Source organism: Podarcis tiliguerta (assembly GCF_965153285.1).
Source record: "Podarcis tiliguerta genome assembly, chromosome: 1".
Lineage (NCBI taxonomy): Eukaryota > Metazoa > Chordata > Lepidosauria > Squamata > Lacertidae > Podarcis > Podarcis tiliguerta.
The window spans coordinates 49,310,306-49,439,171 of NC_139534.1; the positions used below are offsets into that span (position 1 = coordinate 49,310,306).

The 128,866-nt window shown below is 42.9% G+C and overlaps 1 protein-coding gene across 33 annotated transcripts; it reads right to left on the reverse strand.

Moving 5' to 3' along the window:
- Positions 1–12,169: 12,169 nt before the first annotated feature.
- Positions 12,170–121,696, reverse strand: BIN1 (bridging integrator 1). Of its 33 annotated transcripts, XM_083430563.1 has the most exons (21): positions 121,370–121,653; positions 77,645–77,725; positions 68,793–68,847; positions 67,481–67,575; positions 65,781–65,876; positions 59,883–59,990; positions 57,750–57,842; positions 52,115–52,200; positions 51,805–51,880; positions 49,371–49,453; positions 44,394–44,438; positions 42,172–42,322; positions 35,798–35,926; positions 31,374–31,484; positions 30,303–30,326; positions 27,539–27,658; positions 24,109–24,228; positions 19,198–19,299; positions 18,077–18,187; positions 17,276–17,377; positions 12,170–15,695 (listed from the first exon to the last, which is right to left on the reverse strand). In XM_083430563.1, exons 1-21 carry the CDS (start codon positions 121,448–121,450, stop codon positions 15,588–15,590), a joined length of 1,977 nt encoding a protein of 658 aa, XP_083286689.1. In that variant the 5' UTR covers positions 121,451–121,653; the 3' UTR covers positions 12,170–15,587. The 33 variants fall into 33 exon arrangements, with proteins under 33 accessions (XP_083286689.1, XP_083286718.1, XP_083286711.1 ...); XM_083430592.1 differs by lacking the exon at positions 57,750–57,842; XM_083430585.1 differs by lacking the exon at positions 44,394–44,438.
- Between the last annotated feature and the right edge of the window lie 7,170 nt (positions 121,697–128,866).

A 128,866-nucleotide genomic window follows, 5' to 3' on the forward strand; every position in this document is an offset into this window, starting at 1 on the left:
CACAACAAACACTCTGTGAGGTGAGTGGGGCTGAGAGACTTCAAAGAAGTGTGTCTGGCCCTAGCAGCTGCATGTGGAGGAGTGGAGATGCGAACCTGGTTCACCAGATTACGAATCTACCGTTCTTAACCACTACACCACACTGAGCCACAAACCCATTAGATGGCCTATTCTCAACTCCCGATCTGTAAAATAGGGCTCTACTTTACAGAGCTGTTATAAGGATTAATGAAATAATGTACAAGAAGTGCTCTGAACACTTGAAATGTCCTATAATTTTCATTATTTTCCATTATTGTATTTTAGCCTTGTGAGCCACCTAGGGGCAATGTTGGCTGAAAGGCATAGAAATGAACCGTAGCATAATTTGTCTAACAACTGCATTTGTGAAACAGAACAAATTGCAGTTCTGAAATGTAGAATCCGGAGCATTTCACTATTTTATATTTCTAGGCTTGCTGTGGAACCTTGAAGTCAAAGTTCAAGAATCTTGATGGACACACCCACTGTACCGCATGCTATGCCGAGATGTGAACGAGAAAGGTCTTCCACTCCAGAGCTTGAAATCTCAGTGTGGCCTGCTTCGCTTCACGGTGTTATCACTAGCATAATTGCTGGTGCTGTTTTACAGCTATGGCTAGTGAAGAAAATCCAGTAAATATCTCCCCATAGATTATCCTCACCAGCCTTTGGATTTAAAATAAATGTTCAGTTGCAATAGTACAGAGATTTATTGCAAAATGAGACCTGAGCAGGCAGATAGAACAAGAGTGTTCCACTGGGCTGCATGTAAGTTCCACTAGTACAAGCTCAGGACCACAATACCTCAAGGACCGCCTCTTTCCATATGAACCTACCCAGACCCTGAGATCAACTGCTGAGGCTCTCCTTGATGTGCCTCTTCCTTGAGAGGTCCGGAGGGTGGCAACACAAGAACGGGCCTTCTCTGCAGCGGCTCCCCATCTGTGGAATGCTCTCCCCAGAGAAGTTCGCCTGGTGCCTTCATTATACAGCTTTAGGCGTCAGGCAAAAACATTCCTTTTTAACTAGGCCTTTGGCTGCTCTAATCAACATCCTATACCCTTTAAAATGTGGCTCTTTTGGGGGGGGGTGTTATTGGATTATTGTTCTTATTGTTGTTTTATATATTATGACCTTTTTGGTGAACCGCCCTGAGACCTCTGAGTATAGGGCGGTATATCAAATCAATAAATAAAGAATAAATACAGGGATGGGGACCTTTGACCCTCCAGATATTGCTGGACTATAGCTCCCATTGTCCCTGATGCTGGCCATGCTGGCTGGGGTTGATGGGAGTCGGAGTCTACAATATCTGGAGAGCAACAGGTTCCCTATCCTTGGACTAGTGTAATGGCAGTTGAACTCACTGCCACGCATCAGAAGTCTACGTGTATGCAAACTGAAGTGGCTTCAGGATTACTTTTAAGACAGAGCACAATTAGTTGCTGCAACCTTGAGCTCATCTGCACATCTCTGCCCATTCATATGCCATGAAATGATACCCTTGTGATGCATGGGTTATGAAGGTCTGCTTTCAGGCAGCACCACCGCTGCTTCTCTTTAATTTGGGCAGGTATTTATTTTTTTTATGATCCTGACTTAACATATATTGTCTCAAGCCTGTGACAATCCCAGCGCTCTCTAGAACACATTTTGAAAACTACTGCTCTCTAGACAATAAAATTTGCATTTGCAATACAGACATAGTAAAAGCAAACGGCACTTTTTTAAAAAAAAAAAACTTTTTTAAAACCCACACCCTTAGCTGTATTTAATTTTATCTAAATTGCATCCCATATTTTTACTAGATTCTTGAAACTCTTTAGCGCTAACATCAAGCTTTTGAATGGGAAGGGAGCTGTAACTACTTATTTTTTGTGGGGGAGGGTAGCTCAAATGCCTTGCCCATGGACTTTAGGGGGTACAATCATATCCTCTGATTGAATCCCAATTAATTTCATTCTGGTGGCTGGCTGGGCTTAATTAAATAAAAATGTGAAGCAAGTTTAAGTAAGGGCAATTAAATGGAAATGCAGTGTGGCTGGATATGAATGCTGATTAACCTAATAACAGACAGCAATGCAGTTTTATGGGAGCTAAATGGTTTGTTTAATGGATAGAATGGCTTATAGTATATAATATACAAAGTCCTTAACAATAAACATTTAATTAGCAACCCCTCTTCCGTTTTTCTTCAATGTGCAGAGCAAAGCGGTTAATAAAAAAGTCACTGGATTGGAGTTATTTATGTCTTGGTAAAAACTAATCTCCAAACTGCACTGGTAGTAGCAAATAGAAAATGCCTATTTATCTGAGACTCTGTGGAGGGCTTGAAAAGGCTTGTACTTTATCGCATCGTATTTCACATTCTCCACGGGCAGCATGCATGGGAGTCCTCTCGTTTCCTACTCACAGCAACACTTGTAGATAGGTCAGACTGAGACTTGCTCACGTCCATCTAAGCATGTTGGAACTCAAACAAGCTTACCAAGGCAGAAAAAGCCATCGCCTCCAGCACTGAAGGTTTCCCCCTTGAACGTTCAGCCAGAGGAAGCATGCTATTCAGGCCCAGATTAAAGCAAGTGGAGGCCCTGGACTAGGGGACCTGAGGAGGCCCAAACTTAATAGACTCTGATCACGAGAAACAAAACCCCATTCTTTTCTTTAGCTACTTGAGGAAAGTAGAACATAGCTTAAATTTTAGCATTGATAAAACATTCACATACAACATTCATAGGGGAATCGTAACTATGTTATGCCATTACACTATATACAAAGTTAGAACGGTTTCTTTTGAGCTCTTTTGGATGCAAACTTATCAATTATATCATAGTCTATCATTTTCTATGCAGAGAATGCTTATTGACTGTAAATCATTCTTTATCCTTTTCAGTCTAGAAAATGATATTTTGCCAACATGGTTTGCAACCATTAAAAACAGTAACAATCTGAAAATTGTTTCCACATTTGAAAAAGTTGTCTGAATTTTGTACTGGAATATTACTTGATACATATCTTGGCAGCTGAAATTTTTTGTTTCAGGGTAAGCTTGTTTGACATATAGATGAAGGAGTTCCTTGACTAGACCAGAGGTTCCCAAACTTATTTGGCCTACTGCCCCTTTTCAGGAAAAAAATATTACTCTGTGCCCCCCCCCCCCGGAAATCTATCTTCTTTAACCAAATAGAAATACGCAGTGACAAATTTGTGTTCTTCTATTTATCTGTATTTCTATCTACATCCTACAGCATCGTAAAGAAACTTGTTGTAAATAATTCATTGAAGTTTAAAATTATAAAATATTTATTAAAATCAACCATAGTAACATTCACATTACACACAGAAAATTAAGATAATGGAGGATAATATTGAAATAAAAATTGTGAATAACATTAAAAATAGCCCTAATGAGAAGGATGAACCTGGTGCACGGCTATCAATTTCAGCTTTATTTTTGTCAGCAGCATTCTTAAATCACTGTGATTAGCTATTTGCAGTCAGTTTCTTTTTAATAGTTAACAGATTTGTGACCACGCTGAACCCACATTCCATTAAATATGATGAAGGAATTGACCAAACAGGCAGGCAAGTTGCAATCCATTTCTTTGGCCTGGGTGAAGCTGAACCAGGGAAGGCGTTGCCAGACCTAGCAGTAAGTGTCATTACACAACAGGTGAAACATGTAGGGGGGAGTTTCAAAAATTTCTTCTCTACTCTTCTCTTCTTTCTTTATGCTTCCACCACCCCCTTATTTTTATTCACTGTCCCCCAATTGCACCCAAGGCTACCATCGCCCCCTGGATCATTCCAGCAACCCCCAGGGGGCAATATTGCCTGCTTTGGGAAACACTGGACTAGATTAAGGTCAACATCCTTTGGATACTCTTGTATCGACCTAGTGACGCCATTGTGAATCTCTTCCTTGGTTGCTCGCAGGTTCACCAAAAAATGAAAAATTGCAGTTATGTTACTCTTCTGTCTAAGTTGGCTTCAGGACCATCCATGACAGGGATAAATGGATTTATCATAAAGTTACCTCGTGGAGAAAGTTCATGGAGGGGAGACATGAATATTAGCTGTGCTTTAGTGAGCAGTCCAACCACCTTACTGGCTTGGTGTATTCCGGCTAATCACAAACCAGCTAGCTTCATAGCCTTGCCACAGAGATGGGTAGTCCTTTATTAGCAGAAGCAGTCCAAGGCAAAGAGCCTGATCTTTTAAGTGCCAGCAGCAAGTTAATGAATCATAGGTTCTTACTAAGCAGCTGCCCCAGTCTGATTTATTTATAGCCTTGCAAATTGAAGAGAACACAGGACAGACTGATTGCCAATCACACTTGGGAGTTCATTTGGGCTGCTAATGAAGAGGAAAGGGACATGGTGGCTCAGTAGATGCTGTGATCTATTTGGCTTCAGGCACAAGTCAAAAGCTGTCAGCCCCATATCTGCAGCATCATTAATTTATGGTCCTACTGAGTGTCTTGCTTTGGCTGCTGCCAAGGACACTCTGTGCGGAGAAGGTATCGGCATCATAAGGAGGGTGCAGAGGTTGATTGATTGAGCAAACATTCAATATTACTTTGAGACTTTTATTGCATTTAAACATAAGTTAAACTTAGTTATAGCACACCCCAAGTTGCAGAGAGATGGAAGTTAGTTACACCCTGAGTGTATTGTTTAGAGTTTAATGAAGAGCAGCATGTGGAGCTTCTCATTGGAAAATCCCAAAATTCATCATCATCCTAGACCACAAATCTCTCAGCGAGAGTCCATTGCAGGAGGTGGTAAGTAGATCACCTATGTAATTCTTATTATAGATTTGCTGGAAGCTGGTTAATCCAAAATCAAGGCCAATTCACACGATGCCTGGTGTGCACTGAAATATGGATTGAATGTGGCACTTAAGGTCAAATGTCAGTCTCCAGATCAATTGCTTTGCCACCCTGGTTAGCTCTAGCGCTGATGCACTCAATTCACATCTTGGCATGACTCCTACTAACGTTTTGCTTTAGTTCTGTGCTTGCTTTATTCAAGGCTATAATTTGTAACAGGTCTGTGTTGCATAAACACACCAATTTCTGGCTTTTATTCATAGCTTTTCTGAAAGGTTATGGGTGATGTGGTGCTTGGCAGCATGCCTTGAGAAAACATTCCTGATCGAGCCACCATGAAGTCATGTTAGCAGGTTGCAGGACCAGTCTAGCAAGTGTGCATTGAAATAATGGGACGCTTAAAATATATATATTCCAAGTGTAAGGCATCAGGATTTTGGAAGCAAGCAAACAGAAAGTGTACGTGCATTTGTGAATCTCAAAACAAAATCAGCAGATAATTTCAGTCTCAAATAAAAGTAAATGTCATTGTTTCTTAGCTCTGTGAACTGGAATAATCTTCTCGTACTAAAGGGAAGGAGGAGACTGGCCCACTTCATCAAGGGCTTTCTGTGTGAATCCAGAACTGCATACCTCACTCAGCTTCCATGACTATGTTCTCCCCAATCCACTCCACTGTTATTTCTTATTATACCCCAACCTAATACAATTTACATTAAAATAAAACCATCAGTAACTAAATAACAGTAGCACAGAACAGCAATACAAGAGAGGAGAAGATGTCTTCTCGACCAAAGGCCTTAGTAAAGAGTTGTCTTGACCAATTGTCAAGAGCATATCATGATGGCACAAGACATAGCAGAGGGGCAATCGTTCTACAATCTTGTGGCCACCACACAAGTCTTTTCACACACTGCCACCCCTTGACCAACAGAACCTCCCCTGCTGACCTTAATACTCAGGCATGTTGATGTAGAAGAAAGCTTGCTTTCAGATATTTGAGGCCTAAGTCATTTGCATGTTTTATATGTGGGTGTTCATGCCTTAAACTGAGCTTGGTAGTAAATTGTATGCAAAACCACTGCAGATCTTTCAACCTTCTTATTCAGACAGGCCTTTGAAAACGGTGCATTTGACTTGGGAGAAAACTTGAGAGAAAAGCAGGGAATACATATATTAAAGAAATAATTACCATTTCCAAACTATCCTAAAGGGCAACCCCACTTAGAGCAGTAGTCCACCCCAGAAGTTAATAGCTAGTGCGGCCAACTTTCTGACAGTGCTGTTCGACAGTGGAACCAACTCCCTCGAGAGGTTGTGGACTCCCCCCCCCCCCAAGAGGCTTTTAAGCAGAGTTTGAAAGGCCATTTGTCATGGATGCTTTGGCTGAGATTCCTGCATTGCAAGGAGTTGGGCCAGATGATCATCAGGGTCCCTTCCAAGTCTACAATTCTATGATACTTTGATTCTATGAAATCCATAGATCTGTGATCTTGCAAAGGTTGACAACAACAGTACTTCGTGCACAGGTATAAAGATATGTGTGTAAGAGACAATGCAAAAACAACAGTACACAAGGAAGCAGGATGACACAAAATTATATTTCTGAACATACGGGATAAATAAATCCATAATTCCATTAAGTACATGTCACTAAAAGTAGGAGTCACAGTTCTCAGTACACCAGAATCTTTTTTTCTTTTCTTTTTGCAGAACAAAAGGAAATGCCACCCCAAATATCAGGTGTTCTGTGAGTTACAGGATCAAAGTGGCTGAAATTTTTTTTTTAGAAAGCAATTTTTTTTAAGAAAGCAAGTACAGAGAGTCAAACTCATTGAGTTAGAGGGGTGTTGGAAAGCAGGGATACGATCCAGAAAGCCTCAAATATGAATATTCTGTCTGGCTGCAGGCAACAGAATTACATAGGCAGAAGAGGTCAAAATATAATTGCAATTTCCCATGCATTTGTATTTTCTAACAATACAGAATCCCCAGCTTTATTGGGTGTCCCCACAGCAAAAATAAATAGGGGTGACATGGAGGATCGAAGTATGACATGTTAAAAGCCTATCAACTTTTTCAGGACAGAGTTTGTATACCTTATACCATAGCAAAGGGAAGAAGGAAGAGTTTGATTTACTGCTCAGGGAAACTCATTAAGCAGGGAGACATTCAGGCCAAGAAAGATTACCTAAACCTTATCACCTTGTCTCTGGTTTGACCAGCTCTAGCTAATATAGCATCACCCCATTCACTTCCACCCAAAATCCACTCTCTAAATGCCACATTTAATATATCATTCTCTCCCTAGGAAGCCACTCTGATCGTTGGTACCTCCATGCATTCCAACACCTGACAATGGGAGTTTTACTTTTTATCTTATTTTAACCATGTGTATATGGTTCAGAATGGCCTGGCCATTCATATGCTACAAAGGCCATGAAGAAGCCATGTACCAGTTGGAATGCTCTTATTCACAGCCTCCCTATATCGATATTGGAAAAGCTAGACTCCAGTTAGCAAAGATGCAGCCATGGCTTCCAACTGAGACCTATCACAAGTATTATGTTTTTCTTTCAAGTGAGCAGAAGCAAATAACTCATGTCCCAACCCTAGGATGTAGCTTTCCAGAGGGAAAATCCTCCTTTTTCCAACCTGGTAGCTTCAAAACATTATTGAAAAGCTGGTGTTTTCTAGAGCACCGAGGGGAACTGTGAGAATCCACTTTCTGATGCTCAACATTAAAGAGCTCTTGCAATCCTAAAACACTGAGGCTGTACTCTGCCCAGCAGAGCTTGAGGGCAAGTGAGGAATGGAGTGATGAGTCATTATTCCCTAAACTGCTCACCTGCAGCAGATGGGGGGCTTATTTAAACATGGAAATTGGCTACGTTCGGTGCTCAACTCTTCTTGACTATGAACAGCGCTCTTAAACCACAACTGAACTCTTGGGCTTGTATAAAGGCTGGAATCCCTAATCCTACAGCAGTCATTTTTAGTTACCTTTTGCCAGTAGCACAATATGCTCACAAACTATTGATCAGTGAAGGGTGGTTCTCAAAAAAATCCTATATTGAAGTCACTAGGGAGTTTGCAGTGATATTTGACCAAGGAGCCCAACAAGAGTAATTTTCCAATTTGTTCCAAGACTAAAGTTGGTTCATATGCTCAGCAGAGAAGATTACATTTTCCTGGAGTCATTATGAGAAGCTAAAGGTAAAGGTAAAGGTACCCCTGCCCGTAAGGGCCAGTCTTGACAGACACTAGGGTTGTGTGCCCATCTCACTCAAGAGGCCAGGGGCCAGCGCTGTCCGAAGACACTTCCGGGTCACGTGGCCAGCGTGACATCGCTGCTCTGGCGAGCCAGCGCAGCACACGGAACGCCATTTACCTTCCCGCTAGTAAGCGGTCCCTATTTATCTACTTGCACCCGGGAGTGCTTTCGAACTGCTAGGTTGGCAGGCGCTGGGACCGAACAACGGGAGCGCACCCTGTCGTGGGGAGTCGAACCGCTGACCTTTCGATCGGCAAGCCCTAGGCGCTGAGGCTTTTACCCACAGCGCCACCCGCGTATGAGAAGCTATTTATCTTTAAATAGGCAGTTGTCACAAGCCACCATGATTTTTTCTGAATACATGGTGCTTCTAATGCTCTTTCAGAATCTTTAGAGTTATACCACTGGCTAAATGACTCACCTTTTACCAAATTTTCCTATGGTATATCTACAACCTGGCCCTTGTTGTGAGAGTCTGAAGTCTGAATGATATGGAATCATGCCGTGCCAAGAGGGCCTTGTTTCAGGGAGGTGTCAGGTGACTGTTGAGAACCTGAAGAACTTTCGGCTTCTTCAGGATGCAACAAGGCCCAAGCATAGAAGGTGCTTTGTAGAAGGTGCTTGATGCTGCAATCCTATACATATTTTCCTGGAGAATAAGTCTAACTGAAATTAATGTAGCTTACTTCAGAGCAGGTGCGTATCAGATTACACCAAGCTTTAAATACGCTTACCAAAATGATGCCACCATGCCCAAAATGCACATTAATTTAATTGTAAGTGTGAAGATTGCAATGAACACATTTGAGCAAGGGATGCTGTCAATTCTCCTTTCCCCTGGAAGCACCCTTTTTACCCCTTCAGGCAATTATCACAATAATGGTCAAAAGAAATATACAACTATATCACTTATTTTCCTAACTTCACTTTCTCATCCATCAGGACATACCAAAAACCCACACAAGATACGGCCGCAACTCAGTTAAAGAAATTTTGAATCAGTGTACATTTCATTCAACGGGTGGAATTGGCATTCCTGCATCAAGAAGAGATGATGCAGGAATGAGTGTCACTGCAGGCATCATCTCAGAGGAAACACCCTTCCTGTGTAGGAGAGGACGGAGAACACCTCTTTTGGAACTTAATCCAGACAAAATGAACATGCTGTGGACTGTGAAATCTGCAAATCTGGATGGTGGTACACAGCTGGTAGTGGATGGCATTGCACTCTACCTAAAGGTCCAAGTACCAGAGTTTGGCCTATAGGTTAGCTGTTCACTTCTGGGGTGAATTTAAGGTTCTGCTATGCTATTAACCTTTTAAATGCCTAAACGGTTTGGGACCAGGCTATCTCAAGGACTACCTGCATCCGTGTGTCCTTGCCTGAGCTTTAAGATCAGCATGTGAAGTCCTGTTCTCCAATACATGGCAAAGGTTGTTAGGTTTCTGGGTACCCAGGACAGGAGAAACCCTTTTCTGTTGTGGTCCTGTATCCTTGGAATAGCCTCCTCATGGAAATACATGTGGCCTCATCTCTCTTGGCCTTTACGAAAGCAGGTCTACATTTGGGTGTTTCTATGGTTCCTTTCCGTAAGAACTGTTTGTTTCATCTCTTGCTGCTATTTTTGTTCTGTCACTTATGGCTATATTTGAAATGTTAATGTTGTAGTGTCTTAATATTGTGTGTAATCCACCTTAGGAGAGTAGACACCCTAAAAGCCAAGGTTAAAAAAACCTATTTAAATAATAATAAAAAGAAACAGAATGCTTCTTTTGAGATGGTGCTTGCCATCTGCAATATATAATATAATCTGTTGCATGATTGATTGAGGGCACAATTTTTAGTCAATTAAAAGTATTTTAATTGATTACTCTAGCTGTTCAATTAACCGCTGCATCCCTCATACATACACCCTCCATTATAACACTAGGCTTGATATCCATCACTATGTGATATCAAATTTCCTTTGTACCATTATTTCTTCAGTGGGACATGAAAGCTCATCAATACTACAAGAGAGACTTAACAGGTCACAAACATTCAATACAAAGGAGCCACAGTGAGTTGCTTGCAAATTAAGAATGAATCCAGAGACTAGCAAACTGAAAGTATATTGCCTCTCTCATTTTTCTTTTCTCATTTCAGCACATCTGAATAGGGCATGTTGTGAACATAGCAGTCCAAGCATTCTAAAAGCTAAATCCTGCCAATAATCACTTCTGGGATGTGAATGAATAGTGGGGTCCATAAGGGAGCTTCTCACCATCCTCTACCATAGGTAGTAACTGCTAAACTCTTCTCCTCATGCCCACCCCTTACTGATTTACAGTAAATAAATAATCCTGCTATGGAACAGGAAACAGTTCAATATTGCCCATCAGTGCTGTGTGCATCACCTTTTGTTAGGTGGGGCAAGCAAGGATATATTTCATGCTGGGATGCTTAAAATCATGAAAACACAATTTCTGCTTCTTTGCCTAAGCCCAGATAAAATTTCCACACTGCATTTTGTTTCTAAGACACCGTGCTTAGGAAGAACCATCATTTACTGAGTGTATGCCTACCTCTAAGCATCTCAGACCAACATAAAACTAAACTTTTTTTAATTAAAAAAACCAGGTGTTTTTTTTTTTAATAAATGGCAATGCCTTCTGATGACACTTCCAAGTTGAACAGAAACATGACCAAACATAACAAACCAAGCTTCTTATATTGGCATCATTTCTGTGTTATAAATTACCCGTTCACACCATCATTTTTGAAGCAGATGTGTCTATTACTTCATGCTAATCGGATACAAATTGTGGCCTCCCAGAATTTACACAAATAGTCAAAACGATGCATGTTTCCTCCATGTAATTTCATCCATCAAAGGGATATCAGCTCTAGGAAACCTATCGTGTGTAAAGCAACCTTATAAGTAAGACCAAGCTGCACATCCAACTTTTAACCAAGATTGGAAGAAAATGTTGATAGCAGGGGCGGGGAATGTTTGTAATTGATTCAAAGCATTGGGTTGTAGCCAATGGATTGGTACCATTCTTGCAATGACTTGCACCTGCACAACAAGACTTCATCTTCCTCCCCCCACCTGCTTTGGTGCAAGGCTGCTGCTACCTTTAAGAATTCTTCTTAAAACAAATGCATGGTATAATTTTTTTCCAATGTGGTGCCCTCAATATGCTTTTGGACTCCACTTGGCACCTGCTCTGGCTGCAACATCTGGAGGGCACCAGAGTGGCTACCCCCTCTTCTAGGGATTATGATAAGGCACATAAAACATTTTCTTTTCTGGAGTTGCATCACGTTTGGAAGTAGCCCATGAGCTGTCCTCTTCCTAGGGCATATTTACACTACAGAGTCCCTTAGACCAGGTTAATAGGAATTACTTCTCTCTAGGGAATTGTAGGACCCATAGTTCTGGAGGGAGGGCACTGGGAATCTCTCAGACATAATTTGTAGCATCCTCAAGAAATTATGTATTTTGGATGGTTTGGGCAGGCTGTAACAATTTTACTGATATGACACCTATGGGTTATCTCCAATGAAGTTGCCCAGTTAGTATAAAGAGTCAGAAGAGCAATGGGACTTCCTTCCCCCTCTGCCAAAAAAACCCCAACAAACCTGTTCTGGGGTTTCCCCTCAACCCTCTGGAGCAGATCTGAAGTTGTGCTGAAAGAGAGGGAGGAGATGTTCCACTGCTCAAGCAGCAACCCTTGCACCAATGGACAATTTTATTGGATGCAATCCAATATAAATTTTGGATCTGCATATCTTTTTGAACAGTCAGGATTTGTCTAGTTTTCCCCAATCTTTAAAACAAATGGGTCATTCACTAGTTGCCTGTTTACACTGGGCAAATCTATCTGCCTTTCCTTTCAGGGCTGTCCACAACCATTTAGTAACACCGCTGAGCATTGTGTGTACAGTATATCTTGTAGAAGACCCAGGCCATATGGGTGGCTTTTTATTTAGCTGAATAACTCCCCCTTTATTGAGCAGATTTCTTCAGGAGCAAATAGTGATCAGTGAGACAGACCCCTTTCCCTGTTGCAGCAACTGAAGAAAATTTAATAAGACCTGAAAACTACAAGCTTATCAACCGTTCTTTTAAAGGCTAAGAGCTATACCATTTTGTACAGCTTCAGAATAAAGCATCATTAAAGACATAATACAGTACTTGATGGCTGTTTTTCCACAACAAAATGAAAAGCTGATCAGAAACGTTTTTGCAACACTTGCCTGAAAAATCAAAACACAAAGACCAAACAAAAAGAGACAATGATTAGAAGTCTACACAAATACCTATGCACTAGCAGCTACAGAAGCAGTTTAGCAGTACAATCCTACACGTTTACTTAAAAGTAGGTTCCATTGAATTCAATGAGGCGTACTTCCAGGTAAGTGAGTACAGGATCACAGCCTAAATGTTACACCATGAATCTGGCAATTATCTTTTTAAAATAAAATCCACAGGGTTGGGGTTTTCCCCCCTTGTTTCTTCATAAAAATAGATTTTACAATGAGACCTTCCTTACAGGATAAACGTATTTTTAAAATTGATATTCCTTTAGATATGCCTTCCAATATTGCCCTTCAAAGGAGGACAACTTGTTTTACAAATGCATAAAAATATAGAGAGTTTTTTTAGGAGAGGCTGTAAAGGATGCAAGAATTGGGAATATGCTACTGCAACCATCAACAACACAGCAACGTACAACCTTGTGGTGGGCTAGTTTTAACAGACAGCAGCTCTGGAATACAGAGGAATTTAAACAATGCAACTTTGGCTGAAGGAAGGGACCATCACAAAATCTAGAATGTGTTGGGGTGGAGGGTTAAGACCCACTGAGCCATTAAAAAAAAAAGATTCAAAACACTGTTATGAAGAATAATGAGACACAGATAAAGTGGTTGTAACTGCATATGCAGTTGTGACTAATCTACAACACACACACACACACACACACACACATTCCCCATATCCTTGGGTTTTTTTGTGTGCACTCTTGGCTGTGCAGCAATTCTGGATAATGATTTATATCCACAATGCAAAATTGGACCATTCACTTTTTACTGGGTGAAAGAAAGCTTTGCACCTGAATTCTCTCACACACCCTCCGATTATATAAGCTAAGCTGGTCTGATTTTTTTTACTTTTATTTTTATATATATATAAAGTGGTGTAACTTAGCATACCATGCTTTGCTAAAAGCAGTTTATCTTTTATAAGATTAGTCAATACAAAGGATTTCCAATGTGTTCCAGTGCAGGAGGAGGTAGCCTGTTCTAAAGCAATCCCTTCAAGGCAAATAAGAAATAAAATAGAAAAAAATCCAAAGTGGAACTTGGAAGTAAATGAACCCAGCCGTAAAAGGATGTGAAGAGCTCAGTAGCTGTGTCAGCTATTCAAGTAACCCTGCAGGATTCAGTTGTGTCGGGGGAAAACCAACTTGTTGCCACTAATATGTAGAGCACTGTTAACAATAAAAACTGCCTAGCAACTTAGCAATACACATAACAAAACAAAACAGGAGCAATGGAAGCAATATGAGGTCAACTGTATAAATGGCAGGAGTGGTTTTCCAACTGTCTACCATGCAGAAAGTTTTTCTACCTTTTATTCGGCTACCCCTGCATATATGCTCTGTAAGCCCGTGGCCTTGCAAAAAAAAGGGGGGTCCAGGGCACGTTCTAGGGTGCACATCCAATTCAACAGTGCACTTGGTCTGGCATGAACTGAGGGTGCACCCTAGACAACACCCAGCTCCGCACTGTAATTGTGGGCAAGCTGAAGTTGGCCCTCTTGTTATAGGCCTTCCCCCTGAAAAACTCATGGCAGCCTTCTGGGGAACAGGGTTTCCTAAAATAAAAGTTGAAAAAGTACCATGCTGGCAGGTTATGTTGCAAAGGTTTTAAAATAAGAAAGTTCAATCCACTGTGTTTGTTTGTTTGTTTGTTTGTTTGTTTGTTTGTTTTAAAAATCATGTTTTCTTTTCCTACCTTAATCCTATGAGCCATTGCACTGGGAAATAAATGTTTAGGATGGGTGGAGTGCAATAACTGCTGTGCCAGCAGTTTGCTTTCCACAAACAATGATCCTGCAAGAAGTGGTAGGAGGCTGCAACAGCAAAAGGGTGTGTTACTTGCCTCCAGCGTCAAGATTGCTAGTGCACAGCACAGGTATCAGAGACAAGGCAGGTGTAGCACTCGATCTTCTTTATCTTTGTGGCTGCCCAGAAGGCCTCCCTTCTCCAGAGCCAGCCACACTGGTAAAACTGTATGGACTGGTATTAACTTCTTATCATGGAGCAGCAACTGGTAGGTGACACAGCTGTTTGGATTTGCCAAGCATAGGGCAAACATCAGTGCAAGTTACTACACACAGCTGCAGCCGCTCAAAACTTCTAAGTTCAAGCTGTTCAGGCTGTTCACAAACTGCAGGTGAGATAAAACAAATGAATGAGGGGCAAGGGACGTGCGGTTGCCTGCAGAGTTCTCCAAAATATGGAAGAAACAAAAACTGCAAATGTTTTTCCCCGTGTTAGTATTTCACAGCGCACTCTCTCCCCACCCTAGCCTTTCAAATGCAGTAAAATGATTTTAGATGCCCATTCCAAACTCAGTTTAACAAAACAGCAACAGAGTGGGTTATTTAATGATAATTAAAAAATCAAATGAACTCATATTTATACTTTTACAGTATCTTTTTTCAAAGAAAAGGAAGTGCCAATATACTATATCAAAACACATATTTTGAAGGAGCTTTGGATCAGGCGTCACTTCCTCCTTTTTCTTTCTGATGTGCATCTGCAGGTAATTTTGTTTGCATTATATGTAGAAAATCACAGTTCTTGTTGCATCCCCCCCAAGGATGAACAAACACACACGCACGCACACACACACACATATATATAATCATAATTTGTGAACACTGTACACTAAATATTTCTTTTCAACAGCATGACAGGCATTGGGCTTATGGCAGCAGGTGTGAATAATGTGCAGGGTCTGAAATCTAGGGGATGCCATATAAGCAGCCTCAGACACAAGACAGGTTGACTGCACCTTCCCACAAGTTAAACTTAAGAGTATGTCATTTCAGAGTAATGAAGCAGTTAGTATTTTGAGGCTTATGATGCTGGAGTTACCCTAAGTCCAACTCACACAAAACGACGCAGCCACTTTGGTGGCAAACCTCCTGAACACCAACACTGTTCAAATTAAAAGGGGGGAAAAGTTGTTGTTGTTTTTCAACCTGTCTTTCTTTATTACCTATATATTTGATAACAACACTTTGAATTCAATGTACTTCTAAAAGCTTGTTTTCTGTGAAGAATCCAACCTTTAGGCTTCTCTTCCCTTTAAAATTCTCTCTATTACTTTTAGACTTTCCCCAGGGCAAGAGGGAGAGAGGAAACACCTCTGCTTTCTCAATGCAGAGAAACCACCTAGAAGCCTCACTGCACCCGCTCCGTGAAATTCTCTGGGAAAACTCCTCGGCATTGGTCAAGTTCTTTGTGCTGAAGCCAATCGGATTCTTTCACACCCATCAGCCATCCTTCATCCTGCCAGGGAGAGAAAGGGAAAGGCAGACAAAAGGGTTGTACAGAGTGAAAAACAAGCAGGAGGGCAGCCTAGTATTCTTAGGTCACTGATCACAACCTTGTGCAAATAAGGCAATCAGTTATTTATTGGTGATAAGTTTGTTATCATCTATTATTGTGGTTTTGAAGAATCACTGTGCTGCTTTTGCATACACTTGAGCTTTTACTGAACTTTGCACATTTTCCTCCTCATGGGTATATATACCTGTCAGCTGAGGACAACACTCCATGCTTCTGAAGAAGTGAACTCTAGGTCATGAAAGGTAACAGCACAATACATTTGCTAGTCTTTAGGGCGCTATAAGATTCTGTTATTGTTTCTGGATACACTGGGTTGTATCCAATGCTGTGCAAGCAGAGTTCCGTTTATGCAATAGGACTTCCTCTTCCCTCTAGGAGCACCCAAAATCTGCTCTGGAGGTTCCCACAATTCTCTGGAGTAGATTCAATGATGCACAAGGAGTGTTCAAGCAGAAGTCTGTTGCGTGAGCAGAACAGCAGAGCTTAATATGACCTATTATGTTTCCTAAGCTCCATTGATTTTGGTTTTTTGCCTTATCTGAAGATGAAGGTACTTAGCTGCACATGTAAGGTCCTGCCCACCTGTCAACGTTGACCCACAGAGGATGGGGGAATTAGGGATCCAGCCTGCTGCCTGAATCTAGTTCCCCACTCCTGCTCTAAAGTCACTTAGGAGCTAACTACAATAGAGAAGAGAAGACATTTTTAAAGGTGCTATTTGCTAAAAAGAGATATTCCTAATCCGTTATCACTTTAGGAAGAGAGCTTGTCTATGAACCAAATAAAGCACACACTCTCTCTCTCTCAACACTATGGCATCTCCTAGGAAGCTGTTATTGTGAAAAACTGAATAGGATTACATCTTGGTCATTTCCACTCATGAGGTACACAGTGGCTCTTGCATCAAGAGTATCTAAAGGCTATTGAGGCCTTGCATAAGAAAATGTCCATTGTTTGCATAAGACACTCAGGAAACAGGACTGAATGCTTCCGGTTTCTAGAGTGCTCTGATCTGCTAGTGATGGTGACACACAAGAGGCACATAGGGTTGTGAGGGATTGAAGACCCACTACTATTTTTGTGGCAGAGTCCCACTCTCCAGCACCCAGGAACCACCCAATCACAACATGATTTAGCCCCTGAGAATAACTCTTCTCACCCTTTGTGCTGATTGGAGCCAACCAGAGGAGAGGTTTGAAAAGTAAGGAAGAGGTTCCTTTGTAAGGAGCTAGCAGGGCCTTTCAGACAGCTTTGTAGGCTTCAGCTGGCTTGTGGGTGGCAGGTTGGCCACCCTGCTCTATACTAATCATTTCAAAGAATCAAGCAGACAGTTACTTCAGAGGTTCTGGTTTTGCAAGACATCATCTCCATTCATCTGCTGACTGCTTGAAGGTCACACACACACAGGAAAACGGGGTTTTCAAACAAAGTCTTTCTGGTTCAGATCCAGTGTTCTACATACTATATGACACTGGTGTGTGAAGCAAAAAAAGATGATAAATCCCACATGCTCTCCTTACCTGCTCGTCTGGGTTGTCAAATGGAATCACCAGGACAACATCTCCAGCCTTCAGTTGTAGCTCATCACTGTCAGTGGCTGCATAGTCATGCATGGCTTGGGCCTGCAAAGAAATAATGACTCCAGTGAAGGGAGAGAGCTTCCTCCATTTCATGAAGAAGGGGTGATGCATACAGCTCCTGTCCACTTTTACCCAAACCAACAAGTGAAAACATGATTATCTATCCGCTATCCCACCTCCTCTTGTCCTGCAAAGTTATTATTTTGTTTGCTAATATGTTTGTATTTCTGTGTTTTTATATTGTAAGCCCCACCGTGATCCTTAAACAAATGACATTATAGACATTTAATAAATAAAAATAAAATAAATTTGAACCAGGGAAGCTCTATGGTAGGATGATTTTCTCTGAAGGGTGTAAAGGAGGGGAGACACAACTGGTTGTTTTCTTTTGGTTATTTCACCAAATAAGTTAGAAAAAGAGATGCCTGGGACAGTGCTTGAATTATAAGGGGGCAGAAATGGTCCAGCTCATGTATCTTTTGTGACAGTCCCCTATGCTACTATGAAGGCTATGTTTTTGGCTAACATAAACAACAGATCCTAACTTGTCGGAAGCCACCCATACTATGAGTAGCAGCATGCACAAGGTTTCTCGATGCACTAAATGATGCTTGATCCTGTCTCTTCCCTTTGGCTTGCCTTTACTATTCACTTAACTGACAAGGAAACACAAATTCATTTTAATGGACAACAGTGTGGAATGTGTGCTCGGCTGAGGTAAATGTTCTTGCTCACACTCACCTTAAACAGGAAACCTGGTGGCATGTCAGCCCTTTCAGAAGCGGCTCCACTTTCAACTGTTCCATTGACTGTGGCTGGGAAGGTTTCCACAACTACAGCAGGCAGAGAGCTCTAAGCATAACAGTGAAGGGAGGCAAAGAAAACACAAGAAGGAACACTTGAAACAAGGCACTTGGCAAAATGAGACCCCACTACACTAAACTGGTTCACCCCATTCTTCAAAAATTCAACGCCAATGTATTGTGTGTTTTTCCTCCACCACGTGGATGTTACAATTTATGGCCCAGAGTAGCCATTAAGGTGAAGAGAATGACTCATGACAAGATGGGAATTTTTAAAAGGGAATCACAGACAGTGGCAAATATTAGAGGGGAAATCAGGGTGGTATAAAGATTATGGAACACACAGCAGGTGTCTGTCACAAGGGTGAGAGGAGATATAGGTTCATAGTAAGAGGCAGAAGTTCATCTAAATCTCTTTTTTTTTTTTTCCTTGATCTGAAATTGCTACCTGTCTTCTTCTTGGTGGCCTCTGACCTCTACGTCCTCAGCATCATTTTCATGCACAAGAACTAACAACTCAGTGACCTTGTAAGAGCAACAAATTTGATGCCTCTGGCCAAATTTCTTAGCAGAGGCAGACATGGTGAGAAAGTGGAATCAAAACTTAGGGAGGGGAAATGAGAAAGGGTTCTGTGCTTTTAGCCTTCATGGTTTGCCTGGAGGGATCTGTCAGAGCAACAAAGGCTGTTGGACGACATGAAAGAGCCAGGGTGGTGATTAACTGGGACTGGGGAGAACAGTGGAGATATTCTTTCTGACTCAGACCACTTGCAACTGCTGCTGCTACATGCTTAGCTGTTTGCATCAAAGGGGACATTTTTCTTCTGGAAGACCACCTGCAGATAATTAAAGGGCTTTGTTCAACAGTCACAACCCAGCAAATTGGGCCCCTCCATCAAGGATTCTGTACTACTTGAAGAACAGAAGCTACAACAGTGTCGCTTTGACGGGCTCCCATCTGACTGAGTTAAGTGAAACAGTGATTATATATTGTGTGCCAGCAACATGGGAGAAAGAGATCCCACCGCCACCACCCCTCTCCCTTGCCTATGGTCTTACTGAGGCAGATCCTGAGTCAGTTTCGGTTTTAGCTGCTTCAGCTCCAGCTGCTGCTGCTTCTTTGCCAGCTGCCTCAGCACCAGCAGGAGCGGCTTCTGTGGGCTGCAACACAAAAGCCAGTTAAACTCCTGGAACCCCAGCGTGCCCAGGAGAGCATGACCTGCCACATCTTTAGGCCTTGCCAGAATTATGAGCATCTGCAGCTCAGTGCTGAGCGGAGTCTGAGTCCTTAGCTGGACTGCAGCACCCACACTCTTAAAACAGTCAGGTATCGGCACCAGTTGGGTATCCCAAGTCCATGTGTTGGCACAGATCCAAGCTGCACCACTTTGAGGAAGAGTAAATGACCCTGGGCTGGAATGTAGCCTGGAGCTCATTGAGTTGGCTGCTTATTAAGTCTTTGTGGTTGCGCTATGTGGGTCAGTCTCACCCATCTCAGATATTTTTCATGAGTCAAGTTTAAAGGAGGCGCACCTTTGAGGGGTTTCCTGCACTATTTGCGTTAAATCGGATCTTCTTCATGGAGGGTACACATTGCGATCGGGCCTCCGAGCATCTCCCATCTGCTGGGGTGGGCAGGGCTATGCCCTGCTCCACGCTGGTTGGTCGTTTTGCATGTTTCCTGGACCCTAAAGCCAATGGCGTGGCTTAGGGGGTGGCTGCAAAACTTTATATATGCCCTGCGTGTTGTTTGCTGGTCCTCATTGCCTTCACGCAGAGGAACGCCCGCCCACCCGCCCGCCCTTTATCTTGGTGCACTTGGCCTTGCTGTGGACTTTGTTGGTCACCTGTTTTGCAACAGGGGCCTGGTAGGAATTTTTCCATTTGGCAGATTGGCATGGCCATTTGGTTTTTGACTGCCACGTAGCAATTGTCACAACTTTGTAAAGTCTGGCAGTTAGGCATTGGATCAGTGATATGTGGGGAGGGGGGTGGCCATCACCTGCCCCTCCAAGGTTAAGGGTATCCCATTAAAGGAATCAGTGGTTGGCCTGGGTCTTCTTCGAAACCCCATGGTAGGAGCTAGGGCCATACCAGAACCCCACAGAGACACCGGGGGAGCTCAAGTCGGTCCTCACTGGTGGGGCTCCCTCTGGCGGTGTTTCACCCTTTTATCAGATTCCCTGCGAAGCAGATGGGAGTCTGATATAGTCAGGTGAATCCAATGCCTAAGCCAATGCCACTCACATTCTGTATTTAATAAAGTTGTGGCCTAAATTTTGCCAATAACTTAAACTAAAATCCTGTGTATCTTCATTTGGGGGGGTATGTTTGGGGGTTTCGAAGCGCAGCTTGGGTTATGAAAATGATCCAGCTAATAAAGGTTTCGCATTTGCATTACAAAGCAGCTTGAAGCAAGAGCTATTTAAAAACCTCACATTTGAAAACAGCCTCATGTTCTCAAGTTTTCCAGTGCTGACCCTTTTGCCAAATAAGCCAACAGTGTGCCCAGAAGGTTCTATCTTCCGCATGATTGCATAGTTTCTACCGTTTCTTTTATGGCTGCGAAAAACTGCTGTATCTCTTCATACAGTTGCATAGCTTCAAAAACCGACGCACTTCACCTTGAGTAAAACGTTTGAACGTGGCTGAGAAAATTCCTGCTTGCAGGACTTGGAAAGGAAAGTCTGATGAAATCTGGCAGTGGGCTTCCTAATAACAGCAGACCCTTATGACAACAGAACAACAGAAGCTGTCTTTTGGACCAGGGTCAACTGGTCACCACCAGCAGCAGTCAGCAGCAGTTAAAATAATAGACCATCAGATCAGATATGAAGATGGCATACACCCTGCCGATCAGTTATACCACATAAGGCTGTACAGAGTTAGCAGCATATAGTGAGAATCAATGCTATCAAAGACTGCCACCACCTGGCCACTGAAGAAGAGACTAATAAGAACCCATCCAATTTCCTACCTCTCAGCAGTTAATCAATAGGATTACATGCATCTCAATCTTACAGTAAGGCTGCATTCACACAGCAGTTTATTATATTTTCCCCGTGTTTCCTAGTTGATTTCTGCCATATATTTTAACTTTCAGGTGACATAAAAACCGTTTCCAGAAATAAAGCAGACTATAACACAAGTTTAGCACTCATTTCTAGAAGAAAAAAAATCCATTTGCAAATAACGCAGAAATGAGCACTAAACTCAAGCTACATTCCGCTCTGTTTCTGGAAGTGTCTTTAACGTTGTGTGAAAGCTGGAATATATGGCAGAAATTTATGTTAGGGAAATGTCAGGAAAACAAAATAAACTGCCGTGTTAATGTAAGCTAAGAAACATTTATCAGAGATTAAAACCAAAAAAGATTGATAATGGAGCCTATGGAACAGAGGGCCTGACTTGCTTAAAGGTTCACCTACTGAGGTGAACAGTTCCAAAATGCTATTTAAAGTGCTTTTTGGCTTCTCTGCTACCATTTGCATTCATTTGTTAAAGATAGAAGTGCAGTTTTCAATGCATTTACATGAAGTTTTAAAAAACGATTGCCTTGAAGGATGGTGGATATACAAATCATATTTCTGTCTCCCTGCCTTTCCCTCCTTTCATCTATGAACAGAAGCTTTGCAACTAAAGTACATTTTTTCCTTCCTCCTTTTTTTCCATGACTTTGGGCAGCCACATCATGGCTGCCCCCTTCCCCACATCTCTGGGGAAACTGATAAGATCAGGGTTGATGTTACCAACATTTATTTTCTTCAGAAGAAAAAAATATGCAAATCGATGGGGGGTATAAGCAATAATGATTATTCTTTTTTAGCAGAATAATAATAATAATTGACCCAAATGTATACAGTGGTACCTCGGGTTACATATGCTTCAGGTTACAGACTCCGCTAATCCAGAAATAGTGCTTCAGGTTAAGAACTGCTTCAGGATGAGAACAGAAATCGTGCTCCGGTGGCGTGGCAGCAGCAGGAGGTCCCATTAGCTAAAGTGGTGCTTCAGGTTAAGAACAGTTTCAGGTTAAGTACGGACCTCCGGAACAAATTAAGTACTTAACCCGAGGTACCACTGTATTATTTATCTACATAGTGGAGTATGAGGGAAATGGCAGTGGCACAGGTGGGTAGGTAATGTAGAAAGGAATATTATGCACATCATTAAAGCTGCTCATTCTACCTCCCAGTGTATGAATGAACACTCGTAACATTTCCTTTTAGTCCACAAGGGCTTTAAGAACATATGCCACTTGCCACCATTGATTGAAACTTACATATTGGCAATTTAGGATAAGTAAAATCCAAGTGTTGCTCTCAAAAGGTTTCCAGTACGGATCTCTGCACTAAACAACTTGACTAGCCAGTGTCCAAGATGGCACTATTCCTAATAGGCCTCTTCAGAGAAGTCATTATAGAGTCTTCTTGTTGAAACACTACAATGGAAGTGGCACAAAGCTAACTGAACTGGCTATATATTGAACTAGAATATATAGGAGCAAAGAAGATAAGGCACTGTGTAAGTGCTCTTACAAAGCCACATGCTACATAAAGGCAACATGATGCAGGATAGATATGCTCTGATGCACAAGACTGAGGGAGTCTATTAAAAGGGAATTCCAAAACCCTTTTAGGAATCACTATTATTTTACATTGAAACTGCAACTATTTCTGTTTAGCTTCCATATGAAGACCCTTGCTGGATCTGACCAGTAGTCCATCGTGTCAGGCATCCTGTTTCCAATTAGCCAGTATGGGAAACCTACCAGTATATTCAGGTCCTAGCCCACTCCCAATGTTGCTCCCCAGTAGCTAATATTCAGAGATATCCTATCTCTAAACCTGGAGGTTTCATATAACAATCAAGGACTAGTCTTGATTGGTTTCTCAAATTAATGGTGTATTGTATGAATAAGTATTTAATAATAATAATTTGTATTAATAATTCTCCACCTGTCCCAAGGCTTCTGCCCATCAACACTGTCAAGTAATCCCAAGTATGATGAGGGAGAGAGACACACAGTACTCTCTATCCTGCTTCTCCACACCTTGCAAAATGTTCCCCATTAATTTTCTTTTTTCTAGACTACCAAGCCCCAGAAAATGCAGTCTTTTTTCCTTGTAGGGGAGGAATGAAACTTGCTAAGTGATAAATGCTCCAATTTTGCAAAAACATTATTGTCAGTGTGCAGAAAACGAAATCTCACTAAACGCACACCAGCTTATCCCAATGACTTCAGGAGAATCATACCAAAGAATACACACATATTCCACACTTGGTATAAATAATTGTGGGCCACACTCCACTGAAACAAAGCCACACACAAGGAACCAGTATGCATTCTGACAACAGGGAAACTCAGCAATGCCGGATAAACAATGCCTAGGTAAAATTCTCCCCCTCACTCCCATCCCACATGCAGCAGGACATAGCAACCCTTGCTTTATTTGACACTTCTAACAGCAAAATCTCTCTTGAACATATTAGGAATTGATGAACTTAATAATAATTCTATTATTTATATGCTGCCCATCTGACTAGGCAGCTCCCAACAGACTATTAAAACACATCAAAGCATCAAATATTAAAAAAACTTCCCTACATTGAAAACACAAAGAAAAGACAATTATCAGAGTGGTAGGTAGGCAGTGGGTAAGCCTTTGTTTGTTTGGATGGAGGGGAGGTTGTAGTCTCTGCCTGCCTGCCCCTTCTCAATAATAATAATAATAATAATAATAATAATAATAATAATAATAATTTATTATTTATACCCTGCCTTACTATCGTGCCTAGGGAATGGGTAAATTCTAATTCCTTTGGAAGAGTGCTGGGTGCAAGAGGTCATAAATTTGCCCCAGCCTAATGCATTCCAAAGAATAACAACTGAGTCAGGCTTGTGGTAGAGCACACCAGCCACAACAAGACAATTTCAAATGTATGATCACTTCAAATACTTTCACTTACTTGGCTGATCTTAGTCTCAGTGGGCTGGTCAGGCCAGTCCACCTCGAACGCACTATTGCTAGGATTATCGGCCGGAAACTGATCCATAGATTGACCGCTGCTAGATGGAGTCTTTTCCGGCTGATGGGCGGAATTTGAAGGAGGGAGGAGAGAGAAACAGAGATGGGAGGAGATAGTCGTAGGCATGGTTACATGAAGATACAAAAATGAGAAGAGTGCAGTGAGAAGTAAGACAGAGTAGACAATGAAATAATCCCAGGGTAAATAGAACTGTTGAACAGGTAAGAGTCAAATGCGCCATAATTTTGGATGAATCCTGGGGGGTAGGTGGGGTCAACATTACCCCTGCAGCCAATGGTCTGTCAAAAGTGCCTCCATTTATTGACCAGGGTAGTTCACCTTGGGATGGAGTGGATTGTTAGGGTGCAGATGGAGCTTCCATGGATACAGGCAGTGCAAGTAGAACTGCCCTGGAAGACTGCCAGTGTCAAGCATCAGGCAGCACCGTTCTCCAGAGGATGCTGTCCTGGTTTAGCCTTGTCAAGGCATCCCTGGATATTTCTAAAAATCCCTCCTACATCATTAAGTACCTCTTGCTTTCTCCCTCACTGCTTCTATGCACTGCCAAATCCATAAAGGCAGTGCTGAGCTGTCTCAGTGACACCTTCTCTGCTGCAGAAGATGGGAATGGGGCCACATTTTGAATTTTGTCACTGAATTAAGCATCTCAGTAGATTTAATTCCATAACACAGAAGGAAGTGATTATGCCCTTTAAAAATATATATAAAAGGAATAACCATTGCTGGCAGAGGGTGGGAGCAAGGGTTTAAAGAAGGAAAGACCACTAAATGTGTTTGTTTTTAAGCTGTGGTTTTCCAGTCACAGAATATGTATATCTATATCTATATATATCTACCAGTATATATAAATATATACAGACAGATATGTAGATACTGTATATAGATATAGATATATGATCTATAGTGAGCTAAATTAAAGCCTGAAACTGTGAGGTGAATTTGAGTATGGACTTAACAAGCTTATCTGATATTTTGGTTTATCTTATTTTATAACATTTGGGGTAATTTATTTTATGTCATAAAATATTCATGTTCTTTTATATGGACTCTCAACTGTATAGCTTATTTTGTTGCAAAAGTCGTATTATAAAGATTAAAACCCCTATCTCTTCTTTGTGTCTTTGGATCAAACACCTTCTGGGGAAAATATCAGAATATAGAAAGCCATCTAGCTCACCATTGTCTACCCTGACTGGGTTTCAGACAGCAGTCTCTTCCTGCTCTAGCTGGAGATGCTGGGAATTGAAAACCGAGACCTTCTGCATGCAAAGCAGATTCTCTGAGTTATGGCAGCCCATATCTGCATCAGTTACATTTATATCAGGCTGTTTGATTCTAAAATGGCTTTCCCATCCCACCAGTATATGGGTCTTTGATGTCACAATATGTATCACAATCCACAACCCCTGGCTCTCTTCAGGAGGAAATAGCATGGGAAATCAACTTGAAGAGTAAACATCTGTGTGAACAACTGGTGCAGGTGTGCATTTGAATATTCATTCCCTATACACACCCTCAGCACCATGCTCATCAAGGTCTCATTGAATTGTCTTTTGGTGTGGGTGGGTTACACAATCCCATCCAAGGTAGCTTGTTTTGCTGTTGTACAAAACATAGAGCTGGATCTACAGAATACCCTCTCTCAATGGCTTTGAGAATATTTAACGAAGGCAAATGCTTAACTAACAACAAAACACTGCTAGAAAGACTTCCAGACTAGCACGCTCAGTGTCGGGTCGTAGTTTGTGCTGCTGCCATCTTGAGACAGACGAGCAGCAAGACGAAAGAGAAAGGGATGCAACAGAAGGCGAAGTTGCCCCTAGACCTAGCTAGATTTATATGGCAGAGCAAAAAGCCAAGGATTATGTTTAAACTGTTAATGGAAGTAAAAGACAGAGGAGGGTTCGCACTGCCAGACCTTAAATTATATTAAGAGGCTGCATGTTTAGTATGGCTCAAAGAATGGATACTACTAAAAATGCCAATATATTAGACATTGAAGGCCGGGACAATAGGTTCGGCTGGCATGGTTATCTTGGATATGACAAAGTCAAAATTCACAGAGGATTCCTTAACCATATAATAAGGCGATCACTTTTTACAGTATGGGGGAGAAATAAACTATTGGAACCCAAAAAACCCTTGATGGTTGTCTCCAGTAGAGGCAATAGCAGTGAAAAAGAAAAACATGGAAATTAATTGGCTCACCTATAAAGAAATATTAGAAGAAGAAAATAACCAATTAAAACTTAAAGGATATGAAGAACTTAAACAGACAGGGATGAACTGGCTACAATATTACCACCTAAATGAAATCTTTAAATTAGATTAAAAAACAAATGGATTTGATACAAAGATGTAAGACCTAGAAAAAGAAGTAATATTAAAAAATAGGAAGACATTATCAAAAACATATAGATTATTATTATTTGTAAGATGAAAAAGTAAAGGAAGTGATGGTGAAGTGGCCTCATTTCGGCTACCCAATTGAAATGGAAAAATGGGAAGAATTATGGGGAAAAAAGATTTAAAATTTATAGTGTGCTATCTGATTAAAGAATACTTTATGAAAATGACCTACAGATGGTACCTGACCCCATCCAAATTAGCTAAAATTAATAAAAACAATAGTAACAAGTGTTGGAGGTGTAAACAAACCGTAGGAACCTTTTTCCACAAGTGGCAGACTTGTCACCAAATTTTAAAAAAAATTGGGACATGATTTACGAGGAACTCAAAAAAATGCTAAAACATACATTTGTAAAGAAACTGGAAGCATTTTTATTAGGCAGTTTAGCAGTAAATATTCCAAAAGAAAATAAAAGAGTGTTTCTCTACAGCACTCTCTCACCACCTGATACCCATTCTGACTTCCCCACAGTTAGTCCTTTTCCTTGGGAGAGAGGGAAACAAGCAGAGGTGGGCTGGCATCGAACCCTTCAAATATTAAGATGAACACTCAAGAGAACCCTCCTCCAATGTTTTCTGAACATTCAGCTTTAAAAACTCAAGGGATGCCATGCATCTCTATTATGGGTATCACTAAAACCAGTGATAAAATAATTCTAGAATTTCCGTGCCAAGCTATTACTTTTAGTCACTAGAGTGACTAGACCACATCAGTTTCCCCCCAGTCCAGATAAACGGTTAAGGAGATGTGCTTTACTATTGTGCCTAGGGAATCTGTAAATTCTAATTCCTTTGGAAGAGTGCTGGGTGCAAGAGGTCATAAATTTGCCCCGGCCTAATGCATTCCAAAGAATAACAACTGAGTCAGGCTTGTGCTAGAGCACACCAGCCAGAACAAGACAATTTCAAATGTATGATCACTTCAAATACTTTCACTTACTTGGCTGATCTTAGTCTGAGTGGGCTGGTCAGGCCAGTCCACCTCGAACGCACTATTGCTAGGATTATCGGCCGGAAACTGATCCATAGATTGAACGCTGCTAGATGGAGTCTTTTCCGGCTGATGGGCAGAATTTGAAGGAGGGAGGAGAGAGAAACAGAGATGGGAGGAGATAGCAGTAGGCATGGTTACATGAAGTTACAAAAATGAGAAGAGTGCAGTGAGAAGTAAGACAGAGTAGACAATGAAATACCATATTTTTTGCTCTATAAGACTCACTTTTTCCCTCCTAAAAAGTAAGGGGAAATGTGTGTGCGTCTTACGGAGTGAATGCAGGCTGCGCAGCTATCACAGAAGCAAGAACAGCAAGAGGGATTGCTGCTTTCACTGCACAGATTTTTTCTTTCTTGTTTTCCTCCTCCAAAAACTAGGTGCGTCTTGTGGTCAGGTGCGTCTTATAGAGCGAAAAATACAGTATTCCCAGGGTAAATAGAACTGTTGAACAGGTAAGAGTCAAATGCGCCATAATTTTGGATAGATCCTGGGGGGAAGGTGATTATGTCCTTAACAAAATATATTAAAGAATAACCATTGCTGGCAGAGGGTGGGAGCAGGGGTTTAAAGAAGGAATGACCACTAAATGTATTTGTTTTTAGGTAAATGCTTAACTAGCAACAAAACACTGCTAGATAGACTTAAAGGCAGTTCCTGACAAGAAGCAAACTACAAACAGTGATAACATCAGCATGGATTCAATGACCTTTCATGGAGAACTGTTAAACTTAAAAACATCTATATTTTGAATCTGAAATTAATGAATTGTTCAGCCAATAATGGTTTCAGCAATAACTATAGAAGCACGCCATCAGCACGACATAAGGATATTACAAAAGCAAGCAGAGCAAATGACAGCAGAAGATAGCTTAGGTTAAAGGTTGCAGTTCAGAGAGAAGCAAAACTTTGGTGGTTCATATCTCTATCTACTTTAGGGTAGGTATTTAACATCCTATATCACAACTAAAGCTGGGAAAATATAGATGACATTTGTTTTAAGAAATATGGTGCTTGTTTCCACATTGCACCATTTTTCTGGAGTAGTTGTACATACACTATGACTGTGCAAGAGAGGCCACAGCACACTGGCTTTCCATTCAACAACCACAGTTGCTGAGGCACAGCTACATGGGTAGTCCACTGCAATCTCTCATCTGATTGGGCTGCTCTCAACTTCACAGAAAGGTGCCAGGCCACAGTACCCCACACAAGTAGCTTACAATTCTTTTTCTCACTTCCTGCCTTTAATGGTTGGCTTTCTTGGCAATACATTTTGAATAACAATGCCTTCTGTCGGGCTTAATAAGCTTTTTAACTAGGGTGGCAAGCTACTGAATTAGTAGCTAGAACTTCTGTTGAGTAATTTTAACTAAGGTGAGACTTGTCATACTTCTTTATTTGGGGGGCTATCTAGCTTCTCTGTGTTGCTTTTATACAGAATAAAATGAGTCAACTTGCACTTCCCTACACTGAAGTTTTGGTAATGCAGTACTCAATGATGTTTAGATAATGTAGTGGTTGAGCTAGCAATTCTTTATTCACTGGACTGCTATATGTTTTGGTGCAGTTAAACCCTGCTGTGTGATAATATATGTTTTCAATGAGGAAAAATAGCAAGGAAAATAATGGAAGGTGGGGAGATTCATACACATTTGTTTGAAGAAATATGGTGCTTGTTTCCACAGCACACCATTTTTCTGGGGTGGTTGATCTAAATCTAATGGCTACCTATCCTGAGGACACAAACTATTCACTAAACCTATACATGAGGAGGAAAGGGAGGAGGGAAAACAGCAGAGAAAATGCTTAGGAAGAAGTAATAGTGAAGGTTCTTGGGTCGGGAAAGACAAGGGAGTCAACTTCTTGAGACAATTTGATGAATTTACAATGGGGAACCAGTGTAGGCCAATTCTTTTTAAAGGCCAATCACACCTCAAAAGACATCTGATGGCAGATAAAGTAAGCCAAATTTTAACTTAGAACGTAAGAAGTATCCTCCTGTGAAGATATAGAATTAATAAAGACAACAGGAAATGCACAAAAGCAAAGAACAAAGGTTACTTGCTAGCAGGTGGACTCAGGCAAAGCTATATATCTCAACATGCCCAAAATGTTATAAAGAAAGTCTGGAAACTACAAGCCATTGGCTTTTTAAACTGATTTATTACAGTGTAATATCTGGCAGCATAATAAGAAAGGAGGAAAGGTCTGTTTCTCCAGCAGTACAGGAGAGATCTCCAATCTCTGTTATTAGTGAACCACGGCAGCAAATGAGCAAGCACAGCATTATACTAAATATATGTATAGAGTAAGGAATTGTTTGGTGGTAGTTGAGAAGTATGCCTACTACACAATCGAGAGGTAGGAAATGGCATGCAGGGGTTTGTTTGTTTTTTGACAAGGTAAAAAGTAGCAGCAAGGTCTACAATTATTGCAGCAAGAAAGTTTGTGCTTCAGTCAATGCCATTAATAATAGGCAATATCAAAGCACAGGGGATGGAGACTTCTTCTCAGCGTGACAGACAAAGGGCAGAAGAGGTTGCAACTGTACCACACCACTTTAGTTCATAGCACTGAAGAGGATGAGAACAGAAGGTCAAGACAAGAATAATCATCTATGCATGATAGTGACAGAAGGAAGTACTCACACATGCCAAGCACCACATGGTAGAATTTATTGCACTAAAAGCTATATTAATAGAAATCTTACCTCCCATAAATCCCAAGGCAAAGACTAAGCATAGCAAAGAGCAACAGGAATAAAAACACATTGAGACATCATTAATTCAGCCAACACAGAAAGTGCAAACATACAAAGTCTCCTTGTACCACCCAGAGGATTCCTCCAACAAAGATATCCATCAGTGGAAGAGAGAGGGAGGCAATTTGCAATGACCCTCGCTCTCCCTATAGGAGCCTCCTACACTATCAGTAACATATACACATGCTGAAACACACAAAAATTCCTGCTCTGGAAGGGATTCTAAGATGGTAACACACCATAAACTGCCTCCCGCTCAGGTCCAGCACTGGATACCACATTTAATAATATACTATTCATTGACATTAATGCAAGCTTATTGTGTGATATTTTGAATTATCCATTTCATCCCTCATGTTCTTTAATCTAGCTGCTACTAATTTACACTGCACGAGATGTCCAATTTTCATCTCACTACGTCACAATTTCTGCATCTGCCAGATGAGGGTGGATTCCTGTGAAGCTAACAGGCTCAGCAGATAATGCACTGTAGGAGAGCCAATGATTAAATTAATTAATTGCCTTTTGCATGCATCTCGAGGCAATTTAAAAATATACCATAAAGCAGCTAAAAATTAGTTTTTAGAACACTTCAAAAATCCAGGTGCAGATCGGTTTAAAAACAATACGAAAGGAACACCCAAGACGGAGACCTTTTTACATCCAGCTGGAAAAATTCGTCAAAACAAAAAATGTATTCTCCTAGATGGTCTTAGGCAAGTCAATCTCTTCAAGTCTCAGCTCCCTGATCAGTGGTGTAGTATAAACAACACTGGGCTGCTCTACAAGATTATTCTAAGAATTACCAAGTTAGTGTACATGAAACACCTAAAAAGCATAAGCTACGGTTATTAATGCAAATCATCAGGAAGAGTCATGTCAGACTCTGTAGATACATTTTGTAAGTCTCCACATGTACTTCTGTTGCTATGAATACATACATACGCACCCATCCCTATCATGACTGATGAGGTCTATATTGTCTAACATTTCATGAAGGAATGGCAGCAGTAAACCAACCTGGGCAGCAGGCGTAGGCGACTTCCCTACAGGGCTGTTATCAGGTTTAATGGGATCAAAATCAAAATCCAACAGGCTGGCTCCCTCCTGGAAGGGCCCAGGGGCATCAAACTTGCAGCATTAAGGAAGAAAAGCAGTATTGCATATTAGTCGGGTATAGGATGCAGGCTGGTATGCAGAAGGTGTTACCCAGGAGCTGAAGGTGCAAAAAAAGGTGCATACGACTCTATGGTACAAGCAATGAATGCTCACATGTGCCCGGTGGCCACAGTACGCTCAACAGTTTTGCAGAAACACAGCCGTGAAAACAAAGCATCAGTATTCCACAGAGCCTGAGCAGTTTTCATGTTACCATCCATCATATTTATCAGGGGGCTTCTTGAGGTCACTATCACTTGTGATCTTTCCAAACAGGGTCCCTAAATCCCACCCAAGATACTTGCACATGCAACTTTCAGCACAGCTAGGCCACTGCTTTAGGCACTTCTTAAAAGAATGAAACTATGTATGATGTGCACAGCATTTTCAGTGGAAGCCTCTCTATGAGCCTCACAGCAGAAAATCTGTATCATCATAGTCAGAAACACAGTAGATTCCTTGTTTAAGATCTTAGCTTTTGCAATCTGTTTCCCCTGCCCATATTCTAATGCTTTCCATATTCGGACGTTATTTCCAATATTAATAAATTATTCCAGTTCTCAATTATATACATTTCAAGTTATATATGTAGCCAAAAGGTCCTTTTTTAGTCAGGAGGTTATCTTATTAACTAGAAGCAATTTTATTGGAGTTGCAAATTAGAACATCAGTGGCAGCATTCAAATTTTGACTAATGTCCATATTCCTAAAAAGATGGTTTACAAGGCACCCCTTTTTCCCCAGCTTGCTGTTTCTGAAAGGAGCTCTGTCCAAATATTTCAGCAACTTCTCTGATAGTTCTTCTGGTCCCAAGGCAAAGTAAAGCAATGCAACCTTTCTAAACCAAAACAAGGCACAGCAGTAAACATTTCTGAATTATTAGGATATCTGGTGAAAACTAACGTAAATGCACCAACTGAGGAAAACTATATTGCTGCTGTTTCAAAGCAAAACCCTTGATCAGTTTGATATATCCACATACTTTCAAGAGAGAAACTTCTAGCACATTCTTTTCCACACAGTTTCCAAGCAGCAGCAGTTTACATTTCAACTTTAACTTTTTTGTGTCATTCACTAGTTCCTACCAATATCAGAACAAGCTTTCAATGAAGGCGGTTTTCTGTCTCATAATCTCAACTCCAACAGATTTAGATTTTAAAAGGTTACACAATACTCACAGCAGATCACCTAAGTATTTCTTATGTAGGTTATCACTGAAGCAAGACCTTCTAGGTATTCATTTTCTGTGCCTGACTAAAAAACAATTCAGGTCAAAAGGGTACAGCCATGCTAGAAGCTTACCTGTCACCCCAGAGTTACCTGCACCATGTGCCGAGGGTTCCTCTTTCTTGTTAGCTTGCCCTCCCTCTCCTCCCAAATAATTAGCCCAACACACACACACATAGCAAAAATCACATATAGTACATGAAATACATTGATCATAGGTTTTTCCCTATGGTTTCTGATCTAGGACTCAAACCCATCCATTTGAAACCTGTACATGCCAGGTGTCCTCCACGCTGGATGCGTCCCAAGCTGAATGCTCTGTTTAGGCAAGTGTTTTTACACAGAAACGTATGATATAAAACATGGTGTAAGAGTTGTTGAGGCATGCTACAAGGAAAAGATAGGTGTGGACAAGGATGGGAGGTTGCTCAGTGGCCCACGGCTTTCTCAGATAACAAAATGAACGGGGGATATAAAGACAGAATTCCTACACTGAAGGCAGCCCCTTGGTTCCCTTGACCAAAAGACTCTACAAAGTGCAACTCTTCTCACTTTTAGTCTCTGCTTCCCCATTAATGCAAAGCCTCTGCTCTCCTTCCTAGCTCCCCATGGTATCCACTGCTATCTCTGAGAAAAATCAAAAAGAAAAGGCAATGCTTGTTGGTACGTTTCACTGAAGCTATAAATTCGGCCTATTGCATGTTACTAACGATTAACCTCTTTAAAACCACACCGCCTACATATCAGGATTTTGAGAAAGAAAGAAAAGTGCCACTAACAGGTGGTGAGATCCTTTTTGCATGGCTAGCAGCGCATTTAAGAATTTTCTGCTTCAAATTCCATTCTCCCACCTCATTAAAATTATACTAAATTAAGAACAATTTGGATAGCCTCTAATGCTGTTCAGAATCTGCCACATGAAACAATAATCTCGCAGTACCTCATGGTGAGACTAATTCTACCTTGTGCTCATCATTGATTTTGCATTTTCACATAACATTTTTCTACAGGTGTTTTTCCACAGGCATTCTTCCAAAAGTCCCTTAGTCTAAGATCTCCTAGACAGGTTCATTTATTTCTCTCTCTCAAATGTAAACAAATCACTACTCCCACACACTACTCCCAACAACCTCTTTAATTTTGTACTACAAGCCTTTTTTCCCCCCTACAGGGTCCTCTTTTTTCCCTTGTAGTTCCTTTACTTCTGAACCTTCCCTTTGGTCATCTCTCAAGAGATTTCCACACATAAACATTCCCCTTACCTTCTAAAATCAAGTCCTGATGGAGAGAGATGTTGCGATCTGTTGCTTTTTGTTTCCACCCTTGCAGGGGTGAGGAACCAGAAGCCCTCCAGACGTTTTTGGACTCCAACTCCCATCATTTCCAAAGAGCTCCACACCCTGTTCTACTTGAACTGGCACATATATGTATGGTTGCTACTAAATGGCCAGAGAGAAATCCACACTTGGTGCTCATTTCTATGTTAATTTGTTTCAGAACATTCCAATAAATGTTTCTGGCAGTGACAAAGACCTACTTTTTATTTTTTTATTTTTTAAAAAAATCAGGTTTAAAGCTAGCTAAGTGGCAGCTTAATATCTTCCTTTGCTCCCCACCCTCAATAAGGAATCCTAATCTGTTGTAGAACTATGACCTGTATCCCCACAACTGTGAGGTAAACCCACAACCCTTGTAACTTGCGGCCTACACTTGCCTTTTCTCCCAACTCCAGGCCCCTCACGCAATGTTTCGACCGTCGAACAGGAGGAAGAGGTAAAAGCCGCAGGCCACCGCGCTGAGGTAGGGAAGGAAGAGCGGAATCAGGAAACAGAACTGCTAGAGGTGTCATTTTTTTATGAATAATGGAAAAAAATTATACATCACAATGTTGTTGTTGATGATGATGATGATGCAAGTTGTAAGAATGTGGCCAGAAAACTGGTCAGGCTGGTTTTTTCCTTCTTCCCTCACAAGGGCTAGAATTAAATCATCCCTGGGAAGGGACAATGTGGTGGATATCATCCATTTGCCTAGTCACTACCTCAGGCAATTACCTACAACAGAATACTTTGTTTTCAATCAGTTTCTCAAGCTTTACAACAGTAGCTTGAGAGGCCATGAGACTCTGAAGAGGTGGCAGATGCTAGTGACTTTAAAAAATATTAAGTGCAGGCCCAGGGCCAAGAATAACCTGTCTAGGGTTGATGCATGAAAGCATCCAAAGTCACTAACACAAAACCCGTTTGTCTCTCAAATTCTTATCAATAAGGGGGGAAAGCACTTTTTTCTTGGAGGCAGCTAAAACCACACAGGTATTTCAAGTTACCACTGTGAGGCACAGTCCACATTCATATATTTAAGAATCTCACAATTCTTAATCCCTCAGCCATGTGAGGGGAAGTAAGGTATGAGCCAGGGTGACCATGCTAGTGCCCAGTTATCAAGGGGGCCCCATCCAGACCCCATCCAATTCCTCCTCACTCTAAGAAAAATAATGTGGGCAGAGCTTCTAAACTTTACCCTAGATTCTGTTCTCCACCCACTTTTGCCCAGACCCCCCAAAAAGCTCCCCAGAAAGGAATGTGGGCCTCAGGAGGAAAGTTTGTTCTAAAGGAGGGGGATGGATGCCCTTGATCCAAACCACATTTCCTCCACTTGGCTGCAGAACTGGGACCACTTCACATGAGTGGGTGGGTGGGTGGGTACCCAATGTCCAGAAAAAATTATTCCTTCCTGCCTCACTCTCCTATTTAGCTGGGGAGAAATAGGTTTGATCTCCATGGCCTTGATGAAAGACATTGGAAAATGATGGAACCTCTCCATGTATTCTGCCTCCATTTACCTCAGACACAGTTTCTGAGCCAATAAGATATGGTGGGAAAACTCACTGGCCCTTTTGCCCAGTTCAAATCACATTGGGGCCCCCCATACATTCATGCACTGAGCAGTTTTCATGGCCTGACACCTCTAATAAGGAAAGGACCAAAAAAAAATATTAGGTGAAGGTGAAGCGGATAGAGGAAGGGACAAGGGAGGGCAGGGAAGAAGGAGAAGCTAACCTGTGAGGGGGTTGTCACACTGATCTCTGGGACAAAATTGTCATCAAACAGGTTGATGATGTTCTCCTGCTTCATCTCCTTGGACGGAGTGAGTTTTGGAGGTGGCGGCACGGGAGGACCTTTCCGCAACTGCATGCAAGCGAACACATGGCGACGGCACAGACAGCAACACCCAAAAAACCAGAGACAGGAACCAGGTTAGCAAAAACTAAATACAAAACACACACACAGCTAGAGGGGAAAGAGGTCTTGGGGTGTTGTCCACACATGGGAGGACGGAGAAACAATTGCACACTTCCAAAAGAAGGGTTCGCATCATTAGTTACACTTCAGTCGTGGGCAGGTCTCCCTTCTGCAGAGGAGAAGCGTAACACAATTAATATGCATAAGATAGGTCATGCATACATAATTAGAGTCTGTGCAACCTTCTGGAGGACAAGGAGGGAGTTTACATACTACAAAAAAAAAAAAGCGCTGAGGAGCCAGGAGAGACAGCAGCATTATTCGTGGCAGCAGTACCTGTCTGCCTACAGAGAAAGAAGATACCCAAGCCAGCTTTACTGATTCCTAAAAACAGGCTTCCCGATATATTAAACCCATTCTTTATAAGTGACCTTGGTTCAGCGTCACAAAGACATTTCTGCATCCTAAATATGGCTGAGATACAAACCAAAAGAAATCAGGGTCCAATTCTTTTTGGAGTCACAGCATTCCTGTGAAATAACCACAAATGTCACAAGAATAAAAATTATGCTGGTCTGGGAATCCATATTCTCCTACAAGTTACATTGCGGCTTTTATTTTTCTTTAACATCATATGCCACACTTGGGGGTCGTACCATCTGGATTGGTTACGTCAAGATTTTCTTCTCTTCCATCTCCTTTCTCAGATGTTTACTTGGTGTCAGGTTTTCAACCAAACATACTAAGAAACCTAAATTAGCTGGAATGCGTCACATTTCTAGGTGCAATATCAGAGCAGTAGGTTGGTTTTCAGTTGTGTTGTGCTACTTGACCATTCAAAAAATGCTTCCCAGTCAAAATATTGTGCAAAACTCTTGTCATGCTGCCCCTGCCTAGCAGAAAAGATCTAGTTTTCTGAAGTGTTGAAGACAATTTAGCATGAGCAAGCTAAGCTACATACTGAGGTCTTCAACAGTCAATCTGGCTAGTTTCACAGGTCACAAAAGTGCCAAAAATAACAGAGTCACATGATTCACACACTTTGCTTTTTAGTGCTTCTTGTAACACAGTGGCTTATCTCTGGTTGTAACTCTTTTAACTGCAGACCTACATTTAATGCACAAGATGGTGCTGCCATTTCATACATATGTTTATCAACTGGCTGATAATCAAATGCTGCAGAAATTCCAGCGCATGCAAAAGGTAATTTCAGATCAACTAGAAGATCTCTGGGCAAATGGCAGCAGAATGGCAAGACTAATGCAATACTCCTAATTACTTTAACCATAGCAACACTAAATATAACTGGTGGAAAGGAATCTAAATTAGGCTTCTGAAATTGTGGGTTGGGGACTTGGGAGAAAACCTGGAGTGGGTTTTTAATAATGGACACATCCATTATTAACAACAACAGACACAACCTACATTTTGGCTTTCAATATAAAAAGAACTGGCATGCCCAGGGCCCAGCACTCTTGGGAAAGACCACTGCCTGATTTCATGAGGCAACATGGGTGTTTATCTGCACTGCAATCTTCCCTCTCGCACACCCTACTCATGGTTTTTAAAACTCTGGAAAGTAGTGTTATGCCTTCCTCCACACTACCTAACAAGCACTTTATCAGCACCAACTGGGATCTAAAAATCAAATGGAAACCATGTCCTCTCAATATGGCAGTCTTTTGGATGCAGCTGAGCAATGTGTCTTCCATAGTTCTGGAGAAGGGGGCATGTCATCTAGAAGAAGACCAATAGGCTTAAGTTTCCTCACATGCCCTCTTCAAATGCTGCTACATTCATTTGGAGAACTTAAGAAAATATTTTTGCACTGTGTCCAGTGAAGTCATTCTAGATTTCCAACAAGAAACAAGAACACACCTTCAGCATGCAAGTGATCAATTCTTATTCATCCACTATTGCAGTGACAGGCAGATTATCTAACTTTGAGACAGTGCTGTCAACTCATTCTTTAGAGTTCAAGAAGTTTCCCTTTACAGAAGTGGATTTCCCACCTTCCCCTACATTCTGCCACACCATCTGGACAGAGCTTATACCTTTCCCCCTGAGGTCTGTACTTTGGCTTGCACTTTAACTTTTAAAATTTGATTTTGTTAGGCAATAGGTTGTATTTTTCATTTAATCGCATGCACCGTCTACTTTTATGTGCCTTTAAAAAAAAATCTAATGTTGCTTTATGTTTTAATGGTGGATCCTTCCTATAACTTTCTATATAAACTTATTTCCACCTGCACAACTCAAGATTTCATGGGCAGGCGAGAGAGCTAGTAACAGACAAATATGCTGATTTTAGGAGAAAAATATTGTATCTCTCATTACACAACAATGCACAAAAGCACTTGTAGGTATAGAACAGGAAGCTGACTGCATTTTAAAAATATTTGGTGCTGTTTGCATGAGGAGGTGGGGTTAAGAGCAACTCATTGCTGAGCTGATTAGTGCTTAGCTAAACTCCAGTGTGTCAACATTGTCAAATCTTCTTTCAAAAACTCACATTAAAGTTCCAGGTTTCACTTCTTCCTCAACACACCCAACTTAGTCATTTATCTGCAAGTATAAACCACTGAACTGTGGAAGAGGGTTTGTCAGGAATGCTTCTTAGTGAATTATAGATTTCCTGCTGAAATGCCTTTACTACTGCATGCTATATTTCATTTAAAAAAATATTCTAGGAAAATTAATGTGCCCATCTGCTGGTTTAAAAATACTGTTTTATGCCCATTAGGATCTGTCGCTGATGTGTGAGCATAATAAATGAAACAACCAACCTGCAATGATTAGCTGAACTATGCACTGAAAAAGAACCACCAGCTGATGGCAGCATTCACCATGTGTATTTTCTGTAAATGCACTACCTTGGCAAGTTCCCTAGATCAGTATTTCTCAACTTTGGCTCCCCAGGGACTACAACTCCCATCATCCCTAGCCAGCAAGGCCAGTGGTCAGAGATGATGCACACTGTAGTTCAAGAACATCTGGGGAACCAAGGCTGAGAAAGTCAGCTCTAGATACTATAGTAAACCATGTTTCTTTTGTATTTCTTTTTTGGGGGTGGCGGGGATAAAGAGAAGTGGCTTCCCCCCCAAAAAAAACCCTGAAGGCAATATTTTAACCCTTTGTGGGATGAAATGTTTTTGACACTCCTTTTTAAAATATGAATGAGTTTTAAATTTTACTATGTCTTGGCTGGTTTTAATGCATGTGTTGTTTGTTGTTGCAAGTCGTTTTCAGCCACGGAGGTGGCACTGAGAGGGTGAGGCTGTGGTTTGCTCCAAAGAAGAAACAACTAGCAGCAATGAGGAAGAAGGGCTGCCTTTCCTGAGAGGCCCAACCCCATATCAGCTAGAGAAAAAGAGCAAGTCGCAGTGGTTGCCAGTGTGTCATAGTGAGTCAGGAGTTAGGACTGGGTTAGTGAAAAGCCCAGGAAGAGGTACCTGAAAGGAGAGGCACACCCTGTGAGGGGGGCAGGGAGGGGGGCTTAGAATTTCTTGTCTGAATTAGAAACAACTGGTATCCCAAACATATAGATTGTGGGTCAGCAGTGCTTCAGTTCCTTGCCCCCAAAATGCCTGGGATCACATACATACACCAGCAGAGGTTCACATCCATATACCTAACTGGATATGGAAATCACTCATAGAAAGAAGGTGCTGCAAGTGGTTCTTCACCTTACATCTCCCTGATGTAAAAGTTGAGGCTTTTACTTGCTTAACCCTTTTTAAAAAACCTAAAATCCCACCTATCAGCTATTTGGAGCAGGATGTACATCGGGAAGCACCTCAAGAGGCCATCTGTAAATTCCTTTTCATAGCAGAACACCTACACTGAAACCTCAAGTTTCCATATATCCAAGTTTTAACTGTTTTCCAAACCACCTCCTTCCTGGACCTAACATATCTGAGATGAGATAGAGGTTACTCTCAGAACATATGATATTTCCAATTAGAATTCCCATCTTTTGGGCATATTATTTAGGGCCCTATTCAAAAGACAGGATGTGGGTATTTAAAAATACTGCTATATAGAAAGAACACTTTCAATGGTTCTGCTAGGTTCTGTTTGGACACTAAGGTTACCATCCAAGACACACTTACCTGGGACCAAGCCCCGCTGAATACAGTGAAAGTATGTAGAGGGTTATACTGTAATTCCTTCTCACAAGCAGCCCTTGCATAAATCTACAGTTACAGTAAATATTATGAAACATGCCCTACATTTGATATACCACAGCCAGAATTCAGCACCCATGGGTTAACATTCTAACAAGCACAATATTCTCAAAATAGTGTTCGGTGCTTTAACTGCTAGGACAAACCTACCGTTCTCGGGGGGGGGGGATGGGCACAGAAAAGGCCAAATAAAAGCCACTCACACTGTATGTACATCTGATAAAAATCAAAATAACTCCAGCAATAGTAAAAAGTTAATGTTTGGAACATAATATAAATATTTTGACATTTGACATTTTCCTGCTGTAACTTTTTTGCTAGGAGAGAACTGCCATCTTTGCTGTTCAGCAATTCATATAATCCTCAGCAGTTGCGTGGGCAAAGCGTGTTCTCCAAAACGGACAGCAAGACACCTTGCTGTTTCTGGGCAGATGGTTTGGCCAACTTGTAAGCAGGGGCAGGCTGTTACTGGGGAAATTTAGATGTTGCCATTTAGTGATTGACAGCCCTATTTGTTAAATACAAGGCACGCAGCAATGGACGTCCTCTTTCGCTGCGTGCTTCCGATCACCCACCCTCCCTTCCCTAATGTTAGGCTGTTTGCTTGACCTTGCTATTGCCTGTCATGGGGTCGCCTGCTTTGGGGCAGGGGCCCGGTAGGAATTTTGCCATTTGGCTGATTAGTGTGTGCCACTTGGTTTTCGCCTACCGCGTAGCAAATCGTCACAACTTGTAAGGTTTGCGGTTAGGCATTGGTCTGGAATTGGTTGCTGGAGGGGTATGGATTCGGCTGTGCCTGCCCCCCAAAATGCTGCTGCTAGTGGAGGGGCATGGATTCGGCTGTGCCTGCCCCTCCAAAATGCTGCTGCTGCTGCTGAAGGGTTTTACCGTTAAAGTAACCCAGGGGCTCCCCCATGCTTTTGGTCTGAAACCCCCTGGCAAGGGGCTAGGGCCACGCAAGCCCCTGGGAGCATGCTGAGGAGAGGTGAAGCATGGTTCCCAGTCCCCTCTCTCTTCCCAGGTGACTTACCCTTCCTGACTTCGCGGGGGGTGCGAATGTCAGAGCTGTCCCCGTGCGGGGGCAGTTAGTGCTACCAATGCCTAAGCAACCACTCACATTGCTGTATTTGAATAAAGTTGTGGCCAAAATTATGCCAAAAAATGTAAACAAAAATTAAGTGTCAATTGGGTTTTCCTTTGGGGTGTATTGGGGACCTCGACACGCAACCATGGGACATACCAAAGACTTTTCAGGTAGTCTGTTTTGCATAAGGCCTACAACTGTTTAACTGCCAGTGTACAGGTTGTTCTCTTCACATGATTGTTGCGGGTTTCAACTGGCCATTATGGCTGCAAAGCTGACAACCCAAAAATGCTCTCAGTACACTTTAAAAGTCCAGAGCAGGTTTTGTGCAATAGTGCATCTCATGCTGAAGAAGATGAAAAAAATATCCAAAATGCCATTCTTAGTATCATTATCTTATATCTGGTCCAATTCACTTACCTGTTTCTTGTCCATTGAGGATGGAAGAGTTCATAATGCACCTTTCTTAACTAGCAAAACCATTTGCCTTTTTAAAAATTTCTAATTAACTTCCATATTCTACTTCCTGATTCAACTGATATCCTGTGCCACCAGTTGATCCAGAAGTTGTCCATGCCAATACAGGTTTTCCTAGTTTATCTATAGCCTCTGCTTGTCCTTAAGAACAGTTATGTACCATACCTGTTACACAGCAAGACCAGCTTGGCCTACACAGAATCCCTACTGAAGAGGAAGTACTGTCATTTGTAGATAAAGAAACTGGATTAGGCAAGAACAACATTAGAGAGAAATGGAGAGACTAGTTGATACACGTTGCCTAGAACTGTTGGTGAACATAAATGGAGAAAAGTCCATTACTCTCCATAGAGTAGCAGCCAAGGAAACCCAACCACGAATGACATTGTCATGTATGTCCTCAAGGAAAAAACAGCAGCAGCAGCACCAGCAATCCTCACTACCTGAGATGGAGACTTAGGGATGCCTCCCCCAGGTGTTTCCAAAGTGGATGGCTCTGGCTCATGGTTGATAGCCTTGGTCTCAGGGCTGGTGATGGGAGTCCCATCAGGCGGAGATGAGGGGGTTTTGTTTGCTTTTGCTGGGGTACTGTCACTACAGAGAGAGAGAGAGAGAAAGAGAAAGAGAGAGAGAGAGAAAGAATATCAGCATTTGAATGAGCTTTTTATTAGAGGTGGCTTAAGGGATGAGGGAAAGTACCCTTTTAAATTATTATTTTGCAACAGATGCCCGGCCCCATTACTGTAATAGCACAAACTTTTAATGCAAGAAAATGTGTGACAATAATCATGTAGTTTGATGCAGAAGCTATCTTCAAAAACAAACAGCAGCTGCTTTTTTGCGTGGGCATAGTACACATGGGGTGTCTTCATTTAACTTTTGCTTCCCACACCACAATTGTCAAGAAAAATTCACTTGGTCCATAAGCTGCTGCCTCTCACAGGAAGATGCCCATGGCAACTTCCTTCCTATGTCAAACAGCTGCATGGGGAATAGATTTCATCAGGTCTGTGATGTGGGAGGGGAAGAAGAGTTCATTCTCCTTGCATTCTGTGGTCTTGATCCTCATAATGTAATACAAACTGTATGTTTAATGCCACGTGTAGTTTGGCCCCTGCATACAGCAAGCTGTTATCCCCTAAGAATTCAACAAGAAAGAATCTGACTTTTCGTAAATGTGGTATTTACTAAATTAAACAGGGCCCCTAATAGATCAAGCATACAACCTTTAATCTCACCAGTGTCTTTCACCCTCCCACACCATGCTCTATATTACGCAAGAATTATTTCAATCACCAAAGCCACTGGTTAGCTGTGATAGCTACAGGCACATAACAAGATAGGGGGCAACAAACCATATTGAAACAACATGGAGTATAAAGCTCAAGTTTGGAGCAGACGAGCTGTTTTGAAATACATTGTTCTTGGAAAGCAATCACAAGAGCTGGATTTCCACACCACATTGTGTCATCTCAGTATTTAGAAATTGTTGAGAATGTTTGAAAACTGTCTCTAGCAACAAAACAGGAAACACATGCTCAGGGCCTGTCTATGGCTGAGCATTCATACTAGGAAGTAAATCCCACTGAATCCAGTAGGACTTACTTCTAGATAAACATATTTGAAACATGGTTTTAAGAGGGGACCCTAACCAGTTTGTTTATGGGAGCCTCATATGGGAATTGCAGAAAGAAAGTAACGAAAGGTGGGTCACCAACTCACACCTCAACCATTCTCCTGCCTTGCATGTATCCTCAAAGGGACTCTTGTTTCAGCAAGGAGGTTGAAGGTCTTTTAGCTCTCAGATCTTATCCAAGGACATACACAGTGGGAAGGAATCAATTGAGAGTTCTCTCTGTAAACTCAGAGATACACAGTAATACCAGCCACCATGCAATTCAGCAAGCTAGTTAGTATATAAACACAATACAACCAAGCACCATGTCCCGTAAGCATCCACCCAACTTAACGTTATCCTCCAACATCTACACTATTTTTAGGAAGTATAAGGGGAGAGAGAGGTTAAAAGGCTGACTGGCTCCTGTCCTGAAAAGGACAAATTTCAGTTGAAAGAGGAGTAAAAACACAATTCTAAGCTGCCACAGAATATAGAAGAAAAAAAGGATATGAGATTATTTTTCTTTAGACTTTCAAGAAGGAAGAACAGGAGACCTAAAAACTCATCTTCAACAAGGTTTGAGGGAGAGAAGAAGACTGCTCCCATTTTTTCCATCTCCTCCCACCCAACCTATGTCTGTCCAGATCCACTACAAGTTTTCCTGAAGTTGCCTGCACTTAAAAGGAAATCTGGCCTTGGCACACAGCTGCAATTTGCTCTCTTAAGCAACTTCTAGTAGTTAGGTCTGCAGTACGTGAGTAGACCACAAGGTATTCATTTATTCTTTGGGAAATACAAAGGTCCATATATCTTCCGTTGGCAACTTGCAAAGGAGGGTGGAAGTGGTTATAAACATTTGTAAAACGCTATTAGGATTATTCAGAAACACCAATGCAATTCATAATTCCAAAACAAAGCAATTTGGATCATGCAGAAACTCCATTTCAGTCACCAAGCTAACAATGCACTATATGCTGTTAGAATACAGCCTGGCCTTTGGCTTTTACATCCAAATCAGAGCGGGCAGGGAATGGAGCTTGCTGGTACCTGCTCATCTTTTTCCTCAGCCTGGAGAACAGTTTAGTTTTCTTTCTGTTGAGGACGGCACACGAAAGTGATGTCCATTACAACACGGCTCAACCAATGTGAAAGAAAGGTGAAGATTCCGTGCATGAGCTAATGTACATAGTTACCATGAAGAGATTTATTCAAAGAGGACCTATGGGGCCTTCCCTCAGTGTGTATCTGATTAGCTTGGCAGAGGGGGTGTCCGCCAGACATTTTCAGTAGAAAAATATCCTTTTAAGTGCTGTGTGAATGTTCAGGAGATGGGAAGAGGAGAGATCAAGGACTCATTGCTTTCCAATTGCAAGCTACTTGCTACCATTGATCTACCAAGTTACCTCAAAGTTATATGGAGGGCAAAGGTGGAGGTTAAAAACTAGAAAGCTAAGCAATCCAGCAGGTGGCTGAGTGAGCCAAGGACCACCGGCTATCAATCAACATATCAATAGTGTGAGCCTACAAAAGAATAAGCTTGTGTCTTATTTAAACCTTGCACTAACATAATGGGAGTTACCTCCTGAGGGTATCACCCTATGGCATATGATCCCACCATGTGCACCCACCCACCATCCCGCCAAATGTCCAAGTCCTTTCCAAAGTATCTTCACCCTGCAATATTTTCTTAAAGTCCAAAGCGACCATTCTACCAATGATTTTGTACCATAAGATGGTGGAGAACTTACCCCCACAAAACCAATAGGGGGCTGAACAACCACTGGGGGTGAGTTTTGGGGTGAAATCAGAAGCTCCTGAGAAGTATTTACTTTCATGTCCTTCATATCCCATCACAAGTTTCTTAGGGTGGACTTTCATGCCCTTTGCACATTCTACTGCAGGGATGGCTGACCTTCTTCAGACTGAGGGCCACATTGGCCCATGGTCAACATTCCAAGGGCCACATGTCAAAGTGTATAAGTGAATATGGCATTTTAAAATAAAATAAAAAGGATATTTGAGAGGTCCGGAAGACATCACAAAAACCTTTTGATGTCACAAAATCACAGCCAAGAACCCTCAGGAATGGGTTTGTTTTAAAAAAAATAAAAATAAAGTAAAGTAAAATGTATGGGTGGAATTCAGAGGAATGCTAAGATGTGCATAAAATGACTCATGCATGTGCCCGCTAAAACTGTTCTGGGGGTTCCTCAACCCCTAAAACAGATTTAGGGGGCAAAGGGGAGCCACAGAAGCAGTAAAAGAAAACTTCTATCATTATTTAAAAAAAATAAATTTTAGAGGCACAAAAAACAAACCTCTTGCAGTGTGGGGTGTGCACATATGCCCCATAGGCTAGCTGCCCCTAGTCCACTGGCTGCTCTGAGAATTTTTTTATCTCCTGTTATCTGCATATCTGTGTTGTTGTTTTTTACACTATATATCAGGGTGTTTTAACTTTAAAAATAAAATTTTGCACATATCATTGTGCGTAGTATTGGTACAATATTGTATAAGGACAGCCTGCTCTTTTTACCATCTCGCCATTTTCTCCCAAGCTTCAAACCTATTATCAGGTATAAATTGGAGTCATTCTGGCAGACCTCATGCAAAGAACAACAGGACAAAATAAAAAGATTGTTTCAATTATGAGAGCACTCCTTCCAAAGTGTCCCCAGAGAGAAAACTGTAGTGTTGAAATGACATCTGAGTTGAAGTCACTATGAACCTAAGGATGAGGAAGAAATGAAGCTTAAAATGGAAAACGTCCATCTAAATTTCTCTCTCCAGGGTTCCTATACATTTAAATCAGGGCTGGCTAACCTGTGTCCCTCCAGATTCTAAAGGACTCCAACCAGAGGCAGATTTATGGCAGCATGACCAGTTTGACTGCACTGGACACTGAGCCTTGGGGATGCCACTGTGGATGCTGCAGCTATGATTTAGAATGGAACAAGGGGAGGCACCCAATTTTGGCATTGCACAGGGTGCCACTGAAATTTGAAACCCCGAGGTCCACCACTACTCCAACCTCCATCAGCCTCACCCAGCATGGCCAGCAGTCAGGCATGATGGGAGTTGGAGTTCAACAACATCTGGAGACCAAAAGCTAGCCCTAGCATCTTCTCTCTTTTTCCTCATGGCACGATACATCTAGAGTGGTACTTGTTTGTACAATGCATAAACAAAGCATACTGATAAAATTGTATCCGTGTTCAGCCTCTCCGTCTCATTCGTCTTATGCATTGCTCTTACTTATCATTGTGCAGAGCTGTGTTCATGCATGGTCAATACGAAAGCACTCTACATCTTGGGGGTTACACAAAGTGCTCAGCTCATTGCCGAGAGTATGAGAGCCAAGAGCTCCCTGGTGTCTGCTTAAAAAAAATTCCTTAGCTTCTACATTTAATTTAATTCAATGCACCTACGAAAGAGTGAGCATAAAGCAGTTGGGTTTAAAATATCATACTGACCTCCATTTGATTTTGCCAAAGCAGGGTGGAGTCAAGCCACAGTTCTCCTTCTGCCTAATGCAGTCTTGGCACATTCAACTCATTACTGCTAACACAGCATGTGGGACTCAGAGCAGCTGGGAGTGCAAGTTCCCAAATTGCTTCATCACTCATGCATTTGGGTGAGAGCCAGAGGCCATCTCATCCAAGGAGTGAGGCCTACCTTCTCCTTAAGAGCGGAGGGTGGGGAAAGAGAAGTGTGTGTATTTACACAACCCTAGCTAGTTCCTCCTTATTCCTATTTGTGCCCATAAGCAGTGCTGGGTTTATTCAAAACAAAACTCTAAGATACAATGGATTTCTTTTACAAATGAAAAGGGGAAGTGAGTCATTGAACAAGTCCTTTAAAGTGTTAGGGCAAAAACAGAAACTGCTAGGTGGCCTTCATTGTTTTTCCTCCAGGAACCCAAAGGTTTTCCTACTTCTACAGCAATCCAGTCATGAGTTTATCAGTTCCTGGACCGCAGTGGCTAAGCTATCTCAGTCCATGAGCTGCCTCTGCTGTCACATCAGTCAAAGTTGATAAAAGACTCTGCAAGTCACTGAGGCCATCTGAGCCTCAAGCAACAAAGATGGACCAAAGAGCATCCCTAGACTGTAACCTGCTCCTTCAAAGAGAGCGCAACCCCATCCAGAACCGGCAACTAACCTATCTGCACAGGACTCTTAATCTCAGGTTTGTGGGTTCGAGCCCCACGTTGGGCAAAAGATTCCTGTATTGCAGGGGGTTGGACTAGATGGCCCTCGTGGTCCCTTCCAACTCTATAATTCTATGACTCTATCTCTTGGAGCTGGGCGGCCACTCAGCCACAGAGTCTCCATCTTGCCAGGATTCAAGCTCAGTTTGCTGACCTACATACAGCCTACTGCTGCATCCAGACACTACCCCAGGGCTCACACAGTCACACCTGATACAGATGTTATGGAGAAATGAGGACACCATGCTCAAAATCTCCATTCCCACTGGCTTTATATAGATGTTGAATAGACAAAATTGAGCCCTGCAGCACTCCAAATGATGAGAAGTATACTTTCTGCCCACCCCAAATGCTACCCCCTCTGGATATGCACATAGGATTGGAACCACTGCAAAACAATGCCACCGATACCCAACATGTTGGGCTGGGTCAACAAGATACCATGTCAATGAGAGCAGCAACAAGATTGAGAAGAAGGGGCAAAGCTGAAAGTTGGTTTAATACCCTGCCCTGTTCCGAAGCTGATAATCACAGTTTCCCATTTCAGACAACTTGCTGAAAATTGACTTCAAAGGGAGGTGTGAAGGGGATGGATGTGCAAAAAGGCTCATAAATATTGTGGGCTTATTAAGATGAGATAATGATTGTCTAAATGCAATCACTGTGTGGTTAGATGCCACAGCTGCATGCAGAATGGAAAAAGAGCAAAAAAAAAACCTGTGATTTGTATGTTTAGCTACGCAGCTCTCATCTTAATGACTGACAATTAGTTTAACTATATTAATCCCTCAAGGCTGTAGAACTCATTTTTTTCCTGAACCCCATCCATTTTTACTGAACATACAAGTGTGTTAACATGTATTTCACAGGGACCCTCAGCTTTTAATAATATGGACTGCAAGGAACAGAGTCAAGGAGCCCAAAGGGCCAGCCTTTAGCCCCAGAGCTGAGAATAAGGTTTATTATTATTAATTTTTATTATTATTATTTATATAGCACCATCAACGTGCAAGGCATTTTACAGAGTACAAGAGAACAAGTGTCTGCCCCCAAGGAGCTTACAATCTAAAATTTGACACAGGGAGGAAAAACATAGGAAGGGGAGGAAAGGGGGGGAAGGCAGAGGTGAAACAGGGAAAGAATATGTGATTAGTTCAGGTACACATACTTAGGTTTAGCTACAGGCTGAGTATGAATAGGACACAAGGACAAGGGTATTGTGCCAAAGGTTGGCGCCCTGTTAAGTGGACTTGCTCTGGTGCCTTTAAAACAGCAGTCCGACACAGAGAAATTTCCTGTTCCTATCACTGTATGACATACCAGGAAAAGCTTCAGTGATTAATTTCTGTGTGTCAGTCAGCTGTTAAAAACACAGGAGCCGGGGCAGAGAAAAAGGAGGTTTCAACCATAACTGAGAACTCCATTCATAAAAAGCATGAGAGATGTTTGTTGCTTCTCACCACTCCTATGCTCCCCACCCCTCCCTGCCCTTCTGTCCACTGCTGTTTTTCAAAATGTTGCTTCTGAGCAAAACACACTATTTTTTTTTAAGGTGCACAAATTCACCATAGTCAACAAATGTTAAGAACCATGTGATCTTTGTGGTGTGCAATGGGAGATGGAGCCCTCACAGTGGCTGCCGTATCTGTAACAGCACACAGAAAGAAAAGCATTCAGTGGGCCAATTCTTGGGCTGGCGGGGTAGAAGATTAACAACCAGTGTATCACTGGAGACCGTAGTCAAGAGAATAAGACAAACACAAACAGCGACCTGCTCCCACCTTCCCACAATGCTAGATATAGTAATGACTAACCTTGGCTGAGCTTTAACAGGATAGGTGCTTGTTGCCTGTGCTTTGTCTAGATTCACAAGGACATCATTCAAGTTTTGGTTCAGCTGAAACAAAAATATTAAAATGAATAAATAGAAGGTCAACAAAGGAAAGAATTAAGCTCACAATTTTAATACAGTGGCACCTCTGGTTACGTACTTAATTTGTTCCAGAGAACCGTTCTTAACCTGAAACCGTTCTTAACCTGAGGTACCACTTTAGCTAATGGGGCCTCCTGCTGCCGCTGCACCGCCGACACACAATTTCTGTTCTCATCCTGAGGTAAAGTTAATCTGAGTTACTACTTCCAGGTTAGCGGAGTCTATAACCCGAAGTTTGTAACCCGAGGTACCACTGTACAAGAGCTTATAAAAAATGCATGAAAACCTAGAGGATGGGTTGGGAACAGGATCTGGCCAGTGGGTCAAATTCTACCCTCACCCAACAAACATACCCTAAAGGCCATTTTGACGGTGGCGGGGCCTCCCACCTGTCAATTGGCTGGTGTCATAATGATGTCAGGTGACCCAAAACAAAACAGAACCTATTTGCAGACACAGCTTAAACCAGCAGAGAGAAGTATTTTGCAACGCTGGCTTCAGTTCAAGCTGGCAATGCAACTTTCTCTTCTGACAAGTCCCAATTTGGTGTACAGATGTCAGTGGGTTTCTTATAAGCACCAATCAGCTCTTTGGTGTTATAGGAAGTTCTCTGGGACCAGCTGTGCTACAGAAGTTTCCAGTAGACCTAATTAGGCCCACAGGTTGAAGGTTCCCCACCCATAACATTACAACCCAGAACATAGGCTACGGGAAATGGTCTTCCATTCATTCCCACTGATTCATGGTCACAGAAACTGAAAGCACCAAGTCCTGTGAGCATCATTTGACTTCCAGAAACAGGTGCCGCATAAGCGAAGCCTGTGTCTCATTAAGGAAACAAATTCAGCTCGTGTTTCTACTGTTTCCTGCCTTTTCTCCCCCTTTGCCCCTTCTATCACATACTTCCACTACTATGGGCCCTTGTGTCAACACAGGGTCTTTGTTCCTCAATGCGACTTAATGCCTTCCTTCTGCTCTCTCTTCCCATCCGCAGCCAGGAGCCTTGCTTGGAACTGCAGCAGCCTTGGTTGCTATGGAACCACAGTTTGTCACTAAACAAGATGCTAGGCCAAACTTAGCGTTCATGCCGTGGGGCGGGGAAGGGGTGACGGCAGCCATGTGTTTGCCACAGCAGCAATTCAACCGACCTCCCCCAGGCTCTAATAAAACGTAGATAACTGCAAAGGAAAAAGACCTTTCACACACATAATCTTTTGCCAATACAGGGAAAATTGGGATACAAAATCTTGTTACCGAGTAGTATCAAGCTGTCCAAATGTGTTGGATGAATGCATCACTGCTAAGCAACATTTTACTAGTTTGTCTGGCCCTGTCTTATTCTGCATTCTCTGCTTTGAACCTTAAACTTGTTGGTTCCCTCTTTTGGGATTTGTGCAGAATTCAGGGGAGGAGAGGATATAAAGTCGTCATTCCACATGCAGGCATTTAAATTTTCTGAAGCAACTGCATGGCCTATGTAACTATATGCATTGGACATTAAACGAAAACCCTTTATGGACTGGTACCAATTCAACAGCTTGACAGAACAAACTATGCCATAATAGTATAAATCAAGGCTTCTCGCTCACAGGTGGGCTCACACAAGTAAAATGGAAATAGCTTCATTCTTCCAAAGCAGAAGAAATACGAGCTGGCTGAAAGAACTCACTAGGCATAGCTAAAGACAGATGCAATGGGGACAGAATGAGGGACCAGGGCCAAATGAAATGATGATTTATTTAATTGCATTTTATGTCCCACTATTCTTCCCCAGGGAAACTCAATGAAATAGACATGGTGCTCCCATGCAGAGCTGCTACGTTTCAGCAAGGCTGCTGAACTGTGAGCTTTCTGGTCATGCTCTGGAACTGAAGCAGCTGGTCAGGTAAGAGCAGAGCTGCCATGCTAGCTTCCCGGCAAGTGGGTTGTTGGTGTTTACTGGAAAGAGGAGGGATGGACAAAGCAGTGGGGAGGTTGGCACACCACTAGGAGCACCTGATTGGCTCCAGAGGGAGCCACCATGCCAGCCTCCTCATTGCCCCACAGCCTCCCCTTCTGGTAAGAACTAGTGAGCCATGGAGCTGATGTTGTGGCCCCACCCAGCAAGTCACTTCTGTTCTGTAACATCATGAAGGGATATGCCAGTGAGGAAAAATACCCTAATAACAATGGGAGGTGGTACCATTATCCCTGAGCACCAACAGCTGACATAGCTACACCTCTCTTACAGTGGGTGAGGAAAGGCATGGGGGAGAAGCCAGATTAGCATCAATGGTCCCCAAAGGGGGAAGAGGAAGAATGTCACCCATTGTTACCTTGCTCATTTCCTTATGGAAGTTCTCTTCTAAACCTGCGATACTCTGGAATGTGTTGACGTAGAAACCAACACGACTGGAAAAATGAAAAATAATATAAGTTACTGAAGACATGGGCAGCTGCTTTTCTTCCAATTATTCACTTGCAGAGCCATAATGCTCAGTGGAACTGAACCTTATGAGTTTCCACTTAGCGAAAGGAACTGAGTGGACCAATACATCATGGCTGGAATCAGTCAAGATATCGTTACCCTTCCCCTCCAACCACATCCCCCTTGAACACAATTTGAAAACTACTGAATGTGCTTACCTATTCCATAGTGAAGGCAGTTCTTCCTGAAGATCAATGTTCATCTCCTCAAACACTTTCTGGGCTTTTACTAATTCTTCTTCAGCCTAGAGAGGAAGGATGGGGCAATGATATGCACAGCCTCTGGGGTACAATTCAGGGGAAGGCTTACATGAGCTTGCTGCTGCATGCTCCGTAAGTGGGTCAAGACTAGGGCATTCCAAGAACTGGGTTTCTATAGATCTACTGCCCAAGAGCCTCTTCCCATCCACCCTACAATCCACCTCTGTAAAGAGTGTGTGTAGGAGTCTCATCTGCAGCCTGGAAATGGCATAGGGAAGCCCTAATGTTCAGAGTGGAAGAAACAGCCAGTGACCTCTGAGACTGGCTTTAGATGTGATGTGGATCCTGAGGAAACAGAGTTTCTGTCCCATGCACTTCCTGTTCCTCAATGTCTGCATCGTGTTACTTTGTGTTACTTCCAAAGCCACTCTATGCCTTAGACTTATGTTACCCATCCATATAATCTAAGCAGTGTGGTCGTAGCAATTTGTGAGTTTTCACAAGCAATTTCATGGTAGAATTCCAAAATCCTGCTTCCCTACCTTGTAGAACTTCACACACACAAAAATAGCTCCCAGGCTAAATATTTTAAGCTCAAGACCTGCTCCCCACAGATAACAATTGTGTTATGAAGTAACATCAAATATATTAGCAGGGTGCTAATTCAGACTGAAGGGTATTATTAGAAATTTCCCAGTGTTTTCCAGGAGCCCTATGACACTTCCACTCCCCACCCCCTGCAAGTTCAGTTTATCTTTGCAGGAAATTGTGATTAATTTCCCTGACTCTTGATGACTTCCATTGTAGAGTCTTGGTCACCTTCTCCAATCATTTTCCAGTTAGGATCCTGAATCTAAATTAACTCCAATCTCACAGTCCATTCAGTGTTTCCCTTTATTATTTTGATCACAATACTTATTAATTTTCTGCATGGCCTTTCACTCCTCCCCAGTAGTGACGAGAATGCCAATGTGTAGCTGCAGATTCTAGGAAAGTGGAACTCTAGGAAAGTGGTGGATAGTGTAATAATTGTCCGAGTTTGAATCTGAAGTTATTAGGCAATTGGCACCACCAGAGCTATCACTGGCACAGTTATAATGCATCTGTTTCATAAATGTAATCTGGTGCAGCAAAAAGCCTAGCACAGCTGGGATAAACAATGAATCTCGAGTCTTATCTATTCAGCAGCTTGTGTTAACAGGGAAAAAATGCAAGCAACTTACTCATACTCCACCACAAGAGCAAAAATGTCACAATGCCACAAGCCTCTATAGATCACTTATAGAAAGCATCATTGTCATGGACTGAACCTCTGGATATTTGTATTGTCAAAGGAGGCTTGTATTCTGGACTTCCTGTCCTTGCCAACAAATACAAGGGAGATTGCAGTGGTCTAGGATGCTAATATAAAAAATAAACTTTTAGTTGCTAAAACATAGATTATATTAGTAATAGTAGTAGTAGTATTTCTTACACAAGGTGTTTACTATAAAGCTAGCCTGAATCAATGATTTAATTAATTTACTCTTGCTCTGGGCAGACAGACAGAAGCCAAAGACAGATCTATCTTTATGTTGAGAAAACTAAATTAAATTCTGTTTAGGGGTTACTAAATCGATCAGGATTATGGTTTGAAAGTCTGCTAACTTTAGCAGTCTGCTAAATAGTTTTGTCTCTTAGTACTGTACTAAACTGCTTCTATACTCTTGCCAGGTAGAACCATTTGTGCTTGACAGCTCAAAGAAGCAAAAAAAGCAATTGATACAAGTGTGTACTTATTATGACATCCCAATATGCACTAACAAAGAAGCACCCTAGGCAACATTCACTCTAGAAAGAAGCAAGAAGAGAGTTGGGGGTCCAGCCAAGATTCTAGGGTTTTCCCATGAGGAGGATCACGTGGGCATCACAGAAGCAGCCACATGACATTGCCCAACCAAACATTTATATTTGCAATAATTTGCCACCTTGGAAAGCTCAAAGCAAACTGATACATAATGGAATTTGAGGCACACCTATCCACAGGGAAGGACTTTGGGCTCAGTGGGAGATCACCTGCTCTGCATACAAGAAGGTCCCAATCTCAATCCCTGGCATTTCCAAGTAAGGCTTTAAAGGGTCCCTGCCTGACAACACTTAAATGCCCAAATCATAATGTATAGAACAGCACATAAAAGCAGTTGTCAGTCATCTGCTTTTCTTGGTTCTCCTGTCTCCAACTAATCTCTAGGAGATTAATTCTTCTAGTTGCTTTTTATTGATGTGTTGCCTTTTTAAAAATACAGGCACAAAGCGCTTTGTGGTCAAGAAACAGCATCCTTTAAGGCCTGCTGCTAACTATCTGAGGTCCCGTCACCTTTCCAACCCAATAACCTGCTTGCAGATTTTTAACACTGGGCTTCAGAATTCAGTCAAATTTTAGACTCCAGTGTGATTTGATTAGATTCCACCCCTATTAAGAAAGCCCCCAACTCAGCAAGATGAAATGGCAGCATATCCTATCCAGCAAGCTTCAGGAGTTTGCTTGCCATATCCACTTTGAGATGTGCTGTTTCTGGGCCTGTTTCATGAAGCAAGCTTCTGTGTTGCTTCTTAGTCAGCAGCATTTCAAGTGAGTTGTAGGAAGGCAGGAATTTGCTGTCCTAAGCAGTCAGCATCAGTCTCTATCCATTGCCACCCCACCCATCACCCTCAAATCTGAACACATTCCAGAAGAGAGCATGCTGCTTGAGAAGTAACTTTGGTTCTGGCGTAGCTCCCAAAAAGCTCATCTCCCACATTTATCTTTAAAGGGTCCACATTCCAAGTTTAACTGCTTGAGGAGCAAAGGGGCCTCGGTCTACACCAAAGAATTCGCTTTAATACTCTGATTTAAAAGACTAAAATGATAGCAGAAAGCAGGAAAGAACTGTGGAATGTAGTCCAACCCATGGGTCAGTAGCTGACAGGCTTAAGATGTTGCACAAACTGAGGCAATTTGTACATGAAGAAGTAGGACTAAATCAGATCTTGAATCCTGTCAACAGCCTGCTAAGTATCACCTGATACAGCAAAGTGGGCAGTTTTACACACACACACACACACACACACACACACACACACACACACCTCAGCCCAGAAAGAAGCAAAGGGAATCCTTTTGATCGTGGTTTTAAACTTTACATCAGAGGAAGATCTCTAGTAAACCAAGAAGCTGGTAACTCAATTAAAGATTTGGAAGTCTCTGTTTTGAGGTCTTTACAGTTCACTGAAGCCAGACTGTTCTGACTAGGCCAAGCCTAAAGATATATTTTGCAGCTTTTCACACACCTAGTAAAACATAAAATCCCCAATCCCCAAACCAACAAATGCATGGAGAGCTATTTCTAGAAGCTGCCCCCAAACACTTCAGCAGCCTCCTATAAAGTTCTGAGTAGCCAAATGCTAGCTTCTGTGGTAGGGGTAGCTAACCATTTAAAGACAGGGGGTCAGCCCCATGGTCAGCCCTCTGAAGGTGGACAGAATATCAAAACAGGCATTACCAAAGAGTGGGTGTGCCCCTTCTATTTTTAAGGACAAGTTGTGGGGGGCACAACAACCTTTTGTCACAACCGAATCACAGCAAGGGACCAGTCAGAGGGGAAATGGACAAAGCGGGGGCTTGGAGGGCCACATAATTCCATTGATTTGCAAGCTTCTTGGTATCACAGTAGGGAACCTATGAGAGCTCTCTCTCTCTCTCTCTGTGTGTGTGTGTGTGTGTGTGCGTGTGTGTGTAAGAGAGATTGGGGAGGGGCAAAGAAAAAACTCCAAATTTGTAAGTAGCAATTAACTCAGTAACCAGTTCCCTGTGAACATACAAGAAATGTGGTTCCTTCCAGCCAAGCTAATGAGCTATTGTCCTCCAGTCCTTTAAGACAGTATTTGTTTTCTTTCCTCTGTTGCTCAGTTCCTCATCTGCCAGTTGCATCATCTATCTTCCCCTCCTCACTCCCAGGAATGCCTTGTGCCAGAAGGGTTTCCAATAAGGAGGCTGAAGTTTCCCTCTCCTTTGACAAGTTGGTGTCCAGTGACTTTCATTAGTTTATTACACAACTCCTTCCCAAACCAGTCCATGAATCTTAAGGATTATTGCCAGATTTTCATTTTAACTGGCAACTGCTCCCCCCCCCCCCGATGATTTTGGAAAACTAGAAGCTAGAAAAAGCTTCAGAGTTCAGTCCTGTTTCTAATCCACTGCAGAAGGAGTGGAAATATGTACAAGCCCTCTAGATATTGCTCCAGATCCAGTTACAAAACCTCTGGACTTCAGAGAAAGCTGAATTATAAAATAAGATGTATGATAGCCATCTTCAAATATCTGAAAGCTTGTCATATAGATGAAGTAAATTTGTTGCTCCCGACGGTAGGAGCCAAAATACAAAGTAGAAAGGAGCCAAAACAAAAGACAAAGTAGAAAATTAATGACCTATCTGACAATAAAACAGATTCCCTTGGAAAGTGGTGAATTCTCCTTTATTAGAAGTTTTAAATGCCACCCATACAAGAGGCTGCAGGAGTAGAATTCCTAGAATGACAGGGGGTGAATTAGAAAATCTTGGAGGTGCCTCTGCAACTCTAAAATCTATAAAAGGGAAGCAGGAACTGACAAAGGATATTGCAGGCAATTTAAGAAAGGGAGACTCAGGAAAGGGGACTCTCTTCACCCCAACTTGTCACATGCTTAGACCAAATGAGCCGGAAGGGAGGCAAGAAGAGAGGTAGCAGAAGCATCAATGCTATCATCCCTGGGATGCTCAAGCAGAGAGATTCTCATGAATTAATGGCCAGTTTATGGGGAAGGAGAAGAATGGCTGTGGAATGGGAAGCATGGACAAAGCAACAAGAAGGTTGATGTTTCAGGACGTTTTTGAGCATGGGAGAGCAAATGGGGAGAGGAGGTATTGCTGTGAAGATTTTTATGACAGGAAAAGCACCCAAGTGACAGGAGAAGGGAAAACTATATAAGCAGCAGAAATATGCATTTCACCTAAACATCAACCTTATCTCCCATCCATCCATGTAATGTCTCAGAAACAAGAAGCACCATACCAAATATCATCAACTAGAAGCTTCACAACCAACTCATCATTCCTGATTAACAACCACTAGTTGGCATCCATGTGTGGAGGAAACGGTCCTTAGGGCATTGGGTCTTGAGGCCAAGAAAGGGGTGGAGCTAACCCAACACCTTTCAACCTATTCTCTAACTGGTTGTCCCATAAATCTGGCTGGTGTGCAAGGCATTGCACTATACTATTGGTGGCAAATTTGTTTAACAGCAGGAATAGCCAACAAAGAAAACAAGTTTGGAAAATCACATAGTCTTTTTTTATATAAAAAAACAACAACAACATTGCTCTAAGAATAAAATACAAGTTGGTTTGGTGTTGTCTCCTTGTATTACATTTTTATTCCAATGTACTGAAACCTAAGTCACTTCTTTGGAGAAAAGGAGTGCCTTACAAGGATGCTTAGCAGAGTGAATGCTGCCTGAGGGTGAAGAGCACAGCAGAGGGGTTCAGCCAGGGAGAGGGCATGCAGGGTTAGAGAGCAAGGTGGGCTCGGCTGTCACCTGGTTCCGCAGCAGATTAGTCTGAGCTACGAGATGTGCTTGCAGCTTCCCTTGGCACCACTGAGGCGCAGCTTTCTCAAGCAACGAGACAGGCTGTGTGAGAGCGTTTTTCAAAACAAAGACAAGAAAACAAACGGGACAGATTTTGAGAACTTTGTTTTTTAAATATATATATATATATAAATCTCAAACGGTAAGAGGGTTATCAGGCCAGGCTGAAACAACAAATCCTGGCAAACAGGAGAGAAAGGAAGCATTAAGAGATAAGTCAAAGGGTGAATCCTACGTGGCATGCCAAGCCTAGCAGTAATTAATGCTCCATGGTGTGGGTCAGAAAACACCAAGGCCAGCAGAGTTTACGAGCACTCCAGCTGCAAAGAGCAACAGAGAAGAAACTGTTAGTCATTTAGACAGCAACAAAACCCAGCTTGGAGGAAGATGGATCCCCCCTCTGTGAGACACCAGCAACTTTTAAGAAAAGACAGGATTAGGAGACACCATTATTACAGCCATGCGGATTATTCAGAATTTGCAGCATTTTTAACGATACATTATAAAACACAGCTGGTGAAGTCTGCTCTTTAGAGTGATTCTTGTGCCTTTAAACACCAGGTTGGTACAGAGATGCCCCTCCTCTCTCTGTGAGTAGATCCTCACTGCCACCATGGGCACCAGGCAGGAGGGCCAAGGGGCCTTACCGCCATCAAAATTTTCAAGGAGGGGGCTGGAGCCCCTCGATATCCCACAGTGACATACACTTGCCATGAGTGCACGCCACATGACGTGCTCACATCACTCATGCATGCCACAAGGTGCACTCACAAGACTTGAGCACAGAAATGGTAGAACAGAGGTATAAGTCCCTGAGCTCTTGTTAATGGACCCCCTCTGAGGTGGGTGACCTTGGCAGGTGCATGACAGTGCTAACCCTTGACACTACAAATCTGTTTCACCTTTTCTCCCCTGAAGGAAAAATGGCATCGATCAATATTCTCTTCTCTACAGTCACTGCAATACAGTTATGCAAAAGTTTACATTTCACTGAATACAGTTGCACTTACATGTGAATATGCATAAGATTGTGTTCTGCATTGTTAAATTAAAAAAAAAAAAGCTGATAGCTGGCAAGGTTGCAGGTTTGATCCCCATATGGGACAACTGCATATTCCTGCATTGCAGGGGGTTGGACTAGATGATCCTCAGGGTCCCTTCCAACTCTACAGTTCTATGATTATATGAAGTAAACAAGAAGGCCATGAGTATGAGAATAGAAGAATTATCCACCAGTAATTATATGTCTATCCCTTTCAGAGCAAAAAGAACATTTATGAAGAGAAGGTGAATCAAGAAGATACTGAAACCCAGTTTCTAAGCAGGTGTTGATGCCATACTCATAAATCACCCCACATAACACCCACGATTTGCTTCATCAATAACAGTTGAAGTGGCCTTTGATGGGAAAACAGAGCTGCTCCTTATTTCAAGGAGGACAATGTACCCTAGTCTCTCACCCAAGAGCATATCTAGGGCCTGGGAACAATCTGCTGCTAGCTGGTGCTTCAGCGTGGTGCCAGGACATGATTTGTCCAATCAGAAGAGCATGGGCTCATCCAGAAGCCCTAGATGCTTTGACAATTGAGTAGAAAAGGAGACCACCAAGGAAGGGTAGCTCCTGGAGTCATTCTCCCTACTGAGGCTGCAATAGCCTCCATCCTTCGAAGACTTCCCTTTCTTCCTTTGCATAATTCCTTCATCTCAGTACAGCCATGGGCACCTGTTGACATACCATCTGTGCAGTAAAGTATCAGCTTCTGCACTGCTTTTCAATCACATTTTTCAGGAATTGTGTATGTTCTACCATTTGCTTTTTTGACTTGTAACAGGATACGTTCTCTGACGAAAGAAAGTTAGTTTATTTATTATGAAATGTTCTGAAAAAGGACATAGCTAGAGACATTAACATATTAATACTGTACTTTCTTTTAAGGGAAAATAAATAGTAGTAGTTTCATATTGGAAAAAACAAAACCACCAACAATATCCTAAATTACTTAGTTAAGGAGAGAGAGAGAGAGAGAGAGAGAGAGAGAGAGAGATGATTTAGGATGTCATATCTGATCAAGGGCACTTTACCTTGGCAATTTTAGCTTCATCTTTTTTCTTTGCAGTCTGTAGAGATTCATAATGGTGCCTGGCACTGTCGTAATCTACAAGTTTCCTTCCCCGCTTAGCAATGCGAGACTGGAAGAAGGTGGAGAGGGGAAAGAAAGGGAGAAAAATATCATTTGAACACCAGAGCCATGATAATTAGTGGACTAATGATCTTTACAGTCGTCTACAGCTCACATACATACTGCTCAGGATGCCAACACTCTGCAGTTGTTGCAATTGTTTACACTGAAACATTCTAAAGTGGCAAGGTGGTCAGTAGAAATCAAAAGACATCCATTCAACCTTTCCCTACACAGAAGTTATTACAGAACTGGAGAGTTTTTAGAGAAGGAATTTCAGGAGGGTTTCCCTGAAAAAAAATGTGTGTGTGTGTGTGTGTGTGTGTGTGTGTGTGAATACTTCAGGGTTACACAGAGTCTGATAGTACTTCTCTTTTGTGTATCAGTGGAGTGATTTTGGCCACCAACTGCATAAATCTTGAGCATGGAAAGACTCCAATTAGCATTAGTATAGCAGCATCCTTAACAGGCAATAAGCAAGGAAATTCCACTATTTAGCAAGAATGTTGTGTAATTTTCTTAGTCTTTATTCATGCATTTTCAGTAGTAAATGTCAAGTGGATGCTGCGTTACGGGAATTCGGTGGCTGAGGAAACGTACCGGACCTGGTTGGATTATACAATAGTAAATACAGATAAAGAACCCCCTATTCCCCTCTCCCTGACCCCACCTTTCATTGCATGTGTATATACCATTCACACAGAGGTAAGTTGTTCAACAAGATTGATTGTAAATATTGAGATCAATTGCAAGCATTAGCCAATATCTTGCTAACATTGCTTTTAAGTATCCATTTTATTACACAATTGAGGATGATCTCCAATGGCAATTTCCCACATAAAAAATGTTCCTTGTCATTCTGCCAAGGAGAAACTCTTTTAAATCCACCCTTATATGGTCAAATGTCAAAAAAGGTTTTTGTTTATTTTTCAGGATGAAATTAAATAAATCTGGCCATTCAGTAATACTGAGCAAGTAATACTGAGTTGTGATTCTAAATTCATGTTAGCAATTGAAAGAGCACTAACAGAGGTCAGTAGTTTTTCCCACACTGAAAGTGTCTGGAAGTCAAGGAACATTCTTCAGAACACAAATTCACACCAAATGCAGCTGCTTGTCACCCAACAGACACTGAGTGAGGACATTGGCACATAGAGAGGGGGAATCAGCTGTTTGCACCAGGAGGAACTGTTGACTCCAGGGTCCCGTAACCACCATGGTGTGGTTACTCAGCCTAACCTAGCCCATACAGATTGGTTTTAATTTTTTGAAGCATTCGTACCTTGGCCTTTCCTTCTAAAAGGCTGGTGAAAATGTTAACTATTTAAAATATCAATTACAAAAACATCAAACACTAAGCACAATAAAACAACATTAAACCCCCACTAGCAGTTCATCACATTATATAAACTATAACCATCTTCCCACAGCAAAAGTGGTCCATGTTCATACTTTTAGTTTCCTATTACAGTCATACCTTGGAAATCGAATGGAATCTATTCCAGAAGTCCGTTCTACTTCCAAAATGTTCAAAAGCCAAATCGTGGCTTTTGATTGCCTGCAGGAAGCTACTGCAGCCAATCAGAAGCCGCAGAAGCCCCGTCAGATGTTCGGGTTTCAAAAGAACGTCCACAAACCAGAACAATCACTTCCAGGTTTGCGGCATTCAGGAGCCAAAACGTCCAAGTTCCAGGGCGTTCAGGATCCAAGGTGCAACTGTAACCACTTATGATCACAAGGTGGTTCCAAACTCTAATAAACAATTTAAAACCAACATTAAAATAACGTCCATAGTACAATAGAGCAAGCAGATGTCAATTCATAGTTAATCTCATCCAGATTAACTTCCTCCAAAAGGACATGATGAAGAGGTAATTCTTTAACAGGTGCTGAAAACATCAAATCAAGTGATTGTATCAGACAGCCACTGTCTCTACTGCCTTTTCAGCATCTATTGAAGACCCTCTGTTTTCTACAAGCCTTTTGAAGTGGAGATTCTTATCCCAGACTCTATCTGGACTTGAACTTTTATATATATATATCTATTTCTATTATTCATCAATTCAAGGTGTTTCATGGGAAGCAATACACAAATGAAATAAATAAAATAAATGTGCAAAACCCAATGAAGGTAGATTGGACATCAGATTCCACAGTCAGAGGCCGCCCTCTTAAATAACTGCTACAATTCTTCAAATAGTAGGTGACAATTCAGGAACAACTGGCATAAAGTGTTACGTTTGCCAAGTCTAACAACAAACCATGTAAACACTTCAAGGAATTACGCAGTGTCCTCTTTTAAGAACATGTGGCTTTTGTTGCATCTATTTCTCAGTCTGCCCATTGTGCACTCTCTCACCCCTTTCCTGGGCTTGCCAGACCAGCTGCAGTTCATTCATGCTTCATCCATCTCTGGTTTAATTAAATTCCCAGTACAGCACTGAATGCAGCCACTGGGCATCTTTCAAGAACTCAGCAGAATTAAAAACACCAGAACAGATTCCAGATGCTCCTAACAAGGAAGCCACTTTAAATTAAGAAGGCCTTTAAAGCCACCAGAAAGATTCGCCTACTAATATTTCAGTGGTTATGGAAAAGATGCATGTAAAACAGCTGGTTATTTCACCTCTACTGTCTGAAACATTCTCAACTAAGAGTAAGAAAAGTGAGTGGGATGGAGTGGAGAAACTATTGTACATGAACAATAGAGACCTGGGTTCAGGACCCATATTAGATGAACTTGGGCAAAGTCTCAACCTGACCTATCTCAGAGGGTTGCTATAAGGATTAAAAATGGGATGACCCCGTGTACACCCTCCTGAGCAAATGTGATAAATAAGATGAGGGTGGAGAGGGAGGGAGTGAGGGAGGGGGAGAGAGATGAAATGCCATGAAATGAGGAGGCCCCTAACAGTGCAATATGATGTTTTCTCAAAACTAAGTTCCAATGTGTTCAATTGGGCTTAGTCTCAGGGAGTGTGTACAGAATTACGCTGTGCTGCTGCAAAGCTACAATCCTATGCGCACTGAACTTTGGAACACCATGCAAAATTCAGTGGAACTTATTACTTCTAAGTAAACAACAATAAAAGTGGAAGTCCTTCCCACTATTTAGAGGAGCTCAATGAAATCTCAAGATCCTTTGGAACACCAAGGAATTAATGTAGCTTCTGCATTTCCTTAATTGAAATACAGACGTTTTAATACCCTGCAACCACCCAAGGGTGATACATTCATAAAAACACTTTCCCATACCCCAGGCAGAAGGGGTCTTCTGGGTGCAAATTAACTAGAGTGTGAACTCTAAACTGAGGAGGGAGGAGCCCCTCAATTTCTATATATATAGTCTGACAGCCACTGACTGTTGACAGAGTTATGAAAAGGAGGCTCTCCTGAGCTCTAAGCTGTTCCTGCTGAAGAGTTTCCAGCAAGTGGCCAACCAGGTCGGCAGAAACTTACGTATGGCACTAACTAAAGAAAAACTACAGCCACAGGTTATCCGTGTAGCTGCCTGATACTAAATGGAGGAAAAAACACATAAACACAGTATCTTTTGCAGAATGGATTAATTGAAGGAGGAAGGGAGGGCAGCTTGCTTTTGTCTCCCTTTTGGGATTCAGCTAAGGGGGTTAAACGGGGTATCTGATTTCACTGGGAGAAAGCCAAGCTGACCTTTTCCATGTGGGAACGTAGTTACAAGTACTGCCATATGGCAAATACATCGCCTTTTTTCAACCTTCTCAAAGCCACTCAGGAATTGGGAGAGGAGCAGTCACAGGATAGAATCCAGCATTTGGGAAAGTTCTCAGGAGAGGACTGGAATTATCCCTAGCAAATCTATGCCTTTAAACCCCCCCCCCCCCAAATAACTTTGCCAGATGCAAGCCATCCCTGAAAAGTACATAGCCAGCAATAATGGATTCCTTGTTATGATGTTTCTTTCGGGGGAGAGGGGGTATTAAAGGAAGGAGAGAAAGAATAAGAAGCCGGACCCTTCTGCTGAAAATAGATATATCTTCATATATTTACAAAAGAGAATAATTCATCCACAGATGCATTATTTATTTATTTTAAATTTTTCAAATGAACTTTCTTTAATTCACATCTATATATATTGCAGAACTGCATAAATTAAATTAAGATTTACATAGTCTTTGTTTACATAATATATTCTACATGCACAGCTTCAGCTCTTGTGATGCAGAGCAAGTGATGTGCAGAATGTGCATTTTTGCACAAAATATGCACAGTCCGATGTTGGCTTTTAGGTCTTTTGATTTTTTAAAAAGCTTTAGGCAAAGTAAAGAAAAGGTACCACTTCATTATACATGTATTATTATTATTATTATTATTATTATTATTTAGAAATTAAATGAGACCAAAAAAAACCTGAACAGATCTTGTTCCCATGCTAATCTTATATATGATTAAGGCCATCAGACAAATGGATCAGAGTTGGATACAGGGGGAGAAAATTATGTATCTGAAAGAGGAAATATAAAAGAAAGTATTTGTGCATGTTACATGGGGAGGGGCGGTGTAACACAGAAGTTAACATCTGCCAGGAAATTGAGCAAGGAATCTTTTTCATCATACTGAATAGTGCTTCCTGATGCAACACACATTCTATAATGTTGGCAAACCTCTTATTGCAAATGAGATTCATTTAGCCCCCTCCTCCCTAATTCTATCTCTGGTGCTGTGCCGATGATTTCTTCAGTGTGTCTTTTTTAATCATCCTCTGTCAAATAATGAGGAAAGAAAAAAAATGAAATTTATAAAAAAGGACAGAGAAAACTTTAGTGAAATGTTCATGGGTGGGGGGGCAAGGCTTTTGTGGTGCTTATCTTCCCTTTTGAGGTGGTCAATCGGTGTTTGTCAGTGCTCTTTCTTTCATTCTACAAATCATCTCACCAGTGGTTGCACGCTGCAGCCTTCCCAGGTGCCCATGTCCAGAGGAAGACATCACAAGGACACTCCTCCCAACATGGGGGGCTTTATCAGATCAAGTAGGACAGGCAGCCAGGGGAGGCTGCAGAGTGCTAGGGAAATGTTTACTGGAAAGAAACTGCACAGGCACCCTCAGCCCCCGAACAACACTAAGGTAAGATCAAAACCCCACCCACACTGAAAATTCTAAGGGAATTCTGCCCTGAGAATGAAGCAGGAAAAAAAGGAAATCTGCTTCTCAGGGAAGGAAATATTTTCAGAATTTGGAGGACACATCTCAGCACAGCACTAGTTTCATGAAAAACTACAATTGTTCTGGAGGGGCTTTTACTTTCAAACATCTAGCAGAAACACTGCTCCCAGATTCATGTGATTTTTATGTTTTTAGTCACACCAAGGCTAGCAGTATGTTAATTATTGGTTGTATGTTTTAAAATCGTATTGTATTTGTTTTCATGTGTTTATGAAGACAGGCAAGCTCTGAACTAATGATTTATTCATTGCTACAAAAGACTGTGTTTTTAGAGCAAGAAGCCCAAGTCCTCTCTAGGGCTCAAGGGAGAAAAACAAATTGTATTGAACTCGATTTCAATTGTTGCCATCCTGGCAAGTAAAGATTCATCCTCAAGTCTTGCGCAGTGGTCTACTTTATCACTAAGGTTTGAGGGTGAAACCTCTGCATCACTCTGAACGACTCAAAAAATAGATAAAATCTGCTAGTCGTTATTTCCACCATTGCCCAAAGTAGACAAGATAAGAGTTCCTTACAAAACTCTTCCTTGATGCACAGTTCACACAAACTCCATTTTTTAAAAAAGGAACACAACAGAAAGTAAAGGAAACTGCATACTTTTATGTCTGGGAACTGGCCGAGGTAGGTGTCCATAGTTAGCAGTGCCTGATCCACCAGCTTCTGATGAAAGTCTGTCCACAGCAGGTCACTGTTCTAGAAGAATATAAGGAAACATGTCATCTATCAGCCGCAACAGTGCAAAACATGGCAACACTATGCTTTTTTGTGGATCATTTCACACATTTGTCTGGAGGACAAACCCAGACTTAGAAACGAGCTGCCATTGTTTCTCAAAACACTGATAGGAGTACCTGTAAGATACATGTCTCATACATGTCTCAGATATTTTTGTTATGTTGATATCTACTTTCTAAAGAGATGTGCATGTTAAAAAAAAAACCACTGGAAACTATGCCTAACCTCTTCTTTTTCTTCGCTTTTACAAAGTTCCTGTAACTTCAAATGCTACACAGACCTCCTGAAATTCAACAGGCAAAGAATTCATTGTGACTACATCTCCCATGCAGCAAAGGAAAGCTGGGTCTGCAGAATTTCTGTCTGCCTTGCTGCAGGTGGGGGCCAGAAGCAGTCAGTGGAGAAGGGAGGCAATGCACACCAACAGCGGCATCACTATAGCTTAAGGTGAAACATTATGCTTTTGTTGTTACAATGCAGAATATTTAAGATCACATGGCTGGTGTAGTGTGGCATAGAATACATTGGCCTGGTTCCAATGACATGACATTATATGAACAAGCCTGCTTAAGCCATGGGCTCATGTGTTCCTCCCACTCCACTTTCCCCCTACTTCCTCTGGTGAGGCCACAAGGAGGAAGCACCCACTTCCTACTTAAACCTAACAACAGTTTCTGGTTATAGCTGAAAGGGAAAATTTGTGGTCAATTTCACTATACAGTGGAACCTTGGTTCTCAAATGGCAAACAAATCGGCTCCTGGATGCCAAAAACCCAGAAGTAAGTATTCCAGTTTTCAAATGGTTTTCAGAAGCCAAATGTCCAATGCAGCTTCCGCTTGAGTGCAGGAAGATCCTGCAGCCAATCAGAAGCCGCGCCTTGGTTTTTGAATGGTTTTGGGAGTCGAACGGACGTCCAGAACAGATTACATTCAAGAACCAAGGTTCCACTGTAGTTTACTAAAACATTTTCAGTCTTAATGATAAATCATGGACAAGGAAGATCGGGAGCAGTCAGTGGCGAGGGCTGCTACTGCACACCTAGCCTCCCAGCAGCAGAGTTCCTGCTGCTTATCGGGAGGGAGATGTGGTGAAGAGGTTGATACTGTGTAGGCACAATGGCAGGAGTGGCTCCTCACCGACCGCTCCTCTACACAGGATGCCTCCAACAAGTTCCTTGGGACCACACTGGAGAAGGGGTAAGGGGCAGTGTGCATGCCAGAGGCTTCAGCAGATTTATTCCTAGAATCATAGAATTGTAGAGTTGGAAGGGACCACGAGGGTCATCCAGTCCGACCCCTTACAATGCAGGAATCGTTTGCCCAATGTGGGGCTCAAACCCACAGCCCTGAGATTGTCCCTTAGTCTACCGACTGAGCTATCCACAGGTATCACATTTTGCTGCATTGGCTGGGACACATGCATTGATTGATGCAGTGATGTTGTCCAAAACCAGGTCACTGTGCAATAACCCCAAAAACAGTTCAACAGCTATAGTCCCTATGAATGAATGAGGGGATGCAGATCATAATACATAAGTGATGCTAATGGAACAGAACCTCACCTCTGATATTTTGTTAGTATCATCTCGTCCCGGCCAATCTGGCTCATACACTTCTTGCAAACACTCTGTCAGTTTCTTGGAGGCTTCGTGCATTGCTTGGAGATAGAAAAAAAGAGACTCCAAATTTTGAATGACACAGTAGCGTCCCATCAAGTACCCAACCCAAAAAGTGAACAGGGGAAATGAATCTTCCTTATTGACCAAGGCCTTATCCCAAACCCATGGCAATTCTTTAAGAGAATTGTTTCCAAGGCAAGCAAAGCAGGGCGTATAACACAGAGGCAACACACACACAAACCAAGAGCTATTATATATATAACATATATTCCTCTAGTGCAGGCATCCAAGAGAGAAGTATAAATTTTTGTTTCAAAAATGTGTAAACCAATACTTTTGGAAGTGACCAATTTTTAGATCTGAACATAAATAGATAGGGGGGATAGGGTTTGCATTTACATTTAAGTATTTACTTGGTCAATTTTTACAATGGACTGGATTTCTCTTTCTCTCCCTTCTCCCGTCTCTATAATCATAGAAAGCATATTGAGAGAGCCTATATATAAACAAAAATATTAGAAAGAGAAAGGGGAGAGAGGGACCAACTGAGAAGATAAGCTTCCCATTTTGATTGTTTGTCCAAACTCCATCCTGTATCAAAGGAATAAGTGCATCTTATAGAAGATGCCACTTACCGGTTACTGATCACATGAAATGCCACAGAGGGCAAATCCCTTGATAGCAAGTGATCCCAGCATTTATAAACACCACTGGAGTCTTGTCTGAACATTGTGTTTTTGTGGCATGCACCCAGGGGATGAGAACTTTTCCATGCTACATTAGAACAAAGTAGCAGCTGCCCCTGACAGATATTTGCTGTCCTCCACTGAAAGTTCCTGTAACTGCTTAGTTCTGTATGTGTAGTTTTCTCTAGTTAATGCAGACAATGCCTCTTGGCTGGTATACTGGAGTGCCCAGTGTGGTGGGGCAGAACACTGCTGCTTACCTGAGCAGGGTAGGGAGGGGTCAATGCCGTGGTGTGGTTGGGACTATGTGGGCACAGTGGCATAGCCTAATCCAGTGCTCCTTCTGGTGCACCCATACAGCCCTGACCTCACTTCCACCTTCCCCCATCCCAGAACCGTCCAGGTAAGTAGCAGTGACTCTGCTGTTGTGGGAGGGCAGCTCTGTGGCATCGCCCCACCATGCCGGCCACTCTTGACACCAAGAATAAAACACACACAAGCCCTGAGAGCATTTCTAGAATTGTCTTCTGTGGGGAGAATGACATCACAGCAATTTTTCCAGGTGTTACCTTTTACTGAAGCCAGGTATGTCCGGAGATCCTTCTGCAGCTTACTTCCCTCTGTCTGAAAATACAGTAAATGGAACCAGTAAGTAGGCTACACAACAGCAAAATAAAATAAAAGGCAACAGTTTGTTTCCAGGCACAATTAATCAAAAGTGCTGGTGTTGATCTTTCAAGCTCTTAAGACAGGGTGGGGAACCTGTGGTCCTCCAGATGTTATTGGACTCCAACTCTCGTCAGCCCCAAGCAGCATGGTCAACAGTCAGGGGTTGTGGGATTTGTAGTACAACAAGTGAAGGCCCACAGATTCACCAACCCTGCTGCAAAGATCAGGATGCTTAGAAGAACAGCCTTCTCCCCTGTGAACCTGCCTAATATCTAGGATCAACCTTTCACTATGCTTTCACCATGGGAGTGGCAAACAGAGAGAGGGCCTTCTTAGTGGTGGTGCTCCATTTATGGAACACTATCCCCAAACAAAGCCTTCACTTATGTGCCAGGTTAAGGACTTTTTATGATGTCATTTTATTAATCAGAGAGTGTTCCCTTATTTCAACAGTCTACTTCAGAGAAAGGCAAACAAGAACGACAACCTTAATTTCATCAACTACAAGCACCACCAAGTGCTTGGCAGCCAAAGTAGGGCCCCCAGTTTGATGCTGAAGTGCAACTCCTTCTTGGGAGGGATCCTTTTCCAGCTTTGATTCTCAGACTTGACCAGCATTTCCAACACCTTTCAGATATAGCAGAACCTCTCCTCTCCCAATGGTTCTGTCTTCATAACTTATTTCCAAAGAACACAAAGGATAGAGGATAACCATGTGCTGGTTGCCCTTTCACAGCTATATTTAACAAATGGTTGAGCAGGATTTTCTGCTACCACAAAAGCAGCTGCAGATCTTCCAAAAGGAGGATGTAAGGAAAGGGTGGGGGGTGCCATGGTCTGACAGTTGACTCATACATAATATTGCATTTCAATTTTTCTTTCATCTCAGTAAAGGGGGCTTTAAAGAGAGCAAACTCACAGAACATCTGCCTCAGGTGCTACTAAGCTTTGAGGAGGCGTTTCCTACTATTATTCTCCTCTTTCAAGTAGTGCAGTTAAGTAATCTTAAACTAAATTTAGACTCCAGACTTACCGGTTGTTTGGATGGCATTGTATGTTATTTCACTTATTTTGAAATAAGTGAGAAAGTCATGTACTGAGGGTCCCTCCTGCTCATTCTGCGGAATGGGGCCCTGCCTGGATGGCTGCCCCCATATCCTGCCCCATTTAATGGCACAACTGCCTGTCTCTTGCACAGTTACATCGTTCACCTGTTCAGATTGCTAGCTGTCATTTCATAGCAAATCCCAACACATCCTCAAAGTCCTCACAGGGAATGAATAACGGCAGCATCATTCAGTATTCACCCATCACAGACTGACATATAGAGGAAACATCACAACTTGGCTAGTGCTCCAACCCAGTGTTTACAGTAAAAGGAAAGGAGCAGGATGGATAAGGTTGTTTAATCAATCCCAGCAGCTCACAGTTGATTCCCGAGAACAGATTTGCTATTTAGACAGTTGACACAAACATTTTCAGCTAGCAACTTTGCTGCTTTAAGGAACCCTTTTTCACCCTTCAATCACAAGAGAGGCTCATTATTCCTGCACACCCAAATGTCTCTGTGGCTAAATGAGTACCACAAAATTAGAAAATTAGAAGGGGGGGGGTGGAGAAAGAAACTGCCTTCCCCAACCTGGTACCTTCCAAACATTCTGGACTATGGCTCACATCAGCCCCATCCAGCATGGCCACTGGTTAGGAAAGATGGGAGTTGTCGTCCAAAACTCTGGAGATACCAAGTTGGGAAAGGTTGACCTATGGAGAGCAGATGAGCTATTGCTTTGACCAAAGTAGGCTGAAACCATATTCTCACTTCTCTAACCAACAGAACAAGTCCATGCCCAACATCATTTCTAGCATTCCTCCCTCCCACAGAAGACCCTAACTGGTGCTCTGTACTCAACCACAACTCTCTCTGTAAGTCAAAAGAACATGCTGGGAATTATTTTTAGCATTGATGCTTTCCCTGCCAACCACTCCCACAAGCAGGGAATGTCTGCATATGCAGCCCACCTGTTCCCTGCCAGCAGATCAAGGCTGCCTCCCTGGACAAGCAGAGCCTTCGAGCAGCTCCAGGTGTAAGAGAAAGAGGCATGAGAAAACTGCTTGTCACGTCAGCAGCTGCCATGCACGAAACCAGGATCCGTTCTTGATAAGCATCCATTTGCAAGCACTATAATACATAAACATTATGTGCCACTCTTAATAATATACACCCCCGAGAAGTCTGCAGTGAGAATTTAAAAAGTCAATGCAAACTTAACAAATGCAAAACACACGCTCTCTTGAAAGGAAAGAGTAGGCTATGCAATAAAACTACTGGTATTTCTGAAGAAGATAATAGTTCCAAGTCTGGTCCCTAAGAGATAGCAAAAGCAGACACCAAGCCAGTTTGTTGAAGGGAATTCTACCATCAGTGTGTCACAGATGAAAATTATTGCCCCTGGTCACCACCCACCCTATGAGCTACATAGGAAGCTACCGTATTTTTTGCTCTATAAGACTCACTTTTTCCCTCCTAAAAAGTAAGGGGGAATGTATGTGCGTCTTATGGAGCGAATGAAGGCTGCGCAGCTATCCCAGAAGCCAGAACAGCAAAAGGGATCGCTGCTTTCGCTGCGCAGTGATCCCTCTTGCTGTTCTGGCTTCTGGGATTCAGAATTTTTTTCTTCTTGTTTTCCTCCTCCAAAAACTAGGTGTATCTTACGGTCTGGTGTGTCTTATAGAGCGAAAAATACCGTACTTTATTCAAAGTCAGACCATTGGTCCCTCTAGCTCAGCATTGTTTACACGGGTTTCCCAAACTTGCTTGCCAGGGATGATGGGGACTGTAGTCCAGAAACAGCTGGAGACCCATGTTTGGGAAACCCTGGTCTACACTGACTGGAAGTGGCTCTCAAAGATTCAGACAAGGCTTCATCTCCCAGCCATGCCTGGAGATGCTGGTGATTAAACCTGGGACCTTCTGTATTCAAAGCAGATGCTCTACCACTTGAGTTATGGCAATCCACATCTCTTTCAGCTCCATTCATATCAGATGCTGGTATCTTACATTGAGTATATCTTAAAATAGCTTTCTTGGATCCCAGAATGAAACCTGGGATCTTTTGCATGAAAAGCTGAAGGAATGCAGTAGGTCAACATCTGGGGAGGCTGAAGAGCAAGCTTTCCTTAAGGTATATGCTTTTACCATAATGCTAATGGGACTGAGGTAGTAGCAGCTTTCATGTGACTACTAAGCTTGTGCCCAAGGCGAGCTTTGAACTGAAAGCTAATTTGGTGCCATAGCTGAATAAAATGAACTGTGAAGCAGAAGGACCTTGGTTCAAAGCTTGCCTTTGAGCAATGAATTTATAAGCCACTCTCTCAGCCTCAAGATGCAGTGTCCCCATCTCCCTTCAATACAGGGATATCACTGTGAACCAGTAATACCGATCTATGTTCCTAATAGATGTGAGGAACTCTAGACATGTACACAAACAGTATTAATTGGCCATCACAGCAGATATGTTTTGCCACTATAATGCTACGTAAGCTATCAAGAGCCAATCACATATGAGCAAGCAATTGCAAGTGGGTCAGTGCCACAGTTGCATAGAAAACTAGATCGCCCCACAATGCATAAGGAGAAGCCAATATTGCCCATGGATTGTCAACTTCAGTTTGGGAATATATTGTACTTGGAGCAGCTTGTTTTCTGCTCTTTTGGCTTAACTATTCATGTTTCATTGCATCAATTCTGATACAAGAGGCGAAGATTAATCAAGAATTTTATAAAAGAGCAACAGGTAGATGCAAATAGCTACTGGCTATTATGTTTTCTAAGGGACGCGGGTGGCGCTGTGGGTTAAACCACAGAGCCTAGGACTTGCTGATCAGAAGGTCGGTGGTTCGAATCCCCGCGACGGGGTGAGCTCCCGTTGCTCGGTCCCTGCTCCTGCCAACCTAGCAGTTCAAAAGCACCTCAAAGTGCAAGTAGATAAATAGGTACCACTCTGGCGGGAAGGTAAACAGCGTTTCCATGTGCTGCTCTGGTTCACCAGAAGCGGCTTAGTCATGCTGGCCACATGACCTAGAAGCTGTATGCCGGCTCCCTCAGCCAATAAAGCGAGATAAGTGCTGCAACCCCAGAGTCGGTCACAATTTGACCTAATGGTCAGGGATCCCTTTACCTTTATTATGTTTTCTGAAAAACAGTTCTTGCTTCTTTTTCCCTGTAGCCCTTGGCACAACCCAAAATCTTCTCTGCACCTAGTCTTGATCTAGTCTTCTGAAGTCTATATTCTGTCTACTCTGTTTACACTGCTGACCGTGGGTCTTTTTAAAAAATCCTGCTCTGAAACATCTTTTCTCCTCCCGTGCCCCCATTTTTACCATTTTACTGAAAATAATTTCTCTGAAGACAGGTTCTGGGAGGCTCAGAAGCTTGCTCACTACTCTGTGACATTTCAGCTGGGTCTTAATAAAATGTATTTATACACCTTTTGCTTTGGGGGTGGGGGTTCTAATGGCAAGAGGAAGCATGCAGCTATCTGCAGGATTTTGTACAGCAGCTTATTCTGATGGAAATAGTGCAAAGGACAGTAACTGAATGCAGATCATCCTAGGAGGAAGAATCCTCCTCCTCCTGACCATCCCCAGTTGTGCTGCTCGTCAAACTCCAGAGGGGCCTGAGACCACCGGAATGTTAGCACCGCTGCCAAAAAACAAGTCATGTTCGGCTTGTGTGTCACGTAGCAAAGTCAGCCTCTAAGCAAAGAGGGAGGGAGATCTCGTGCCATTCGCAGAGTAAAAAGGAAGCACGCTTGTCGTTCTCTGAATGGACATACAAGGTATTTAGAACAAGATCCCCCCCTTCCCTCCCCATTCAGGAAAAAGAAAAAGATGACAGCGCTGTGCAATGAGAGAGACAGCTAAGTTTATATCTCTTCCACTTTCGCAGCAGACCATGTGCCTGCATGGACTGTAACAAAAAGAGACTCTCAGCCCAGGGCAAATCAAAGACAGCTGCCTGTCTTCACAGGAACACAGCAAACAATCGGTCCATTTTGCAGTGGATGCCCAGAAGCCATTTCCATCCTTCCTGGGATACCAGCTTGAATACAGAAGGCTCTTTAGCTGCACCGGATCAGCTTTCTTTGGTGCTCTAGTTGCCCCAACTATAATTCCACAGTTGTGGAAATAGACTGCTGCTTATACCAGCCTAAGTGTAAGCAACTGGCTTGATGAACAATGAACATATACTGGGCTATTTTATACTTATACTAGCAGAGGAAAATACAGAGACCTGGGCAATCAAGCAAAAAATTATCCACAGAGATCCATTTGTGGAGTGGGAATTGTGCCCCTTTTCACATGTAGAGGAGAGGGAAAGGGAGAAGAAGGATTGGATAGCCACATGTGGTCTGACCACAGTTGGGAATGTAGGGCAGTAGCAGCATCAACAAAAGCCCTTGTTGTTTGGTTGGTTGTTTTTTATACCCCAGCTTTTCCCCCCCTGATGGTACTCAATGCAGCTTACAAATAAAAACAAGAATCACTAAAAACATAAATAATAATTAAAAAACAAGCAACCGTTAATAGAACTAAAACTATATACATATATAAAATATGTTTAAAACATACAAATAATCACAGAAAAGCTGCTATTTGCACCAGAGGGAAGCTGATATTTTTTTCCTATTCATGCAGAACCTTGTCCACACCATCAGTTTAGTGGTGTTCTTACTAATTTGCTGCACATCAAAATGGAAGTGCTCATGTTTCAGAGTTCTTGCATTTTCCTACCCATCATGCAATAAATACACCAGGCAATAAATACAGTTCCTCTCCCAGCTAACACCTCCATGACTGTCCTGGCTCCCACTTGCAGACGTAATACTCAGACTCTCCGCTTGGTTTTATTCCAGAATTTGCTACATGACCTAAACATATATCAAGTTGGAAGGTACACACTTAGCAGATTATTGCAAAGCTCTAGGATACATGGTTAGGTGTAAGCAAAGACATTGTCTCAAGACTTTACATGCCCCCTGAGCTACCCTTCTGAAGATGAGGGCAGGCACAATCATCCACAGAAATCCCATCCTGAGCCGTGAGAATGGGCAAGGAGGCATGCTTGTGGGTCTGCTCATGCCACCACAATCAGCATCACATCCTAGTAAGACAAAGTCAATAGTGTGAGTTCACTGTCTGACCTAGGGGGGAAGCAGTTTGCTAGCAAGAGATTGGGGCAGAGCCTGGTTCAAAAACCTTTCTCTCGGCACTCAGGACATCCACTGTCACTGAACTTCCTCCTGGCAAGCTGCCAGGCAACTGGCAGAATTGGTTTCCCAACTCACATACTATTCTTCCTTCCCATCTGACCAGCCCTGCCAAAAGGTCTCCATAGGGCTCATGAAAATTATTACCCTCAAGACTGAATTACTAAAACATGCTCTTTATGGAAGTGGGCCCTTGGGTCTAGTCTGGAAGCTGCAGCTAGACTGATGATGAGAAGAAGCTACTGCCAACATACTATATGTGTGTTAAAATACCTGCAGTGGCTTCCTATTTGCCGCCAAGCCAAATTCTAGTACTAGTGTACAAAGCCCTGAATAACTTAGTCCAGAGGTTTTCAATCTTTTTGGGTCTGTGGCTCCCTTGACCAACTTCATTCTTTCTGTGGCACCCCTGTGGGGCTCAAGAGTCCAGTTATGCCACCCTTGCCTGCAAAGCCAACAATCCCTCACCACTTTTCAAACACCCTCCCCTTGGGGAGTGTTCCCTCAGCCTCCTCTCATCTCCCCTCTCTTTTGGAGTCCTCTGGGCAGCTGCAGATACCATCCCTAATCTCTTGAGCTTCCTCACCCCACCCCACCCCAAAGAGAGATGTCTCCTCACACTGCCCCACAGGGACCTGGAAAGCACCCTCTGGCCAGTCCCAGAGGCACCATTCACCTGAGGAGCTTGTAGCCAGGGATGCTGCAACAAACAGCTGCGCAAGCCTTTGGGAGGCAGAGATGCGAGAGGGCATCAGAGGAAGGGAGGGAAGGAAAGAGGAACAGAGGCCAGTGTTGCCCCTGGCACCCCTGACCATCATTCAAGGCACCTCAGGGTACCATTGCACACTGGCTGAAAACCATTGACTTAGTCTAAGGCCCAGGACACCTTAAGGACCTCCTCACCATGTATTTTCCAAGTGGATTGTTGAGATCATCTGGGGAAGCACTGTTAATGGTCCCCCATGGACCAGAAGAATGACTCATGGCAATAAGAAGTCATGCTTTCAGGTGATGATGGACAAGCACTGTTGAGTTTCTGGAACTTTGTTTAAACCATCTTATTTAAGGAGGCCTTTGTACCATGATTGCTTCTTTGATTGTGATTATATGCATTTACACTTCAGATTTTTTTAAATTTCTGAAGCTTTACATTTTGGGGGTTTAATGTTGATTTTAAAATTTTATATATTTTTGTCATTGTATGCTGTTTTGAGACCTAAATACTGAAAAGCAGGATTTTAATTTTTTTAAAATAAATACTATTACAAGTTCTGCATGAAACAAGTTTGGGAGATATAACAGCAGGCACCTGCCAGATTCACAGTACTTGTCTGTACTGCAACGTCCCTGCTGCTTTGTCAACATTTGTTCATAAGGTTTATAATAACCACAGTGGCTGCATATTCACACAGCATGTGGCACTTTAGTACTGAAGTCTTCATCTACTTGAAAAAGCCTTGCAAACAACAAGGTCAACCCCCCTCCCACGGTTGCCTGCCATTTCAGGACATTGTGAGGCAAATTAAACATTCCAGGCAAATGCACTGAATAAAGCCCCAACGTTTAAATCATCATCATATCATATCCTCAATGAGTTAGACAATACAGGATAGCCTTGGGAGGCTGCTATTTTGAGTCAAGGGAGGCCTTTGCTGAAGCCTTCCTCAGCGCGCACACGCACACACACAAATTGCTTTGCTCAAACTGCCTCTCTACATGAACTTATAGGTTCTGAAAGAGGCTGGTTTTAGGTTTAGCTTTGGGGTTTTTTAAATCATTTTCAGGGCATTTTTACATTTTACATTTGCATGCTGCACACGCATAACAAAAAAACAAACAAAAAAACCAATGGATTTGACTAAAGGTCCATCTAGTCCAGCAGCTTTTCCCTCACAGTGGCCAAACCACCTCAGACAAAGCCACAAGGATCTGTTTACTGTTGCTTCTTTGCTATTTGTGCTCTCTGCCATTGTGCAAAGCCAGGTCAGAAGTGCTTGTGCAACCCCACTGAAGGAGATTGCTAACAGCTTCATGGTGAAGAAGGGACAGAAGAGTCTGTTGCATCTTGGCCAATAGCCAGTCTGTTGCATTTCCATGCTGTTCATGGAGGAAGGCCCCTTTCTTCCACCAATTGTTAGCACAGAAGCCAAGTTAGTTGGTGAAGAAAAAACAGATCACACCATCTCTCCTTTGCCAGCCTGGATGAAATTCCATATATTTCCCTTCATGGTTAAGTATGGAGGCTGTAAGATGGGGTCTCATTTCATAAAAAAGATTAGTAGCACTGGCTTAAAAGTATAATGTAAGAATATGGTGAAATTTGAAGTTATGTTAATATGTCTTCCTCCTACTGGTATCATTCTCACCCAGCCTCAGTTCCAACTATGAGTCCGCCCATAGTATGTGAAACCCTTTCAAGGATACACTCATCAAGGGTTAAGGAATGGTCAAGACTGACTGTTCGTATATTTAAAGTTGCTTACCAGTTGCTTGTTGAAGTTATGCACACATTGTTCAAATTGCTCGTCTTTTGTTTCATCAGCTTTGCCAAGTTTCTGAAGGACCTGTACATGCACAGAAAAAGAGAACAGAGAAGGGTATTGAAATCACAAAATTTGAACATTTGTAACCAATAAAAGACAATTCGAGAGGAGAGGGGTCGCTGTTTCAGCTTTACTGAGTGGCAGAGAACAGGGGGCAGGTTCAAACCCTGGGAATGCCGCTTTTAAAGATCTCAGGAAACACTTCAGGAAAAATCCCTCTGCTTGGAGAATTTGGATGGCCACTGCCCGTTGCAGAAGACAGTACTGAATAAACAGAGTGACTGCATGTCTTACTTTACTGTGAATAGTCCTCCAGTTTGAAGGGCTTTAAAGGAAAATGAACCATTAGAAGGGAGATTGGACTTTGGACAGCAGAAACCTTGCCTTTGCCCCTCAACAGCATTGAACAGCAAGCTGAGCTGTCACACAGATCTGTCCCTCTCATTATGATGAAATGTATTGCATTTCTATATCAATTATAGGAACGTTTTCTAAATTTGCATATAAGAATACGCAAATTATATGCAAACAAGCACCCTCCTTTTTTGGTGATGCATAAATGGCCACCCTATGGACAAGATAGACCAGTGGTCAGTCTTGATATAAGGCAGCTTCCTAACATCAGTAGTTTTCTCTGTGGTTTTCTCTCCTGCATTGCAAAGCCAATGTCTAATAGTTAGAAAAATTCAACTAATAAAGTAGTACTAAATACAAAACTATAGAGTTGCACTTCATTTACTTAATTTTGCACTGCAGACCAGTTTACCAACTCTTTGGAAATGCAACATAGAAATTGAAGGGGGTTCGGATGACTCACAGACTATATTTCTCATGCAAAACTCATTTGTCCAGCCCTTGGCTGGAGAAGAGTGGTACTGAAAAATCTGCTGAACAGACAATATAAACCACTGTGCAGGTCCCCAAAGAGAAACTTCAGTTAATCTCCTCTCACAAGTAACCTATTTTGTGAAAGAGGAAAATTCATATGCTGGAGGCATAAATGTTATCTTCAGATTTTAAAAAATATATATTAAGAGTTTCAGCCAGAACTGGAACTAGCTTGGGAGAGAGTCCTCTTGTTATCATTCTGCCACCAGGAAGGCTTGGAATAACCATGGCAACCAGCCAGGCCTCTCTTAGTACCAAGAGTCCTTTTTAACAATCAAGTTCACCCACCATTCCAGGCGGAGTAAATCTTAATCAAGACACTTTATTTATCAGCCCTTCCCTTTTAACACTCTTGATTCAAGTGGGTCGCTGAAAGTGAACAGCTAACCCAAGGCTGTTCAGCTTGAGTGACTGAAGGGGGGAAAGCAGCAAAGGACACAAACAGTAATGTATGTAGACAGCTTCAGCTGCCACAAATCATGCTTAGGGCTGCTTCACACTTAGGGCTGTTTCAGATGTGCATGTAAAATATTTTACATGGCCACCTAAAAATGTTACCTGCTGATGCAGCTCATGCATGAAATCATGAAGTTCCGTTCATGAGGGAACTGCTATCCCAGAAGCCAGAACAGCAAGAGGGATTGCTGCTTTCACTGCACAGCGATTCCTCTTGCTGTTCTGGCTTCTGAGATTCAGAACATTTTTTTTTTCTTGTTTTCCTCCTCCAAAAACTAGGTGCATCTTGTGGTCTGGTGCGTCTTATAGAGAGAGAAATATGGTATTTAGGCCCTGCTTAGAGATACCTACTTCAAACTCTAAGAATCCCTAGTGTACAAGCACTGAATTTAGAAAGAGATCCAAGATTCCCATTCATTTCACACTGTCATTTTGAATTTAGTCATACATGCACACACATATAGACAGCTGATTCTCTGTAGCATTGCAACATGCATCACAAAGCACTCAGGTTTCAGAGTATCATTCTGTCCAAGTGTGCAAAAACATCACTGAAGACCAGTATTTAATCACTGAGTGGGTGGCTAGCTAAGCAACATCCTCTGCAGAAATTGGAGCTCTCCGAACTCAACCAGTCTGGAAACACAGAAGGCTATGTTAGCAGGGAATGTGATACGCACTTGGCCACCAACTTGTGTTTCCACCACGCCTGTTATAAATCCACCTAGCCTTTTGGGGTTGGGGGAGGAAGTTCTCCTGCTCAAGGCCTTACAGACCCCTTTTTTTTCTTCATACTGCCCTTTGGGGGCTAATCTAAGCTATCAGATGCCGTTATTCCAAGCTAAATGGGTTATTTCATTGGTATGCTAACTTCTTGGAATCTGTCGTTTCAACTGTTTTAGCTGGTTTTGCTGTTAGATTTTATGGGTTTGTATTTGCACATGTTTGTAAACCACTTTGAGAAGCAAATTGGCTTTAAAAAGCAGTCTAATAAATAATAAACAGAATGCAAACTGCCCATTTTGAAGACTATTCCTGAGACAGCATTTTTAAAGCTGCATTTTGCATGCATACCGTGCATAAGAAATCAAAGGTACACAATTGTCTGCTACTCCTTTTTTAATATCCTGCTACCCATTGGAGGGTAACAATTCATGCTGTGCGCTCTCGCTCGCTCTCTCTCTCTCTCTCTCTCGCTCTCTCTCTCTCTCTCACACACACACATCACTTCTATCCATCACAATTGCTTGCAACCTTCACCAAGGTTGCAAACAGCCAGGCAGGTGAACTCAGCACTATGCAGGATCAATCTGCCAAGTCATTTTTCATTTGCTCCACACATCCCCTGATTAGGCTGAGAAGATTAAGGTTTATCCGCACATATTTAAAGAGACCTCAAATCAATTTTCTCATAGCAATACAGCATTACTTGACAAAATTTACAGTTGGCAAAGAGGGAGCAGGGAAGAATTGGGATAGATAAGTGTGTGTGTCTTTACCTCTTATTCCAGAATGCATTTGAAAAGCCAAATAACAAAATTTCAATCCTTTCTAGGAAATGCACAACTCTGGATGAGGGGTCTAGAGAGCTCCATGTTCCAATAGCTATCGCAGTGAGAGACAGTAAAATCAAACTCCAAGAGCAAATTCTGGTAGCTCTTTCAAGATATTGAGGTGGTCATATTTATAGTTTCACACTAAATACAGAAGGTGTAAGAGTAAATGGCAAATCTGAAAGGAAATAGAATATGTTTTAAAAAGATTTTAAAGCTTTGCGCCATAGTCCTTCTACGCAGCAGTTTGGAAAACCCTAATGCAGAGTCTTCTTTGAGAACACAGAAGGAGTTGCACACTTCTTTGGCTCTCAGCAACCATCCTCAATTAGAACAAGGGAATAGCTAATACAAAGAGCCATTTGAAAAGGCATAGGCTGACTCACAGGTAAAATGATCAATTCTAAACTGGGGAAAGGGTCATTTAACAAAGATAAGAACTCAGAATGTTACAAAAGCTCAAAGGTGACACGGAACAAGCAACTAATGTAGAAAATGCGGCCATAAAAACAGGCATGGAACTGTCTGCTGAAGGTCTGTCTAGGGCACATGTGTACAAGCTCAAAATTTATGTGAAGCTATAGTTCCCAAGAAACCTGATTAATTAATTACTATGTATTTTTAATAGTTCAGCTTTGAGTTTGCAATGGTTCAACTCAGAGGGCCAAATGAGATAAAATATGAAATTGATCTTTCTGTTTTAAATAATGGACGGGTTTTTTAAAAAAATGAAAATTGGACTCCCAGCAAGTGGGGAAGAAGGAAATTAACATTTTCCTCCCCTGCCATGGTCCTAACTAAAATCATTTCTGCAAATCGTGCTCTTTGGCATTCCCATGGGAAACTTCTTCCTAATGCAAAATAGCAGTTTCTGAGGAGCTAGTGCAGAAAAAGAGGAAAGGGTTAAATTTCTCTGCCTGCTACAAATTCACAATAGTTGCCAACCTCCTGTCCCAAGAAACTATTATTTACAAAACTTCAGGACTGGGTTCAGCCAGCTTTAACCAAATACTGAGTGTAACTTCTCTACACTCCAAAACAACTAGGACCATGGTGATTTGGATTCAAATTCCTACTCAGCCATGAAGCTAAACAGATGACCTTGCTCTCTAGCCTACCTCACAGGGTTGTTGAAACAGGCAGTGGAGGATGAGACAGAGGCTAAAAAGAGGGTTGAGAGAACTACCATATTTACTTGAGTCTTATGCGCCATTGAATCTAATGCGCACCTCAATTTTCAGAACCTTGAAACCAAAAAGAGTATTTGATGGGGAATGTAAATGTGCCATCAAATCTAATGTGCACCTTAATTTTCACAATGTAATTTTGTCCCCCAAAAATGGTGGGCATTAGATTTGAGTAAATAAGGTAAATAAGGTGCCCTGAACTTCTTGGAGGAAGGGTGGGATAAATCTGAAATAAATACGTATTTTAGTCATAGTCGAAAACAGAAACTCCAATATATAAGCTAGGCACCAAATGGCTCCTTATACCAGAGTTAAGGTTACCCAAAAAGAATGCCTAGTTGCCATTTTTGGGCCAGGTGGCTTGAAATACTTATTTTTCAATACAACATTTTGGTTCCTTGAATTCATTCTCTTTGTGCAGATACAATATAATGGATAGAATTCTTCAGGATGTGTTGCTAGTGTGGGAAAACAGTCAAGATCCAAGGATCCTTAGGCATGCACCTCCAGATGATGGAGAGGTCAGGCATCATCCTGGCACCTGGGCATCTTCACTTGGTTGCAAAGTGGCTGATAGCCAGGTGCAAAATGCACCTGGTGAATTTTGAATGCTGTCTGAAAACCGCACAGGCTATACCACTTCTTGCAACTGTTGACTTTCTAAGAGACAGAATTCAGGCTTTATATGTTACCAGGTTCTTAAAAGGAGAGTCCACTGTAAGAGTGTGCAGATCAGAATGTATAAAGTGCTGCTTATAGGCATGCATGATGTGCAAAAGCCCTGAAAAGCCTTGAATTATTGCGGGGGGGGCACAGTTAAATGGCTCTTAATCTCAGGGATTTCCAGCAACTGGAAGGTACTATTCCAAACCCTGTGCCTCTGTGATGATGGTCAACGCCTTATATCAGCCTCCCCCAATCTGGTGCCTTACAGTCATTTCTCACTAACCACAGCTAGCATGGACAATGGTCAGGGGTAGTCAGAGTTAGAATCGTATAACATCTAGAGGGCATCAGATTGGGGAGGGCTGCCTTATATTACAAACCATCCCACTTCAGGCCATTGCCATATTTTGTATGTGGAAGGGCTTTCTATGCAGGATCTGCTCCTAAAAAAATTCAGACGGAATTCAAAATCTCTGCAAGGGGCTCCTCTTGGAGAAGCAGGTGATGCAGCAGATATTTGGCTCCAGCATCAGGAGAAATCGCCATTCAGAGGGAGGGAAGGGGTGTTTGCTGTGCTCACACCACAGCAAACAGGGAGGTGGTGTTGGCTGTTGACAAGAGGCAGCACCCAACCCCTGGGAATTGGAACTGGACCAAACCCAAGATGAAGTGGAAGACTTCAACTGAGCTTCCCACCCAAGTGTGTCCAAATCAGATCCAGACAGATCCTCGAGAGAAATGCTTTGGTACAAAACCTTTTGCTGAAGCAGCAGATGGCAAAGAACGCAAGCAACATCAGTTATGTGTGTCCGTTTTGGCCACTAATGAACTGTGAGCTCATAGGATGACATCCATCCCCTGGAGAAGTAAGTGCAAGTGGTGTCAGATTAGACCGTTCCCAGGCAGCTATTGGCGCTCCGCTCTCCCCCATCCTCCCCCTGCGTAACGCCATCACGCTTAATCTGTCGGATCATTGCAAAGCCAGATAAAGTTAGTTAGGATTGAAACTTCAGGCTCTTTGCAGCTATAAATGGAGCAGATTTGCCCAAAGACAGTTGATGGAAAGAACCTAGCAGAAGTCAATGTAGCACCCAGGATCAGCTCACAATGGCAAGAATTAGTTGTATGGTTGGAGGAGGAGGAGGAAAGAGAAAGGGAGGGGAAAACACATGGGAGGCTGAACCAATGATCTGGTTGCATTTAAACTGTTGAATAACCAACAGCTCCTTGCTTCTGCCACATTCCTCCTGGTACCTTCCATTTACCCAGAGAACTGCTGGCAGTTTTAACACCCAGAGATCAGCAATACAACACAGAGCCAGCAATTGCCCCCATATCACAGATGCAGTATGAAAAATAATGTTATACCCATTTTGCAGATATGGAAGTCTATTAGCAGGGTATGACTTTTTGCCTCCAATATCCTGGAACATCCTAGAATTTTCAATATGGGTTTTGGCAGAGACTTCCATAGGCCAGTTTTTTTGTAGTGTTTTGTTTTACCCAGGATGCTCATGGTCTAGAACCAACATCCATAGCGTAAGAAGCTGAACAGAAATTCCACCGATGCAAATAATTAAGAGAGACCAAGACAGCAAATTAATCAATAGGCTCAAGACATGCAAGACACCGGCATCTTCACAGACATTCAAGAGACATAAAGGAAATTCATATGGGAGAAGGGAATCACAATATGGTGGCTTGCTCCAACCCCTGACCTAGAACATCAGAAGAGAGCCTACTTGGGTCTACTGAAATATATCTAGGGTCCTATCTATGCAAGCAAGATTCCCACATAAGCTTTACCCACATTTAGGTGAATGCACAGGGATCAGAATGTTCAGAAACTTCAACTAGCGCAGAATTCAGTGCCCAGGTTGCTCACTGGGGTAAGATGGTTTTAACATATTACACCAATCCTGGCCCAACTGCACTGCTTTAATTTGTTTCCGAGCCCAATTCAAAGTGATGGTTTTCACCTATGAAGCTTTAAATGGCTCAGGACTGCCATACAGTGGTGGAGCTTCATGCTCCAGCACCGGGGGGAGGAGAGCAGACGGGGCGTGGCTTGTGCATGTCCTCGAGGCGAGGCACACCATCTGTGGGGGTGGGGCACCCAGCACGGGCGGGGGGCAGCCGCAATGGCACCCTGCCAGGATCGCACTGCCGGGAGCGGTGTGCTCCCCCCGCACTCCTCTTCCTCCGCCAGTGCTGCCATACCTCAAGAACCACCTCTCCCCATATGAACAGACCCGGAACCTGAAATCGTCACCTGTTGCTCATCTTTGTGTGCCTCCTCCATGAGAGGTCTGGAGAGTGACAGCGCAATGGACCTTTTCTGCCATGGCTCCCCGCTTGTGGAATACTCTCCCCCTCTCCCCCCCCCCCCACGGGAGGCTCGCCTGGCGCCTTCATTATATATATTTAGGCAGCCCGTGAAAACATTATTTGCCCAGACCTATGGCCTTTTAAATGTGTTTGGGATGTTAGGGGGGTTGTTATTATGTTATGTATTTTTTATTTTTATACCGTAAACCACCCTGTGAACTTTGGATATAATATAGTTGTTGTTGTTGTTGTTGTTGTTGTTGTTGTTGTTGTTGTTGTTGTTGTTGTTTATTATTATTATGCTGTTACACAAGCACACATACACACATTTATTTCATCCAGACTGAACATCTGTTCAGGCTAATGATATTGAGTTAGAGGGTTTGTGGAATGGAGTAACAGGATCTTCTGGCCTCCTGCGTCTACTTCTGGGATAAAAAATATCTTTTAAGAAAATGTGGCACAGAATTCTTCAAGTGAGGAAATACTTAATATGAGCACACACCTTGAATAATTTCACCCTTAAAAAGCTAAGAAGCTAGACTGAAGTTTTATTTTAATTTATTTTCCTGACTCAAAATAATAAACCATTGTATCGTCTGAGAATATCTTCTGTTACAAAGATACAATGCGGGGATGGCAGCCATTTCTAACCATATTGATGGTATAAATATTTTGCTTGTCTTATCTTACAAAGGAGTGCTTGTTAGCTGTATTTTGAGCAAACAATAATTTTCTGGAATTGAGATTACCGCAGTAACATCAAGGCCCCAAACTCAAAATATGATGTTGTTGTTGTTGTTGCTGCTGTCGTTTATACCCCGCCTTTTTTCCTGGTAGGGCCTCAGAGAGATCTTAGGATGTTGCAACGAGCATCTTGTGGACAGTAACACTAAAGACTAATGGATTTGTTGTGGCATAAGCTTTGGCAGCAACTATCTACCTACCCAGTGGTGGGACTTTCAGAACAGCTTCCTTTGTCACAAAGACTAAACCCGCAGAAAGGAGAGGATCGATTGGCCTTTTGAAAGATGCCACAAGACTCAGGGTGCACTCAGACATGGAGATTATTGCATGCGTCTTCCTGGTTATGATGTTAGCACTTCTGTTCCAGTTTCTAATGTTCCTTGTACATTACATCCCCTGCTGTGCTGTGGGACTGTGGCTTTTTCAGCAGTGCATAGCCATGTAGTACCAAATTTCATTCACACCTGCAGTGTGACACAATGGACATCATGGGACAGTTGCCACCTTTTATGGCATGTGTGTTTCTGTTTCCCAACTCATCCCCCATGCGCATGATAGAAAAGAACAGTTTACAAGAATACTACCCAACTTGGTCACATGCATGGTCCAAGAAAATCAGTGGGGAAATTACAGTGTAAAACTCCCACAAATTTTCCTGGTTAACAGGACTGCAAGCAAATTCTTTCTGAAAGCAAGTATCACGGAAATGAGCAGTACTCATCCACTAGATTTCTGGAAGTGGCTTTTACGTTGCGTGAAAGATGATATAAAGCATGAAATACCGTATTTTTCGCTCTATAGGACGCACTTTTCCCCCTTCAAAAATGAAGGGGAAATGTGTGTGCGTCCTATGGAGCGAAGACGCTATAGTCCCGCGACCCTCTCCCGGCTGGAGAGGTGACACACGCCTATAGCAGGAGTCTCTATAGCCGCGCGCCACCTCTCCAGCCCGGAGAGCGCGCACGGGGCTAAAGCAGCCCCCCGCGACCCTCTCCCGGCTGGAGAGGTGACGCGCGCCTATAGCATGAGCCTCTATAGCCGCGCGCCACCTCTCCAGCCGGGAGAGAGCGCGCGGGGCTAAAGCAGCCCCCCGCGACCCTCTCCTGGCTGGAGAGGTGACGCGCGCCTATAGCAGGAGTCTCTATAGCCGCACGCCACCTCTCCAGCCCGGAGAGCGTGCGTGGGGCTAAAGCAGCCCCCCGCGACCCTCTCCTGGCTGGAGAGGTGACGCGCGCCTATAGCATGAGCCTCTATAGGCGCGCGTCACCTCTCCAGCCGGGAGAGCGTGTGCGGGGCTAAAGCAGCCCCCCGCGACCCTCTCCTGGCTGGAGAGGTGACGCGCGCCTATAGCAGGAGTCTCTATAGCCGCGTGCCACCTCTCCAGCAGGGAGAGCGCGCGGGGGCTAAAGCAGCCCCCCGCGACCCTCTCCTGGCTGGAGAGGTGACACACGGCTATGGCAGGAGCCACAGCAGGGAGAGCGCGCGCGGGGCGGGCTTTTGCGAGAGGTGAGGGAATTCCCCCACCTCCCAGGAAAGCCAAGAGAAGCCGTGCAGCCCTTTTAAAGTGCCCACGGCTTCTGCCGGTTTTGCGGGAGGTGGGGGAATTCCCCCACCTCCCAGGAAAGCCAAGAGAAGCCGTGCAGCCCTTTTAAAGTGCTCACGGCTTCTGCCGGTTTTGCGGGAGGTGGGGGAATTCCCCCACTTCCCAGGAAAGCCAGGAGAAGCCACGATCTCTTTAAAGGGGTTGCGTGGCTTCTGCGGGCTTTTGGGAGAGGTGAGGGAATCCCCCCACCTCCCAGTAAAGCCAGGAAAGCCCTGCGCAGCGTCTCCCGGCAAGGAGAGGCTGCACGGGGCTAAAGGGGAAGCCATCCCGCTCTCTGCCTTGGCTTCCTCCATAGCTGCGCGCAACCCCTCCGGCAAGGAGAGGCTGCATGGGGCTATGGATTCTTTAGCCCCACGCAGCCTCTCCCGGGAGGGAGAAGCTGCACGGGGCTAAATGGGAAGCCAAAACAGCCTTGGCTTCCTCCATAGCTGCGCGCAACCCCTCCGGCAAGGAGAGGCTGCACGGGGCTATGGATTCTTTAGCCCTGCGCAGCGTCTCCTGGCAAGGAGAGGTTGCGCTGGGCTAAAGAGGAAGCCAAAACACCGAGCGGGATCCATCCCGCTCTCTGCCTTGGCTTCCTCCATAGCCGCGCGCAACCCCTCCGGCAGGGAGAGGTTGTGCGCAGCCTGTACGCTGCTCTTTGGTGCTGGGGGGGGGAAATATTTTTTTTCTTGATTTCCCCCCCTAAAAACTGGGTGCGCCCTATGGTCCGGTGCGCCCTATGGTGCGAAAAATACGGTATATCAGGAAAAGGCAAGATTGGGAAGATGGAATAAAGTGCCGTCTGAACACAGCCTCATTGTGATTTGTAACCCTGCCCTAGTTTTTCGAAGAGAAAAAAATCAATCTGAGCATGTCAAATCTCTTCTGAACTACATTTTCAGACAGTATCTTTCACAGCTTTTGAACCAGCAGGTGTGTGTTTTAGATAGGAATAGCTGCCGTCTTTTTCTGCGCTGCTTCAGCACAAGCAGAGGGCTCTGTCATAAGATATGAAGCCAACCCTGTCCAACAGTGCACCTTTCACCTTCATAAAGGCCTCAATCCATCTTGTGTAGTTTTCTGGTAAAGCAAATTTTATCTGACAGCAGGAGAAAAGCTTCAAGTGGCCTTTAGGTCATGCCACAGCATCAGGCTAGCTCGGAAAGTGGCACAGAAAGAACATTAGGTCAGACAGGCAATTAGTCCCTTCATTTCACCCGCCTACCTTGCCCTTCCTTTACCTACAAAATACAGGGATTCCTTCGGAGGGTGACCACCACAATGTCTAGGGCTGCAGCTGCCCCCATCCCAGGAGACAGATGGTGAGTTCAACATTGTGCTATGGCGAATGCCCTATTGGTGTAAAAACATTGCAGCTTGCCAGTTGAAATAACACCCCCCCTCACCCATCCCACTATTTGGGGGGTGGGGTTTTTCTGACCCCCCCCAACCCAATTTCAGGGGGCATGAAGAGGAGGGGGAAAGGCCTGCTGTGCAAGTGGGAGCTCTCATGCAGGCCTTGTGCTGACTGAACTTGACAGGTGAATCCCACTCAAAGCCATACCGGAGCAAAAGGATAACGCATCTTCTTGCATTGCAGCCTGCCGCCACTTAGTAAATGATACAGTCCAGCTATTTATTTTGAAAAGGTGCAATTTCCCCACCAATTCAGATGCCCAACCGTATAATGATCGTGTCTCTCTGGAAGTCCCTGTTGCTCAGACATATAATGGCCTGGGCTCACACATCACATTAAAGGATGGCTAATGTTGAATGAGCAAATATGCAGCTGCACAAAGAGAAACTATTAGGCTTAAGGGCCTTTTTATTAAAGCAGATTGTGTGCTTTCTCAGTCATCCAAGTACAGCTAACATCTCACGTACTAGAGTTGAAGTTAAGCCACATGGTGACTATTCTTCTAAACCTACTCAATATAAATCCAGTTTCAAATTGGGACTGATCAATAGTACACAAGTGATTTCCTAGTCAGGTAAAAATGAAATCTGATCACGCATTCACAGATTGATACGACTCAAACAATTTGTTCTAATTAAAATGCATTGATGTTTCTACACTGTGCAAGCAGGAGCTACTCGCTATCAACGGTCAAGTGTTCTATAACCTGAATTTCCCAACTAAGGGCTGTTCAAAATTCAGAAGCAAGAACCATGTAAAAATATAAAACTTTTTGAAGGAGATAGAAACAACAAGCTGTAAATAGGGAAAGGAGAGAAAACCATGTTTCAATATTTAAGTGCCAAGAAGACAGAACGATGTGATTACGTACAGCCACAGGTTTACAAAAGTAGGGAAACGTTTTCTATCAAGGGCCACATTCTCACTGGGCAATGTGTTACAAGGAGCATACTGGCAGTGGGTGGAGGAGCTAAGCCAGTGGGAGGCACCCACTTCTTCACTTCTTTATCCGAAAAACTTTCTTTAGAAAGAGCAATTTTGCAAGCCCTTTCATTGGGAGGTGGGGGGGATTGAGACTGGCAGACATGCAGTAAGGCCCACATGAAATAACCTGAGGTCTCTTCTGTTTCTTAATGAATATTGAATACCAGATTTAGAACGTTAACGGAAGTTTCGACTTAAGTGAAGTTTCTTGGTAAGAAGAATTTCAGTTCCAGAATCCTTATCAGTTTTCTGTCTTATTAGGAACCCTAGTAAGTTTCTCCTTTTTGCCAGTGACCACTAAAATAGGCTTGTTCCTGATTACTGGAGAAAATGCCTTATTTTTCCAACACCGGCCATAAGAATGGTAAAGGCAGTAAGCAAAAACGAAAAAGGCTGTTTTAAGCCTGTGATCTTGTGTCAAATTGGTTTTCTAAATTAGGCATTGACATTTCCCTGAACCAATGTCAGTCTCTCAGGGAAGCCTCAGTTACTAGGGCTGTTCACGTTGCATCTAATTATAGTTTTTAACTTTGGAGGTAATTGACAGAAGAGGATTACAGAGCGGTTTCTGGTGCTTCCTATTCAGTTTTCTCACATGCTCAACATGCAGGTCCTCTTCTGGAGAATAATCTTGATTACCAGCTGCCAAGTATACTCCTGGTTGGGGGGGGGGGTATCCAAAAACCACAATTCCCCATTCAGCATTATTATTATTATTATTATTATTAGTGGAATTTATATACCACCCTCTACCCGGAGGTGTAGCAACATTGTTTTCAGGGCCTAATTCTTAAGAGACAGAGAGAAGGATTCGAGTTTACCTAGTGTCACCTGAAAAATATGTTTTTATATGTGTTGGTAGCCACCCAGAGTGTCTGGGGCAACCCAGCCACATGGGCAGGCTATAAATATTATTATTAGCATTGTTGTTGTTGTTAATTTATTCCCATTGTTACAATTTTTCACTTTGGTACACATCTCCCACCTTAAGCAAGCATTACATAAACAAGCATCTCAAACACATGCCTGTAAACTACAATTTCATTTCTTTCATGAAACAAGTGGATTTTTATTGACACGCATTGTGTTTGCCAGCAATTAAAACAAAGTGTCACTGCATTCTTCATCCTTACAGGTACACATTAAACATTAAGCTATAGCTGCATCCTAATGTGATCTGCTATGTGAGGGCAGTTTACAATATAAAAACACAAAAGTACATAACATAGTAACATATAGGGGCACCAACTATGGAGGGTCATGGGGGCCAGGGCCCCCTCCAATACTTTCAAGAAGGGGGCCATCCCCCTCCCATTTCCCCAGTGATTCTCAAAAGAATGCACCAGTACAAAGATGCTTGGCCCTGCCACATCCTTATGAGGATTGCCAGGGAACTGGCCAGGCAAACCATCTTCACCCCACACATCCCTTTGATGATCACCAGAGATCCTTCCTGCAATAAGTTGAATGGATTTTGTGAAAGGGTGGACACACACATGCACACCCTTCCAAATCAGTGTTTTCAACATTTACAATTCTAGCTACGAACCCTAAAGAAGCATGTTGCAAATCCAGCATCTCTCCATTTCCTGCCTTCTTCCTGCAGGCCCAGTTACAGATTCACTCACTTCTACTCTCCATAAATATTTTGTGCTCTCGGATAACAGAGATCTGATTTAAAGATCAGCAGGTTTTATTTTTGACAACACTGGGAAAGGGCTCAATTACCAAGCTTGGACATGAAGCCTTGTTTGCTCAGTTCTGGGTTCGAAGGGTGGCGACAGATGCTGAATATATTACATGCAAGTGGACAAGAGCTGTCATTGCCGGATGGACTGGAGCAAGACACAATGGAAAGCTTTTGCCGCTGCAACTCAATAGGAGCTCTGTTGAGAAATCCCCAGTATAGTTTCTCTTTATCTCTGCCACCGCATTGGACATAGTCATTTGGGTTTGCTGCTGTTGTTGTTTAAAAAAGACATGTCAGAGAAATGATTAATTTAATTCATGCAACAGAAGAGGTAGACGAAAAAGCTGAGAGCTTCATGAACTTCTCATAATACGGATCTTCTAAAGAAACATGAACCTCAAAGGCATGGATTCAAAAGCATGTGTGAAAGTGGAGGGGAAGAGATTGTCCTGATCTGTCTAACTTACTTGAGAGGGAGACAAGAAAATAACTTCTTTGAATTTATTAGAGATTAGCTGTGATCTATCCTCACCCACAAAGGAACAGTACAATGTTATCACTAAAAACCTCAGTGTGAATGTTCAGGAGGAATACAGCAAACATGAGTAAATGGCAGGATTAAAACAATTATGAAGATAAGCAGGCATAAGCCTCAGTCTTGCACACTCCTTCCTTACCTTCCTCTACATAGGAGGGGAGCTTTAAAGCCCTCACTTTGAGTTAGCCGCAAGTCATAGGTTGTCTTTACGTCAGAAAACAACAAACTACAGTTATAGTTTGAAACTAGTTTTGATATCCAGTTTTTTCCTTAAACTGTAGCTGGTGATCCTAGACTATAGACAAACCATGGTTAGAACAAACCATAGCTGGCCACTGTGTCTGAATGTAGCAAATCACAATTTGCTTGAAGCATGGTTTGCCCACAAATCAGGATCTGAAGCTACAGTTTGAGCCTGGTTTGGGGACAAACCATGGTTTGGGCAAACCACAGTTTGCTGTATTTGGAAGCAATTAAAAACTATGATTTGATACTAATTCAAAGTAAATGCTTCTAACCTTCTCTCCTCCATTCATAGGAAACTAAGAAAGAAGTGTGTTAGGCCAAAGATCATGCCTGGTCATCATCATGGCAACACCTATTTTGTCATGTCTGAATTCAGCCTCCTTGAACAAGGAAGCCCTTTTTTTTTCTTTTTTCTTTTTGGCAACTCATTGGTAACATGCCAAAATATGTTATGACCTCTATTCTGGATTTAGTGAGGTATCACAAATACATCCAGGTCTTGTTTTGGATTAAGAGGGATGACAGCACTTCCTGATGTGGTTCTAGGAAATGCTCAGAACTACAGTAACAGCAAGCTAGGACAATCAATCAATTCTTCAAGTTTTCACCTACATGAGACCATTACAAACTTATACATTTGTATTTTGGGGCACCATATAAATTGACATCAGAACTAAACAGCATAATGAAAAGTATGCTGGATGAAGAATTCCGGCTCACAAATGTGCCAGGAAGACTAAAGAAACAGAGATGCTGAATTACATTGCCCTCAAATGAGTTTAGACTCTTCCCCCAAAAGTCTAACGTAATGTTATAAGCTGGAGATGCTGCATTATCTTGATGGACATCATCTGACAGCACAAAATGTCCTTAGCTGTGCTTCAGTTTCTTACATAAGGGGCAGGAAGAGCTCAACATAGCATTTTGAATGCTCATAATATAAAACTGTTTTTGTTAGACTGTGAGATTACAAACGTCCATTAGACTATCTCTGTCCTCAAGGTACATGTATTGGGGCATTTACACCAAAGTAATTGCCATCTGCCCTGTGATTATGTGCAGAGAAGGATGCAGTCATCACATGAAAGTGTCCTGATGTAATCTAAAGAGTTGGCTCAGATTAAAATAGAGGTGAGTTTGTAAGGAAGGAAAGGAAGCAATTACTCTTCTTGGCATAGCAACGAGGGAATGAAGCAAAATGCAAGGAACTAAGTTGGCTACAAGATATATCCCACATACTATTCACCACCTTTACTGTATTTCATTTACAGCAGAGGAAACAGCACAGATCTTAGAAATGACTGCAGAACACCATGCTGTTAAATTTCACTTCTTTATTTATTTGTATGTAGCTTACATGCAAAAAAAAAAATCTTTCTCAATTCTAACATCAACACAGTGACAAAACTATGTAGGCCGGGGAAGGCAGATGGCAGCACAGGATCTACTGGGAAAACTTTGGGTGAATTGGGAGTTAGAAATCCTTGCCCAATCTTTTTTAACAATGGCAGCTATAAAACCACATGAGCTATACTGCTGAAACGAAGAGAGCTGGGCAGTGGAGTATCCAGGAGAGGATTTATGTGTGGAAGGACTGAGAACTCAGTTCAGATGGGGCATTTGGAACAATCTCCTGGAATCTGAACTCTTTCAATATATGTCTTTTGCACCAGCCTCAAGATTCTACAAAGTAGATCATGCAAAGCCAAAGTCTGCTAACTCCTGCTTTAGATTAATTCAAAAAGCCCTTAAAGAAAAATTGCTGTCTTATATCCAGTTCAACCATTAGTCCCTCTAGTTCAATACTATCTTCTCTGAAAGGCATTTGCTCTACAAGGTCTCCAACAAAAGTCATTCCCATTCTTGGTGCCAGAGATCCTTATCACCCAAGATGCTGAAGATTGAACCTAGGATCTCCTGTATGCAATGCATGTCCTTGGGCACTGAACTAAGGCATCTCATCCTTCCCATCAAGGATCTACTCTTCTGACTTCAAAAATTAAGGTCTGGTCAATACCCTTAAGAGAACTATATACAGCAAACCGCATACATTTCTACCGCACCTGGGATAGCTCAGTTGGTAGAGCATGAGACTATTAATCTCAGGGTCATGAGTTTGAACCCCATATTGGGCAAAATATTCCTGCTTTGCAGGGGGTTGGACTAAATGACCCTCGTGGTCCCTTCAAACTCTACAATTCTATGATTCTACCACTTAACACATAACACACAGCACATCTGCACACAATCTTTGCCTCTTGAAAAATGAAGAAAGGTCATGCCAATATAAAACTGTACAGCCTGTATCGTTTGTCACAGTCATTTTAAGCTCCTCCTCCACCACATGCAGAAAGCCAGCTGGAAGACAGATTCCATGAAGGACTGGGGGAAGGAGAGGGAAGTTTTCTTTAATATTAGTTAGCAGAGAAGCCATTTCCTATAAGCCCCACTATCAATTTGGAACAGGTGACATGTAATGGCTTCTCCAGGCACTGCTCCATCACCCTGCCCTTTCAAAGACTCAGATCAAAAGTCATACAACCAAGTAAAATGCTGTGGATACACTAGACGCTGTTTGGCAGGCAGTCGGGTATATGGTCCCATCCAGCACCAGGTGTAAATCCTTTATGCCTCCAGATGAGGATGTGCAATAGACATTCCTAAAGAGTTTGTTGACACGCATGGCAAAGCCTGACAAAGAACATGTTGCTATTTAAATGTCATCCCCTATACAACTCTCAAATTTCTTCCATTAAATAGAACACCCCACAATGGCTCGCTTTCAGGCCTTGGGGGGGGGGGGCATATGCCCTAGGAAGCAAGTTAGGAAGGCAACAAACAGCATCCTCTATGTGCAAAAGAAAAAGTGTGCTGCAGTCACAGCACACACTCAGTGACTCCTTGTGTTCTGGTTAGCAAAATGTGTTGGTCCAGCACTGAGCACTTTCTCCCTTCCTCATTGGCTTTGTGGTGTTCGCCTTCACTTTATCTTACTACTTGGCAGTATCTTATTGAATTCTAGATGCAGTCATTGTAAGAGAAAGCGAACAATGGCTTTGTGTGTCCACAGGCAGACACTATGGAATGAAGGTTTAAGGGATGCTCTTGATTGATTCCTTGGAGACCAGTAATGGTACAGGAAGCCTCCCATCTTTATGTCACCACTAAAAACCTAAGCCATGTGACCAAAAAGTTACTGTCACAGGATGTTCACTCATTAGCCTAATATATGTGAAGACCACAACTCTGAAAGAAATGATTCACGCTAGAACATCCACGTCATAGGAACAGAAGAATCTCACTTTTATGGGCATATGTAGTTTAGCCAATAGTACTTGGATGTCAGCAGGGAGATGGGAAGACCAAGCTGATGTCAGAGTTCTATTCCAAAATAGATCCTGAATATTAAAAATTGTTTCAGCTCTCCAATTGCAAGATCTTTGCCTATCCTGCCAGGAATTTCTCTTTATTATAGACCTATTCTTTTCTTCTCTCTTTTTTTACACACATGCTACCAGCATCTAAAATTGAACTGTAAAAAATAGCTGTGATTGTAAATGTCATGGGGACTAAGCTACTGCTAGGAAGACAGTGGAGATGTGTTGCTGTCAGTCAAATGCCCAGTCGAGAGGGTGTTGCTGTATCGGACACCATTGTCAGCTGTCATCTTTAGAGCCAAGTGTCTATTCTCAGCCATCCTGGTTCCTGCCATCATCATTCATAAGCACAGGACAGTCACCATACATTACCATACCCACTCCCAGATGTCGTGCCTGCACACACAAGACAACTCATATTACACATCTGGGGGTGGTTAAATACATTTAAGAGTGGAAGACTGAGCTGGCTCACAACAGAAAGCAATTGTGTGGAGGACTGAGAAGGCATAACCCAACACACTAGCAGTCTAACCCTAAGTACACTTTCTAAAGAATGCATCTATTGAAATCTGTGGGACTTTCAGAGTAAACAGGAATAAAATCAGGAAGTAAGGGTGCTTATACAGGGCTACTGAATTTGGACTCTTGCACAGAATACGCCTGCTGAGCTTCTCAGGTTGCGGTTGTTGGTTTAAAAATAAATAAATGTTCTTGGTGCTTGTGGAATAAAAAAATATTGAAAACATTTAAGCTACGTTTGCCAAAGGGCTAGAAACTTAAAGTGATCCTGGGAAAGTTCAGAGAAAGTTCTGCTGGGTGATGACTTCATGAATAGGAATAATAGAAAATGGAAAGAATTTAGTAGTATGAGCCATAAGGTCATGTGCTTGGGGGATGCCATAGTTTGTGATTGGCTGGGGATTTGACAGCTGAGATCTAAGTGGAGGAAAGGTCTGAGGATCATGGCCAATTGCCATGACAACGATGATGTTACGTGACTGCAAAGAATGCAAGTGCAGGATTTTTGTGGGTGTGTGATTTTTGCTGTTTGCTTTGTTTGCGGTGTATTCCGCATGGAATTTCCAATGAGGGCTGAGAAGTAGGCAATACTGGTGAATTCCATTTCTCATCATTATTAAATGATACATTTAAAACACACAAGCAAAGATATATCAGTTCATAATTAAATGGCTGAGCTGTAATGCAAGGCCATGCTGGATGAAGGTGCTGAGAGTGGAATCCAATACAGATACAATACCTTGTTACACAGATGCAATAGTTACAACATATGAACATAGGTTATATACCTTGCTTAAGGATTGTATATGGTGTACATCCTGGACTTGATTCATATGTTAGGAACTAAACAGTAAAGAAATTTGTTACAAACATTACCATTCAGCCTGTTGTGCTCATTATGTTGTGAGAGTTGGAATCCAACAATTTCTGGAGGCCCACATGTTCCCCATGCCTGAACAAGTGACTAAATTTATGGATGCTATACAGTAGCCATCCCACATATGCACACTGACAATGATTCAACATTTCAGTGTAAATTCTATACTCTTCATGTTCTCAGCTTTGATTTGCCTGTATATTGCAATTACAGCTCATTCACCACTTTTTAAATAGTGGTGAAGCCATTACAGATTGGCTTTAGCATGGATGAATTTCTGTTTGAGTTTTGTTCAAAAGAGGGAATGAATGAATAAAACTGAATGCCCCCAACCTATCAAAATCACAAGCCACCAACCTCTTGGCTCAGCCAACAGTTTGGCAAAGCCACAATCTCGGCACAAAACTGTTCTAGCATTTGCAACACCCACTGCCTTGCCAAAAAGCCAATGCAACTCACACAGGATCTGTGAAAAAGATCACCACAAAAATGTGTGTGAGAGAGAGTGTGCATCTCCCTGAAAAATAGCCCCTGATAAGGAATTGAGAGGCGTCCTCAGCACATTCAGCAGCTTAGTCATTTCTATTCCAGCATTTGTTTCAAATCAGTGGGAATTTAGGAGGAGGAAGATAAATCACAAGTGCCCCTTTGAGGAGTTCAATAGTTTGCTTTGCTTATCATTCTGCAAGTTAGTTCCCCAGCAGAAGAAGCTCAAAGAAAGCCAAAAATAACATGCGCCTTTAAGCATAGCTTTAAATGGCTAAGATGCTGTTGTTAAGCAGGTAACTGGAGGATATAAACTGCATGGTCATTTACCATTTCAGTGCAGTAGCAAGACCTGATCTATGAAAATGTATATTAGCTGCAAGAAGCCTTAAGACCTCCACACATGTCGTCTGTGGGTTGGTTGGTTGGTTGGTTGGTTGGTTGGTGTGTGTGTGTGTGTGTGTGTGTCCTGCTTTAAACTACAGTTTCCCATCATTATAATCAGCTACCAGATGCGAGAGACTGTACCAGGGATCACCAAGCTGCAGCCCCTCAATGAAACTGAGAGCATGTGCAGAATATTTAGCCCTTTTATAATATTTTGAGTGTCCTCAATACGCTACATAAATTATCAAGAATTCTTACAATTACAGTCTTGCAAGATAGGTGAGAATTTAAACCTCCATATTGCACATGGAGAAAGCAGCTTGTCTAAGATCACTCAGTTAATGGACTACTTACATGGCAACATTATTTGGAAGAAATATGTACAGTATAACAACTTTAACCATTTGTATCCAACCAAGCTACAGTTCACTTACCCAAAAAGTATACAAGAAGTATATTTAGTCACCACTGACTTTGATGATAGCAGCACAGACTCAAACTCTAGACGCTTTGGCTTAGCTACATTGTAGAATGCCAGCCTTAATGCATTAGCGTACAGAGTACAAAAACAAAACAAAAAGACTCCAAAATGTTGACGCCAAGTTGTAGCATCAATCATCTTGGTGCTTTTCACCACCCCACTGCCAATGTTAATGCTCAAAATGTTGGAAAGAAACTACTTGCCCATAGCACAAGGATTTAAGTAGAAAGAACAGCATAACCCACAACAATAGACAAGTGCAGACAAGCATTGCAGAGCCCAAGCCAGATAGCCCAAGCCAGCCATGTAAGTATGCAGATTTGTGCTGCATTAAGCAACTGCAGCTATTCCTTCCTCTTCCTACTTCTCCCCTACAATGCTGGCGCAAACCACACATGCTCAAAGCTCACAGCTGCCTTTTCCAACAGCATTGCATTAGCCTCCCAAGGCAGCTCCCATAAATACTAATTTTTGGCCTGGTAATGTTTTATGAAAGTGAGTTATGGCAGGTGACCAGCAAATGTCCTTCCACTGCCTGCCTGCGTACTAGTAACACAAAGAACTGATGAGCAATACACATGCACACGTCACCACATATGTCATGTAACCCCCCCCCCCACACACACACATGCACGCAGATGTCTTTCTGTTAACAACAAGAGGGGGAGGGAGTGAAGAGAGCATGAGACCCTGCATCTGGAAAGCAGAAGAAAGCACATCTCTATAAGAAACTGCTGTTACCCAGAGCAAAAAGCTACTTTTTTCAGAGAGAGAGAGAGAGAGAGAGAGAGAGAGGCTGGTTTCCTACAAGCAGCTGAAGCTAGACTATCTTCTCACTTAGAATTGTGTGTGTGTGTTGATTTTGGCACTTCGAAATTTGGAATCTCTTCCCGTACTCGTTGCATTCTGTTTCACTGCAGTTACTACAGGAGGAAATATTCACTCATAGCAATGTTGTAAAGATTTGCTTGCCCTAGATTCCCCCAACCACTACTTCATTTAACATCCAAGCCCCTTGCAGTTAATGCTGTTGTATTGTGGCCAAGACCCCAAGCATCTGGGAATTAACTGGACACATTTCTAATATTTTATTAACCATCTCCTGCCCTTTCTGACTGCAGACAGTGCAGTCAGGCCAGGATCTGCTCCATCTTGCCCCCATGAGCAACCTGGCGGCTGAATTTTGTACTAGCTTAAGTTCAGGCATGGCCAAACTTGGCCCTCCAGCTGTTTTGGGACTACAGTTCCCATCATCCCTGACAACTGGCCCTGTTAGCTAGGGATGATAGGAGTTGTAGTCCCAAAACAGCTGGAGGGCCAAGCTTGGCCATGCCTACTTAAGTTTCCAAAGCATCTTCAGAGGCAGCCCTGCATACTTCACATTGCAGTAATATAACCTATAGATTACCAGAGCATAGACAACAATAGTTAGGCTATCCCTGTCTAAATAGGGGCGCAGCTTGGCCACCAGTGTGGTGTAGTGGTTAAGAGCCTTAATCTGGTGAACCGGGTTCACGTCTCTGCTCCTCCACATGCAGCTGCTGGGTGACCTTGGGCCAGTCACACTTCTTTGAAATCTCTCAGCCCCACTCACCTTACAGAGTATTTGTTGTGGGGGAGGAAGGGAAAGGAGAATGTTAGCCGCTTTGAGACTCCTGAAGGGGAGTAAAAGGCGGGATATCAAATCCAAACTCTTCTTCTTCTTCTGATTGAAGGCACTTCACACCCCTGAGGCCACATGAGCATCAAATGATCCAAAAGTAGCCCCAAGCTGCGTACCCCAAGCTTCTTCAGAGGGAGTGTAACCATGGTCAGAAAACATGGTCAGAAGATCTACGCAAATTCCTCCTACTAAGTGCTGTAGGGAAAGCAGCCGTTTCCCCATAGTAAACCCACATGCCAGCCAATCTGTAATGTGTCATCACACAGTCACCGTATATATATAAAAAAACAAGTAAGAATCCTGTGATCCACACAGGACCCTAATCTCTAATTAAACTTTGAGAGAGGAGCAGAGTTGCATGCGGCATGCAGTTCGCCCTTCAAAGTAACCAAATCCCTATTATTAGCTACCAGCCTGACATTTGAGACACCATCAAGCTGCAGCTCTCCACGTATTTTCTTACTGCAGTGCTTCATAGGGTGCCCACTTGCACATTGCCTAAGAGGAAATGCATCATGCACCAAAAAAAGGGCAAGAGTAATGAGGAGAAAGAGCCAGGGACAAAATTTCTACTTAGCATTACATAGCAACACTATGCACTTCCAGCTGAACAGTACAGGTGTGCCATCTTGCAACAGGGGAAGAAATGGTGCTTAGAGCTAAAATGCAGAGGCTGTTCTGATACAATATTTGCCCCAACCAATTTGCCTATATTTGCCCCTACCAATACCATGTGTGGTAGCATACTCTGCAGTTCTGCAGTTAGAAATGATGTGGTCCAAGACAACCCAGCATCTCTTACCACACCATCTTCCTGTGTAAATTTGCAATCCAGTGTAATGTAAGCAACCTACGGATTTGTGCTGATGTGAGACAAACAGAGCCTACAGTCCTGAACCTTAGGCTATGCTGTCCATGAACCAAACACATGGTATTAGCAATTTCTCATAGAGAAGGATAAAGAGAACGCTTGAATGATGAAACAGATGGCTGTTGGAAAGTAGAACTGCACTTTTGCAGCCCGTCTTTGATTTGCAAATCTACATTCCCTTCCATTTTCTCAATATTTTAACAGCAGCCTAGATTTCTCCAGCTTTCTACTTTTAATAGATGTCTTTGCCATCATCATAATTTGGGTTTAACTTAACACCCTCCACCACCACCACTCAGTTGTGGTGTTCATACATGCATCAATTTGCATGGCAAATCATGCATTCCTTCATCGCCTGAGACTCATCTCATCCTTTTGCCACTTCCATCATTCAGAACTTCAGCATCCTTAGAGCAGAGAGCATTCTCTATAATGCAGATCTTTAATTACTGGGGAAAAAATAGCCACTTCAGACTATAGTTTGTTTCAGGGGAATATGAGCACCTATTTTGCTGAATGAATGGCAGTGACAACAATGCAGCATCATATGCTACAGGCAGTAAAAGAAATCAGTAATTCTAATCAAGAACCTCCACATCAGGATGATAAAGATGATATTGCACTGGCACACATCCTCTCTTGCAAGAAAATGAAGGACCACAATCTACAGTGTCCTAGAGGAGTGCATGCAGGAGTCCGGGCCCTCATTCATGCTTTGCTCTTGTTTGGACTATGCAAAGGGTTCAATTGGAGCAAAGGGCTGAAACAGGGGGAGGAGGAAGAAATCTCTCCACACCCACTGGATGTATCAACTGCCTTAACTTGGCCACTGTGCATCTTGGAATGCAGTGGTTTTCCATGGCACAAGTCTTCTACCTACAGCTTACTACAGTTTCTGAAATGGTATCTCTAGGCTTCACAAAGCATACCTTCAAATATTATTGTCTAGAACAATTTTATAGAAGAAACTTCACTGGAGCATAACAACCACCCAACAAGCAAATGGCTCAGGTCCAGGGGTACCTAAAAGACCACCTTCTCCCTTATAATTCTGTGCACATCCACACATGTAATGGGAGAGACCTTTCTCTGCATCTGAGAACTGGAAGCATGTTTGTTCATGAGTGCTAATGAGAAAATAATTTGGCTGAAATCTAGGAGGGATTGCTTTAATGTCCTCCAACTCATCACCTCTTGGTGTTTTCCTTCTGCAAATGCCTAACAAGTTACAAAAGTACATACAGTATTACCAAAAACAGAAAATGAAAGCAGAACTGATAACGTTTGGGCAAAGTGCAGGAAAAGCATCCTAATAATAGCTGAGGAAGAGGACCAGAAGTGTTGCAATGCTCAGCACTACTGACAACAGCATTATAATTTCAATCCCACCTCAAGTATTAGCCTGGTTCGCACATCACAGTAAACCAGACATGATCTACTGTAAATATGCAACTGCATGGGCTCCCAGAGAGGAAACTGGCAGCTTTGCTGCTCCCAAGTAATTGGCATGATGTGTGAACCAAGCCAAAGTTTAAAGTAGGAGAGGAATGGTAACATTATCTTATAAGCACTTTTTGTACATGTTGATGGGTTTGTCTTAGCACTATGTACATACCCCTCAACTGTCCAGGGAAAACCAAGACATCCTGGTTGCTTGGGGCCATTTTCAATGCTGTGATTTATCCTGAAAAAGCACATTTTTCGGAGGCTTGATCTCGCCCAGGTCACATGACTCCAGAAGACTTATGTCCTGGTTTATGGCCTGGATATATTGGAGGCTATGGATGTGTAAACTAGGTCACAGTTTTGATAAGGGCATTCTCAGCTGTGGCCCCTAAACTGTGGCATGAGATTCCCTTTGCACATTCATTGCCACAAGATGTAGTTTTGATCACTACATTAGGAGGCTTTTTGTTTTAAAAGGTGCACAAATTAATGGAAGATGTCATTCAGCAGTTATTAGAAGAAGAAGAAGAAGAAGAAGAAGAAGAAGAAGAAGAAGAGGAGGAGTTTGGATTTGATATCCCGCCTTTCACTCCCTTTAAGGAGTCTCAAAGCGGCTAACATTCTCCTTTCCCTTCCTCCCCCACAACAAACACTCTGTGAGGTGAGTGGGGCTGAGAGACTTCGGAGAAGTGTGACTAGCCCAAGGTCACCCAGCAGCTGCATGTGGAGGAGCGGAGACGTGAACCCGGTTCCCCAGATTACGAGACTACCGCTCTTAACCACTACACCACACTGGCTCTTTAGTTAAGATAGCTAAATTAAATCAGGTCCAGAGGTGGGGGGGGGTGGAATCTTACCAGGTGTGTTTATCTGGCCACAGTTGACAATTCAGTTCTTTCATTCATACAGCCAACATTCATTCATACAGCCAACAATCCACTAAGCCATTTCAGCATTCAAACAACATCTTAAGGATACATGTGATTTTCTTGAACCCCTGTAGGCAGATCAGAAGGACTGTGACCCAAGATCATCCAGAAGGGATAAGTAAGAGTAAGAATTTTAATCCTATCTTGCTAGACCAAGTCATGCTTTGCCTATCCCCTTCAACAGGCTGGCTTTTCAGTAAAATACCCAATTCCATTGGAAGACAACACCATGCAAAAGGCCCATTTGGACAGGAAAGCACTAGAACCCTATGTTGGAAGCGTATATTGAAAGTAAGGGGGCTTTAAAAAAAAAAAAGCCTAAAAGGAATTAACTGAAAAGACAACCTGAAGAAAAGATAAAGATAAACATGCTTATCATGTTACAGTAGTTTGAGACAGCAAGGCATCTGTAACAGCCAAACAGCCTACAATGATGGAAACTCAGAAAAGAGAGCAATAAGAACAACTGTGAATCAAAAGCAGTGGGGGCCTTAAGGCAAATGAATGTACACAGATTGATAGGAATGATTTAAGATATCTGCTTGTTTTCAGAAAGATGTTATATAGTGGCTTGTAGAGATGTTTTGTTGTTGTTATATATATTTTTCTTCACACATTGAACTGTAGATGTATTTATTTATTGCCAGAAAATAAAGCATGAGGAAGACATGGAAAAAGTTTTTCCACTGTACAAATTCTTAAGTTGGTTATCTAAGCATGAATACAGATTCTCAGAAGGAAAAGAAAATTATTAGCATAATATCAAATGTGGGCAATTACCTCTGGTTAACTACCCAAACCCAAATATGTAGCTAGGGTGCAGCCGATCCACATATTACCCTCTTGATTATGGAAAATGTTATGCAAGTAACACATTACTTGCGGAAAATAGATATGTGATCAGTCAAGATACAGTTTTCTCTTCAAAGCTGGTCTATGGAGGCATAATTAACTATTATTCTAGATCAGGCGTCAGCAAACTTTTTCAGCAGGGGACTGCTCCACTGTCCCTCAGATCCTGTGGGGGGGCAGACTATATTTTTTTTTTGGGTGGGACGAATTCCTATGCCCCACAAATAACCCAGAGATGCATTTTAAATAAAAGCACACATTCTGCTCATGTAAAAACATGCTGATTCCCGGAGCGTCTGCGGGCTGGATTTAGAAGGCAATTGGGCCGGATCCGGCCCCCGGGCCTTAGTTTGCCTACCCATGTTCTAGATATCTTGCCAAGAAGGCCATTAATTGCGCAGTACAATAATTTGGGTATGTAGTGCGGAATTCAGGACCCTGAGTACAGTGATGATGGTGGTGGTGGTAATTAATAATAATAATAATAATAATAATAATAATAATATGCAACAGCGGCCACACCCCGATAAATGGCTTCAACTGACCGGCTAAACCAGGTGACAGAAAATTCCACAAGCACCTCTCCATCCCCGAAGTAAAAGTACAATGATAATAATTGAAAAACAGTTTTCTGTTTCAAACAACTGGCCATCCTTCAGTAGCCAGGGCTGACATAACTTGCAGAGTGATTCATATATGCCTAGATGCAACCTTGTTTCAGCAAAGAGGGGGAAAGCTGGAGGGAAGCAGCATGCAAGATTATTGACAGTTACCAGGCCTGAAAGCCTCCGGAGGAAAGCTGGAATGGTTGCTAGGCAACTACCATCATGTACTTTCCAGACTTCTTCCTGAAGCAAGCAGCACAGCTGATCTAGGGCCTTGCAAGCTTTCAGAAAGGAGGGGGGCAGAGAAGAACAGCAACAGGTGGCAGCACGCCTTTGGTTATGCAAGATAACCAAGCTCCTGTTCTTTTATCAGTTATACAAAACGAAAGAATTTTGGCCAGCACAGCTGGTCCTGCATGGGTGAGAAAGGTTAGACTTACTGAACTAGCTCTCCCTTACAGCTATTAAAACACCCACCTTCCTATTACTCTGCTATGAATCTCCCAGAGGACTGACGGGTAAATGCCTGGGGAAAGACAATTCTAAATTCCATTTTTTCAAAGTAAGTGGCAGTGAGCTTATTCCAAGTAGTACCTCTGTAACATTGCAATGTGGGTCTGAGAGAGTAATAAGAGACCATGTGATGTACAGTCCCGGAACAAAGCTCAGCATTATAAATTGCAATGAGACCCAAAAGAAGCAAATATTAGGCACATCAATCTTCTTTCTTTCTTTTTCAAAGCAAAAAAGTGCTTTTCTCACACTCATTGTCCCAGGAAGAGAGAAGCAACCTTTTTTCTTGTTCTATTTTTTGCTGGTGACAGGACTGGATTAACAATTACGCAAAATAAGCTTGTGCTTCGTGCATCAAGGGAAAAGGGGCACCACAGAAATTATGTAAGATTAGTTTTGAGGATCTGATCAGAGACTTTGCAATTAGAAAAAGTAGGAATTTCTTTCAAATGTAAATAAAGGGGAAGAATACGAAAACAAACATTTTCCATCTTACTGTAAGTTTTGTTTCACTTTGAAAAATAATTTTTTATTTTACCATTTATTATTCTTTATATTTTGATTTAAATATATAGGGGGGCACCCAAATCTTTTATGTGCCTAGGGCCTCTAAAGATTTTAATCAGCCCCTGGCTGGTGTGCATTTGACAGTAGTTTGAATGTGCAAATTTATCTAATGAGGCTTTGCTTACCATGTATTTCCTTCACAGGAAAAGCCGCTCTTGCTCATTTTATCGGTGTCAGGCTGCTGTTAAGTGCACAGCACCATGGCCAGTAAATAATCCTCCTGAGAACCTGATCCTATGGTTATATATTGACTTCAGAATTAAATTGCACTTGGTCGAATGGAGCCTTAGAAGTGCAAAAAGTTCAGAGCTAGGACCGGTCTGATGATCCCCATTTTTTATTAAGATCCTACAGCAAATAGAAGATAAAATGATTCCGATCTACATCCTGCTCAGACTAGAAGGCCCTTGTGCTGTTGTAGGCAAGCTCTGCAGATATTCAGGAAACTGGAATATTAACTGCACAACTAATAGGGCCAGAATAGCATCACTTAATTCAGCTTGCATCAATGTCACATTCCATGCCCTGTAACTTCACAACATCATAAGTCTCCGGTATTTGGGTAGGCATTTAATATGGCTTAGTTAAACCCTATCTATAGCTAGCTGTAACCCTAGCAAGAGGCACCGTGAGCAAAAAATAGTGCAGCCTGCACAAGCTCCACATCCCTTGACTATCTCTTCTCCTTCCATTCCACTCTAAAGCAGTCGTCTTAAATTGCTGGTTTATCTGCACAGGGTTAGGGTTCTGTGGACACGAGTGCAACATTAAGCTAAAAGATGAGGCAGAAGATGATAGAAACAGAGACCAGGAAGAAGACTAGATAGCTCAATGAAGATGTTGACCCAGCATGCAACAGCTGTTTAAAAAAAAGGCTCATTCAATGTTAGGGATCATTAGCTTCCCATATCACAATGCCATTGTACAAATCTACAATCTGAGCACACTTCAAATACCAGGTACAGTTCTAGTGGCCTCATGTCAAAATGGGTACTGTAGAGCTAGAAAAGAAACAACAAAGAGCAACCAAAAACCACCAAGGGGCTGGAGTTATTCCTCTAAGAGGAAAGGCTACATCATTTGGGGCTTTTGTTTTAGAAAAGTGTGAGTAACAGGGAACATATATAGAGTATATATAATTATTTATGATGCAGAGAAAGTAGATAGAGGGCCTAGAGACCTCTCCTCACCACCAGTAGCCCTGTGATTGCTTTCTTATTTGAAACAGGGACATTCTTGTAATGTACTCTCTTCATGGGTCTCTGTCTCAGCAGTCTCCCCATCCCAACATTATTCGGTGCTGGAGGCTCCATTTGGCTTATTTGTTATTATTATTGCAATGGCCTGTCCTGCTCTAAATCTGAATGCACCGAGGCTGTTATAGTGTCTTCAGCTTAGCAACTCAAAATGAATCTCACCAGTTGCAAGGTGTGCAATGGCAGACCGCAGTGTGTTGTGCACCAGTGCTCAATCATACAATGGTATCTCGGGTTACAAACGCTTCAGGTTACAAACACTTCATGTTACACACTCTTCTAACCTGGAAGTAGTACCTTGGGTTAAGAACTTTACCTCAGAATGAGAACAGGAATTGTGCGCCAGAGGTGCAGCGGCAGCAGAAGGCCCCATTAGCTAAAGTGGTACCTCAGGTTAAGAACAGTTTCAGGTTAAGAACGGACCTCCAGAACAAATTAAGTACGTAACCAGAGGTACCACTGTACTTGTAAGCACCTGTCAGGGATTAAGCTTTAAAGAATCAGGTAAATGGGCTAAAACTGAACAACAACAACAGCTCCAATAACCAACACTGAAAACATCGTCCCATGTAAAAATGGGACAGTAGTATGCCAGTGACAACATATCAGAAAAAGCAACACTGCTTGTCCTCTGCCCCACTGAGGACTACTAGAGGACATGGCAGAGTAAACATTCTGCTGCATTCTGGAGCTGCAGTATTCTGAACAATTAATACCATTATAATACATTGGGCAGTGGTGTTAAGAAAGAATAAACAATTATTTAAAACAAAGGAACTGTGGAGTAAGACAGTAACTCTTCGGGGAATGAAAAAAATGCTTGAGAAGTGTTAACTGTGGTTAATAAGTCAGCTATTTCCTCAAGCCTCAAAACATTTGCAGATAGCATCTGTGTTTAACGTGTTGCTCACAAATCAAAAGCTAATATTAGTAACCTTAAATAACCCAATTGTTACATCAAAATAGTATGCGGCTTTGAAATGTTGAAAGTGCCTTTCCGACACTTTTTAGACAAGCCTTTTAAAAAGAAAAAAAATCACAAAACTAACACCACTGTCGTAAGTACAAACATATCTAGAATAGAGTCTGTTTACATGCAACATGCTTATCAGCTGTGAGGCATGCAGTTTCACACCATCCCTACAAGCCTGGTCATCGTTCTTCTTATTTTATATAGATATGGTGATTTGCCTGTAACCACTACGTGAGAACATTGCTAAGAATTATTTGAGCCCATGTCTTCCAAAACCAACATATTCTGTCCACCATACTACTTGTTCTCTTTTGAATCTCTCCATGATAACAGAGACAAGACACCACAATCAGATTATTGTTGCCACAGGCACAGCTAAGCTGCATAGTTTTGAGGCTGAGATTCACTTATGTGCAACAAGGGCACTCTAGAAGATGTTGAACTAATTTAGATCAGGGGTGGGCAGAATCAGAATCTCCTGGTAGATCTCTGGGTGATATGCAGAGCTCTGGATTTTTGAGCCCCAATCATCTAACAATAGCTGTAACAAAATGACCATGATGATGATGGTCGTGATGATGATGATATGCAGAAAGCTTGGAGTAATCCAGAGTGGCTTTTTTAAGTGGAGAGACTGAGCTCTGCTCACTTCTGGTACTCAGAACAAACTTCTGGGTCCAGAAGGCAAATTCAACTGAATAGTATCACTAGTGGGAACCAACCCAACCAACATAACGCAAGGCCTGCTTGAGCAATGTGGGCTTCTCTACCCTCCTCTCTGCACCCCTCCAAGTTAGCTGGAGGTGTTAGGACAGGTGTAGGCAACCTAAGGCCCAATCACCTTCTAAATCTGGCCTGCAGGCAGTCCGGGAATCAGCATGTTTTTACATGAGTAGAATGTGTCCTTTTATTTAAAATGCATCTCTGGGTTATTTGTGGAGCGTAGGAATTCGTTCATTTTTTTTTTCCAAAATACAGTCTGGCCCCCCCACATGGTCTGAGGGATGGTAGACCGGCCCATGGCTGAAAAAGGTTGCTGACCCCTGTGTTAGGAGAACCTCCAGAACAATGGGGGGGGTGAAAATGTTCAGTCTAGCAAGCAGAAATGTTTGCACTGATGGAACAATTGTTAATAGTGCAGTGCTTAATTCCTCCCAGGATTTTTAAGTATAAGTGTGAGTCTTTTGTACCACTCAGGATTTTAATAAAAACCAAAGTAGCTCCCACAAAACTGAAGCCTGCCCATCCTTCTGTGCTGCCCACTCCTGACGGATTTCTGGTAAAAGACTCTTGGTCCTTCATAAAGTTAAATGCAACTAGAGTACAGTTCTGGCATTAACACTTAAATCAACAATGGACCCCTGACCATTAGGTCCAGTCGAGACCGACTCTGGGGTTGCGGCACTCATCTCGCTTTATTGGCCGTGGGAGCCAGCGTACAGCTTCCGGGTCATGTGGCCAGCATGACTAAGCCGCTTCTGGCGAACCAGAGCAGCGCATGGAAACACCATTTACCTCCCCACCAGAGCAGTACCTATTTATCTACTTGCACTTTGACGTGCTTTCGAACTGCTAGGTTGGCAGGACAATATATCAACTGAGGGATCCCAAGACCTTCAGGGAACTGAACATTGTGGACCATGAGAGCAAAGACCTCAGGATTGTGAGAAAAATGCAAGTGGCATTTTTATATACTCGCTTTCTTACCTTAGGGTTAATCACCAAATATTATGTTGTATTATTTATTAAATTAATTTACTTTTGTCTCGCTATTCTCCAAGGCAGCTCACAAAAAGCATTAAAAACATATACAGCTTTCAAGATTTTTTTTTTAAAAAAATGTTACCATATTAAAAACCACACTGAATCAAAACAACTTTAAACCATTTAAAAATGCAAGAGAAGAAAATATGCAATACCCACCATTAAAAGTCCCTGCTAGAACAGCCAGTTCGAACAAAAATGGTTTTGCTTGCTGGCAACAGGAAAGCAGAAAGGCCATGGAAGGGAGTTCCACAGTTGGGAGCAGCCACCGAGAAGGCCCTGTCAAATGCCCTCACCAAACATGCCTGTGAGGGTGGCAGGTCTGAGAGAAAGTTCTCTCCTTATCAAAACTGAGGCAGGCTCATATAGAAATAAATGATCCTTCAGATAGCCTGGACCCAAGACATGAAGGTCTTTGTTGGTCATAACCAGCACTTTGAATTGTGCCTAGAAACAGACCGGTAGCCTGTTATAACAAGGGGTTTCTGTTCTCCCTGTACCTTGTTCCAGGCAGCAATTTGGCCGCAGCATCTTGTTTCCACTGAAGTTTCTGAACACTTTCTCATAGCAGCCCCAGACAGAGCACCTCACAGCAATGTTAGTGTTCTCTGGTCTTCAGAACAATTCTGTCTGCAGCTGGAGGGTAGGAAGTGGTGGCCAGAGAGGCAACTCTGCAATCTCAGCCATTACTAGTCTACTCAATCCATAGGCAAAATATATCTAGCCCTGAAAATGGAATTTTTCTTTTCTCTCCCTAACTGTATGTCAAGAAGTCACTGGCATATACACACACAAAATTCACATATTGTTCCCCTATTATGGTCATGCCAATTCATTTTTTCCTACAAACTCTGCTTCTGGCTTTTGTGTGTAACGCAGTGGGAGCCAAACAGATAAAAGCCGGCACATAAAACAATTGGCTGCTCCCTAAGCAAAGCTCCTTTTTCTGCAGATTAAAACAAAGATTAAGTATTTCTTGCCATGTGAATAAGTTTTCTTCTCGCTTCACTGTGTTAAATGCACAATAAGCAGCCCCTAGTCCTCAGTTTCCTCTGCTCCACTGATATAAGCACAGGATATTTTAGCATACCTACTTCATGTGGATGACAAATCACATTACAAAGCTGACAATTCGATTCTTGATTTTGTGGTGCAGAGGGGCATCTTGTAGCAGAGAAGTGGCTTCTACTCAGCCCTCACACATCTCTGAACTTTGCAAAATGCATTATGCTGAGTGACAAAAGGAACATCCAAAGTTGGTTGTCTTCCTTCAACACCTCCTTTGAAACTTATATTCGACTTGGGGAAAATTATGGTCCACAAAGTTTTCTACTTATTTAAAATATTTCTTACCCATCCTTTATTGCAAAGCAATGGCAGAATAGGATACACGAAAATTTAAAGCCATATAATCCCTTAATATATATATATCCCTTATATATATATCCCTTAATCTACACAAAATAAAACATAATTCAGACTCAGACATTAATAATCAATCTTCAGCTTTTGGGGCACACACGCGCGCACACACGCACACACACACAAAGTAGTTCACATATAGAATCATTAAGACAATAGAAGTATAAAATATAATTAGCTAGAACAACAACAAGCATGATCCAGGCATTACTTCCAAAATCTCTTATCAGTAGATTGGCCACAAAAGGTTCCTCTGTAACACTTTTGCAGGAGAAATTCAAGCACATAGCACAACTTTGCATTTGTGCCATTAAACATTAAGCACTCTGTCACCTTAGCACAACAATTTGGAAAGTGATGAGGGAAATAAATTGAAAAATGGGGGGATGGGGATGGATGAATGTAAATTAATAATATAGAAGAAGAAGAAGAAGAAGAAGAAGAAGAAGAAGAAGAAGAAGAAGAAGAAGAAGAAGAAGACCTCCATAAGCAAATCCAGATGAAGGCTCATCATCACATATTTGCCCTGTAAACAAATCAGACCGGCTCAATAAAACAGGATATAGTCTAAATACTATGTAAGCTTTAAACAAGCAAATCAGGATGAATGCTGAATAAACAGATCATTTGGGGGAGCCCTAAGTCTCAATCAAAGGCAGAGTTCACATTCTTTAGGAGTATTTGTTACCTAATTTGGCAATTTGTACCTCATTGATGGCGTACAAATTAATTCACTGCCCATCTTCCCATAATCCCACAGACAGATGCAGGTGACACTTTTCTGCTTCTAGTCCTCATCATAAAATGAGATCTAAAATCCAGGCCCCTCCATTATAAGTTTGTCCAATTAACTCTATGAAGTAAATAAACATTTCATGGATCTAACACAAGATTGTTTGCAAAGACAGCCCACAATAGAGGGGAAATTGCAGAAGCTATGGAAAATATGAGGACCGTGAGGTCAGAAGCACAAACATTAGGGGGTGGGGAAAGCACATGTCTGTGGCAAGATCATTGTAAACAACCCCTGGTTCATTGCCTAAGTGAAACAGTTGCCAATTTGTAATCCATTATAAGTACAAAGGACACAATGAAAAAAATAAAAATAAAGATCTGTTGTTGTTAAGAAAAATGAAATCATAAACAAATAAAAGAGGAGATAGCTAAGGGATCTCAAAAGCTTGTTGAGCTTGGTCTTATTCCCTCAACATGATCCTCACTTACTTAACATTAAGCTTTACTTTGTGCAAGCAGAGGGGATGCTGTTGCTTCCAGAATACTGATTGTGACTGCTCCCACACACTAGCATGAACAAACATACTCAGAGCTTGAAAACACATAATGATGCCTAAACCTAGGATTTCTTCCTCTCTTCTGGATCTGGAAGAAACCATGACAAAACACTGAACATGGCCCAGCCACAGTCCTACTGACTTCCGTGAAAAAGCCAACATGCCTACTCTTCTTGCCTACTGAAATGAATGAATCTTTTTTACAAAATACTTAACTTTGATCCAGATCATTCCATATTATCTCTTGCTATGCATTTTCCTTCATAGGTTAAGCAGCATGATTGAAAACCCCATAAAATGTTTGGTAAAAATATCAACAAAAAAGAGCCAAAGGATCCACGTATTACTTCTAGTGCCAACCAGGTGATGCAGTTTTGTTTGTAAATGATCTATGCTGGTACCAAGGTCTATACCTAAGCAGGGCTATATGCATGCTATATTATTTTAGAAACTGTGCGTCAAGAAAAGCTGAATGTCTTTATGAACACGTTGCATGTACACACGCATTTTCATACATAAATGAAATACATAATAGAAGTGGGAACCCAGGACAGAGGATGCCCTCCATGAGCCTTTCTTCAATGAAATTGGGCCAGGTCCAGTCTCACTCTCTTCACAATTCCTTCTATGCTCCAGGGAGCAATGTGTGTGCACTTTCTCTGCTACAGACAGGGATGCTCTCTAGTGGTATGAGAGTACCACACAGATGTATCTCTCACCTGCAGTGGCTTCTGAACTTTTATTAATGGCCGGGAGAGGGGATGTTCTGAGCCCCTATTTTTCTGCAGAGGCTGGGTATGGAACCCCCTTCCCCCCACTCTTCATCTGCTCCATGTTTTTCACTACTTCCTCTCCAAGAGTTCCTCATATGGGCTCAGGATTTGGTGTGGGGTTTACACAAAATTGATTTAGCAGGTTTTATTTAGATTTATGGAGAAAGGTGGATGCGGGTGGCGCTGTGGGTTAAACCACAGAGCCTAGGACTTGCTGATCAGAAGGTCGGTGGTTCGAATCCCCACGACGGGGTGAGCTCCCGTTGTTCGGTCCCTGCTCCTGCCAACCTAGCAGTTCAAAAGCACGTCAAAGTGCAAGTAGATAAATAGGTACCACTTAGTCATGCTGGCCACATGACCCGGAAGCTGTATGCCAGCTCCCTCGGCCAGTAAAGTGAGATGAGCGCTGCAACCCCAGAGTCTGCCACGACTGGACCTAATGGTCAGGGGTCCCTTGACCTTGACCTTTATGGAGAAAGGTACAGATCTAGTCACTCTCACCCAACTCCTTCCACAACGAACAGTTCTGAACAGGCACAATCTGGGCATGACTTGCAAGCTGATTTTAAAATCTGTCAATTAGATGTATAGTTTGGCATTTTTATTTTGTCTTGTCTTCCTTTTTCAAAGTCTACTTTTCAAAGAATATTTTATGCAATTATTTTACGTGAGCCACATAATCATTTTTTTTTTATTTCAGAGGCAACGTGCGCAGCAAGCATACACTTTGAGCCCTGCCCCTGACACCATGTCCTCTTTCAACAATTGCACAGTTGTCTGTGAAGAAAGACCATCCTGCTCACAAGTCGGGACTCTGCAGCTGTCACTTGCGCTGGTAAGAAGCCATGGGAGAAACAGCAACAGAAAAGCAGCTAATGAGAACACATCAGCAGAGCCAACCCTACCATTAGACAGAGTGAAGCCTCCTCCAAAATCGGGCAGCTGATTTTGGGTGTCCTGAAAGGACAGCAAAATGCCATTTATTTTTTATTATTCTATTTTTACTGGCAAGGAGGAGGAGAGGCACTTGTGGGATGTTCTATCCCAGGTATCAAAATAACTTGGGCCAGGCCTGTATGGCATTATTATCAGGGCTTTGGGTGGAAATTATGACATTTTGCAATCCAAGTCTGATGCAGTAGCATTCTAGAACTACTTTACGTCTGGAATGTAATACTCTAGCATTCTAGAACATTACAAGAAGGACACAGTGTAATACCCTAGCAATCTAGCGTATTAAAACAAGGAAAGCAGGCCAGGGATTTACAAAGGGTTTATTTCAGGATACAAATAGTCACCCTGAACAAACATGCATTAAACTCACTGTCTCATTATTTATAATGTTTGTGGAATGAATCATAGACAAGTCATAGTGAATCTAGAAGTTCACTGGGAAGTGCTAAACAGTTTTAAAGACCTAAAGATCTGTGGATTTTCAGATAACTGGGTGAACACTGGCAATGAGCAAGTTTTCTAAACGTGCCACATGTTTAGTCAGTGGGCAGGGGAGAAAGAGCTCTGTGAAGCACAAATCAGTTGTGGCAAGTGGGGAGGCCCAAAGCCTGTCCTAGTCAGGCAATCCTCTCAGGAGTAACTGGAGCATCCCAGAGGGAGGCGTAGGCATGGACGGTCCCCCTCCCCCAGCTTACCAAAAGCTCCAGGTGTACTGGAGTTGCTGGATCAGGCCTCTGCGGGTCCCCCAAAACCTCCTCTGCCTGGGCTGCTGCTAAATTCAAGGAAATTCCAGGCCCCCTTGCACAGGTGGCTTGGGTAATAATAATAATAATAATAATAATAATAATAATAATTTATTTATACCCCACCCATCTGGCTGGGTTTCCCCAGCCATTCTGGATGGCTTCCAGCAGAATATTAAAAGACAATGATTCATCCAGTATTAAAAGCTTCCCTAAACAGGGCTGCCTTCAGATGTCTTCTAAAAGTCCAATAGTTGTTTATTTCTTTGACATCTGGTGGGAGGGCATTCCACTGGGCAGGCGCCACTACCGAGAAGGCCCTATACCTGGTTCCCTGTAACCTCACTTCTCGCAGTGAGGGAACCGCCAAAAGGCCCTTGGTGCAGGATCTCAGTGTCTGGGCAGAACACTGGTTCCCCACAGATCCCTCTGATGAGTTAGCAGAAAGCTCCATCTCCCAGAAAAGGCTCTCTTCCTGAAAAGTGGGCCCATTCCGCCATGTTTCAGCCTTTTCCTAGGCTTTCCTCCCAAGCACTGAAGTCCAAGACTTCCAAAGAGCTGTAGGCCCAGGCGAGGGAAAGGGTCTAGAAAGAAAAATGGATCTGAGAGGAGGGAGAGAGAGAGAGAGAACGAAAACCTTGTACGGAAAGCAGAAGGGAGCTGAAAGAGGATCTAGGAAGCAAAGACAAAGCAAGAGAACAGAAGGGGGAATCCCTTCCAATATGGCGGTTCTGCCTTTTTCTTTTACCATGCCTAGAGCAGGCGAGAAACCTCTTACCAATGATGAAGGCAGGAAATAGAACTGGAGTTGGGGGTTGTCTTGCCCCCAATGTATTCCTCAAAATCTTAACTTCCTGCCAGTGGTGAGAGGGGCAGAGACAGCCTACATCATGGATCCCAATCTCCCCTACAGGAGAACAGATGCATTCCCCCCCACAGATGTACACAGTGAAGACTGATCGTGGTGGTGCATTTCCCAGTGATGCTTATCTTCTATTAATGATCTTCTGACTGAGGAATGAGGAATCTCCTCACTGGGAGAAAGACCATAACCCACTGGAGGATGTCCTGCATGCAAAAGGTTCCAGGGTCAATCCTTGATATTTCTCAGTAGGACTAGGAAAGACTCCAGGTTCAAACCCAGGAAAGTTCCTAATGATCTGGCTCAGTGTAATCATATTGGTGTGTAACAATATCTGCAAGATTGCTCTGCAACTAAATTGACACAGATTTCAAGTCTGCTTTTGTCAAGGAGATCAATGATACCCATGGGGTGGGATCCAGCATTGCCTTTCAGGGAGTGGACTGAGATCCAAGAGAGGAGCCCACAGCAGGAAGGGGAGAAGTGATTTTAACAAATTTAAACTTCTGGCACTATTCTGGTGGTCCTTCCAGCCCTCCAGAGTAGCTTTCCAGGAAGCACTGACACCAACAGCAGCAGATTTCCATTTTGTGCCATGCATGCTTTTTTCATGATTTCATTTCCCGTAATTCACATTTCCCTTGTGTCACATTGCCTGCAAAATGCAGGCATCCATTGCCTTGGGTTCCCACAAGGTTCTTGACTAACCATCTGTGAATTACTGATAGTGGACACCTGTCTACAGGATAAATATAGCAGAGACATCTAACATATGTTACACAGATCACTTTAATAATGAAAAAAAAACCACCCTACCACCTGTCAGAAATCTTTACTCACAGTTACCCTGCGCCTGCACCCAGAGGCTTTATTGTCTTATTCCCAAAACACACAACAAAGTTATTTGTTTCATATCTCTAGCCATTAAAGAGAGAGTGATAGAGAGAGCACCAGAAATAAGTCCATGACTTTGTTTGGGAAAGTCCATACAGGGCATCCACTCCAAAAGCACTGTTGCCACAGTATATGAAGGCTGAATCAAGGACCTGTTTCCAGTACCAGAGTTCACAGCTTCCAGGGATCCCCCCCCCCACCTCGGTACTGCAGTTACCTGGTAATGGTCATGTTCATTCAGTAGTATGTGCGTGTCCTTGCATCCTCACCACTGAATAAGTAGGGACAGCAAGTTAAGATTGATTTTTAAATGATGAATTAAGCACAAACCCACCCACACTGCTTTTCAACCATAAACAGCACTATGGACTCCCATACTTGGCACTTTGCTAAGAGGATTTGCTCTCTGGTAACGTCAACCTTAGGAAAACTGTTGTCGGGTTTGTCACATGGCCACCTGACTGTATCAGCCACAGATTCCAGCGAAGCAGCTGTTTAGTCAATAGGAAGAAGACAAGTTGCAAGGCAGGGCAAGTTGCTCCTTCTTTGTGTTCTAGTTACAAAATGAAGCAGTGCCTGCTCCTCCCATCTTTTCCACCCAGGGGTTGGTCAGGTTGGTACCCACCAAGGGGGGCAGGCCCAGGGGGGCACAAAAATCATGCCTCTCCACTCTGCCTCAGGGTGGCTAGAAGCCCACCAGCCCATCCATACACTCCCTGGGCCATTCCTCTGCTGCTCTGGGTGGCCGGGCGAAGCACTCAGTCTCCTCTGGGCAGACAAATCCGGTGACTGGCATGGGCTGTTGCAGAAGCCCTGTGGAGGCTCCTCCCAGTCAGCTAGCACAAAGGACAGAGGGGCACTGATAATGGGGTGCCAATACAGCTTCTTGTCAAGGGAGTTTAGGTAGGTATGCCTCTGTTTCCATCTCCATGTCATTTTCCTGGTAAAGTTTTCTTTTTTTGAATCCATCTCCTTCAGTCATACTAATATTGGTTCTGAAAGGCTAACAGGATGCATGCACGATTTCTTTATTTGTGGCAGGCTAATTGAGACCACAGGCTACATACTTCTAAAATATGGGGTATCATTTGGGAGATATGGAGAATCCAGGCTTGCTGCAAAGCACAGGGTGAAGTTCCTTCTCCCTATCCAAATATTATTATTTTTAAAGTAAATAAAAAAAGATAGCTTCTCTTTCCAATTTGTGTCTAATACTAGTAATTTTGTTAAGAAAGAGAAACCTCTGGTAATTTGAGTTTTTAAAAGATACTTTGGCTTTGATATGATACTGTAACAGAAAATGCTACATATTCTCCATTTCAGAAATCAAAGTTGTGTTTCTAACAACAACAAAGTTACAATTTGTGTGTTAAACTGTAAATTATGTTACCCTTGAAATAAGCCACTCACAGGAAGAATTCACTTAAGTGTGACACTATGTAATGTGTTACAACTATAAAAGCCAGAACAATAAAAAAAATAACAGCTTGCTTGAATAAAGATTTTAGAAAAGCTCTTCTTCAGGCTATGCAGGCTATGGACTTAAACTGTGGTGATAATTGTCCCTAAGAAAGAAAGGGAATTGTGTATTTGAACTGGAGAAAGGGGACAAGTAAAATAAGACAGAATGCTATTTCCTTGCTTGATCCAGATAAAATTGCTCCAAGGCAAATCAAGAACTATTTGCTCCAAACTACTCTGGAGCAGTGCAGCAGCCATGTCTTCCTTTCTGAGCGTAAGGTGACACTTTGCGCTGCATAGCAACTTGCCACACAGGCAAAAGGGCTCTGCTGTAAATAGACCTACCTCATTTAGAAACTTTACCCCAACCATCATCAGCTAGGCGAGGCTGAAATAGAACCTCTCCTCCTACGCCTGGATTCTCGCACATTGGGCCAAGCCCCCTTGCAGAGGGGCAGGTGTGCAAGACACCTCCAAAGGAAGGTGACAAGATTGCTGGAGGGCTTGCAACCACAGGGGTCAAAAGTCAAGCACCAGCTGATGGAGGCCCCCTCTCTAGGTTTTGAGTATGTGCTTCCTTCCCCTCTGGTCCTCTTCTAGAAAACGCTGTCCTGATCCCAATCAGGGCAGAGTTAGTGACTGGAAGAGAGATGGAACCTGGAGTGAGAACTCAGCAAGCAATTGGCCTAGCCCTAGAGAGCTTCCCTCCTGCCTTTCTGCCAGGACTGGCTCCTTTAACCACCCTAACCTGGAGTTTTCTAAGAAACAGGACACTTTCAACACTGGACCACCCCCAGGGCCACATGGAGAATCCCTGCACAGTCAGGTACTGAAAAGGTAACTGGTGCGATGGTGAAGGCACAGGAGGCCCCAAAGCAGACCAGGTTTAGAAGGCTGGCAAGCAACAAAATGCTGGGGGCAAAGAGAGAGAAACATTGTCCCAGTGGTTAGGCAGAAAGCACAATCATAAGAGAAATTGTTCTAGATGCTTACTTCATCCTCCAGCGACTTAATCCTAAAGTGTGTGGAATGAGGCTACTATGGTGAAAAAAATGCCATCCGGCAGGTACAAGGGATCACTTTGGGAATTATGCTTTCCATGAGCTTGCTCGGATAGCTCAGTGGGTAGAGCCTGAAACGCTTAATCTCAGGATCGCTGGGCAAAAGATTCCTGCATTGCTGGGGGTCGGAACAGATCTCAGGGCCCCTTCCAGCTCTACAATTCTATGATACTATGTTGGAATTGGCCCACAGGTGCGAAGCAGCAACCCCACAGAAAAGCAATAACAATAATGAGCTTCGGGGGTTGCTGTTGCTGTGGGGAAGGCAGTCTGGCAGCAGGCCAGTCAGACCCTGAGCAAGAAGGCAAGCGTAAACCAGTCTCTGTGTCTCCAAACCCAGCGAGTAATCCGGTGAAGAAGCGTGGCGCGCAGCAGCACTTCCTCCGCCTCTCCACGCCTTATGCAGCACGCCTGCGGTCTCTTCCACACGACCGGGGGGGGGGGAGAGGCAGAGGCAGCGGCTTTCATCTCCCCCAATCCTAGCCGCCTCTGATGGCACCTGACCCACGCAGAGCCCTCTGTGTCTCTCTCTCTCGGCTGGAACTGCAGGCAGGCAGCCCTAATCTCCCGCCGAGCCGCTCCAGAAAGCCGCTTTTGACACAAGCCCGCTCTCGCAGCAGGGCTTGTGCGCGCCTGTCAATCGGGAAAAGTGGCCACAGCAAAGCGGGGGGGGGGGGGGATGGAGAGACAAGAGTGGATTAGGGGAGAAGAGCCAGCCAGATCCAAGGCCAGCCACAGCGCCCGCCTGCCTTGCTTTTCCCCCGCATGCGCTCAAGAGAGAGGGAGATGGAGAGACTGCGAGAGCTGCCCACCGGGACAGCAGGGAGATTTCCAAGCACGGGGGGGGGGGGGGGGCTGGGGAATCCGGGCTGAGCTCTCCATGTTCTGTTAGGCAGGAAGAAGAGAAAACGACCCACTGCTGTCCTTGCCCTTTGCAGGTGAAGGAGCTGCAATTGAAGCATCTTAACCTGGGGGAGGCGGGGTGAGGAGGGAGGCGGACATCTCACGCGTGCGTAAAGGGAGGAATCTCGTCCACATCTCCTCTGACGTTGCAGAGCGGATTTCCAACTCCCCGGGACCCCCCCCCCCCTTTCCTTTCCCTATTCGAGGTGGGTTTTAACCCTGTGCGGTCTTTGGGACGCGAAGCCTCTCCCCCCCCCCCCCGCGCAAACACAAATGCATCTTTATTGTAGGCGTAAAGTGGGCGCCGTGGACCCCCGCCAGGGGGCAACCGCAAAGCGCGCCCTTCCCTATCGAGAGCCAGTCGATCCGTCCGCCCAGAATCCCCTCCCAAGGCCTCGCCATCTCGTCCGGGCTTCGGGCCAAACCCCCGGTAGTGGCGGTGGGTTTTCTCGCGCTGACCTTCGCCGCTAAAAATAGCCGCGGTGTGTCCGCACGCACAGCGCGCGTCGCTTTCGCCCTACGGCAGACCTGTCCCGCTTGCAGCGCTGGAAGGGAAGCGGATCGAGGCTGAGGGACACCTTACAAACACGCCAATATAGGAGAGATTACGGGGTTGGGAGAGAACAGAGGGACATCATCCCGAGCAGAGGTCGAGTTTTGCTTCCATCCCATACGCCATAAAGCCTTTGCCCCTAATAACCTTCCCCTCGGCTTCACCAACTGGGCAGGAGTCTCCAAAATAAGCCGAGCCACCATCCTACACCCTTTGCCGATCTCTCTCTCTCCACCCTCTTCCCACGACCCAGGGCAGGGGTGCCAACTTGAATAAAATATTCGGGGGGGGAGGTAAGCAGCGCCCCACATAATCGATTACAAGACACGGCACACGCACACCATTTGAATGGCAATGGCCATCAACTTGGGGGGCAGCCCCCTCAAATATTTTAGTAGGGGCAGAAGGGTCCTCGGCTCGTAGGAGTTGTCTGCTATCCCAGGCCCCACGTTGCGCTTCTGAGGCTGTGATTTGAAGCCCTCGTGTTGAAGGCAGCCGGACTTCCACTTCCGAAGCAGCCTACAAGCCAGGAGCGAAGACTGCATTGCCCTGCTCCCAAGCCCACCCCGGGGGATCTCGCAGCGTGGGCACCCCAAAAAAGTAGCGCGGGGGGGGGACGGGCAAGGAGGAGACGTGGCCGAGCTGTCAAGGCGCACCAGGGATCCTCCGCAGGGACAGCACTTCCAGGAGAGCAGGGGAGAGAAGGACGCCCCACTGAATTGCATTGCGCCACTCTCGCCAAAGCGCACCCGCCCGCCCTGCTCCTTGTAGTGGCGACCCTTTTCCCTCTCCCCGCACCCATGAAGCCCATCAGCGCCCCGGGAAACCGCAGACGCGACGCCCGGCCCGCTGGCCCAGCCCCTTGCCTTTTCCGCCCCGCGCTCTCCCCATACCTTCTCCTGGGCCCGGGTGAGCTTCTTCTGCATATTGCTGGCGATTTTCCCTGCGGTGACTCCCTTGCCCATCTCAGCCATCTTGCTGTCCTTTTTAAAATATATGTAGATGTCTTAAAGCTGTGCGGTGGTGGTGGTTAAATTGATCAGACCCGGAGGAAGAGGGGAAAGAGCAGGAGCGAAACAATGGCCATAGCCCTCTTCAAGAGCCGGGGACCCGCAGGATACAGCCTTTTAAAGAGACAGTGCAGCCCAGGCGCGGCGGCCTCTTAAAGGGACAGCGCGCCCTGCTCGGGAGCAGGACGAGGACGGGAGCCTAGCGAGAGCAAACGAAGAAGCAATGAACTTAAGCTAAGGAACCAATAAACGTAGGCTAAGCATGGAGGAGAAGCCTATGGGCATCGTGATTTGAAAAATAAATAGATGTATTGCCCCATTTGCTTTCTGCAAGGATGAGGGTTAAGTCACATGGTTTCAGCTGTACATCCGACCACCTTTTTCGGCAACTTTTAAATTTTTGTTGTGTTCAAAGATAGAAACGCACGATGAGTGTCAAGTCATTGATTCCTCTGGGCGCTGCAGTTTTACGATGAAATCGCAGTGGCCCTCATCATCTTTGAACTTTATCAAATATCCTGCGTTTTTATTATTCTCCTCTTCCCCTAGAGCAATGTGCATTTCTCTGGTTGAAATTAAATGCACCTGCCGCTTGGCAGACTTCTTAAAAGGAATCTGGAGATAATCTTAATAATAATACATGAATGTTGGATGATGGTGATGCAATCACATAATACTTTGCCTGCAAGGTAGGGAAAAGGCAAATGGCTCTTTGCTCTAAGGATATTAAAATCATAACATAGTGGGAATGACAATCATGGTTAAGGAGAGATGGCAGAGACAACTGGGGAAGGTTTTTTACTTAAGGTTTATTTGACAAGAATTGGCATCTGTGTTTGGCGCCAGGGTCACTGAACAGAGAACCTCTGATAATGTACAAAGTAACTTCCATTCACTCCTGAATAACCACAGGCATCTCTCACACATCTGAGATGTAGGCAACGTAACTTCCAAGCTTCTGGATTCAGTCCAGTGACCCAGTATCCTGTTCTCACAGTGGTCAACCAGATAAATGCAACACACAAAACGTCATTATGATCACGGTTCAAAAATCACAAATACACATTAAAATGCAATAAAATAGGCAAAGTCCTTCCCCCTGTGTTCTGAAGACCTGCATTAATAAATGCACCTTTAGCTGATGCCTGAATGAAACCAGCATAAGGAACACTATGACCAAGAAGGGCCTGCTCTGTGGTAGCCCCATAGTCTGCATTTACTAAAGACACCAGAAGCTGAGTCTCCCCCACTGAATTAAAAACCAGGTTGGTGATCAACTCCCACCCAGAAACCAATGTCCCCACTGTGGAAGGACATGTAGACCCAGAATTGGCATCCACAGTCACTTACGGACTCATTTTAGTAATTTCAAGTACTTGCACCAAAAGTGGCTTAGTCATGCTGGTCACATGACCCGAAAACTGTCTGCGGACAAACGCCGGCTCCTTCGGCCAGTAAAGCGAGATGAGCGCCGCAACCCCAGAGTCATCCGCGACTGGACTTAATGGTCAGAGGGGTCCCTTATTAACAACTTGAATTGGAGTTAGAAATTGACCACCGCTCCACCATCCTTTTGTGATTATACAAGCACACACATACATACACCATTTTCTTGAAAAAAAATCACCTAAGGTACAAAAATCACACTCATTGTACTATTAGTGCTTTAATTGATAGATTGATCAAATAGAGATTTGGGCTCCAATACAACTTTATAGACACAGACCTGCCACAGTCATGGACACATAGCCCTGTCTAAATAAATAGATAAATCAGTATTTGTACCAATTAGCCCATGCAGCTTTGTCAAAAAGGGAATTACATATCCAGCATCTGTTTGTTTGTTTGTTTGTTTGTTTGTTTGTTTGTTTTTGATATATTTTTATTAACAATTTATTGGTTTATAAAAGTATGTGCAATGTCTCTTTTTTCAAGTTACATTTTCTACAGATCAGTTTCATTTGTTGAGACATTAGTGTTACATTAGGAAGAAAGGGGGGAAATGGTGAGTTGGGGTGCGGGGGCAATGCTTCTATTCTACTTAGTGCATGTGTGGTGTTTTGTGTCAGCCTCGCTTGTGCGGGTTCTCTTTACTATTCGCTTGTGTTCCTTTGGTGGTGAGAGGGTTGGCCTAGGGTGTGGTTCTTCATTTGTGATTGGCTGTGGTGATCTTTGTTTTCATGTGTGAGTGGGGTGGGTGGATGTTTAGGATCAGGTTAGCCATATTGATTTGTATGCTGTTGGTGGATTCTTATCGTTGTCTTGTTGGGCTGTGTATGTGATAAAGGGGAGCCATACCGGAGTGAAGGCGTCTTCTTCTATTTGTCCCCGTATCCAGCATCTCTTTGTGAGTGCAGTTTCTCATCCAACTCCAGATATATCCCTGACTAGATTGAGGTGCTTGGATATTATAATCAGTTTGGATTGTTAGTTTTATATGCCCAACAGGGCCAGCTCAAAACATTCTGCTGCCTGAGGTGGAACAGCAAATGCTCTCCAGCCCTGCCCAAGTCAGAGGCATTATACCCAAGACTGACCAAGTTATTTTGGCACCTAAGACAGATAATCTCATTGCTCTCTCTCCCTAGAAGTAAAAACACAATCCTAGTAAATAAAGTAACAATCAATTTGTCAACCAAAATCATCTGCCCAAGGCTACCACTTCCATTTGCCTAATAGAATCAGCCCCAATGCTCAATAAATAAGCAAAACTTACATAAATACAGCCATTTCCTAATTTTTATTAGTCATGTGACAATGTGCAACTTTTTACATGTTATAGCCATTCTAATGGTTTTGTTTGTGTATGCACTATGTATTGGATAAATACATTAAAAACTGACCCTTTGGTTGATAAATTTTGGTGGGGAGAAATTTTAATCGTTGGAGGCAAGAAAGTAGGGTACATTTGTTTCTACTTCAAGCCTTTTTGGTTCTGGTGCAGTCCTGAAATGAACCCCCCCAATAAAATATTAAAGATAGCCTTTCAAGGGGACATGAATAGCATTCCCTCTCCAAATTAAATTGTAGGTTAGCTCACAGTTGCTTACAGTGCAACCCTAGCACCATGCCTATTCAGAAGTAAGTCCTGTTGAATTGATTGGTGCTTACTTCCATGTGAATTGGGTTAGAATTGCAGGCTGCCTGCCTCATTCAAACACAGCCTCCCTCGCACTTTATATCTGGTCCCCACTCCTTAACTCAGGGGTCAGCAAACTTTTTCAGCAGCGGGCTGGTCCACTGTCCCTCAGACCTGTGGGGGGCCAGACTATATTTTGGAGGGGGGGAAATGAACGTATTCCTATGCCCCACAAATAACCCAGAGATGCATTTTAAATAAAAGCACACATTCTACTCATGTAAAAACACCAGGCAGGCCCCACAAATAACCCAGAGATGCATTTTAAACAAAAGGACACATTCTACTCATGTAAAAACACGCTGATTCCTAGACCATCCGTGGGCAGGATTTAAAAGGCAATTGGGCTGGCTTTAAAAGGCAATTGGGCTGGCTCTGGCCCCGGGGCCTTAGTTTGCCTACCCATGCCTTAACAGATGGAAGTGTCCTCTTCAAGCTCTGGCTGGAATGCTGAGATTCCACACCTATCAGGAGATAAGCTCTTAACCCACAGTGGAATCATCAGGCCTAACTTCCTAGACTATTCATAATCTGCATAGCAGAAAAATGCTCTGCCAGCAATGATAATCAGCTCATACCAATTTATTTTTATTGACTGACTGTCCCAATTTTTGTTTTCGTTTCGAATTTGGTATGGCGGAACCAGGCCTCTCATTTTAAATATCCAATAGCAAAATTAAAATAACAGAGGAGAGAGGGTGTACATAGCATATAACTGAACTGTGAAATTCACTTCCACAAAAGGCAGTGATGAACACCAACTTGGACAGCTTTAAAAGAGGATTTTGAGGAGAAGCCTATCAATAGCTACTGTCCAGGATGACTATACCCATTGCTGGAAAGCACAGGAGGGGGAGAGCAATGTTGCAGTCAAGTCCTTCTTGTGGGTTTCCTATGGGCATTTGGTTGGCCACAGTGCAAACAGGACGCTGGACTAGATGGGCGACTGGCCTGATCCATCAGGGCTATTCTTATGTTCTTCTGCTAATGGAATAGAATCTGACTAGCAAAAGAAGAATGGTGATTCATCTATCTCAGTGACAAATCGTTCTAGAAGGGCACAGAGACAACGTTTTAAAAGATTAGATTAGGAATGGGCAGCAGCATCCATCAATCCCATGTTTCTCAATTACCTGGTTGTTCGCAGGACAGTTGCTGAGAATTTCTAGACTTGCCCTGAGCAAGCTAGGGTCCATATGCATGCATATTCCTCACTAAATGGAGAATTGCTTGTGGAAATGGCTGATGCATGTACAATTCCCCAGGCAGGTTTTGCAGATGTAGAGGGGCAACCTGTGTATATATGAACACCTTAAAATGCAGGGATGTTGTCCGTCAGCCCCCCGCCCCGGCACTTTTTTACATTGCTTTGCAGACCAGAGAGACACCGGGGTTGTCTTCACCCAATGTGCAATCCCTGATTTGTTTCCCCACACCAAACTCCTATTCAGTAAAGCTGCCATCTGAGCATACACAACTGCTGCCTCAAATGCACCCATCTCAGCTTAACCGCAGCTGATGTTTTTAAATCAGATAGAAGTTGTATTCTTCCAGAAACTACAGGATGCATATAAATTGTGGCTACCGGCATGTATACAGTACTCTGCTTCAAACTGCCCTGGAGCCAGAGTGAAGGATAATGCGCTCACAGCCTTAGTTACAGTGAATAGCACCAATCAATGACTTGCAAATGTAGCTGTCCTCACCTCTCTGCTGAACAGGTGATTGGTGCTATTCAGAGTAACTAAGGGAGAGAGACAACAGTGTAAGATTCATTCCAGCAAGAGAGGTATGCAATCTTTAAGCACACTGCCATATTTCAGGTCAGTTTCAAATACTGGTGCACCAAACATTTTATCACTGTCTTTGCATCTTCTCAGTATTCAGAATTTTGGTAAATCAGGATAAATTAGTTCATCTCAATTTTTATGCAGTTGGTAATATATACAGCAAGCGATGGCAACCAGTGACTATAATGATTACGTGCGGCAGTAATTTTTTCTTCATTTTTCAATCATTCATTGCCGCCTGATTATATATATATATTAGACCGATATCACCAACTGCATGACTGTTTCTGGTCTTGAGTGCTCCACAAACTTTGAAGCTAAATATCTCAAGCTGCCCAAAGGTTATAGAATACCATCAACTGCTGCTGCTGTTGGCTTTTTAAAAAACCGCACACGGAGTAGATATAAAAGCAATAATGAAATGTTTGGATCACCAAAATTTCAGCATTTTGAAAGTTCATCTGCACAAGCATATGGTTTCCAGAATTCTAGACTGGGGACCCCCAGTCTGCAGCCCACCCTCTGACCACACCAGTGTTTAACTGGATTGGTGTCTGCGGCAGCAATTCCTTGTGTGTGCAGGGCATAGGCATGCATGTTACAGAAGGAACAAAAAGAATTGGGATGAGGTGAGAGAGAGGAAAAGCAGAAGCTCTTGGAGACACTTCTGTGTTGTCTGGCAGCTCCTCTTCTTCACAATAAAACTCACACCCGCATTCCCATCTGGTCTTGCTGCTGAGCCAAGAACCCTCATCTCCCTCCTTTGAGGGCAAGAGGGGGCACAGAAGGCAATCAGGAGATCAGAAATCAGAACCTGGAATCAGCACTGTTGCTAATTCACACCACTGATTCATGGCCAATTCCAGCAAGAGGCGGTTGCAGATAAGCCCAACCAATGGCATAACTGCTCCCGGGAAGTTTCTGCGATGAGTTTGGGATGCGTGAATGGTCTTTTATCTTCCAGGGCTGCCTAGCCAGCTGCATTCCTGAGATAATTATTGTATGGGGTCAATCAAGTGACACATTGATAAGGCAAACCCTAGGTGATATCTGGTGTTTGTCTTTGGCCTACTAGCTTAGAGTTTTCATGCTTTAACAGCCTAAACAGGAGACTATCTGCTTCCAGAAATGATTACACATTGTTAGGAAAACATTAGCTACCTAGAAAGCAAACGTATGAATTAGCCCTTTAGAGCTTCCTAAAGTGCAAAGGCACATTTGAGCAAGCCGGGAAGAATGACTGGGCAAAGAGATCACTGAAGTCTTTTTGCATCCTAGCCAACTCTTATATACATATAAGCTACTAGTGTTGTCTACTGCTACTAGGTTAGCAACTGGGAGCCTGATCAGAAAAGCATGCTACAATGTGAGCTAATCTTGCAGCATTTCAAAATCAAGTGAAGAACTGATAACAAAGTTCTTAGAGAAGAGCTCTCTGACAAACAAACTGTTGCCATAAGGAAGCTTAACTTCAGGGCCTAATCAAATGAGATTTATAAGATTAAGATAGCAAAAGGCAGTCAAAGAATGAGGCTGCATAAGATCATCGTCATCAGACTCTAGATTCTGCCAAAAGTTAATTAGCCTACTCCAGGCGGTGATCACAGCTACAGATAATTTAACATTCCTTGTATGCTAAAAGGAAAAAGTCCTTTAGTGCTGACAAGGATGAACTGGTAAATCCTTTCCCATATTTGCCACTGTAATTCTATTATCTAAACTTTGAAAAAATATAAAATGCGCTCTGCAAGAATATTGTTTACATAGGCTACAATGGTCATGGAAAGGTATTTTGTTTTGCTTGACCTCAAGAGGTGTCAGCTCTGCAAGGCTGTACAAATACATTGATCTGACCTGAGAAGCTTACCAGTCTACAGATTCTTATTTACACTAGCACCTACTGTAGGTGCAACACAAACTTAAGTATGGCAATTCTCTACAGACCACATCATATCATGTCAGGTTTGAGGAGGTAGAGATGTGGCTGCCAATGCCTCAATGTGCATTCCCAGTTTTGCATTGGCAAGGGAAAGCAGGTTTTACCATTATACACCATTAGGATACAGGCAAAAAAAATCCTTTTTAACCAGGCCTTCGGGTGACCTGATTTACATCCTATGCCCTTTTAAAATGTCGGGGGGGGGGGGGCTATTGGGTTGTTTTCATTTTGATTATATATTTTGTGCTGTTATATTTTGATTTTGTTCCGTGAACCGCCTGGAGACCTCCAGGTATAGGGTGATATATAAATTAAACAAGAAGAAGAAGAAGAAGAAGAAGAAGAAGAAGAAGAGGAAGAGGAGGAGGAGGAGGAAGAAGACATACTATTCATTTCATCAAATATATTTGCATTGACATTAACACAGTTGTTTGCACTGCAATTCACTTTTGTGACAGAAATATTTTTCATAACACTTATCTTGCATATGGACCAGTGAACCAGTTCATAGA

Bases quoted from the DNA above. Each gene is read 5' to 3' on its own strand.
- BIN1 (XM_083430563.1), bottom strand. From the start codon at position 121,450: ATGGCTGAGATGGGCAAGGGAGTCACCGCAGGGAAAATCGCCAGCAAT. The intron at 51,881-52,114 runs GTAAGCACATTC...TCATTTTTCCAG, and splicing joins CTGCCTTCACTATGGAATAG to TCGTGTTGGTTTCTACGTCA. The intron at 35,927-42,171 runs GTAGTGAGGATT...GCTTGCATGCAG, and splicing joins TCCCTAAGTCTCCATCTCAG to TTGCGGAAAGGTCCTCCCGT.